Raw genomic sequence first — 104,429 nt, forward strand, 5'->3', positions numbered from 1 at the left:
AAAAATTCAAATGAATTGATGTGCAATTAATAATTACTAATTAATTGGCGTCTTTCATGAATGACGTCATACAAAGATGACCCCATAATAAAATGAGAAAATAATAATAGCAAAATAAGTTTAATAAAATCAGATTTGTTCAGTTACTCTTTTTTCTATAAAAGCATGAGTATCCATTATCACGTTTGTGCATAGTTTAATTTGGTAAAATATTTTGACCAAATATTTATATTTTTTAAAAGTATAAGTATTTTATTTTATATTTAATAAATAAAAAAATTATATATTTGTCTTTATAATTTTTAAAAGTTAAAAATATTTTTAAAATAGTCTTTAATTTGATAAAATTTTATTTTTTAAAAATAACTTATGAAAATTAATTTTTAAAGGTTAAATTTTTAAAAATTGTAGTATTTATATTTAGTAAATTAAATTAAAAACCGTTTATAATAAGCATAAATAATAACAAATACGTTTAATAAAATAATTTTTAAAATTTTAAAATATTATAATAGGCATTAAATATTTTTAAAATAGTTTTTAAATTTAAAATTTTTAAAAAATACTATAATAATTTTTAAAATTTAGATATTAATTAATGTATAAGGTTATATTAGATTTTTTTAATTTTGATAAGCACAAGCTAATTTTAAAAAATTCTCTCTTAGGTACTTTTAAAATCACTTCTAATTTTTAAAAGCTATAAGTATAAATACATGCACATGAGCTTTTTAATTTATCAAACACAAAAACACAAATACCTCTTTAAAAAATTTTACCAAACTAAGTTCTAAAGAAAATTTTTTTAAAGTTGTCCTGTAGTTATCAAAATTAAAAAGTATAATATAACCTCACATGCTAATTAATATCTAAATTTAATTCTTATATTAATGTCTATTATAGTATTTTTAAATTTTAAAAACTATTTTATCAAATACATTTATTGTTACTTATGCTTATTAAAAATTATTTTTAAATAAATTTACTAAATATAAATACTACAACTTTTAAAAAATAATATTTTAAAAGTTAATTCTTTATAAAAATTTTTTAAAAAGTAAAAATTTTACCAAACCAAACTTCTATATAAACTAACTAGTGGTTAAAGTTTGATCATGAATTCCATAAATTTTATAATTAATAATTTTAAGTAATAAAATATGTTTTCTAATGTTTTGTTAGTACACATACTAAGTAGTTAACATAAAAAAAATATTGAAAATAAAATATTTAAAAACTTTCATTGTCTTTAGAGGGAATTAATCAAAACAAAATTTAATTTTTTATGAAATTTAATTTTAATGATATTGTAAAATAGTTACTTTAATAAAATTAGCTATTTTCATAATAAGTATATCATTATTTAAAAAAAGGAACATAGTAGTTTAAACTCAATTTTATAAACAAAAATATTTTAAAAAATATTAAAAAACTAATAAAATTTATTATTTTTAATCATTAATTAATCAATAATATTTAAGAATATAAACTAAAAATATATTATTAAATTATTAAATTAAAAAATTTGATTAATTACTAAAAATATTAGTCAAAAACAGTAACTTTTTTATTTTTTCTCGATATTTTATCCATGCACAACAAATCAATATTCTTTGGGTGTAATTTTGCAGTAGTAACAAAATAATCTCCCAATAATCTCTACTAAATAATAACTATGATGATGAGATTAGAAGGGAATATCTTTTTCTCTGTCTCTGTGTGAGTTAAGCGAGTTGCCATGGAAGCATTTCTCTCACTCTGATGCCCAAAGCTAAATTCTCTCTTCACATTCTTTTACTGTTTTTTTTCTTTTCTTTTCTTTTTGGTTCTCCATAAATACCATCCATCCCAGAGCTTCATTCTTCTCTTCTCTCTCTGCTCCTCCTCCTGGGATTGCACCTGCTCTCACTCACAAGTTAGAATTCTCTCTCTTCTCCATATTTCACTTAAAAACCCGTTTTTCCTTTTGTGTGAACGGTTCGTCATTAAATTAGTTCGTACCCAGATCGATTTCGCTTGTTTTTTATTCGAAAAACCCTATTTTGGTTGGTGGGTTGCTCGATGTTTGTTTGGCTTGTGTTTTTGGTGAAAAGGGTGAAGTCGATCTAGGGTATCTGCTAGAGTGGGTCTTTTAATTGTTATTGGTTGTTTCAAAATACTTGATTCTGATGTTTTATTGAAATGATTTTGTTGTTTTGATTTTTTGCTCACTGATTCGTACCTAGATGGATTTTTTGCTAGCTGGATTCAGCTCTAGGGAATTGGGATTTTCTCAGTTGCGAATGTTTTAATGGAAATTTATGCGGAATTTGCTCTTTAAGGATTTTGTTGATAATTGTTTAGCTATGTGAACATCAATCTGTGTCTCTATCTTGGTGTGTGTGTTTTTCTGCATTTTCTGAAGTTTGAACTTTCCATGTATTCTTATTACTGTGGTTTGTGTACATGGGCATGTCAATTGCTGATTACTACGGTTTGGGTTGTGCTTGATTGAATTATAGGTGGTGAGGATGTCGACTCCTGCAAGGAAGAGACTGATGAGAGATTTTAAAAGATTGCAACAAGATCCTCCTGCTGGCATCAGTGGAGCTCCCCAAGACAATAATATTATGCTTTGGAATGCTGTCATCTTTGGGTGTGTAGGAGTTTTCAAATCCTAACATTCTTTATATTTATTTAAATATGTTATCATAACAATCTAATTATACTTTTTCTCGGTGCTTTTTTCAGACCGGACGATACCCCTTGGGATGGAGGTATAAAAGTATTCTACTTTATATAAGCTGAAGGACTTAATATCTCATTTCAGCATTTTCACATATGATGATGATTATTTGTGAATTTCTTGCATGTGGTTTACTTGTAGAAGTAGCATATGTCTATTAGGTATTGAGGCTTTTACTTGGTGGGGTGTGAGGACTGAGGACTGAGGAGGGTAAGCATATGGAGCCTTAGCCTCACAAGCTTCGAACCATGACCTCTAAGTCATGAGGCAGCAACCATATCGTTGTGTAGTTGTGTCAAATCGCATCTTTGTTGTCTTTCTTTACTAGAATCTGAAACAATTCTAGTTGTCTATTGGAAGTGTATAATATTGTGTTGTACTATAATATAACTTGTGCTTGTAGGTCTCACCTAAATCTTGGTATTCAATATGCATTTTTCGAATTAAACTTTTGATTTATTGCTCCAATTGTACTATTGTAGACACAATAGGACAAAATACTAAAGGTTTAAGTTGACCCATGTCATGTTTACACTTCTTTTTTCCCCCTTGTGATTAATGTATTCAAAGCATGTAATTATATTGTGTGATGCTGCTTTATAATTTCAGGTACGTTTAAGTTGACACTTCAATTTACGGAGGATTATCCAAATAAGCCTCCTACAGTGCGTTTTGTTTCTCGAATGTTTCATCCGAATAGTAAGTCCAAACTCGAAATTTCAACATTGCTATCCCTGTTGGAGTTAGAATGAAAGTCATTTGAATTATTTTATTTGTGTGGCCATGAATGAGTATTTATTTAGCCTATAGAATATTGTAGAAACGGCTTTTGGGATTTCATTGGTGGTGCCTTTGTCTTCTTCCAAGCTTTCTTTAACTATAGTTTATCCAATATATAAAACACACCCTATTTTGTATTATGTCTAGTTTTGGCACTTTGGTTCTATTGAATGTAGAAACTTTGCAAACTTTTTATCTACATAATTTAGTTAGCTTTTGGTAATGGCAATATGGCATCTTGTAATTTGGTTCATATATATGTGTTTTTAATGATTGATTTGTTTATTAAAGAAAGTTGAGACTTGAAATTTTAATTCCAAAATATGTGTAATAAAGGATGTAGTGGCCCTTTTGATATCTTTGTTTCCTACACAAGTTTTAGGGGACTGATATGAATATGATTAAAGTAGAAATCATTGTAGAGAATTATTGTGCAAATATGTTGACAGTATTATAATTATTAGATATAAAAACCGTTAATTAACCTTTGCTCAACTATATTAGGTTTTAGTATAGTTGGTTCTTGACTTGGTACTAGAGTTTGGTTTTGCATTTGTAGAATTTAATCTAAGGGGTATTAATTCTGTTAGAATTGATTTTGAACTGAAGTAATTAATGTTGGTAATTCATATAAAAGTAACAACAACAATAACAACAACAACAACAACAAAGCCTTATTTCACCAGGTGGGGATGGCTACATACCATGCTATTGAGCCGTATCATGGATAATTCATATAAAAGTAAATAAGATAAAAAAGTTGGCACCCTTAATTAGTCACACCATTTAATGAATTCTCGTACAAAATTATTTAAACTCATTATCAGATGAATTATACATAGTTAACAACTTGTCACGTCAAGGTTGCATGCCAAATTCATGACAAAATATAAACAATTACAAGAATTGATCAATCAAAGATGATTTCATGGGAGTATTTGGTTGGGGTGCAATTGACACACATTGAATGACCGATTTTTTGTCGAGCAAGTTTTGTTGTATAGAATTTGCCATTTAGCATCTATTTGCTGTAAAACACACAATCTTTTCAAAGGATGTTCTCTCTCAAACATGTTGAGTACTTGGAAAGCTATGCTTTATAGACAGCTTTACTCTTAATTCTTGTCTTGGCTCTTCTATGGAGGACCTCTTATCTTCTATTCCTTGTAATCCCCCCCCCCCCCCCCCTCTTCCTTTTCTTCTTCCTCCTCCTCTAAGTCTTAGCAGTATTTTTCTTTTGTAAAAATAAAATAAAATAAAAAAGACTATTTCATTTTTCTGCAGAAAATATTATGTTCATTTAACCATAAATTGGCAGAGTAGATAACATTGATAGGATATTTGCATCAGAATAACTTTGATCCAATTCTAACCTGCTTTCTACTTGTCAATTTCAGTTTATGCAGATGGAAGTATATGCTTGGACATCTTACAAAACCAGTGGAGCCCGATTTATGATGTAGCTGCAATACTTACCTCAATCCAGGTAATTGTCATTTGCTTAATATTTTGGGGTTGCTGAAAGAAAGTTTATACTGCAGAGTTTGATTCCAGTTAACCCCTTTTTAAAATTTCCCTTTCTTTTTCTTGGTACATAGAAGTTTCACTGGAGGTTGGGTTATCTCATTCGAAGGTTGTGTTAGTGAAGGCTCTTTGTGATTTAATCACATATTATAAACCAATGAAAGTCCTTCAAAAGGAATCAAGCCTAATCCCTTCTTTAAAAATTTCCCATTTTTAGTTTTCAGTTTATACTGCTTGATGACATTCTTGTTAAGATAGAGAGATATAGAATTAAAATTTATTAGATGTATGTTAACTTTCTTTAAATTGGCTTTCTTGTTGCAGTCACTGCTGTGTGACCCAAATCCAAATTCCCCGGCAAACTCTGAGGCTGCTCGGATGTTCAGTGAAAACAAGCGCGAATACAACAGAAGAGTACGTGAGATTGTTGAGCAAAGTTGGACTGCTGATTAATTATAATCTTCAATAGGCTGCCACTAAGTCTGTTAAAAGGTTGTCAACTGATCTGAAGGATCTGACTGAGTAACCTTGAGACTTGAAAAAAAGAACAGTTGTGTGTTGTCTCTAGTCCTTCACAATGTGTTTACTCAAACTTCATATGAATTAAGGTTGTAGTTAAAAGGTTATCAAGGGGATCTGAATGATTCAGTAACCTTGTGACTTTAAAAGAATACTTATATTTCTGTGATGATGTGTTTGCTCAAACTTTATATGAATTAATATTCCACCATATTTTCTCCATGTTCTTCCTATCTGTGTTTTTGTTTACTTTATCATTTCAATGCTATAACTTTAGATCTAGTTAGCTGATAGATTCTCCAGTCCAAAAGAAAAAAAGCTGATAGATTTTGGTTATTTGGAGTTAATTCTTATGGAGGAAGTAATACATGCAGGTTGATGCTAGCTTTATTAGTTAAACAATGAAATATTTGTTGAGAATATTGAATTTCCATGATAAGAATCTGAATTTGATTGAAAAGATGCAGTGAATAAAAATATAAAATTATCAAAAGATTTAAACAAGACAAAATATATTATATGACAGAAAATGTATGTCTTGTATGATTTATATTTTTCTTTTGAATCAATGAACATCATCAAGTTTCTTTTTAAAAGAAAAAAAGTTGGAGCAGTTAATTAGCTGAGAGACAAGAATAAGAGTTGATTAAGCAGAGAAAAAAATTAATAGAATAGGGAAAAGTCAAATTGGTGACAAACACTCAAGTGTAATATTGCTATTAATTATCATTCTCATCATGGCTTATTAAAACGATTTTATGCCTTATTCAAGGGTAATCCAAAGAAATTGGTAGATACAAACTTGAAGAGGAACTTCTATGACTAGACAATAAGTTTGTAGGAACAATTCAGGACAAGTAGTGCATTTTGGCCAAATATAGAAGAAAATAAATATTTACATGTTCATTTATTCATTAAGATCAATGAACTTATGGAATGCCAGCAGACACTTCTATTGACAGGGATGTTCAGAACTTTGTGCTGAGATTTCCACTGCTGGTCCAGGACTCTTGAACTTGCATCGAGTACTGCAAGTTCCACAGAACATCCTCGATCGAAGGGCGCTGACTAGCAGCCTTGGAGAGACAATTGATGGTGATCTGAACTGCAGTCCTCATTGATTCATATGCATAAGTTCCCCTCAGGCAAGGATCAACTGCACTCCTTAGTACTGACTGTGCTTCTGATGACCCTTTCTCCAGCTGAAATTGATAAAATACTGAATTAAAGATAAGAAAAATATACCTTGGTTACAACCTTTTTATGGTAAACATAGCTATGTAGAGTTAACACTTCTATGATTCTTAGGTTTTTTATTGGAGGATATCTAAGAACAAGTGCTATGGATACTAACCTCATCCTTCAGCTCCTCTATTTCACTGGAAGATTTAATTTGTTTGCCAGTGATAACTTCAAGAAGAATAACACCCAACTGATAGATATCTTCCTTTTCTGCATTATTTGTGCTGCATGTGGGATTAACAACATATTAATTATACTTATTACACAGTAATGGAAGACTAAAACTGAAGAAAGAGATGATAGTGAGCAGAGATATATACCTGCCAATCTGATTGGAGGCATTTTGGTCAGTGTTCTGGAAATTGGCCAAGACAGGTATGATTCAATGTTAGAGACATGGATGCAATTATACAAACATTACTGAGAAAATAGTCCAAATTACATGTACTTTCTGCTAACCTTGGATGGCAATGGAATGCTGTATCTACTAACTTTTGCATTGAGGCTATCATCCAATAGAATGTTCTCAACCTTCAAATTGTTGCCGAAAATGCCAGGAGCAACTCCTGTGTGCAAGAACTGCACCCCTCTTGCAATGCCTATGCTGATTGCCATTCTTTGTGGCCATTTCAGCATATCTCTCTTTCTCCAATCTGTTGAGTAAGACACGTTATATTTTTTTGGACTTTCAAATCCTTGCTTTTATAGTGAGCCTTATTTTTATGGTGGTGTTTGATAAGTGTTTCAAGACAGAAAACACAGACAATAGAGACAGAGACAAGACAGAAGTTGCGTTTCTGTTATATTTTTGTCATGAGACGATTACCAGTGTCTATGTGATCGTTTTACCTGTAAGTTGATCCCTAAGCGACACATTTGATATGTGTTCAAAGACAATGAAGACTGTGCTTGTTGGTTGAGGATTTTCCTGATGAGTAATGACACAGTGTCCTAGAACACTCATCAAATGCCTGTGCCTCAAATTAGGCAAAACCTCTAAGTTCTGGTTAATGGTGTGGGGCAAACCCTTCTGCTTTATTTTTACACAGTTAACCAGGACCACTGCACCATCTCTGAGCCAACCTCTATATAGCTGTGTGAATACAATAGTAAATGAACACACATTAGAACCTGTTTTCTGTGGGTTCCATCTCATCATGGAAAACAAAACAAGCTATGAACCCTGTAAATAACTTGAAAGAAAAATTCTCTTACTTGGCCCTGTGTTCCTTCTCCTATTAGATTTGTTGAGTCAAAGTTGTTTGTTGCATCTTCAATTTCTTCTGATGTGAAATTACAGTATGGTGGCATTCCAACCGCAGATAGCCTCATCGTCTGAGGAACACGTCCTATTCCAACATGTGAAACCAGATTAATGAATGCATCACTTTAATCAGTTTAATGAGAGTCTAAAAGAATCTGAAAGTGAAAATCTAAAATGTATAACCATTTATCATATGATCATCATCCAATAACAACAATAATAACAACTATATCATAATGTTTCTTACTGGTATCAGTGTTTGGTCCGGGAGATGCTCGGGCATAAAATTTATCAGCAACGGATCTGTCGCGGTGACGATATGATCTTTCTTGGTTGGATTTCCTCACAATGAACACAGTGAGTAGAACCAGAATTGCTGCAATTCCCACAGCACCTCCAATTATACCAAGTAATAGACTTAGTTTCACTCTGGATTCGTTCTCCTTCTTTGTTTTCTCCGGTGGCTTAACGGCTAAGGCAACCTCTTTCTTGCAAAATGAATATGGATGCTGCTGGTCATTCAACCTTCTTGTTGAAAAACAATTCCCAGAGTATAGCACCTTGCCCGTTGAAATCATTGAACCAATGCATGATGGCAACTTTCCAACTAGAAGATTGTGTGAGATATCCACAAATGTCAGTGCAGAACCACATGCTGTTTTTGCCGAAAGGTTACCACTTAATTGGTTTGCAGCTAAGTTTAGGTACTGGAGAGAACGCAAAGAGAAAAGAAAAGATGGAATCTTTCCAAAGATTACATTGGAAGAGATGTCAAGTGTCTGAAGCTTATCAAATTTTATGAGTTGAAGAGGAATTTGAGATCTCAGAGAATTGTTCCTCAAGATAAGACTCACAAGATTCTGGCCTAATAGTGAAGGAAAATAAGGACCAAGCTTGTTGCCACCCAAGTTAAGCTCTTGAAGAAAAGTTAGCTTTTTGAAATCTGGGACAGTTCCATTGAAGAGATTATCAGCCAAAACAAGACTCTTGAGGCTCTTCAATGTTGATATTGATGGTGGAATTTCACCATAAATGAAGTTTGAACTAATGTTGAGAACCTCCAGTGACCAGAACCTGTTGATCTTGGAAGGTAATGGACCCCACAGACCTAATGAAACCAATGATAAGGCCTTCAAATTTGAAAACTTTGTCATCACAGTGAAGAGAGAATCAATGGAGAACCTTGATGAAAGGATTTGATGAGAACTAGTGTTGTTTCCAATGATGGTGAGTTCTGTGACATGGCCATTTGTGCAGACTATGGTGAGGGAAGGTGATGGAGGGAGGTAGCAGAAGTTGGTCCAGTTATTCCATCCTTGAAGGGCTTGTGGATATTCTAGAAGCTTCTGAACTTGGAAGAGGATTCTGTTCTCACTGCTTACAAGCTGTGCAGAAGTACTTGTTGTTATAGTAAGCAGAACAAGAAGGATTGTTGAAGGAAACAAGTTACAGAACAAAACCAATGATCTCTTCATATTCTTAGACTTAAAGAAAAGAAAAATATTTGTAGTAAACAGAATGGTTTTGTCACAGCATGAAAGCTATTAAGCAGTGAGCATAAGTAAACAGAATTGCTTTCTTATCTTTTTCTTTCCAGTTGTACAGAATCAAACACTTTAGTTAGTACATAGGAAAGCTATCAAGCAGAAAAGTTATTTGTCATGTTATAATGATTGCATGAAAAGATTTTCTGATGGAAAATTATGAGGATAAAGAATTTCAGTAATGTTGTGGAGCAGGTAGGACAATGGAAGGAAGAGGACCCCCAATTTTTTTTTTCTTAAAAAAAAATACTGAAACCTGAGATCTGGAAAAGAATGAGATTTCAAAACTTTGAGAAACCTTAAAAGAGTGTGTACTAAATAGCTTAGTAAAGGAGACTTCATTAACTAGACACGTCACATGAAAGATGCAAATGAAATAAAAGGTGCTGTGTAATAAAGAGAAATATCTTTTGTATATTTATTTATTTTATCAAACAGTTTTAGCCTAAAAAATTTTAATATGGAAGAAAAATGAGTGATATATTTTAACATGGTAATTTTTGGTGTTTTTTAAAATTGTGAGAGTATACAAATCGAACCTTTCGATTTGTGTTTAAAAAGTTGAAAAAAATTCAGAGTACACAAATCAAACCATGCGAGTTGTTTGATTTTAAAATTTTGCTTAAGAAATCGCATGGTCCGACTTGTGGTTTGGCAAATATGAATTTCGAAAGCTAAAAAACGGACGTCCGAGTTGTTTGTTGTTGTCAATTTTTTTATGAAATGGAATATCAAATGCAATTTGAATCGTCCGTTTACTGATAAAAAAACTCGCATGATCCGAGTTCTGTTCCACTGATACCACATGGCTGTGAAGTACCTATATTCCCCATATTCGAATCCAACACCACTTTTGCTTTCATATCCAAATTAAAAAGTGACAGTGTAAACTATCATCAATTTTTTATTCCGTTTTCTAGTAGGAAAAAATGTAGAATTCATAAAGAGAAAATATAATATAGGGATTTGGGAACCATGATATTAAATTGCAACTTGGCTCTCCAAGGCTCCAAGCTGCCAATGATGCCAAAGTCAACACACGGCTCTGAATTCAAAGTTTCAAGATGCAGGAACTTAACTCGGGGCACTTAGTAGTGTTGACCATCTTATGATGGACTTGCATGTATGTTATCACATCACCAAGTTCAGATATGAAATTTTTAAAAATTACAGTATTCCAGCAAATTTTCCATATTATTGTCTTTTGTACCGTGTTTTAATTTCTTCTAAGACACCAAAAAATAACCATAGAAATTGATTAGTTAAATTTATCCATCTTTAATTAATAGGATAATGTGAGTGATGTAATAGTAATATATTAATTAATGTATGAATCCCAGGCGCCACGGCACGTGGCTTTAGCGAGGGTAGGGTTCATATATCCAAATAATTTAAAGTTTCATTGTCAAACAATAATAGCGTAACTTTTCCCTTTGGGTTTTGGTTGGAGAGTGCTTAGATTTTTGGAGTTTTGTGATTGTGACATTGTGTCGGTGAAGTGTTCCTCAAAACTCAAAAAAGCATCCTACAGTTAGAGAGGTCCATGTTTCCACGCACATTCTTTGGTACAATGCATTTGACACTGACACATTTTTTTAATGTAATATTAGTTAGTTACACCTAATCATGCTCTTCTTTATGATAGCATAGCATTTTTTTTAATAATAATAATAATAATAATAACTGTAATAAAACATTGATATGGAAGGAAAAGAATTAAAGGAATCCGAAGAAGTGTTGTTTAGCATTGTTTTCCACTATATACATGCATTGCTGGATTTAGTAAATGTACGTGTATTGGATTGTAATAAGTTGCTAGCAATTTCATCATATAATAATAACAATAGTAAACCAACTTCGCTTGATTGAGTGGTCAGCTCACTCGTCCGTTTAAGCAAGTGTTGAGAGTTCGAATCCTGTCTTGTGCATGCAGCAACTCATTAGCCAGCGGCAGACCCTTAAATGGAATTCAGATCCGCGACGAATTAGTTCTTAACCTGTCGGGTTGGGAGATACCGTTTGGGTAAACCAAAAAAAAAAAAAAGAGAAAAATATCAAATGGTTAATTACTTTGTTTGGATGCATGTGTGAAGATGGACAAGTCAATTTTGTACAAGATCTTAATAGTTAATACTATATTTTGAGATAAGAATTTTGACTTTTAGATGGTTGTATTCTTATTTTATTGCAGAGAATAGAAAACTTATATAAAAGAAGATTTTGTTAATAAAAGAAGGCCAAGATTCAGGTTTTGCAGAACCTTAACATAGTGACAATTGTTGATATTTTAGTATTTTACTTTAGATAATATTTGTCATTTAACTCATACTTTGGATAAAAATAGAAATCTAAGGTATTGTTGTTCTATTTTGTAAACGCTAAAGAACAAAATTTATATTTACTAATAGACCATTTTTATTTAATTGAAAATAGTTATAAAAAGAAATGTAAAAAAAAAAAAAGCAAACTTAGTGTTAATAAAACTAAAAATAGTTATAACAAAAAAAATCGAAAACTAATTTTTAATTAGTGAATATTATTAAACTTTTTTGAATTTTAAAAATTCGTTTTTTTTTAGAATTTATTGTTTAGAATTAGTATTTTAAAATTTAGAATTAAAAATTTATGATTTAAGATTTAGAATTTAAAATAAATAAAATATTTTAAAAAATTAATTGATATTGGCTAAAAAAATTAGCTTCGAGATATCACTTATAATTTTTTTGTTAGGGGAGGTACGTAACGATCAAATATAGTTATTCTATCCCAAATTCCTTTATTAGTATATATATACAATATACAATTATGGAGTCTAGGGGTGCACAGATCCGGCCCGGCCCGAAGGCCCGGCCCGGTCCCGAACACTTTTAGGGCTAATTTGGTGTGATTTCATCGGGTTTAGGGCCGGGTAAGGGTCTCAAAAATAGACCCGGTCATTATTTCGGGTCGGGTCCGGGCCATAGCTCGGGTCACCCGAAGTCGGCCCGGTGGCCCGGTCATCATACACAATTAATATTTTGTGTTATTAGTGATGGATCATGACTATTCTTATGTGGAATTTAAGTATTGTAAATCTTAATATTTTGTGTTATTAGTCATTATAAGACTATAAGTTAATGTTTTATGTTTAGAATGCATAATATTGTGTTATTTGTATGTATTTAAATATTTGGTATTATTAGACAATATTAGTATTGATTGTGGTTATACTTTAGTATTGATTGTGGTTATGCTTTAATTTTGAAGAAGGGTTGGTTCTTGTTATATTTTTCTAAGTGAATTTTATCATGTTAAATAATGGTTGGAGTCTTGGAACTTTGGATATTTTTACATGCTAGCTTACAAGAAGGTATCAATGTAATGTAATGTTAACGGCCCGGTTTTCACCCGGTTTTTACCCGGTATAATTGTGGCCCGAAAGTGTATTGGTTTCATCGGGTCTAGGGCCGGGTTCGGGTCTAATAAATAGACCCGGTGTATATTTCGGGCCGGGTCTGGGTCACATCAAACCCGGCTTCACCCGTCCCATGTGCACCCCTAATGGAGTCTATGAAATGAAAAATTTTCTCTCATTTTGAAACTCTATACGGAAACTCAAGTAGGCCATCAAGGAATCTATTAGCTTCCCTACAAGTATTGGACAATTTAACCTTCCAATCAATGTTAGTTTGTTTCCTAGTAGCATTAATTGTATAGCATTATGAGCCAATGGGTTACTACAACCTCCGTACACAAGACTAGATTCGAACTTTTGACACTTGTTTAAACAGACTAATAAACTAACTACTAAATCAATTCAATTTTATTGCCCAAAAAGTTTCCAAATTTCAAGCATTCGCGTTTCTGGGACGGTTCTGCATAAAACATAAAACCCATATTGTGACGGATTCATAGGCCCAATACCAGAAAGAAAAACATTATTTTGATGTGTGGCATTAGCTAGTTTCATTGTTAGTTTGTTGGTTTGGTTCCTTAGCACATGGCCCACGTGCTAGACAATACTGGCCTTGTTTATTTGTGACTTTATATTATATCATTCAATTATTGAAAGAAAAATAAATGATTTTAGAGATGCAACTCACAATTCACAAACTAGTCACTGCCCAAGTGGTTATGTTATGTCTCTTTATGATATATATCCTTAATTAGTAGACAAGACATTGTGATTTATGAGAATTCAGGTGGAATATTATTATTCATGCATGCTTGGCCCATCCATCGGAATAATATTTTGTCCATTTTTAATACTTTACAAGTGTGAAATATATATTCTCAAGTTCCTCATTGGATTCACTTCCATTTTCCATGTGCCAATGCCTTCTTTCAAATCATTGCAATTACAGAAAAAAGAGATGGAACTGAATTATTTTATTATCATTATTGTGGTACTACTACTAATTTAATACCAAGTCTTGAATAAATATATAATATATAAATGAGAAAAGAAATAAGATGTGGATGTAATTTTGTTAATAGTGGAACATGAAACCTCGTGAGAGGTATCTTACAGTTGCAGCCAGTTACAAACACTGTCTCCTCATTCATTTTATGATTCATTATAGCTTCTGCCACTTTCTTAATCATTGCCACCCTTTTATCCATTTTCTTTATTTTTTATTTTTTTGGCTATAACTACTTGTAACTTCTAAGTCTTGTTCATTCTCTAACTTCATAGTTCGTTCATTCATTACCTGTAATAACTGTAAGTGCATGCTACTCAGTACTCACCTCTCAATGTAGTGGCTGCTCTTCTTTTCTTCTGATGTTGTTTCTGTTTTCTTTGGCTTTTTTCCAAGTTCTTGTCACAGTAGAATAATATGAATTATTTGGTGCTTGATTTTGATTTTGATTTTGATTTTGCAATGTATGTTCCTTATGTTCCTTAACGTGATCAATCATGTATCCCTTTTGGTGAATCATTAATAAAATAATGTTCATCTAAGTATCTAACTACAAACTTGAACTTTTTGATAGTCTAGTGATGTTGATTGGGACTGTTTTGTTTAGTTTAACCTTTTTCTAATTTAAAAGAGATTGAGTTTTTTATTAGTACATGATTCTTGCAGATTGATCTTTTGAATGATGGGAAGACAAAGTGCTAGAAAGTGGATTAGAAACTTAATTCTGGGCAAGAAATCATCATCGAAGTCTAATTCATCAAAACCTCAAGATGTTTTTGTGAGTTTTTTTTTTCTTTTTTTGGGATGATTATTTAAACATATTCTGTATTTGTGATTGTGATTTCAACTGTTGTGCTAAAGAAACCTTCAAGTAACAAGGATATGGTGATGGTGGTGGTGTCTTCTGAGGCATCAATGTCTCCTCATCCAGCCCCTCCAAGTTCTTCAGCTAAAGCCATAACAAAAGGAATGGTACCAGAAAATGAGGTAGTTAATGGATCATCAAATGAAAAGCTTTTTGTTATTGCAAGTGAAGATGAACAGGCCAATGCACAAGCACAAGATGCTGTTGCTAATATTGGATCTGAGGATCATGCTGAGAAAATCAACCTTACAGAGGCAGCTATAATAGCTCAAGCAGCTCTTAGAGGCTATCAGGTATTCAACCTTTCTTTCATGCAATTTTTCCATTTTTACCATTTTTTTTTGGTAATTAATGTGTATTTGTTTCTCTTAGTTGGACTATATTAGATTCTCTCATGTAAAAATTTCATGTGATTTTGTATATAACTGTCAAGTGTTAATTGTTGTTATGATTCATCACAAAATCTTCTCAGTACATATGGATAGAAACTTAGTGTATTACAAAATTCTTCTAGAATTTATTTATCTTGTTAAATGGATAATTGATGTAGCAGAACTTATCCATGACATGAAAACATAGTATCCATAAATCTTGCAATATAGCATACATATTGGTTTGCATTTGCATAAAGCCTTAGACAGATTCATATGTCTCTATATATCAGGCACGCAGAAAGTTTGAGATACTGAAAGGGATGATACCCCTTCAAGCTCTTATTCGTGGCAAGTTGGCTCGAAGAGAAGCTGTTTCTGCTCTATACTGTGTTAAGGGAATAGTTAAAGTTCAAGCACTCGCTCGTGGTTATAAAGTTAGGCACTCTGCTATTGGTCTTCAAGTGCAGAAAACTCTTAAGGTATTATAGCAAGTTCTTGAACTAATTTACTCTATACAATGATCATCTATGTGGTTTATTAACATATTTTCGATTAGGATACTAAATGTTCAAATTCTATTGGGAGAGTTACATCAACAAAGGCAGAGAAGATTTCAGATAGTGTCTTTGTTCACAAGGTAAGAACTAAGAAGTACTTCTTGATTAAGAGTGTGATTAAAATGCACTCTTTGCATTGATTCAAAGTTGATAAGACTGGAATTTGTAGGTCTAATACTAAGTTGATGTAATCTTTTTGTTGATATGATTTGTGAATATGAAATGTGTAACAAGAGTTAATTAATGTGCCTTTTCAGCTTCTGGCATCGTCGCCGGCGGCTGTGCTTTCCAGACAACTCAGATATGAATGGCTTGAACGTTGGACGAGATCACGATTTTGGGCACCTCTTCAAGAATTGAAGAAAATTTATGAGAAAAATGTTTTAGGCCAAACAGTAGAAGCTGGTGAGGGAAAAGCCAAAAGAAATGCAAGGAAAGGAGAAGCTGTGAGGGTTGACAAGAAAAAGGAATCAAGCATGGCATTGCATTCATCAGTTAAGGAAAATGAGAAAAGAAAACAACACATGACAAGAATTGAGGATACTAATAATAGTAGTTTCCAGAGAAGAGCTTCACTTCCTGCTAATTATTATTTGAAGAATGATAAGAATAAGAATGAGTCATCACAAAACACTACTACTACTACTACTACTACTACTACTACTCCAAGAGTTCCAAGTTATATGGCTCCTACTGAGTCTGCAAAAGCTAAGCTAAACTCTCCAAGATTTGGTAGTGATTTGGTATTAGACAGAAATGGTATAAGCAGGAGGCTGTCACTTTCATTTTCACTTAATGGCAAGTTAGGAATGGCAAAGATAGATAACAGATCCCTCTCATCTTCAAGGGATTGGACAGGTAACAACTTTTTCTGTAATTATAGTGATGTTTTGTGGAGTTATATATCAACTCTACTTGAAGCTTACATTTTTTTTTATTGGTATTATCAGTTTCAGATAAGTTGATCCAACCTCAGTGGAGAAGGTGATTTAATGTTGTATCATCTCAAATAGAGTGGAGTGTTGACCTACATTGCAGTCTCTGTCTTTGTCTTTGTTAATTCATCATATTTGTCAATAGATACCTGGTAAATATGTGTAATAATCATTATCATATTTAGTATGCCATATTCAATTTTCTTTTACTACTTAGATATTATAAAAAGAATGACTTTAACACAATGAAATGGAGTATAATACTAGTAAAAAAAAAAAAAAAAAGAAGATAAACTACTCAAACAAAATAACTATGAATTACTGAGCATTACTATGAATGTATGTTGAGAATATAATAGGGGTGTTAAGAGACGAGAAAGGATCAAAAGAATCTTATCATGTTAAATAGCAACGCAAGCATCCTTTTTAAGTGCTTAAAATCCTAAAAGCTGATGGTGATAATTAATGATTTTCCTCTAATTTCAAAAGAGTATACCACACAAACCAGACACTAAGGGTAGGTATTTGATTAAACAAATTATATGACACCCTTTGTTAAGTCTGCAGCGGAATTTTGACTTCTAATAACTACAAAGTAATATAAAATTGAACACTACTCACAATAATGCACTCGCTATATAATTACTAAAGAGAAAAGGAAATAAAATAAAATAATAATAATAATAATAATATGAAAAGAAGATGTGAATGTAGTTGTTATTGTTGATGATGATTGAATTGAAATTCTACAAACGTTTATATAGTGGTTATATGCTATAATTTCAACGGATAGAAATAAAACTTTCTTATAATAACTCTTAGCCTTCCTTTTCTTAGCCTTCCTTTTTTTTCTCTCTCCCTCATAATTCTCCACCTCGTTCACAATTTGAAATCTACTCAAATTTTGGACGATCAAAGTGTGGTATTCATATCTGGTTGCATCATTTTTACAATGACTGCTTACGTACCCTTGTTTAGGATCAAACCAATTGTAGTTCCTCTATTTCTCCATGTATTGCCTAACATGAAGCAATATTGAGCAATTCCAAAGTATTGGAACTTGTTTCCTGACACTACTTTAGTCAACATATCAGCAGGGTTTTCATCTGTGTCTATTTTTATAGAGAAATGTTACCTTTCTCTATAACATCGCACACGAAGTGATATTTTACATCAATATGCTTGGTACGAGCATGATGAACCTGATTTTTAGCCAAATGAATTGCACTTTGACTATCACAACTCAGATTCACGCAATCTTGCTTTAACCCCAAATTATCTAGAAGACCCCTTAGCCACAATACTTCTTTCACCCCTTCTGCTACTGCCATGTACTCAGCTTCTGTAGTAGATAGTGCCACTGTAGCTTATAACATCGATCGCCAACTAACTGGAGCACCTTGTATTTTATATACATAACCAGTTGTAGAACGTCTTCTATCTAGATCACCAGCATAATCAGAATCAACAAAGCCGCTAATTTGACATGATTTTCCACTAAAGCATAAACCTGTGTCAATGGTACCCTTCAAGTATCTTAATATCCATTTGACTGCTTCCCAATGTGCCTTACCTGGGTTTGCCATGAACTTGCTAACAACACTGACTGCCTGTGAAATATCTGGGCGTGTACACACCATAGCATACATTAGGCTACCGACTGCACTAGCATAAGGTACATTTTTCATGTAAGTCTTATCCTCTGCTGTTGTGGGAGATTGTTTACCAGAGAGCCTAAAATGTGGAGCCAACGGCGTTACCACCGATTTAGCCTTTTTCATTTCAAATCTTTCAATAACACGCTCAATGTACCCGCTCTGGCTCAAGAACAATTTTCGGCTTGATCTCTCTCTTTTAATTTCCATGCCTAATATTTTTCGTGCAGCACCCAAATCTTTTGTTTCAAATTCTTTACTGAGTTGAACCTTTAACATATCTATCTCCACCTTGCTCTTAGAGGCAATAAGCATGTCATCCACATACAATAGAAGATAAATATAATCACCTCCAGAAAGCGTATGAATGTATACACAACAATCATAATTACTTCTGGAAAAACCTTATTTCAACATAAAGGAGTCAAATCGCTTATACCATTGCCGAGGAGATTGTTTCAATCCATATAGCGATTTTCTCAAGCGACATACATGACTTTCTTTACCCTCAACCTTGAAACCCTCAGGTTGATACATGTAGATTTCTTCCTCTAAGTCACCGTGCAAGAACGCAGTCTTCACGTCTAGTTGTTCCAACTCAAGATCACCATGAGCAACAAGACTTAAAAGCACTCATATGGAAGTGTGTTTCACCACAGGAGAAAATATCTCGTTGTAATCAACACCTTCTTTCTGTGCAAATCCCTTCGCTACTAACCTAGCTTTGAATCTTGTACCATCTGACTTAGTAGGATCTTCTTTTCTTTTATACACCCACTTACAACCAATTGCAGTCTTTCTCACGGACAATGGGACCACATCCCATGTCTTGTTCTTATGAAGAGATTGCATCTCTTCCTCCATAGCGACCAACCAATTCTCTCTATCTTTGTCTTTGATAGCATGTTTGAAGGTGACCGGCTCATCATCCTCCACTGAGAGTGCATAATCTACCAAGTTTAGCTGCCCATAATGTCTCAAAGGCTTGTCTGACCCGAACTTCTGAACAAATTTATAATTCCTCTTTGACCTAGTAGATGCCAAAGAATCCTGCTGCTGCTGTTGTAATGCATGTGCATTTTCTCGCTGAATTTTCTCATGATCAAGTTCATCCTCTGCATCATCTCGAGTAGCATTAGGATGCTCCACCTGAACATTACTAGAGTCTATTTGTTGGTATTTAGACTCTATCTCCACCACTTGAGTATTTGAAGTTTTTCCAACATCACCATCATCTGGCACCATATCTTTAGACAAAGCTACCATAGATCGTTCATCAAAGATAACATCCCTACTAATTACAAACTTAGAATCATTTACACTCCAAAGGCGATAGTCTTAAACCCCTCTTGAATACCCCAAAAAGATTACCTTCTTTGCTCTATCATCAAGCTTATTATCTTTGACATGATAATAGGCTGTGCATCCAAAGACTCTGAGTTTCTCGTAATCTGCATGTTCTCCTGACCACACCTTATAAGGTGTGTTTCCATCTAGAGAAGAATGTGGGGATCGATTCACTATGTAGCAAGCTGTAGCAACTGATTATGCCCACCATTCTCTTCCTAACCCAAAATTAGAGCGCATACACATTGCCTTCTCAAGTAGCGTACGATTCAGTCGTTCTGCGACTCCATTCTGTTGTGGTGTCTCTCTAACTGTCTAGTGTCTTGTAATGCCTTCTCGGTCACAGAACTCCTTGAAAGCCCCATCCGTGTACTCTGTGCCATTATCAGATCGTAGAGTTTTTAACTTCCTACCCATTCGATTTTCAACCATTGCTCTCCACCGCTTAAAAGTGTCGAATACCTCATTCTTATGTTTGAGGAAGTAAATCCAAACATACCTAGAATAATCATCAACAAAAGTAACAAAATACCTGGAACCACCCTTGGAAGTAACTTTAGCCGGGCCCCAAACATCAGTATGCACGTAGTCTAACAACCCTCTGCTTTTGTGCTTGCTTGTAGAAAACTTCACCCTATGTGCCTTTCCATACACGCAATGCTCACAAAATTCCATTTGTGGTTTCTTCATATTCTTCAGCAAACCTTGTCCACAAAGCAATGATAGACCTTTCTCTGACATATGTCCAAGCCGCATGTGCCATATTCTCGTGCAATCTGTTTGATCTCTACTTCCACCGATTCCAACTGCTAACTCACCTATAACCGTTGTCCCCAAAAGAGAATAAAGATTACCGTGACGAACTCCTTTTATCACTACCAAAGAACCACGAACAACTTTCAGTACCCCATTTTCTGCAACTATTTTGCAACCATTTTTCTCCAACAAACCTATGGAGATCAGATTTTTCCGCAAGTTTGAAATATGTCTCACATCCTTTAAGGTTCTTACGACACCATCATGCATCTTGATTCTTACAGTACCCAACCCCACAGTTTTACAAGCATGATCATTGCCCATTAAAACTGTGCCACCATTTATGCTTTCATAGGTAGTAAACCACTTCCTATTTGGACACATATGGTGAGAGGCTCCTGAATCAAGAATCCACTTACCGGAGATTTCATAAGATTGTTCTGTTACAGAGTAACAATCCTCCTCATCATTTGAGATGTAGCTTGCTTCTTGCTTTTCTTTCGAGTTGTCGTCGTTGTCGTTGTTCTGTTTCTTGAAAGTTATCTTCTTATTTGGACAATTTGCTTTGAAATGTCCAGCCTCACCACATTTAAAGCATGTTCTCTCCGTGTGAGGTCTAGATTTTGGCCTAGACTTTCCACACTTATTACCTTTTCCTCTTTCATTAGTCCTTCCTCTACCCGCGAACAATCCTTGTGCTTGATCATTATACTCTCTTCCATTTGAAGATGACATTACACTTGTAGCAACCTTACGTAGATCATCTGCTAAAAGTGATGCCCTCGTCTCATCCATGGTCAGAGTGTCACCCACCAGCATCAATGTCTGCACCAGATTTTCATAGGACTTCGGTAATGAAAGTAACAATATGAGTGCCTGGTGTTCATCATCAACCTTCACATCTATATCCTTTAAGTTTAATATGATCCTATCAAACTTATTGATATATTCTCGAATTGAGGTGCCTTCCTCCATCTTGCATGTATACAATTTGGATTTTAAGTAGATCCTGATAGTTAGAGTCTTTGTCATGAAGTTACTCTCTAACTTTAACCAGATGCCTGCTGCAGTTGCTTCTTCGTTCACCAAGAAAGCAACATCCCTCTCAAGGCATAAGATTATTGCAGCTCATGCCTCAAGATCTAATTCTTCCCAATCCTCATTTTTCATTCCTTCCGGTTTTTTCTCTTTTTCCGCTAGTGCCTTGTGTAACTTCTGTGATATAAGCAGATTTTTCATCTGCATCCTCCAATAGGAAAAATCATTTTTTCCATTGAACTTCTCGATTTCATATTTGCCTACTTTGACATTACCACTAGTAGAAGTCATTATATTTAAAATTGAATTTTACCACTCAAATAATGAATAATATAACGTTGGCTCTTGATACCAATTGTTAAGTCTGCAGCGGAATTTTGACTTCTAATAGCTACAAAGTAATATAAAATTGAACACTACTCACAATAATGCACTCGCTATATAATTACTAAAGAGAAAAGGAAATAAAATAAAATAATAATAATAATATGAAAAGAAGATATAAATGTAGTTGTTATTATTGATGATGATTGAATTGAAATTCTACAAACGTTTATATAGTGATTATATGCTATAATTTCAACGGATAGAAATAAAACTTTTCTATAATAACTCTTAACTTTCTTTTTCTTAGCCTTCATTTTCTTTCTCTCTCTCACGCCCTTCATTTCAAAATACCATCATATAATTAAGGAAATAATAATAACGATATTCTGTTGTTAACAAGCTATAGTTCAAATGGCATAGTCTCTTCATCTTTAATTATCTAAAAGTCCGGAGTTTGAGTTTCAATCCTAACTTTGAAAAAAAAAAAACGAGACTCTATTATTCAACAAATTATTTATAGAGTTAGAATGACAATCACTTGAATTATTTTATTTGTGTGGCCAATGCATTAGGATTGGGAATTCATGGTGCTGACTTTGTCTTCTTCCAAGCTGTCTTTAACTATATTTTATCCAAGAAATAAAAACAAAAAATAAGAAGCTTGACTTTAGAGAGTTACCTTGTCCTTATCTATGGTCAATAGTGGCCACCTTTGCGTCCAGGTACAGTATCATCACAACTATATATACTACTTCCTTTATTATAAAAAATAAATGTTATCAGCGTGTGAGGCTTTCGTCATATAATAATAAAAATAAAGGATATAATAAAACCAAAAAACAACAATAATAATTAATACATGCATGATGCATCTGGTGTTCCCTAGAGTTCCCCTGATCACTTCATTAAGAGATCTCTTTTTTTCATTTTCTTCAAAGATTCAATTTTTCATCATTCTTTCTTCCTATTGAAGTGTTTGGAGGAACTCCTGGAATCACCGGTGAAGAACGCACGTAACCAAGACAAAGCTTTGCACATAACACATACACATATGTATATAGTATGTATGCTTCTAAATTATTTTGTTTCTTCAGTTTCTTATTCTCATGATCTGATACTACTTCTTATCCTGTGAAGCTATAGATTAAGGTTAGTTATGTTGGAAAATTATTAATTTTTTAGTTTAATAGTAAGCAATATATATATTAATTATAATCACAAATTAAGTTATTTCACATATTGTTATAAATATTGAATTAAATAAATTATAATTATTTTTTATTTAAAATTAAATAAGAATAAAACCAAAAATACTATTTTATTTAAATTTTAGGATTTAATGTAAATAGTAATTTTAGAGTTTCGGTCTCCAATATATTAAAGTCGCCTCCATAGCTATTTCCTCAACAAAAGAGTTGCTATTCAGTCCTATCAGGAATATAGAAGATTTTGATTGAGGAAAATTAAAAAACCATAAAAACTAAATTTTTTCAATCATACTTATAAATTAAGGTACGTTTTCGCATTCAAGTATTTTTTTTTAATGATTTAATATGGATGGTCTTGAATTAAAAAATTTTAAGAATTTTCAACAAGTTATAGAATATAACGATTAATTAATTTTCGTCAACTCGTTTAATTTCTTATTTTCTGTATGTATAATAAGCCTTGACCTAAAAAGAATTTGAGTAAAATGAAGGTGGAAAAATATAATAGGCTTCATAGATTTTAGAATTAGCTATGCTTTGTTAGGGATATAATTTGTTATGATGATTTTTTTTTCCCAGAATAGTTGGGTGCAATTGTTTTGATGATACTGCTACGTATATATACGGTAGATTCTAGTATGATTATATGGTAATTATGTAAACCAGAATGAGACCCGCAATGCGCAGAGAGGTAGATTACTTATATTATAAATAGATTTTAATAAATATTATATTAAAAATATTTTAGAGAATATATTATAAATAAATTTTAAATTTATTTTTTTTAAAAAAGATAGATTATTTATATTAGAGTTATATAAAACTGCATTTTCTTTCTTTTTTTTTTTTTCAGTTTTCGATTTGCATTAATTGTTGCACTTTGTTTTTTTTGTGTTTTTTGTTTGTTTGTAAATAATTTAAACAAATGAATGGATGAGAATGAAAAACATATAAAAATGTTAAATTAAATTTAAGAAATTTTTTACAATTAGTATGAGAAATTAAGAAATGAAGAGTAGTAAGAGTTTTAATATATATAAGTTGTAGAATTTGAATATTTGTAACTGAAATTTTTTATAATAATTATTATTATGACACTTTTAATGTATGTTTATTGCATTTATTTAGTACTTGATGTTTCAATTGAATAATAATAGATAAGAGTTTTTTTGTTTTAATTTTTTTAAAACATTTTACTAAATAGTGATTGGCTAATTTTCATCTTTTGCCAAGTCATTAGAATTGCTGATGTGCCATCATTAGCAAAGAAAAGATGGCTTAAACTCATTGTGGAGAAAGTTAGTATCAGCTTTTATATATTATAAAAATGTTAAATTAAATTTAAGAATTTTTTGACAATTAGTACGAGAGATTAAGAAATGAATAGTAGTAAAAGTCTTAATATGTATAAGTTGTAGAATTTGAATATTTGTAACTGAAATTTTTTATAATAATTATTATTATGACACTTTTAATGTATGTTTATTGCATTTAATTAGTACTTGAATAATAATATATAAGAGTTTTTTGTTTTAATTTTTTTAAAATATTTTACTAAATAGTGATTGGTTGATTTTCATCTTTTGTCAAGTTATTAGAATTGTTGATGTGGCATCATTAGCAAAGAAAAAATGGCTTAAACTCATTGTAGAAAAAGTTAGTATCAGTTTTTATATATTATAAATAGATAGATTATAAATAGATAGATAGATTTGGCAAGATTTGAGTGGTGAATTCTAAAATTTTGACAAGTAAGCGATGGTGCTGACATGGCCGTTAGTAGAAGAAGAGAAATAACTTAGAAGTAATGTGGGTAAACCTAATTTTGGTTGTGACTGTTGGACAGAACCGTTTAAAAAAGAGGAATACATAAACCTGTGCTACTTGCAATGAGTTCACAATTAAAATGTTATTATTTATAACAAATAAATAGGACTATTGAAAATGATATTGAACAACAGAATGAGAAGAGTAAACGGCAAAGTTGAAAATCTTTAGGAAGATACTGGGACGAATTTCCTACGTTGGCGACGCCGAATGGTGACGTTGGTCTGAGACCCAAAATCGAGCTCCGACAGAAAAACCGCAACATGAGGAATGGAGTTTGCCCTGGTCTCTGCAATTTATGCAATGCGGCTCCGCCGGAGATGGACATCGTGATGGACAATTTGTTTTGAGGAAAAAACAATGGCTCATAGGACCGGAAGAGAATGGAGGAAATATGATTTTGGTATGGAGAGGTGCCAAGAGGAAGAGGATTTCGAGAAGTATAAGAAAGGTAATAAGCTCTTTGGTTTTCAGAGCTTTTTTTTTTGTAAATGTTAATTTGTGTTTTGTTGTTTTAGAAATAAGGATTGATTTGGAAAAAATTAAGTTGTTGATTTTTATTGTGTTTTTTAGTTGTTTTTTGTGTTTTTTTATTTGAAAATAAAAGTTGATTTGGCAAGATTTGAATGGTGGATTCTAAAATTTTGCCAAGTAAGCGATGGTGCTGACATTGCCTTAGTAGAAAAAAAAATAACTTAGAAGTAATGTGGGTAAACTTATGTACCTACTTTTATATATTAAGAATAGATACATGTTGTTAAAATTAAAATTATATTTTTTTTATATTTTAGTAATACTTTTTAAAATATCATAGTCACTATAATTACGGTAAGATCATGATATTAGAATATAAAGATAAATACTAAATTAGTATCTAAAAAATTTTTGTACTAACAAAATAATACCTGACTTTTATTATTGACAAAATAATTTTTAAAATATTTTAAAATTTGACAAACATATCTCGAACTCGCGACCCCCTCTCCCTCCCTCCCCATCGATCTTATTTATAAAAAAACTGTACTTGCACCACTTCGGATATATAGAGTACTGTTTTTATTTTGCAAGCGTGGAATTAAATGACTAATTGAGTATAAAGCTTTAACTTTATTGTCGGGTTATGTTACTAACCTTTAAGCACTCTTCAGACTCTTTAATTAATTAGCAGGGATCAGATGTTATTGATAGATCCCATAATATAATAATGTAATATTATTAGGACTCTATGTTATCAAAGAATTGATTAATTTAACTTAGTATCAACCTGTTAACATATCTGTAAATGTTATGATACTTTGGTGTTTATTTATTAAATTTTTTTTTAAATAAATAATTTTTTAAAATTAAAATTTATTACAAAAATAAATTTGACAAAATTTAGGCAACAACCGGCAACTGATCAATGATCATATGTAACGCTGTACTATATATGCCAATGAGTAATAATTTAAATGACATAGTCTTCTCATACTCAATTAAAAAATTGCGGATTCGACTCTCATATCTTTGGTAAAAAAAAAAAATTCGATTCATGAATTATGGTTATACCGTTAACCCCTAAAATTGCAAACAATTATCATCACTTATTCGGAAAAACAAAAAAACAAGGAATAATCTATTAAAAAAAAAAAGGAATAAGCAATTTTGATTGGTTTCGGACCCTCGGAAGGGGAATAAAACAATTTAACCATTTGATTAAGATGGATTTAAGCACTTCTTGTTAAGTGTTAAGCATTGAATTGTTGATTCCCACGACTTATTGAATAATAATGTAAGAAAACTGAAATCGTAGCTTCTAATAGCCTTTGGCGAAACCATAGGGATTTTGTGTGAGCGCGGCGCCATGCATCTTCTAAAGTTTTGAGAAGAAAAGTATAAACATATAATTTTTATTTATTAAATATAAATAAAATGCTTGTATTTTTAAAAAATACAGAAACATATAAATTTGATCAAATTGAGCATTAGATATGCATGTAAAGCTTTATCTACTGGTGTAGGTAGGTTCATAAAAATTAGCTGACATCAAAATCTAATATATGGTTATTATTGAATCCATCGTCCAAGCGAGTGAAGATTTCCGGAAACTTCCTGAAGGATTTATAGAAGATAAGATATAATATAATAACATGAAGATATATATAAATCAACGTGGTCAAATCTTATTAATTAGTTATCATCGGTAACATTTGGAAACTCATCCACCGCCACTTAACCATACTATATATCCCTTCGGTTTTTCTGATGCTACACCAAGGCGCCATGAAACAACATGCCAATATGTCTCATATAATTTTCTAATCATATAAAAGTGCAAAATTAAAAAATATCGAAAATGTTTGGTTATCAAAAAAAAATTAGTCAAAAATAATTATAATTTGTCTTATTTAGTATTTATTGATTACTACGACAATTAATGAATGCTAAATAAGATAAATTTTAGCTGTATTTTTTGTTTCCCTAGATTACTCATTAAGTATAGTCTAATATTTGTATACAAACAACCTTAATAGCTAAAAAGTATTAGATTTGATTTTCCACTACAACCATTTTGAAATTATTCTTGAAGATTTATACGGACGACATGGTTTTTTTTTAATGAGAAATAGGCCAGCTTGAGAATCTTTTGAAGTTGTAATTTTTTTAGAGAAAAGGATAAATATGTTTTTAATCTTTTAACTCATAATAAATTTTTAGTTATTTAAAAATATATTTAAATTTTTTATTTTTTTAAAATTTAGATATATCAATCTCTCTATTTACTTGAATCTGACAGATTCAACGAAAAAATTAAACATAACTTCCGTTGTACTGGTCTGGCCGATATATAAATACACACGTTGAAAATTTTTTAAAATAGAACAAATTAGACCCAAAAATTAATATGTCCAAATTTTAAAAAATTAAAAATTTAAATATATTTTTAAATTTGTAAAAATATAAATATCTGTAAACCAAAAAATCAAAACTTATTTGTCCTTTTTTTAAATTTTTTATTTTGTGAAGATAGAAGCTCCCCGAGCATAAATAATATGTAGTAGATGTGTGCAGCCGTTGAAATAAAAGATACGGATAGAGACGGCAATTTAAATAAAATTTAATTATTTTATTAGTATTTATAATTTTATTAAATTTTTAATTAAATTTTTATATATTTTTTAATTAAATTTTTATATTTATAATAAAAATATCAAAATTAATAAAATATTTAATTAAATATTTTATTTAATTTAATTGAATATTTTATTAATTTTAATAAAAATTTAATTATAAAATTTAATATAATATAAAAATTTAATTAAAATATATATAAATTTAATTAAAAATTTAATAAAATTATAGAATCAAACAAATTAAGGAGTACTTTAATTAATTTTGAATTTTTTATGCTTGGTTTCAATCTATTCCCACATCTTTGAATGATCCGTCCATCTTAAGAAACAAGAATAGATGAATAATGAAAGACAAACCAAATGCTACATATTCTCCGTCCTCCTCACAGATATATATAACCCCTTCCCTTACACCCTTTCTTCCCTTCCCTTTGCTCCATTTTCTTTTCTCGAGAAAAAGAAAAAAAAAAACATGCAAAGGAAGAAACAGAAGGAGGGAGTGGTAGAAGAAGTTGGTGATCAAGATTACCTTACTGCCCTTCCCGCTCCCATTTTGTGCAACATTCTATCCTTTCTTAGCACTAGAGAAGCCGTTAAGACCAGTGTCTTGTCTTCCACGTGGAGAAATGTCTGGAAAACCCCAAACAATCTCGTTCTAGATGCCCATAACTTTCTAAACCCACAACAAGATGCAGTCACAAACATTTCTCATCACTCAAGTGCAACATCAAGTTTCAAACTCAAGTGCGACAGGACTTGGGCCTTTTTGAACAGGGTTAACCTTTACCTGTTACGCTTGAGTCAATTTGACCCTAATTTCCGTTCCAAAATTGAAAATTTGAGCATTTGCTTCACTTTCCGCCGAGGTGGACACGGTTGCTACGATCTCGCTCAATGGATTGGATTTGCCTTGGATAGAAAGGTTGATAAGATTGACCTCTGTTTCTCCGAAAGCCATGAGCTAAGCGCTCCATCTCATGGAGCGCTTTTGCTCTTTCCTTGCGAGGTTCTTCTCAACAAAGAATTTGCTTTTGTAAACTCGTGTTTAAAGCATGTGCGCCTAGCGCATTGCGCGCTGGCGCCTCACCCGGCCTTTAACCCGGGGTTCGCCACCATCACTACTCTCGACCTCCACAAGGTCGATTTGGTGGGTGGCGAACAGGTGCAGGTTTTGCTGGCCAGCTGTCACAGCCTTGAATGGTTAAGGCTCTCTAAATGTCACAACATGGGGTACTTGAAAATAGAGTACCCTTCATGCCAAAAATTGAGGCACCTGAGTGTGAATCGTTGTCACAAGCTAAAGGCACTTGTGCTTAGAAGCTCCAGTTTGGAGAGCATGGAGTATACCGGAACCTGGTATATGATTGAGACCATGTTTGATACTCCAAACCTTAAATCTTACTCGTGTCGTATGGTTTTGGGTAGTGATCAAGGCGGAGAGATGTCTCAATATTCCAGGCTTGCCATTGAGCTTCCTCAGCTTCAAACTTTGTTCCTCGAGTGTAAATGCATGGTATGTCATTTTCAATGTCCATTTAATTTGTTCCTACACAATAAGTTTCAAATTACTTTTACCGTTTAAATCTATTTTTCATATTTTAATTTTGCCATCATCATCTTCCTCTTCTTTATCCTCTTTCTTTTAATTCCTTCCTCATCATCACCTATACCAATAAAACCAAATCACACCTACCTACTTTCTTCCATTACGTGCATACCAGCACCGCATTAACATTTTGGATAATTTTTAAATAAAATCAACGAAAAAAATGAAGATTTAGATATTTTTACTCAACGAAACTCTTTCATAAATACAACAGTAGTTTTATTTTTTTAGGTAACTTTATCACGATAAAAATGATATTTTATTTTTTATTAGTGAGAAAATAGACAAAATTTATTTCAAAATAATATTTGTTATTGTTTCTACAGATAGATTTGATTTTAAAGATAAAAACCATGAAAATACGTTTATAATGAAAGATAAGCATAGAATAGAATATCATATAAGATAATATCCAATTTGTCCTTTAATTTAGTCGCAAACCTTAATTTAGTTTTTAAAGTTTTAATGGTCTTTATTTAGCTCCAAATATTATGAACATAACTCATGTTGGAACAATTTTGACGCACAGATATAACGAAATGTTAACATGAATGAGTTTATCCAAACTTTTTTTCACAAAACAAGTGATATGAGTCACTTTTGTGTTATTTGAGCACCAAATCCAGTTCTAGTTCTAGCGTAGTTTGTGATCGTCTATATCAGTGCTCTATTAATGTTTGTATGCAAAAAATTTGACTAATGGGAATCAAGTTTGTAAAATTTGATTAATGTGAATTAAGTTTGTAAAATTTGGACACTAAATAGAGACAATTCAAATTTTAGGACTAAATTAAGATTGGAGTGCAAATTAAAAGATAAAATTGAGGATTAACTCCTATTATATCTTTATAATAAAAGTTTTGTATATATATTCCGTCTGTTCTTTCTTGAATAAATACAAAATGAATATAACAAAAATAAAAAAAAAAATTGTTTCGTTTTGTCTTTTGTCCATACCATCAAATAATATTTAAATGTTAGTGTGAAATGATATATGTTGATGAAAATTTTGATGCAGCTTTATGTGCCAGTTAATACAATGGCAAACAGCATTGTTGCCACATTTCCAAATCTTAGACACTTGATAATCACAAAAGAAGCCGTACATCAACAGAATTTTTGCTGGATAGAGATTGTGCTCAAAGGTTGCCCAATCCTCACAAGATTAGACCTCAATGTACGCTATAATCCTATATAAAACAAAAAATAAATAACGATCATCTATGAAATTTGCTATTTCTCACTTAATTACAAGTGTATTGATGCAGATATGGACACATATGAAATTTGATGTGGAGTTCATGGCAACAAGTTGGCTGCAAGCTTGTCCACACAGTAATCTGAAGGAGGTTACAATAACAGGAATTCGAGGTCACGAAAGTGAGATTGAGATTGCGGTTTATCTGCTTCAAAATGCAAGAGAGCTCCAGAAGATGATAATAGACCCACGTAGAAGAGTTTACTTGGGAAACGGTAAATGGAGTAGTTCACAAGTTTGTCAAACTTGGAACAATGGTGGCAGACAGAGGCTTCATCATCTTCTATACCAACAAGCCCAACATCTTTCATCGCCTGTCAAATTTTTCTTCTGCTGTCAGCCATAGTCCTTATTATCTCAAAACATATACCAAACAGAACCAAGGTGATTAATGCAAGGATTGATGCTCAGCACGCTGCAAAATCAGGAAAATAATGGAGCCTATGAGGTAGAATAATGTGTAGAAAAAATAAGTAATATAGATAACATTATTTCTTCTATACCCAGATTAGGAAAATAAGAAACATGAAACTACTAGTGTGTGGATCACTAGTATTGTGCAATGATCAATTGCATGCACAGATCTCTCTAGAGGGAGTTTCCCCAAACACTTCAGTGAAATGAACATGGTTCAATTTCTTCAACTTGGTTTTCAATGATGTCTAAAACTATTGTACCGTGTTAGTTGAATCCTGAAGTTCCCCCAAACACTTCACTGATGGAAAGGACTCATTATTGGCATTAATTAAGCCTCATGTGTGAAGTGTTCAGAGGAACTCCAAGAAACAGCCAACATTCAAATACTAAGACAAGCTTGTTGCTTGAGTAGTAGTAATCTAGGATTAGCATGGTTTGGAACAATGCACTGAAACTGTTGTATTTATAGTGGTGAAAAATATGCATATGCTCACAAACTAAAGTCTGTTTGTGTGGAGAAGAAGAAGTCCAAGTAGATCAAGATTTTGTGTAGCATTGAACCTGGTCATGATGTATGCAAAGGAGAAGGGTTGTGGGTTCAGAATTGGTGAAGCTAAGTGATGTTAAGAATCAGATCAAGAAAAGCTAAGAGAGAAGATCAGTTCTGAATCTCTTTAAGTCATTGTCATAGTCATGTGTACTTAATAATACTCTCTGCTTTCTTTAGAATGTTTCCAGTTTATACTTTTTCTCCTTTTGTGAGAATATATGTTAATGAAGCAAGTACTACTCATTTCAGTGGATGAACTCAAACCATTACAGATTATTGTGATTATCTATCTGGTCTAAAAGATAAAACAAATTTGTTTATTGTTTATTAATTAGTGATATGCAGACAAAAGAATCATGTTAACTCGACTACTGTACATATAAAGATCCTGTTCTTCTCGGTAGAAGAGACATTTATATGACATCAAAGTTGAGCTCACAATCTTTGATTCCCTCCAACACTTGTCTGAAAAGGTTACACCTCATACAACAACTTTACATAGAGAGAGTACATGGTTTCAGAATAGCATGTGGCCACTCGACTCGATCTCAATAAATATTATTCTGATTCTTATTTATATATATGCTCCAAATCCCTATATGGACCAATGTTGCGTCCAGGTTCACTCACTCTTCGTTCCCAATGAACAATAGCAATATTTGCAGCTCAATGCAAAGGAAGAGCATTATAAATGGAGCACCATGCAAGGACATGCATTATGTTATGGATCATCGGGTGGTACCTAGTGTTCCCTCGAACACTTCAACGACCAGAACTTTCAGCTACAACATTCTCTGTGTTCTATGAAGTGTTTGGGGGAACCCTTGGTATCATTTGATAAAAACTACTTCATTTCTTTGTCACATTACAAATCCTGGGATGATTTCTAGCTTCTAGATCTTCTCTTGAACTTTTCATACTGTGTCAAGTGATTCAAGGTACCACATATTGCAGCAATTGACGTCATTGGGTAAGTTTCTTTTTATATATGGAAAATCCAAAATAAATCTGATATATTTTATTCTGTTTAGTCTTAACTTCTGTATTTAGAATACTCTAACTAAATATCCTTCTTATAACAAAAAGGTAAGTTCAAGAAACTTGACTCAATTTTACTATGAGTGCTGAGGAGTCTCTTAATAAAATTTCTTTCCATTTGCAGTACTTAAATTATAAATCTTTAATTAAAAGATTAATTACTGACTATCATATCCGATCTTAGTAGATTTTTTTTTCCATGTGAACAATAATTAACTTTCAACCCACTTGTTAGTAAGCTGCATCACACTCAATTGAAATGGGAACTAAAGAGTTAATACTTAATAAAACTGTTCTGTTTCACACGGTCACACCTGACCTGAGCTGTTACAAAATTGAAAATTTAAACCAACGCTAAAATAGAAAATCTTAATCTTTTCGTTGTTCTAGAAACACCTAATAAGAATATCACTTGAGGTGCTCAATGATGCTATACCACTCAATGTGTGCCATATTCAAATGGTAATAGCCCACATTGCTTGTTCAAACTTCAGTTGTGTGGCATCAAACTCATTTTAACTTTGACAATAAAAAACAAAGTGTTGGGCACAAGCTCATTTCCATGGAAGACTTAAGAATAAAACCACACGAAATAGTTCAAATGGAGCCTTCAAGAATCATCGACCACCTGAGAGAATTGATTCAACAACTGAAGTCTGGAGCAACAGCCTATCCGGGGAAGCCGGATTCGGCAAGTCTTGAGTATGGTGTCTGAATGTGGAAGGTAAGCTAAGCAAAGATAAATGTGGCAAAGGAACTTCCCTTTCTAAGTAATGCATAACTTGGTGCATGCTCGGCCTAGCCGTAGGCTCTGACTGGGAGCAAAACAAACCAAGTTTCAGCACCAATTCCACCTCCTCTGTCTCTGAATCTGTGCTCAAATTTTGATCCTTTGCCTCAAGAATCCCACCTTTCTTCCAGCAATCATACACCCAATCAGCAAGATTTGCATTGTCAAGCCATTCCTCTGTTTTCTCCGTGGGCCTTCTTCCGCAAGCAACCTCAAGTAGAAATGCACCAAAACCGAATACATCAGATATTGTAGTGGCCTTACCTGTTCTGATATGCTCAGGGGCCATATACCCGAAAGTTCCGGCAACATGAGTAGTTTGAGGATTGCTTCCATGGTCATGCAACCTTGCAAGACCAAAGTCCCCTAATCTACCATTCATTTCTGCATCCAGTAGCACATTGCTGGCCTTTATGTCTCTATGGACCACAACTTGCTCCCATCCTTCATGCAAATAGAGCAAAGCCGAAGCAACTCCTTTGATGATTCTAAATCTCTGGCTCCAATTAAGGGTCAGTTTTGGTTTGTTAAAGAGATACTTGTCTAAACTCCCATTTGGCATGTAGTCATAGACCAAAAGCAACTCTCCTTTGCGCCTGCAATATCCTCGAAGGGGAACCAGATTCCTATGGCGAAGACGGCCAATGCTCACAACTTCTGCCACAAATTCCCTTACACCTTGTTTGGACTCATGGGATACCCTCTTTACTGCAATCTCAGCTTTGGAAGCTGCTATCACTATCACACCTTTGTAGACCTTACCAAATCCGCCCCTTCCTAATAGCTCCTTCTCCCTGAACCCCTTTGTAGCCAAGTAGAGATCTTTATACCTGAATCTACTAGGACCACATTCTTGCTCCCAGTCTTCAAGTTGCTCAGAAAACTTCTTCCTTTTGATGACATGATTAACTGTTAAAGTCACCAAGAGAACCAACATGAGTGATATCATAGGCAATGCAACTGCCAAGACCACCTTCTTATACCCTTTATGTTTATTATCACCTTTCCTAGGCAACTTTGGGAGTTGAGATAGTTCAAGTGGCTGAGACTGGCCATTGATCTCAAAACTCCAACCCAGAATGTATTGCGAAGCAGTACCCATACCCGTGGAGGAAGAGAAGCCAACATACATATTCTCTTCAAGAATTGGAGAAAGGTCTTTGGTCAACGATAGCAAAGCTTGTTTTGGTTTATCAATGTTGATTGGTGCCAAAGTAACATTAATGTGTTTATTCATCCCATCATATTCCACCCATACCTGCATAGGGTTGCCACTAGCAAGTCTCAAAGCATTGAAAATACCATCATCGTTATGATATCCTGCAACTGCCGATGCTGCTGACTTCAAGTCATTGATATCAATCCCAACATGGTTGTCGTTGATATCCTCAAACTCCGCGCTCATAGAAGTATCAAGCTCCACGCCGAAAACATGGTTGCTGCTGTTACCCACGCTATTCTTATCGAAGACACCAAAGTACTGGGCTGGAAGACCAGTTAGACTTTTTGTTGCTGGATAAACCACAAACATAATACCTTGACCACTGAGTTCAGCAGCCTGAGGTCTTATGGCAAATACAAAAGAGGTGGAGAAAGAAAAGGCGCTACCGTTGTTGGAGCTGTTCTTGAAAACCACAGGGGATGAATACACAGCATGTCCTTCTTGCAGGGACTCACCATTGGTGAGTTTGAGTAGGCCATTGGAAGTGAGCTCAGCTAAAATAGTAAGATTATACTGTGATGATTGGAATCCATTAAAGATGAAACTGGTATCTCCACCGGCTGCCACTTCCACCAGCAAAAGTGTCACTGCAGCAAGCTTCAGAGACATGGCTACAGTATGCAATCTATCTGCTTCTTTTGGTTTTGGTCAAAACTCCACAATTCACAAATTTCTTTTCAAACCTTCATCTCGGGTCCACACGGAAACAATAGGCATATAGCCCGGCATGTTTGACCCTTTGCGTAGCTCACATTTACCTACATCACCGTTAGCCGTCACCAGATATGAAAAGTGAGTACAAAAATAGAAACACACAATATTTATCCAAGTAATTTCTATCTTAGTGTTTATTGTCTCTGCATATTTAGAGAGCAAAAAATATACATTTTTTTCTCGAGAAAGAAAAGTTTAACCGTATGCTTATCTCACTTACCAAACAAGTTTACATACTAGAATTTAATGTTACCTTCAGTTTAACATCCAGGTCTTATTTTCGACCTTTATAATCTAAGTCTTATTTGTTAATACTCAGCTGCCTATTTATTCTAGTCCCTAGCAGCAACCAGCAGTGTCTGAGGTTGGGGTTGATTTAGGGAAACTGCATAATCAGAAATCGTTTGGAAGAACCCCAGCTACTGATTGAACTAAAAGGATGCAGCTCGTTCGTAATAGCTCATGGATCGGGTGATCTGTTCTCAAGTTGATCCAATTGTATTTAAAGCTGGGCTTGTGGTAAGTAAAACAAAGAATAAAAACAAAAGAAAAATGCAGTCATTTTTAATGTGTCTTGGAAACGGACATTTTTGTGTCTTGGAAAGCAATGTGGCCATGCTAGTCGAATCTCATTACTATAATAGTTAACCAACGTTGAAACTGAAACATGCATTGGAAACACCCCTGTGCAGACTTCCATAGCTAATGGAAATATGGTGTTCATATTCCTTTCTATATTATTCTTTGGTACAAAAGTTTTATGTTGGAGAAATGAATACCTCATTATATTCCTGTCAAAAACGCAATCTCATAAATAAAGGAATTTATATACAGATGATCATAAGGTTTAGTGTACATGAGGGGATTCTCGGCAAGGCGGCAATGGGTATGAAGTTCGAGTAACATTCATGGGGGACAGATTCTGTCCAGGAGACTTCCTTGGGCTTGGAGGAACATGTACTCTGTTCTGCCCTGATTGAGAGTTTCGCGCTGCAGTTTTGGGGACTTCTATCTGCTCGAGGGTTTCTAAAACCTCTGTCATTGGCGGCCTTAACTTGGCTTCACGATCAAGGCATTTTAAAGCAAGAGTAGCAGCCATGTAGGCTCCTTTCTGTGGGTATTGACCCTCAAGCTTGGTGTCCATAATCCTAAATAGTCTTCTTTTGTCACCTAGATACGGTTTTGCCCAGTCTACAAGGTCCTGCTCGACACCGGCTTTTGTTCTATCAACAGCACGTCTTCCAGACAAAAGCTCAAGCAATACAACCCCAAAGCTATATACATCACTTTTGGCTGTCAACCGCCCTGTCAAATTTGAGAGCTTTTTAATTTGTAATTCGGGATAAAATAAGACGTTAAATAAGTTGGCTTCTGATATACACAATGAAGCAGTACAACAAAACAATCTGAACCTGAGGCACAGATTTTCCTGTTTTCAGAAGCATAAGGATTAGAACTCTAAAGAAAAATATTAACCCCACCAAACCTAAGAGGCCAGAGTGACAAGCAATGCCAGACATTTGCAGTTTGAAAAAATAATTGGGAATCCTAACTCATTCGTTCAATTATCTTCCTAGTTTCTAAATAAGGAAGTATTGAATTCTTTTCTTTTTTATCTTTCAAAAAATCACATGTATTTAAATTTTTACTCATTTAAGAATTAGAAGTATAATTAGGAGAATGAATTAGAACACTCAATCATCAGTCTTATATTAAAGAGAAGATACCAAATAATTGATCAGATTAATTACTAGACCCTCAAAAAAGGGCATTCGATGATTTAAGACCACTAACCATGAAAAGTAGAAGCAATATAAAATACCAATAACAATTTATGAAAAGTTGAATCAGACCTGTTGCTACATATTCAGGTGCTGCATATCCACGAGTACCCATAACTTCAGTAGAGACATGAGTTCTATCTCCAGTAGGACCAGCCTTGGCTAAGCCAAAATCAGAGAGTTTTGCATTGAACTCCTGTAACGCAATGCATCATGATAAATTATTTTGCATAATAAAATAATGATGAAGAAATTATGACTTGAAGTCTATTCTAATTTGTCTTACAGCATCTAGTAGGATATTCGAAGCTTTAAAATCGCGGTATATGACTTGTGATTTGGCATTGTGAAGAAAAGTTAGACCTCTGGCAGCACCAATGGCCACTTTCATCCTAAGTGACCAAGAAAGTGGCTGTGGTCCTCCTGTCAAATATAACAAAACCATGAAACTACCATCCTAAGTTCAGATAGTGATCGGAATAAAAAATAAAAATAAAACTAAAAACTAAAAAATGTGGCAACCACTGACACGGAACTGAATAAGAATTTTGACATAACATAGTTGACTACAAAGGACATAATTTTTAAGGAGGGAGCAGTAGGTGTTTATTTCTTTCCACTTCTCTGAGTTGTTTTTTCCCCCTTTTGTTAATGACTGTTTGAATAAAGAAATAGCCGAATAAATTGAAATTATTAGGGGAAAGTGTAATGGCTATGGTAACATACTTCTAAACAGATGATTCTCTAAGCTCCCTTTGGGCATGAACTCATACACCAACAGCCGATCTTCCCCCTCCACGCAGTAGCCAATTAGCTTAACCAGGTTATGATGGTGAAGTTGTCCCAGGTAATTAACTTCAGTCTACAAATTAATTAAAGGTTTCACTAATTAGACCAAGTGCATAATTGAAATAAATAAAAGCATGTATAATTGTATATACTATTCTATTTTGAAAGCAAGAACCTACCAACCACTCCTTATGACCTTGAAAACCTTCAGGCTTAAGTTTCTTGACAGCAACAACCATTCCTGATCCTGGTTTAGAAGCTGTAAAAGTGTGTTCATCAAGCCACCCCTTATAAACATAGCCAAATCCTCCCTCACCAAGGAGACTATCCGGACGAAAGTTCCTTGTGGCGCTCTTCAGTTCGTTGAATGCGAAGGACTTGAGATTCGGAGAAGACAAGATTTCGCCCTCCGAGCGCGGCGTGGGAAGAGCAGATGCAGATGAAGATGAAGAATCACTGGTTCCATTGTGTGACAAGATGGATAAGCTTGAAGCTGCAGAGGAGCGACTCGCTTTCGAAATCCCTGGCGTTGTTGAAATTAGTCCTTCAATGAGGCAATTTCACAAACAGATAGCAGGCACTATTATCATAGAGAGAAATTGATGAGATTGGGACAAGGGTGGTTACCAGAAGTGGAAGTCCTTGAACTGTGAGCAGCATCCACTTTTGCTGAGGAATCTAGGCAGTTACCCATTACTGTGCTATTAGCCGCCAATTGTTTAACTTCACAGACTCTGCAAAGCTTGAAGAAAGAGGGAAATGATGAGTTGCTTTGAGGTAACAAGAAACAAATAATCAAGCTGAACAACAAGAAGAGAGACCCTCAAAAACAGGGAACATGTAACGAAAGTTCCTTCTGAGACACACAAAAAGGTGGACCCTCTTTTGTTGAAAACAAAATAACATTGTGTGTGTTCACACTTGTCATTAATTTGCTTGGAAAAGGATGTGAGAAAATAAGGGGGCAACATTACATTCAATATTAAATTTATGGTTTTTATCATATTGTTTTCATTTAAAAATAACTGAATTCTTGTTTTTATTTTAGTAATCGTTTTATTTTAAAACATTTTGATCCAATTTGTTTTGATTGTATAAAGAGAAATAAAAAAATTAAGTGAATAGTAGTTAACTCATGTGTCAATAAATAAGCACTACCATCGCTCATGTTGATCTCAATAAAATCTGGGTACATAAGTTAAGAAATATATCATTTCATTTTAAATTTGGTTAACATAAACTCTAAATATATAAATTAATTTATTAAATTAAAAAAATTTTAAAAATATAAAATTTAATTTCAATAGATTTATTAAAATTAATTTTTTTATTAATAAAAATCTTAATATGTATTTTATAACATTTATTTTAAATAGTATTTACTCATTTTGGTCTCCAAAGAATTTTGAATCAGACATTTTAGTCTCCAACTAAAATTAATTATTTCATTGATTTCTAACAATTAACTCCGTCAGTTACTTAGGTCGTTTATTCCGTCAACTCTAACGGAAGACAAAATGGTCTCTAGCAACTCTAACAGGGGAACAAAATGGTCTCTAATCTCCTCTGTTCGGAAATGACACCGTTCTCCTCCAATTTTCATCATATCTTGCATAACCCTAACATTTATACTCTCTTTCTTCACCTTCACAGTCTTCTTCTCCATCTTTTCTTTCCTCTTCTTCAATTCCAATATCAAGTCATAATGTAACTGTCACGCATGTCACACCTACCTCAACATGTCATGAATCACACACTTCTCAAATCTCTGTGATTGGTACACCTACCTCTTCCCGTCTTCCGCACTTCACCCACTAGAAGCATCTACCTCCACGTTCTTGATAACAGCATCACCTCTAATCCCGACAATGTCCACCACATCCCTAAGACCAAGTCCACAACTACTCCAAGGGCACGCCTTTCTCTACTCTTTGATAAGAAATATAAATTGTTGGATATTAGGACATCATGAGAATATTCTCCTTCGACATCATATGCAAATTCTCATTTGACTCAAGTGCTTCATTTCTTCTCTCCCGGAGTTCAAGCTGGCAGGCAGTTTCGACCTCGCATCCAAGCTATCAATAAAGCGAGCAATGTTGTCGTCGTCGCTCATATAAAAAATGAAGGATTACTGAATATTGGTTCGGAGAAGAAGTTGAAGGAAACGATCAGAGTGGTGGACAATGTGACCACAGAGATGATAAGACAGAGGAGGAGGGAGATGCTGACGACGATGGATCTTAACAAATCGAACTTGCTGTCTAGATTCATGGGATCCATCAAAGATGACAAATACTTGAAAGACATAGTTATTAGTTTGTTGAGTATGAATTGGTTGAGAACAAGTTAGAAATTTTTCTTCGTGTGAACATTGAAATTACAGAGTGTGTATTGTGTAGTTTAAAGTTGCAGTGTTAGAATATTAGGATTATACGAAATATGATAGAAATCAGGGAAGAATAGTGTCGTTTCCAAATAGAAGGGGTTAGAGACTATTTTGTCCCCTATTAGAGTTGTTAGAGACTATTTTATTATCCGTTAGAGTTAACAGAATAAAAAACCTAAGTGACTAATATAGTTAATTATTAAAAATTAATTGAGTAATTAATTTTAGTTGAAGATTAAAGTGTTTAATCCAAAAAAAATTTGTAATCAAAATAGATAAATACTTAAATAGTCTATTTTAAACATGAAATTTTTTTTTTTTATTTTTACTCAATAAGACACGGTCCATTTGAAAGAGACACGGGAAGCGCGTGGGGACTCTATTAATCTTCTCCAATCTCCATGCCCCCACTGCATTTACTTCAGTACCCTTAACCTAGTTCCAAACCGATTAGGTCTCTTTCACAAAATAAATGAATAATTTACTGCAACATAGATAAGGGAATTATGATGAAGAACCCAGTCATGCAATCACTCATCGTCATATCAGTTCTGCAACAATAAAAAGTGTTGAATTGACACTGCCTTCAAATGACTGATTCAAATTCAATTAGTTGAATAATTTTCCTTTTAATAGAAACAATTCATATTGGAATCGGCTTCTCTTTAAGGTTTACCATCAGTTTGAGTTATTTAATTTTGACATCACTCATCACGTATTCACATCACTCACTAATTTAAGAACTGAGAATAATAGTACTGAGTTACAAGGAATAATAAATACTTATACCTTTTTAGTTAGAAAATGATATTTATTATAAAGTTTAATTATTTTTAGTTCATATAATTTTATTAAATTTATAATTAAATATTTAGATTTTTTTAATTAAATTTTTATATTATTTTTTATTTTATAATTAGATAATTTTATGTTAAAAATATTAAAATTAACAGAATATATTTTTTAAATATTATATAATCAAAGATTTAAATAAATTTTTAATTATAAATACATTTAATTTGTAAAAAAATATTTAATTAATTTTAATATTTTTTATATTAAAATAATTTAATTATAAATTAAAAATAATATAAAATTTAACTAAAAAATATATATAATTTTAATTATAAATTTGATAAAATTATAAAAATTATCAGTATAATTAAACTTTATTATAATCGATCCAAAACCATCTAATTCTAGGTTGGACAAACTAAGGACAAAATGGTCAAAACAGATTATTATGATTCATGAATGAGTGGCTTGCGTCCAAAGGGAAGAAAAGTTTCCGTAGTTTCTTGTGATAAAACGGTCAAAGAAAGCATCAAAAGAAGAACAAGATGCCAACCAAGTTGGCTAAGGAAAACGAAAATAAAAATAAAAATATCACACCTAAATACCTAATTGGATTGTATCCAATAATCCAACCTTAATCCTATCCCTATAGCACACTCCTCCTACTAATTAGCATCCAAAATTGCCAGCACTACCTTCATTTTTAGATATTTCAGTCAGATATATTAATTTAGTATTTAAAATTACATTAAGATTATTATTTTAGTTCTTATCCAGTTAAATATGATTATTTTGTAATGTTTTAAATTAAATAATTAATATCTTAATATCTAACATGACACGTTAACAAAGTAGTAATGAATGTCTAAAATATAACTGATTAAAAAACTAAAATAATTTATAAAATATAATTTTAAAAATTAGAATAATATTACACATTTAAATTTTTTATTAATCAAATTTAATTAAATCAGTCTAATAATAAAAATTAGTTATAATTAATATTATTTTAAATTTTATTATTTTATTTAATTATATTTAATTTATAAAAAAATTTAAATATATAATATATTATTCATAAATTAATATATTTTAATACGTCAGAAATAAAATAAAGCATGTGTACAATTTTGAGAACCAAATATAAGATTTGCTTGTCAATATAATAATCTTGAAACATATCCAAAAAAGAGATTCTGTCTACAATCTTACCCTTGATCAATCCACCAACCAGTATGCACCAAATTAGTCAATCCATTATGTTATATTATATTATGTATTTAATTTTGATGTATTTTATATGTAAAATAATTATATATATATTTAATTATATAAATAATTATCTAAAAAAATAAATATTATTATACAATTTCATAAAATATTTTATATATTAATACATTAAAATTAAATTTTTATATTATATATTATTATTAGAATCTAGTAGGATGTCAATGGGGCAGGGCAGGGCGGGGGCGGGGGATGCCTCCCTGCTCCCCATCTCCGCCCTCAAATTTGCTCCCCATCTCCGCCCCATTTCCCGCCGTGGGGGAATATTGCTCCCCATCCCCATTCCCCACGGACCCCAATTTCCCGCGGGGATCCCATTCCCCATCTGCATAATAGTTTTAACTAATTATTAATTTCCATATGAATAGATCTGCAAGTATCTATCTTATACAAAAACTGCAAGATTTTATACAAAAAGTCTAAATGACATCATGGTGACTTCTTTCGAAATAACGCAATGGGGAGATGCAACGACGAGCCAAAGGAAAAAGCAATGGTCGAGGTGGGAGACGCGGCAACAAAGAAGAGAATGGACACGACGACAGAGTTACAAAAAGAAACGCCGCAAATAGAAATTACGACGCGGTAAGGGTGATGGCACGGTAAGGTGTGACGATGCGATGAGAAGGGTGACGAGGGGGTGGCTGTAGAGAGGTTGGATGGAGTATGGACAGCCTTAGGGATCTCTGAATTGAAGAAGGGTTATGCAAATAAAGATTAGGAATTTTGAGTTTCTATATATATGTGTGTGTGAGAAATGATTAAAAAACATATATGAGAAATAAACTATTAAAGATAATTCAAGAAATTTATAAATTTCGGGGAATAGTGGGGACGGGGCGGGGATCCCCGCTCGGGTCCCCGCACTTGCTTCGGGGAAATTTTGTTCCCCATCCCCATCCTGCAGAAAAAATTCCCCACAATCGAATCTCCATTCGGAACAGTCCCCGCAGGGATCCCCGCGTCTCGGGGAATTTTGCCATCCCTAGAATCTAGAGATATACTTGCCCACAATTACTAATACGTGTTAGTCATTTATTCCAATTTTCTAACGTGAAAGGGACAATTTGACAGAAAAAAGAAAAAAAAAAAAGGAAAAAAAATGCAAAACAGTAGCAGGACATTTTCTTTTTAATCAGAATATATAGGACTTCTTTTCATCATTAAAAAAAATAAACTACTGTGTTGACTTGACTGGCATTTAAATGTTCTATCTTCTGTGTTACTCTTCTTTTCGTTAATTATACGTTTGTTGGCTGACTTCTCAGTGGGTATTTAGATTACAATTTTTGTTTGCATAAAATTAATTTTATAAAATTAATTTTGATAAAAAAATAAATTTAGGTTAATATAATTTATATTTGATAATTTTTATATTAAAATTAATTATAGTAAAATAAATGTTATTTAGATTATATTATTTAAAATTATTTTTAAATAAAAAATTATTAAAAAAGATATTAATTTAAATAATTTTTTTATACATACAAAATCAGAATATTATCAAAAATAATATAAAAAATATTTATTATATAAATAAAATAAATATAATAAAAAAATAAAAATATAAAAGAGAGTACTATAAATTTTATAATATCAGACAAAAAAAATATTTTATAATTTTTTTAGTACTGTCAGGACTCTTTAATTTAGTATTATTTTGAATTATAAATTTTATAATATCAGATAAAAAGAAAATATTCTATAATTTTTCTAATATTATCAGTATTCTTCAATTTAGTATTATTTGGACTATAAATTTGCATTATTTATGGCTCTATTGTTACTTATAATTAATTTTTTATTTATTTTATCCTTTTTTTATAGGATCATAATTTATATTATACAAAATTTTTATAATAAACTTAGTATATAATAATTACAATTACAAATTTTACAAAGTCAGAATAAAAAATAAAAAAATTAATACAAAACAAAATTAGAGTACATCAAAGAATAAAAGAAAATATACAGATAAGAAATAATAAAAATTCCATAAAACCAACCACATAAATCATATAAACAAAAAAATACAATAAAAAATAAATAAAATTTATATAAATAAAATTAAATAAAAAAATTTCATACACAACTTAAATACAATGCACTAAAAGATAAAAAAAAGAATTCATATGAAAAAAATAATAAAAATATCATAAAAATTAATAAAATATCTGAAAAATCATAGCACTATAAAAAATAAAAAAACATCAACAACATTTGTCATATGAATAAAAGAAATACAATAAAGTAAATAAAAAATCATATGAATAAAGCCAAACAAAATAAAAAAAGATTTCATAAAAAATATATATATAAAAAATAATATTTTAAATGATAAAAAAATTTATATAAAAACATAAAATGAGAAATCAGAATATTATAAAAATAATATAAAAATATTTATCATATAAATAAAAAATATAATAAAAAATATAAATAAAAAATATAATAAAAAATATAAAAATTAAAATATGAAAATAATTACTAAAAATAATAAAAAAATTAAAATATTCAATTTACTAATGATTGAAATAAATTTGAACAATTTTGATGAAAAAAAAATTGGAACGAAAAACTGTGAAAAAATAGTAAGAACTACAAAGAACTGCTGTAAAAGCAATAGTTATTGGTATTATTTTTATAGAAAAAAAATAAATGATAGAATTGATAAAAAAGAAATAAATTTTTTACCTAATTTTCTAAAGGTAATAGCAACCATGAACGTGAAACACAAAAGTTACAAATTTTAGCTTCTTCTAAATGTGGGTTCAGTGGCAGAATCAATTCTGCGTTCACAACAATAAAAATTACCAAATATTAATGTGAAACTTTCAAAAAGCTCAAACGGACTTCTCTCCTCTTCAACGTGTTTGCCAAACATATCAGTAACCCTTAGAGCTTTTTGTTTTCTCTTATTTTTTCTCCTTGGCCGAATCATTGTAAATTGTAATAATGAGCTTATTAAAAGTTACCCTGAAAAAAAAAATAATAACTTATTAAAAATTAAAAATAAGGGTACATGACCATTTGAAAAATGAACCTGTAGTTTTTAAAAGATTAAAGTTTTGTGACAAAATTCAAGTATATTTTTTGATATTATATTGCAATATAATATTTATTTTATATTTTGTGATAATTGTATATTAATTTAATTTAATATTAAACTAATTTTTTATTATAATTGATTGCATGTTAATCTATAAATAGACTCTCGTTGGATATATATTAAACATTTAATATACAATTCATTATGAATTTTAAGATAGTTAATCAAATGGTGTTGGATTAACATGTAAGAGTGACAATAGATAAAATAAGATAGGTTTAATCTCTACTCTAATCTTATTTAAATTCTTAAATTTGAATCGATCCGTATATTAAATATCTCAATCTAATTCAATTTTAAAAAATAAATTTATTTTAATTCAAACATATATTATTTAATCATTTTATATTTTATAATATTAGCTGTTATTTACGTATGATTAGCAAATTGAATCACTTGTTTTATGACAATAAGTATTTGTGAAAAAATTGAGTTCAAATGTTTACTCATTTATATATATACATATTTAGATTATATTAAAGTTGCAAATTGGATGTTGGGTATTCAATTCGAATAAAATTTGTTCGACGCTTAATTCAATTCTCCTAATTGTAAATTGGGTTACCAATTTGCTACGACAAAATTATAAAAGATTGGATAAAAATTATGTTGCCAATCCTATTTAGCCACTAATAACCGGTGAAATAGAAAAAGAAAAGAAATAGAGAAAAAAAAACAGAAAAAAAAATTGAGTAAAATTTTATTTTTTTAAATATGTTTAGATGAATAAAAAATAAAGAGTAAAAAAATAATATATAATATTATAAAAATAATTTTATTTTTATATATTTTAAAATATACTACAAAATAATATTAAAATATTAATATCACGTACATTTTTTTTTTATTTTTCATCTAGTATCAAAAGAAAAAATTTAATAAATTCTATTTTTTTTATACTATTCACTCTTTTTTTTTTCAATTAGATAAAAAAAAATAACTATTTTTCTTTCATTTTTTTTCTCGGACTTCCTTCTTATTTTTACGTCAATCAAACATCCACCCCTAAAATGTATAACTTCTAATTCCCAATGCAAAGTCTAATTCCTCATATTTGTGTATTCTTGACTTAATCAGATGCCTAATAGGCTTAAGACTCATAACTCATAAGTGTGCATTCCAATAAAAGTTTTGAGTCATCAGAAATGTGTGAAGTAGACATTTAATATGTCACGTTGGATATATTTTTAAATTTTAACAGTAGTAGCTAAGAAATGACAGTAGTTAATTAACTATAATTTAAATAGTATAATTTTTATACTCACTTAAAAAATTACAGATTTGAATCTCTTTTTAATTTAAAAAATAAAATTAATTTTTCAAAAATTATATGTACGTTTTCATTTGAAAAGTAGTGTTTGAAATTCAATTTTTATTAATGCAAAATAATCAATTATATTCAAATTGAAAATTTCTCATGGATTTAGTTCGTTTTGTTTTTTATTAGCAAATTTTTTAATAAACACAAACTAGGAATCTATTTATGAAACTCGTATTTAAAAAAAGCATACTAAAAAATCAAACTTATATAGAAAAAAAAAAGTTTACAGACAAACCAAACTCTAGATTCCTTTGACCTTAAATTCTAAAGTTAAAATTGTTAAAAAAAAATAATTTAAATAACACCAAAAATTTTGAGAAATTGGGATATGTATAGTTGAATGGTTGCTTTTTATTTAATAAAAAAAAAAGTAAGCAAAACCTTAACCAGCCAATCTCGATCAGGCGATCACAATAAAATAATTTGGGATACCTATGGTTGACCTTAAAGAATTGCTTCTAAAAATAAAATAATGCACGGAGGCAGAAAGGCTATGCTAGCTCTGGTGTACCAAGAAAATTGTAGCAAAGTAACTTGAAAAGAAATACAAATACATAATGAATACCCCAATGATGATATACCCGGCCGAGTGAATGGTTCATAAATCATACCGTTCAGTCAAGCAAGACATGGAGTAGTTTATTGGATCCCACTGACCTCATTCCAAGGGTTGAGGTGTTCTAAATTAATATGCATATTCTTAGTTTAAAGTCGCTTGAGCTATTCCATGTTCGATGAGGAAGAAAACCGTATCAGTTTGTCATGTCCCCACCATAAAATACAATTAAATAAGAGTTAATAGCTAAAATTGTCTTTGAAAGATATTTCGATCTCAATTTTTGCCTCTATAAAATTAATCGAATTCGTTCCCAAAAAACAACTAACATAGTCACGTTCGTCCTTCCATCATCCTCTTCGCTGAAATGGCAAATGTTCGCTGATGTGTCCCATTAACTGCCAGCGTGGCAGACGCCAAGTAGCACCTTCTTATTGCTGACAAGATAAGTTTTTTAAAATAATTCAAATCAGTCCCTACTTAGATGAACTCTAATCCCGAATTCTTGGAATTCTCTACTTAGGAATGCCGAGCAATGCCGTCCCAACAACCGCACCCTAACCACCGTCTGCGACCCTTCCCTTGTCCATGTTCCCTTAACCCTCAACCTTGAGTACCTCCGTGACTCCATTGCTGTCGTCCACTTCATCCTCCAGCACTCCCTCTGCTCTGAGAACAACCTTCTCGTTCAATCCACCTTCTCGTCGTTAATGGGATAATTTCCTACGTTCTGTTCTTGAGATGGGGTACAATTTTGTATTCACAGTAAATATTTCAATGGCTATTCTCTTTCTATTTCACATGATGTAATCTTTGGAATTATCTCTAACTGTTATTATCTTGGAAAAACATTTCACTATTTCAGAGTATGAAATTTTCCTTTAAATCCAACAAATTGTAATCGCAGCTTATTTATAACTTGATCAACTACAGCCAAATTTTTAGCCATGCATTTGATTGTTGATTCTTCCATTATACACACTGAGTTTCTTTTACATGGTGGAGAAAAAATTTAAAAGAAAAAGTAGAATTAAAATATTCTATATAAGAAGCAAGATACATTTTTAAGATGTCTAAATAAGATTGATGTGATTTTATTCCTCTTCCAGAATGCCGATATCATGTGATTTAGGGACCCATTTTCTCGGTTTTACCATGCAGATTTTCAGATAGCTTGCGATCATTTTACTGGTAGCTCATATGATTTAGAGAATAGACCCAATAGAGAGTTTAACTTTGTAAAGTCCAATAATAGATCAATAGAGTTTTACAAATTCTGGTACTCTTCGCAAGAAGTCTATCCGGGATATCATGATCAAAATTTGCTCAATTTTATCAAGGTAGACCCTTTCATTACTGATATAGGACTGAAAATAAGGTTCTTGGATACAATAAATTTTGTTGGCTTTTGTGAACCAAGCAAAGATTTAAATCAAGTTTGTACAATGCATGCAAATTGTTGCTATGGCATGGATAGTAAGCTTCACGATCTTAAAATTATGCTTCAGGATTGGAAATACTATTTGACCTTGCCTCCTTAGTTGAAGAGATTGTTAGTTATCTCCTGGAGAATTCCTCAGGAATGCAGGTTGGCTATATTTAATTTGGTTCTTGCTTACCATTTTGATTTACCTTTTGCACTTTTTTGTTTTAATTAATGGATTCTGATTGGGTTGAAACGTTTTCTCAGCATTGATTCTCTCAGGCACCAAGGTTTACCGGAGATGAGTGTTGAAGAGGATTAGAGTTCTTATTGCACATTTCTCATACATGATTATTGATTAATTACATGATGCATCAAAGTTGAACTTCAAAGTGTACTACTTCGATCCCAATATCGATCGCAACCTGATCTCAACCTGCCAGAAATTACCTCGCTGACCTTCTCGAAACTTGCGTCAACAAAGTCATCTACCTTGATTCCGATTTAGTTGTCATCGACGACATATCCAAGCTTTGGAGCACCCGCCTGGGCTCCAGGACCATCTGAGCACTCGAGTATTGCCACGCCAATTTCAGCAAGTATTTCATGGCGGCGTTCTGGTCGGACCACTGCTTCGTAGGGACATTTGGGGGGCGCAGGCCCTGCTACTTCAACACGGGGTGATAATGATGATGATGGATCTGGTGAGGTGGAGGACAGAAGGGTACACAAAGAGGATAGAGAGGTGGATGGAAGTTCAGATCGGGTCCTTGCCGCCGTTCCTTCTAGCGTGGGCCCATCAAGCACCGGTGGAGCCAGCGTGAATTGGGAGGTGATAACGTTAAGAGAAGTTGCCGGGACCTCCACGCTGGCCCAGTGAACCTCCTACATTTGGGATTAGGGTTCATCTATTTAAGAACTAATTTGAATTGTTTTAAAAAACTTATTTTGTCAGCGATAAGAGAGTGTTACTTGGTGTCTGTCACGCTGGTAGTTAAAGGGACACATCAACAAATGTTTGCCAGTGAAGGAGATGACGAAAGGACGAACCTGACCATGTTGATTATCTTTTGGAGACGAATTCGATTAATTTTATCTTTTAGGAACGAAAATGAAGATCGAAATATCTTTTAGAAACAATTTTAACTATTAACTCAATTAAATAATTGACATCAGATTCAGAATTTTGTACTTGTTTGGGCGCCATTATTTTGATAAAAAAAAATCTTTTTTCAATGAAAAATATCTTTTTTTATTTTTTAACGTGTTTGGCAAATTTCTAGTAGTAAAAGTAAAAGCACTAGAAAAAAAAACATATTTTTTGAGAAGCTGTAATTTACATCTTTATTTAAAAGATCTTTTTTTCTTATAAAAAAGATATTTTTCATGTAATAAATAAACAAAAAAATATTTTTATATTGTTATATCCAAACATAATTGATAGATAAAAAGATCTTTTTGTATGAGATATCCAAACATAAAATTATTTTTATTTTTTTATAAGATCTTTTAAAAAAATATAACTCAAAAAAAGATTTTTTCTTAAAAGCTCATCTAAACAAGCTCTTTAAAAAAGTTGGAAGAAGAGAAAAGATGAAAAGGCTAAGAAAAAGGGGTAGAGGTGGTGGTTTAGGTGTCTGCGTTTGGCGTGAAAAATAATGAAGGTGCTATCATGGGAGATTTCGGTTATGGAGATTTAGGATTTGTTTGGACATTATTATATTGATAAAATTTTTTTTAATATAACATATTTTTTTATTTTTTAGTATATTTGATAAATTTATAATAATAAAAATAAAAGTAGTAGAAAAATAAAAAATTTTTTTTTTGAGAAGTTATAATTTATATTTTTTAAAAGATATTTTTTAAAAACAAAATATTTTTACGTAATAAATAAATAAAAAATACTTTTATATTGTTATATCCAAATATAATTGATAAATAATTTTTTTTAGGAGTGATAAACTCCTATTTTATGATGAATTTTAGGTTGAAAATAGTAGAATTTATCAACTTATCTTGCATTTATTATTAAAATTGCATGTTTTTGTGATTTTTTTTTAATTGTGCTTACTTGTGAAAAAAATAATTTTTATATTTTAAAATTGCTAATTTAATTCACTTTTATCTCATTCGATACTTTGATATGTTTGTTTAAGTGATTTAAGATTTATAAACTAAGAATGACTTAAAAAATAGAAAAAAAATATGCAAAAGCGGAAGAATCATAAAAAATGAAGTTTTAGAAATCTGCTCAGTTGTGCGTACGCACGAGTAGCAGCACGTGATTTACTTAAGTAAATACGTGGCTCGCGATTTCAGGCCTACTTTTAGCTAAATTCAACTCATTTCTAAAATATTTGAGACAAAAATGCAAAAAAGATCAACCAAATAGTGTAGGAAGTAAGTAGTAGTAGTTTTAGTATAATGTTTTAGGCTAATTCCTAAATAGAGAAGCTCTCTATGATTTTAAAGTTTTTAGTTTAGCTGCTTCTTAGATTTAGATTTTAATTCTTATTTTAGTATAATTTTATTTATATTTTTACGTTCTAGAATCTTAATTTGCCTAATTTTACTTGTTAGTTTCTTTATTTTTGTTAATTTTAGTTTATGAAAACTTGTGCGAATTATATTTTTTTTTTATATAATTTAATGTTTTCATGTTTATTATTGCTTAATTGTGTTGTTATTATTGTTTTTTTATTATTCATACAATTTACCATGCTTTTTTTTTAATATATTTCAAGTGTTTGTTAAAATATCTTTCTTAGTTTTAAAGTAGATTTTTGCATTCTTGACTTAGAAGTAAGGACTTAAGGGACCTTAAGTCACTGATGTCTAATATTGATTAGTAATTTAGGATTGTTAGTTGGTTTTGTTTCCACTGACGTTAGTCTTTTATTAAGTCTAATTAGTGAGTTGACTAAAACTTATGAATTAAGATCAAAGTATGCATCTTTCACTTTCTCCCAATGTTTGGGGATGACGAAGTAGGATTAACTCTTCTTAATTGCCATGTTTGTGGTCAATGACTTGGATAGGAAACCTTGACTCTCAATCCTTATCAAGATGTCTTTTAGCACTTAAATTTCTTTGTTTGCTATTTACTTTCTTGTAATTAATTTCTTGTCAATTGCTTTAAAACCTTTTTTTTTATAACCAATGATATGCATATCTCAGCGCAATTTCTTTAAGAGACGACCAAAATTTAAAACTTTCAATTTTTATTGATTTGAATTTGTGACAACAAATTAAACTCTGATACGGATCATTTGTTTATTTGGAACTATACTTACGATGAGATTTTTTTTTGAGAAAATTTCAGACCGACGTTTAGCCCAAATGAGATATCCAAATATAAAATTACTTTTACTTTTCTATAGATCTTCTAAAATAAATAACTCAAAAAAATATTTTTTTTTAAAGTTCATCCAAACAAACTCTTAATACATATCATTAAATTAAAAATATATCTTTTAATTAAAAAATATTATTTACACACTAAAATCATATGTAAATTTATAATGTATTTATATATATTATTCTAATAAATAATTTTGATGTACACTTAAGTAATCAATTTTAATACACCTCTTAGTTAGCACAAAAATAAAACTTAACAGTTAAATTTGTTTCTAAAATATTACTTTATCTCTAAATTAATTTCAAAAGATTTAATTAATTAAATTATTTTTCAAAAAATATAATTGTATTAATTATAAGATAAATAATAATATATAAATGAAAATTAATGACACTTATTTTAATAATATTATTTATTTTTTTATAAATTTATACAAATATATAATACAGTAATGATAATATCAAGAATTAATGATATTATTATTTTTCATAAAAAATATTAAAAGATTAATATTTTAGTGTAAAAAATTAAATAGTTAAATTTAAAAAAAAATATTAATAATCTAAAATTTTATAAAGGTCTGGCTCTATGAAAGTGAAGATTTGTAGAAGAAACATGTCACTACTTTAAAGCATCAGCCAATGAGCAGAGCCACGGAGTATATGAAACCACTAAGAAACGTCCACATGAAATTTCGACGTAAATTGGCGCGCACCGATCCCACCCTCCTATATTCCCGTCTTTCTCCCGAAGCACACACATATCGTGGCATTCATTCATCATCATAAAGTACATAAACCTCCAAACGTCGTCATTTCATTCATGGAGGCTCACGGATCCGGCCTCCGCCGCGTCCTGATTCTGGCGTTCTGTGTCGCCGGTATCTGGTCTGCCTACATCTACCAAGGCGTTCTTCAAGAAACTCTGTAAGACACGCTGATTCGATCATTTCTGTTATGAATTTTTAAATATTCGTTTCTGAATTCATTTTTCTTTTTTAATGTTAGAGAATCATTAGCATTAATTAGGATCAATTAGTATCGTCTATATTTATATAGTATATCTGTATATTAATTATAGGATTCTATGCCTTTATTACTCTGATTCATTTAGCACCTATAAATACCTCTTGTATATTGTACTTTTGAACATAACTCAATAATACACTTTTCAGATCACTCTCTCAGTCTCTTGTTTCTAACATGGTATCAGAGCTTAGGTCATTTTTTTTCCATGAATATTAGTTTATAGTCCTTTGTTTTTCCTCTTCCGTCAGTGTTCTTTGGTCTCTCTTTTGCTCCCTTTTCAGACGCTTTGGTTCGTCACCGCCCTTACCACCGCCTTCGTCTCGTCGTTACGAGTTCAACGAGTCCAGCCTCGTCACCAGAAACCACCGCACGCGCCGCCACGCTCCGTCTGAAGTTCGCCGTCCAGTTGTCTCCGAGCAGTACTTTGTGCTCAGTTTTCAACCTCTTCCTGCCGTTTCGGTTCGTCACCGCCGCTACCGTCGCCTTCCACTCGTTGCAAAGTTTTCAACGCCACCGGAATCACCGCCAAACTCCACTGGACGCGCCGCCACGCGCCGCCTGAAGTTGGCTGTCCGGTTGCAGGCGTTCTCTTCCAGAAGCATCCGTTGCCGTTGGATCAGCGCTCCAGATCAACGGCTCATCAAAGCCCACGTGGGAGCCAGAAGAGAGACGAACCACACCCGACCCGCGAGACCGACCCGACCCGACCCTCCCACCCGCGCGCCACCTCGCGCCCTGTCAGCTGTTGACGTGTCCTGCGTCTCCAATCCCCGTGTGCCACGTGTCATTGCTTGTTGACGTGGCTGCTGACGTGGAATCTGACGTGGCGGCTGACGTGGCAGATAGTGGGACCCTCCCTAAGGTTTTTTGGTGAGCTCTTTCCGATTCTGCACTCCGATTTCTCATTTTCTGCTCCGAAATTGCCGTTTTCTCTCCTCTCTTTGATCTTTGTAACTGCTATTATGGAAAAGTCAGATGTTTTTGCTGCCACAGACAGAAAGGGGGTCTTCTGTCGCAACTGTAACCGTTTCGGGCACCCGTTCTCCAGCTGTCCCTCTGTTGAATGTCGCACATGCCACCAGAAAGGGCATATTAGCTACCATTGTTCACAGTTGTTCTGCCGTTATTGCAAGCTCTCGGGACATTTGCTTACTACCTGTCCTACTCGTCCACCACGTCCTGCGCCTGCTTCTGCTGTTGCTGCTACTACTGAACCTACCACTGTCTCTCTATCTGATATTGCATCTCTTCTACAGCGTCTTCTCTCTGTTTCTGGTAATACCCCTGCTGCTTTATCGAGCCCTCCAGGTACTTCTAAATGGTACTTTGACTCGGGTTGCTTTAATCACATGTCTCCGTTGCGTAATATTTTCTCGTCTATGTCTGCAACTACAAATGGACCTTTTGTCAATACTGCAAATGGCTCCCTCTTGCATGCAACACACAAGGGTTCTATATCTCAGTCATCTCTTAATCTTCCTGATACTTACTACATTCCCAAATTAAACTTCAATCTTATTTCTGTTGGTCAACTTGTTGATCTGGGTTTTGACGTCACCTTTTCTGTTTCTGGTTGTCGTGTACAGGATCCTCGGACGGGACAGATCATCGGGACTGGACGTAAGGTCGGAAGGTTGTTTGAACTCGAAAGTCTTCATATTCCTCCTGTACCAAATCTCTGTGCTGCTTCTTCTCCCTCTACCCTTCACTTATGGCATCAACGTCTTGCCCACACCTCCTTAGGAAAACTGCGTCCTCTTGTATCTCAGGGTGTTTTAGGTCAGGTTCCGAATGAACCTTTTGACTGCATTTCTTGCCAAACTGCCAAACAACCTGCTTTATCTTTTCACAATAATTCATCCCTTTCTTGCTCTCCTTTTGATCTCATTCACTCTGATGTTTGGGGCCCCGCTCCCACTGCCTCTATGGGCGGAGCTCGATACTTTGTTGTTTTCATTGATGATTATTCCCGTTTTACTTGGGTTTATTTGATGACTAATCGCCATGAGTTACCTCAGATCTATATCAACTTTGCTACTATGATTAAAACTCAGTTTTCCAAAGCCATTAAGGTTTTCCGACGTGATAATGCTATGGAATACCGTGATTCCAAACTCTTAGCCTTTCTTGCAGAACAGGGTACTCTGTCTGAGTTTTCTTGTCCTGGTACGTCTCAACAAAATGGTAGAGCTGAACGCAAACACCGTCACATTCTTGACTCCGTCCGTGCAATGCTCCTTTCCTCTTCGTGTCCTGAGCGTACTTGGGGTGAAGCTGTTCTTACTGCTGTTCATGTTATCAATAGACTCCCTTCTTCTGTTCTTGGTAATGTTACTCCCTTTGAGCGTCTTTATCATACCCCCCCAGACTACAGTTCTCTTCGAGTTTTCGGTTGTGTATGTTTTGTTCTTCTTCAGCCTCATGAACATAGTAAACTTGAACCTCGGGCTCGTATGTGTTGTTTTCTTGGTTATGGCACTGAACATAAGGGTTATCGTTGTTGGGATCCTCTTTCTAAACGTATTCGTATATCTCGTCATGTTGTCTTTTGGGAGCACCACATGTTTTCTCGGTTCTCATCCTTTGAGTCGATTCCTACTACTCAGTCACCTTTGTTTACTAACCCCAATGTTGATCTTTTTCCTAGTGATGATTCTACAGGTTCTATCTCGAGTGACCCTCCACAGCCTCCTGTTCCTCCGCCTTCTCCATCTCCCGATGATTCCAGACCGGACGATGATCCTGCTCCTACCGTCATGCCTCCTCCTCCCGCTCGTTCTTCTAGGGTAAGGAATCCACCTCCTCATCTTCTTGATTATCATTGCTTTTCTACTATTCTTCATCAACATGAACCTAAGACATTCAGAGAAGCCTCCTCCAACCCAAATTGGCAACAAGCAATGCAAGAAGAATTACAGGCACTTGAAAAAGCACACACTTGGGATCTGGTTGATCCTCCTTCTGATCAGGAAGTTGTGGGCAGTAGATGGGTATACAAGATCAAGACTCGCTCTGATGGCTCTATTGACCGTTATAAGGCCCGCTTGGTTGCTCAAGGTTGTACGCAAGAGTATGGTATTGATTATGAAGAGACTTTTGCCCCTGTCGCTCGCCTTACGTCTGTTCGAGCTCTTCTTGCCATTGCCGCGGTTAAAAAATGGTCTCTCAGTCAGATGGATGTGAAGAATGCATTTCTTAATGGGGATTTGAAAAAGACAGTCTATATGAAACCACCTCCGGGATATCCTTGTCCTTCTGATAAGGTTTGTCTCCTTCGCAAGGCACTTTATGGACTTAAGCAAGCTCCTCGTGAATGGTTTGACAAGTTCAACACTACCATATGCAGTCTTGGTTTTACTTCTAGCCCTCATGAGAATGCGCTCTTCATTCGTAAAAGCGAACGTGGAGTTGTTCTTCTACTTTTGTATGTTGATGACATGATAATCACTGGGGATGATGTTGATGGTATCTCTGCTCTCAAGGCCTCACTTCACCGTACCTTTGAGATGAAAGATCTTGGTTCTCTCAGCTATTTTCTTGGTCTCGAGGTCATCTCCACCGATGATGGCATCTATCTCTCTCAGGCTAAGTATGCTTCAGATCTTCTTGCTCGTGCTGGGATTACAGATAGTCGCACTGAGTCTACTCCTCTTGAGCCTAATGTTCGATTTACCCCTATGGATGGCACTGTTTTGGATAATCCGACTCTCTATCAACAGTTAGTTGGCGGTCTGGTCTACTTGACTGTCACCCGTCCAGACATCGCCTATCCGGTTCATGTACTTAGTCAGTTCTTGTCAGCTCCTCGTACTACTCACTATGCGGCAGTTCTGCGCATTCTTCGCTACATCAAAGGCACTCTCTTTCATGGTCTTTATTTTTCTGCCCATTCCTCTTTATCTCTTCAGGCTTACTCCGATGCTGATTGGGCTGGTGATCCCACTGATCGTCGTTCTACTACTGGTTACTGTTTGTTTCTTGGCGACGCTCTCATTTCTTAGCGTGCTAAGAAGCAAACGTTCACTGCTCGCTCAAGCACAGAAGCTGAGTACCGTGCCCTCGCTGACACCACTGCTGAAGTTGTCTCGGTTCGTTGGCTTCTCGAAGATTTGGGTGCTCCTCAGTCGTCCCCTACTGATGTTTTTTGTGATAATCGCAGTGCTATTCAGATCGCCCATAATGATGTCTTTCATGAACGCACCAAACACATTGAGCTTGATTGTCACTTTGTTCGGCAACGTATCCTTATTGATGCTATTCGTCTCATTGCTGTTGGAACACTAGATCAGACTGCTGATATCTTCACGAAAGCTCATCACCCGACTCGTTTCCGGACTTTGTTATCCAAACTCAAGTTGGTATCCTTAGCTCCCACTTGAGTTTGAGGGGGGATGTTAGAGAATCATTAGCATTAATTAGGATCAATTAGTATCGTCTATATTTATATAGTATATCTGTATATTAATTATAGGATTCTATGCCTTTATTACTCTGATTCATTTAGCACCTATAAATACCTCTTGTATATTGTACTTTTGAACATAACTCAATAATACACTTTTCAGATCACTCTCTCAGTCTCTTGTATATTAACATGGTATACTATATAAATATAGACGATACTAATTGATCCTAATTAATGCTAATGATTCTCTAACATTTAAAATGAGTCAGATCCACAAAGCGGTTCGGTCCAAATGGCGAGAGGTTTGAGCACCTTGCATTTCTGAACTTGGTGCAGAATGTGGTTTGTTTGATATGGTCTTACATAAGTGAGCCCCTGTTTTACTTCTTTATTTGGTTCTTTCATTTCTGCAAGTTACAGTGTAGAACGAAAGAAATTCTGTTTGTTCTATTTTGTGTTTATGCGCGTTTTAGTGTGGTTGCTTACGTTAATTTGATATTGCAAAATAATAATAATACAGTGATTAAGATATGGCCAAGTGGGAGTAGTGGTGGTGCACCTTGGTGGTCTTATTGGAGTTGTGAAATTACCAACACTATTGGTCCAGCGATGGGAATTGAAGCACTCAAGTATATTAGTTACCCGACTCAGGCATGTTACTTTTCTTCATTGTATGAGCTCTTCAAACTGTTTTTTTTTTTTTTGAAAAGAGGCCTTTTTAGAGATTTTGGACCTATCTCCATTGCAGGGATGTGATATATTTCTGTGTCTTCAGTATACTGGTTTTTAATGGTGGTGTATTTGCTTTGTTGTCTGCTTGCAGGTATTGGCAAAATCCTAAAAAATGATTCTAGATCAGCATATGTATATCACTGTCACTATTTCATGCTCCAGAAAAACTGAATTTATTTAGGATAATTCAAATCAATTCAAAGTGGTATAGCCTTTTTATGTCTAATTGGGTTCAAATAGAATCACATTAGGTGGAACACCATGTTATTACCCATCGCGTAGTAACCTTGCATTTATGAGTAGTAATGCATTGTGTTTAATCATTTCTATTTGTGTTTCACATCCTTTCATATACTTATAGGAGATTAAAGATATCTATTTGGTGAAGTTTGGGAAAAAAAAAAAAAACATTGTTTCCTTACCGCTTACCACCTCTAAGTATGTAAAAATGGAGAAGCCTGAAGCCTATGGTCATTTTTTATATAAAAGCGTTCTGCCATGCATCCTCTAGTTATTTACATTTTAGTAGTTATTTTATATTTCATAACAAGTACTCATTTTACCATGATACAGTTATGTTGATGGGTACTATAGTGTATGGTATAAGATACACTTTTCCAGAATACGTCTGTACATTCCTTGTTGCTGGAGGGGTATCAACATTTGCGCTTTTAAAGGTTAGGAACTTATCAGAATAATACAGAAAATATTTACTATATGGATACACTTTCCCATGTTGCCTATAAAAAATTCACGTGGATTGAGAATGCAGCTTAGCTTTCAAATTTCTCATCTTTGCTTATGCTTATTGGCAGACTAGCTCAAAGACTATGAGCAAGCTAGCACATCCAAATGCTCCCCTTGGATATGGACTATGTTTCCTGAACCTTACATTTGATGGATTTACAAATGCAACTCAGGATTCCTTAAAAGCAAGGTAAAATAAGCAAACCTTGTCCTTCGATCTATCTGATTGCTTGTAAACTGCAAAATTTTTGGATTCTTGTACTTCCTTGACATAATTTTTTCCCCTTCTTGATTCACTGACTCTGACTTTTTCCTATTATTCCAAGATAATGATGTGTATAAGTAAAATTATGATGAGCATAATGACACTAAATGTAAAAATTTTTTAGTTCTATTTTTCGGGTGTTTGAATGTTGACCTTTCAGCAATGTTTAGATTTTAGAATGGGAGATGATTCATATTTAAGACTATAGCAAGTGTTATTAATTTAATGCAATTACTGGTTTTTGTTACTCAGGTACCCTAAAACAAGTGCTTGGAATATTATGTTGGGAATGAATTTATGGGGAACCATATACAATATGATTTACATGTTTGGCTGGCCCAGTGGAAGTGGATTTGAAGCTGTTCGCTTTTGCAAACAGCATCCAGAGGCAGCATGGGATATTCTTCTCTTCTGCTGTTGTGGTGCTGTGGGCCAAAACTTCATATTTTTGACAATAAGCCGATTTGGCTCTTTGGCTAACACCACCATTACTACCACTCGCAAATTCGTTAGCATTGTGGTATCTTCTGTGTTGAGTATAAATCTGCTTTCAACAAAACAATGGAGTTGTGTTTGTATGGTATTCACTGGATTGTCATACCAGATCTACCTCAAGTGGCAGAAGCTACAACGACTGCAGAAGAGAAAAGCCACTTGAGGAGCAACCTTCAGCAAATTTGAATTCACACGTTGGTGTTGGCTCATTTGCCCATCAACCATTGTTATATCTTGATAACCTTAAAAGTTTTGATGAACCCAATTTAGATTTATAAGAATTTCATAGAAATGTTTCTTTAATATAGTTGTAATTGTACTCCGGGCAATATACCATCCATTCATCATTTGATCTCAATGTAAATGTAGTTCATATCTCATTCCGTTGTGGATAAGTGGTATGTCGGAATGGAATAATGGCTATATTCAATTAACATTACACCCGTTGTAATTTGATATTGATAAGTGATAACTCTAATTGAGTAGATGCTATTTTTTGAAATAGAAGTTAAGGTTGAATATTTCATTTCTTCTTGGTTCATATATTTATTTTTACATGCCAAAACTTCATTTTATGTACAATTCCTTGCCTACTTTCTATAAGGTGAGTATAGCAAACTATCTTTATATGAGAAATAAGAGAATATAAATTAGCCATTAGAACTAAATAAATAGTTTGGATTAAATTTTGAAATAAAATCCACTCATTTGCACCTTCCTTATTTGTTTCGTTGAAACTATTAAATGATTAGGATTAAAGTATTGTCTACCATTTTGTGATTAAAATTTATCCAAGTTCCATCTTGTAAATGTGATTTATCTCCAAACTTGATCTTCCCTCCATCATCAGTGATATGAGCCCTGCTGCATTACAGTAGGAGAATATTTTAGCATCATTCTTTGTAGAATTTGTCCATGGGATTCATAATGTGTACTTTACCTCATTTTCTTGATAGAAACAGCAGATTCTGATGTTGCATCTGTGTATAATCATGTTGGAAAATAATTTTCTTGTTATTTGAATTGATGTGTGATGAAATGCTGTTCTCTTTAGCTAAATTAAGCTTCATATTTTTGCCTCTTTCTGCAAAGCGTAGAGAAGCGAAGATTTGTAGAAGAAACATGTCACCACATTAAAGTATCAGCCAATGAGGAGAGCACCGATATTCTACACATAAAGAACCCTAATGACCCTATCTAGTTTAATTTTATTTCTACCCCGAGACTATTGGCTTGCCTAGAGTAATTTCATGTTAGTTTTCATTGCCGATCGAAGTTCCATTTAAGGTCAATGAGTTGCTTCACGCACAAGGCAAATTTAAACCCTAACACTTGTTTAAACGGATTAATAAACTAACCATTAATTTTTTATTTTTTGGACACAACCATCCCAAGTTTGTTACTATGTTTTTTTCATTATATGGGCTCTTCATTCTGGAAAGAAGCTTTTTTAGAGATTTTGGGTCTATCTCCCATTGCATGGCTGTGATTTATTTGTTTATTTCTGTGTCTTACTAGTTTTTAAGTGCGGTTATTTTTGTTTTCTTGTCTGCTTGGAGGTACTGGCAAAATCTTCAAAAACTGATTCCAGGTCAGTACATGTATATCACCAGCACTATTTTATGCTCCAAGAAAGCTGAATTTTATTTAAGATAAATCAAATCGTTTCAATACCACAAAAAATATATATATATATATCGAATCAATTCAAAGTGGTATAGAATTATTTTTTTTATGTCTATTTGGGTTCAAATAGAATCAGATTAGGCGGAACATCATATTATTACCAATGGCATATTAAGTTGCATTTATGAGATGCACTGTGTTTAAGCTTTCTATTTTTGTTTCACATCATTTCACATTTTCACTTACAGGACATGAAAGATATATATTCGGTAAAATTTGGGGGAAAAATATTTCCTTATTGTTTACCATCTCTATGTATGTAAAAATGGAGAAGCCTATGATTGTTACAGTTGGGATGCGTTATGCTGTTATATACATATTCACTTTTAAATAGGGGTGTTCAAAACCGATCCAATTCGAACAAAACCGACCAATCGAACCAAAAAAACCGATAATCAAATAAACCGAAAATCGAAAAAACCGAAAAAAATGAGATTTTGCAGTTTTTCTGCGGTTCGATTCGGTTTTCGGTTTTGATAAGAAAAACCCTAACCGAACCGAACCGAACCGGTTTTATAAAAAATCCTAAATTAAACCTACCGGGCTACCCCCAAGCCCAAATGACCTAACAGCCGCAGCAACAACATAACCCTAACTCTCTTCTTACCCCTTTGCCTCCAATCCTCTGAACCCTCAGCAGCGCCTTTTGATCTCCTTTTCCCTTCCTCTTCGTTCTTCTGCTCCGCGCCTCCACCATTTCTGCCGGCCTGCCGTTGGACAACACCAACCCTGACTCCCGTCCCGCGGCGCTGTTCTCTCCTTCTCCCTTCCTCGTAGCACCGCTCTCTCTCCGTCGTCCTCCCTGGCACGGCTCCACGCAACACGTCGTCGTCCTCTCCCAGCAGCACGCCATCGTTCTCCACGGATCCACGAAGGCCGCAGCAACACGCCGTCGTCCTCGTAGCGCCTCTCTCTCCGTCGTCCTCCCTGCCCTCATCCAGTCTGTCTGTATCAGCAAATCATCAAGAATGGAGCCTGAGTCAGGTTGGTTCTTCTACTTCTGATCCGGCCTCTTGCTATTTTTTGCTTTTTGATTTTCTGTGTTCTATTGATTTTTTTACTTCTTGATTTACTGTTCTCTCTTTTAATTTTTGCTGGCTGCTGCTAAGATTATCTTTTTTTTTAATTTGTTAATTATTAATTTTAATTTGTTAATTAATCCTTATTATTTCTACTGCTACTGTTAACTGTTATGGTTTATTGTAGGTTCATATTTGTTCACTAGTTTGAAATTGATATGAAGCAAATCATGAATAGGGGGTTCTTGCTACAGGAGTGGTAAGTGGCGAGTTAGACTAATGAATCTGTTTAATGCTTCTTTTTAAATTGTGAAGTAAGGGGAAATGATTGCGATTTAAAGAAAAAATGAATACTTAGCTGAAAATAGTTATGTTAATGAGAAGGAATTTTGAATTTACCAATTATGGAGATTTTCAGTGATTACAATTTGTGCTAGTTTTAGAATATTATGGCTGAGGAAGATTGATGCTATTGAAACTTGGTTGATTAACAGAGTAATTGGAGAAATCTACTTTACTAATGCTTTAATTGTGAGATGCAGGTCAGAAGTTTTGTTTTTACAAAGGGTCTGCCAGCATTGCATAGTAGCAGATATAAAATTCATCAACAAAGCCACTCCATTTCTGAGGTTAGTTAATTTATGCACACTGCTATACTGCTCTGAATCCCATTTCTTATAGTTTTAAAGCTATATCATATTTCACTTTCTTTACATAGAAGCTTCTACATTGCAGAACAGAATTAAAAAAAATCTGTTTGAGTTGCTACATTATTTATAAATTTCACTGTTAGGATATCCATAACTGTAGATGTTCTCCAGAGAAGCTTAAACTAGTTCGATGATTTATTGTTATTCTATTTTTGGTTTTGATTCACGGTTGTGTTGATATTTAATGTTGTATCTTAATATCTTTGCAGTTTGGTCATAATATGAGGGATAATATTGGTGAAAGTGAAGGTGGAACTAGTGGAATGGTGGACATGTAATGCTCCTCCAAACAAATCTGCAAATATAAGATCACCAACAAATTGATTGATTGAATCATTTTTTTCACTAATCTAGTTTTTTTTTTATAAATATTATTTGTTATGATTGTTCCTTGTTTTATAGAAGTTGTATCCACTCCTATCCTTTTTTATATGTTTTATATGATTCTTCCTTCTTTTTTTTAATTTTGTATCATTATGAATTTATGATGAGCTATGTGCTCATATTGTTCATTGTTTTTGTCTGAATTAATTAAAAAAACCGAACAAACCGAACCAAACCAAACCGATTTTAATTGGTTTGGTTTGGTTCGGATGGTCTTGGCAAAAAAACCGAACCAAACCGAACCGCAGTTTTAATAAACGATCGTATCGGATGGCTTTTCCTTAAATAACCGAACCAAATCGCACTGCGAACACCCTTACCTTTAAATACACTAAAATCTTTAATGGAAATACAAACTCAAAAAAAAAATATTTATTTGTGTTATTACTTATTTGTGGTATTAAAATAAATATATAAAAGATCATTTCTTTAATTCTTTTACAACAGTTAAACTAAAACACAGTCCCCTAAGATAAGGGTCTCATAAAGTTCTATGATAACATATGATTGTGTAACTGTAACTTAAATCTAGACTTTGAATCTGTGACACTAAAAAAAATCTATTGAAAATTGTAAATAATAGTACTTGCAACTTGCAAGTCAATGAAAATACTTAGTGAAGAGAACAATTAGATAGAATTAGCTGGTAGCATCACTTTAGAATTCTCAAATGACAAATATGTTGCTAAAAAGACACTTTTGTTGGATAGAGAGTGCTGCAGGATTGATTGAAAAAGCACTTATTTAGTACTAAAAGTTAAACATTTTATCTAAATTTCTCACCCTTGAAATTGCATACTTGCATGGAATTATATGAAGAGCACTACAGATTTTCAAAAAACTCACTAAAAGTGTTGACTGTGTAGTCAAAAGAGTCATAGGTGCAGTTTGCCTTTAATGAAGAAAGTTAAGAGTAAAGGAAGGCGCTTTATTTTGTAGATAGCTCCCTCCTTCTTTATGAGCTAATGCCTTTTTCATATTCATCATTATATTATGTTATGTAATGCCTTCTGGATTCCACTTCACAACCACCATCAACAGCCATGGAACTAACTCATTAAGATGAACTCTTGTTCCACACAGCACAACAAGCACTCCATGAAGGAAAGCTCTGCAATCTGCATGCAGCATGAATCTGCCACAACACAACACAGGGTCCCTCTATCTTATGTAAGTACATAATTTTGTCTAGAACCCTTTTTTCTTCTTCTGTATGAAAGGACAATGTAACCTGTCTGTTTTCTTGTTCAGAGAGTGAGAGAATTTGTTTATGCCTAATTGGGATTACTTGTTTGAAGAATTCTCTAGATTTGGTTGTGTAAGAAATAGATACAACATTGAGCACACCAAAACCAAAATACCACTCAATTATACTTAAGTTTCAGTACATCAGAAACAAAAAAAAGGGGAAGATAATTTATTCTATAATCTATGCACACCAAAAACAAACAAATAAGAATCTAGGTTCCAACTAATTAATGAAAATCCTCTATTACACACTTCTTTCCCCCCCTTTTTTTGCAACTTTTCTCTTTATGTTTTTGTTCATTATATGTAGTAGGAAAGGCGATATGCCAATGTATACATATGCGCAAGATGACTAATGATAACACACCAGGCTCTGTACATAAAAAAAAGGCAAAATGCTGGATTGGAGAAAAACAAACCCAGAATAATGTGAAAAGAAGACAAACCAAAGAATCACACTCTAAAAGCACACTGATTTTTGGTGCCATTATCTAGGAGGTAACCCTTGAGTGAAGGGAAGGATATTGTTAGATATGTTGAAGATGGCAAGAACATACCATTACATTCTTGCCAAGGGTATGCCTTTCAAAGTTTTAGGGCAGAATAAAATTGAAATGTTTCTCAAACTAGGCAAAGAAGGATGTCAAGGATTCAGAAAGGGGAAAATAACCTATGGATATTGAGATCTAGGATTGTAAACTGTCTAGTAGGGCTCTTTTGCAGGGTGGCGGTTGTGATGGTTGAGCACTTGGGTTGAGAGATGGAGACTCCACTCCTAGTGTTTTCCTTAAGAAGTTCCTTTCCTGAAAGAAGTTCAAGAACAAATGGTTAGTCTAGCTTCAAACTTTGATAAATTGGAATGCATGACAAGAAAAAGGGTCACGACTAATTGTCTAATTGCTCATAGCAAGTATACAGATGAAACTAATTAGGAGGAGATAACAAAATATGCTTCATGGCTATGTATTTAGTACTGTTATAGTACTCTAGTCCTTCTGTTCTAGAGCTTAGCTTAATTATGATTTAAGCAATGCAGATGCTCATATCATCTATCAACTTCCACTCTCTTACATTAAAACCTGTTTCCGATTGTATAACTATCTCCAACTTACCAACCCTCTTCTGTTCTAAAATAATTACCAGTGAACCTTTTTTTCACTTTCCTTTTATTACCCCTCAATCAATGATATTGGTATTCTGTTAGTAGTTGACCTATGTTTTGGATGCTGTCTTCATCTGCACCGGAACGGACCTAGAAACTAGAAAGTAGCAATTTATTCTTTATTGATAACTTTGGATCTATAATCTGCTTACTGCAGTTAAAACATGATTTGATTCCACTGATCCAACACCACACCTAAATTGCACTGCATTATCATGTTACTGCTGGAATGGATAATTTAATAGCTTTCTCGAAGTCCTGCTTCTGATTCATATTGATTATTGATTTTATAGGAACATTGGTTCAGTGGGGTTTCCAAATATATAATGTTATTAACAGTATATTCATACTTGTTAGTTGTTACTATTACTGTGATAGTATTTCTGTTGGTCTTAAAATTGTTTAATCCCAAGGTGTTTGGGTAACTTACACTTTCCGAAAATTCTGGGCTGGGAATCCCTGCAGCCAAAGATCTGAATATCGGAGTTACTTGAACAGGGGAACCAAACTCCACTCTTGATGAGGCAGAAACAGCGCTATCATTGTTTATTTGTTCTTCCGAATTCAGCAGCATATCTACTATGGAAATATGTATATCTTATTAGCATTTTGGTTCATTAAAATGAGAAGGGTATTAATACATGAAGGAGAAAAATGATAGAATTTTCATTCTTAATAATGAATTATGTTACCTTGATCCAGGGTTGCAGTAACTAGAACACCTCTCTCACATCCATCTGCTTCTTTCTTATCTTCAATTTGTGTGGTTTTCATTTCAGTTTCTATATCCCGGTGTGAAGAGTGTTCCATAATGTCACCAGCTGAGAGAGGGAGGATAGTTGATCCTGTACTGTATTCAGAACTGGCTGGAGAGTCTTCATACAGATCCATTTGCCTGAATCATATTAAAAAAATATTAGTCTTCTTGTTAAGCATACAGGAAATTATATTTTTAAAGTCTTTAAAGTACCTCCAACATGGCTGGCCTCCCTCGTTACTACTCAAGTCTTCAACCATATTTTTAAGATCAGCAAGCTTTAAACCTTGAATCTTGCATTTCGGGTTGTTTGCTTCTTTGGTTCGGTTCAAAAACTCTTGAAGAACCTAGCACCAATCCAAAGTAGTGTCAGTTGAACTCTACAAAGTAATGGCATTTCTCATATCTGCTCAAGAATGACAGTTACTTCAGACTTCTTAAAGGCAAGGTCAACTTCCTTTAATGATTCATGTCTCTTGCCATCTTCATGACTAGAGAAATTGCAGATGTTCTGGAAAGTATATGAATATGAAATGCCTAGTACTTTACAGTTACATTTTGATGCTACAAATGTGACCTCTATGATTCTGCTTTGGTTCTGTTGATGCTGAACTTTTATTAGAGACTAGAAATATGTTGTCTCTACTAGAGGCTGTTCTCATGAAACCAACTACATATTTCAATTATGACAAAAACATAACGTGCTCAATGCTCAAAATCAAAACAATACAGGCCAAGAGATTATGGAGGTTCACCTTCCACGTGTTTTCAAGACTTTGGTCCATGTCCTCTGTATCAATATTTTGAGCTAGTGAGCTAAGCAACTCTGCTTGTTGCATTAATGCATCTATTTTTGGGTCATCCCTTTTTAGGAATGTTCCTTGAGTTTTATTATTTTGAGCTGCAAAGGCATAATAAACCAGTTTAATATTAGAATAGGAGGATGGCCAAAGTTACATTTGCTGAACATCTTAACTGCAACTTGTTTTATGCTTTAAGTTTCAAAATTTGAGAATCATGTTATGTATGTAACTAATAAAATTCAATTTGGAGATAGTTACCAGAACTACTAAACTTGGCATTGCAAATTTGAAGCTCGTCTAGCAAATTGTTTATGTTTTGTGAGTTTTGAGCTAATACTGCGAATGGTGTCCTTGGATGCTGATTTATCGAAGTTCCATTTCGCAAATGTGATCTATCTCCAAACTTGATCTTCCCTCCATCATCTGTGATATGAGCCCTCCTGCATTACAATAGGAGAATATTTTAGCATCATTCTTTGTAAATTTGTGTATTGGGATTCATAAACCGTACTTTACCTCATTTTCTTGATAGATATAGCAGATTCTGATGTTGCATCTGTATTATAAGCATGTTGGAAAACAATTTTCTTGTTATTTGAATTGATGTGTGATGAAATGCTGTTCTCTTTAGCTAAAGCTTCATATTTTTGCCTCTTTCTGCAGAGCGTAGAGAAGCGATTTTTCACAGCATTATCCGTTCTGCATACAAAGCATGATCAATAAGATTTGAATGTTCACACAATTTCCATTCTGAATGTGCATGAAGAGGAGAATGACTTTTGTTACCTTCCTGAAACCACTTTCGCTATTTCTGTCCATCTGTTGCCATATAATTTTTGAGCCTGCAAAGAAAATTGCAGGAAATTAAAGCCACAAAACAGATTTACTGAAATATGGATAGGCTAGAGTAGCAAATCAAGCTTGTTCTGTAGACTTTTTCATTGAAATCCAAGTTCTTAAAGTTGTGTAGATTCCTAATCTTATACAATAAAGTAAGCTTGTTAAACTCGAATGGAATATCTAACTTTTGGAGAGAGGAAGCAAGGATATACCTCACATAAGAGCAAGTCTTCCTCTGGTGACCATCCACCTTTCTTGAAATCAGAATTCAAGTAAGTGTACCATCTGATATTTTATTAGTTACTTAAGAATCAGATTGGTAACAACAATAATAATAACAACAACAACAAAGCAGAAGATCAAGGAAATTCAAAATACACAATAAGCATTTCAAAATCTCCACCTTCTTCTGCACTGTCTTGTCGTTTTGTCCTTGAATTTAGAAGCAATAATTGCCCAACTGCATATAGTTTTTTGGCAATAACAAGAACCCATTTTAATGTTACTTCAAGGAAGGAAAGAAGCAAAAACAATGGTAACCCAGGAGAGGAAGAATTAGTACTTTTCAGTTCCATGGATACCAATCTGCTCTCTCAGTATATCATCTTCCTGAAACTTGCATAACCAAGCATAAGACAATATTCAAATGCAAATGGATTCATAAGTAGACAAAGAACTATTATTAAACAATAAAAAAAAAATGCAATAGAGGGAATAAGTTTTTACCTCTTGAGTCCAAGTTACAATGTGACCCTTCTTCTTAGATTCTCTGTTACACTGTTCTTCCTGTTTCTTCATTTTTTGATTTGTCTCTCAAAGGTGTTTTTCTATTGAGGTGGCTCTCTTACTTGCATGCTAAAACCAAACGCTCCACCTCTGTAAAATAATATAAAAGCTATTATGGTTTGTGGATGAAAAAAAATGAAAAAAAGGGGGCAAAAAAAAGAAGGTGGAACCACTTCTTCTTTCTCTTTCATTGGCCTTTACCTATAACAAGCATAAATTCCATTTCCAAAAGACATTACCAAAAGGTACTCAACTGAAAAATATAATAATAAAAAAAAGGAGTATTACCCTCTAAAAAAATTGCCTCGGATACTAACTTTTCAGACACCCTCCTTTTGATCTCAGTCTCTATATTCTGCAGTCAAAGAAGAACAGAAGAGAACTGAACACAATCCAATGCTCAAACCAGAGATGCCAGAATAACATGAAATGAAGAAAAATAGAAAATGGGCAGTGAATAATATAAAAGTGGATTGTCAAATGGTAAATGGGATTGGATCAAAATCTTGAATTTCTCCAAACCCAAATAAGTACCAACTACCAACCAATTTATTTGATGTTGTGCTAATGTGTAACTAATAATCCAGAAAAAAGTGCTGGATCTAAACAAATTTCAGAAACTTTGGGGGATACACAAATGAGGTGAAAGTAAGAGTAGGTTCAAACTCAAAAAATTGTTAGGTAGACACAAAATAAAATTGTACCTCAACTATATGAAATTTTGTGCCGTTTGTTGTGATACCATCTGAGTTAAACTAAAAGAAAAAAAAAATCTGGTAAGAACCAATCAAAGTGAGCAGCAACGCTGTGGAGTGTTGGAAGTTGGAAGTGAACCAAAGACTTTAAGACCAAAGTAGTAAGATTGATCTGTCTCATATCATATTTCAACAATGTTTTCGTTCTCTCTCCAACTTTTCAAAACGGTTGAGTTGGGTGGTTCTCTTTTCTTGCAAGAAAGAATCAGAGGGAGAGAAAACATAAAGTCATAAACTAATAGGAGCAAGCGAGCAGGATTAATTAATTAATATAGTTTAACTTAGGTTAGTGTGCGGGTATAAGGGGAAGTTTGAATGTAACGCTGAATTCCATGAGATGAGAGGGTCCTGCAATGTGACTTGTGCAGTGTCAAGTGTCTAGTGTGCACAGTGCAGTTTATATAATAATAATGCCCCACTTTCACAGCTTGCACCTATGTAACACTACCATGTGTGATCAAATCATATGTATCTATAATCTAAGTTATCTTAGTTAATTATGCATATGCATTGGAGTATATCATAAGGTTATTATAAAAATGATATCTAAGTGAGGGTTGATACTAATGTAATTTTTTATAATAAAAATGTTTAAGGGTATATATAATAGAGGAGTGAACATCATGTACAACAGCTGCATGCATACATAATTACTTGGCTATATGAATTTTGAAATTTTGTGAATTTTAAGGTGACATGAGACTGTGCGTGACACTTAACAATATCTAGGCTACACCGCCCACTCTTTTGCATTGAAATTTTAATGGTTCATGACTTCATGTGTCTTATTCATCTTTTCATTATGTTCATGCCAAATGTACAACCACAACTTCATGCATGATTTTCATTTCTTCTATAGAATTTAATTACATTAGTCATAGAAAATATGGAGAATGCTTGTTTTTTATTGTTTTATAATTGATTTTGTTAAAATAAATTTTAGTCAAGATTGATTATGAAACTAAAACATAAAGTGATTTATATTTGGTAATTTAAATTTTACTAAAATTAATATTATTTGGATCTTGTAATCGTAGTTGTAAAACATATTTTTAAATTTTTGGACTTTAGTAGGTATTAGGATTTTTTTAAAATAAATAAATTAAATTATTTTAAAATTATTTATATTTTAACAAAATAGGTATACATATATTTTGTATATGTTCAGTTGCTTGGATCCTGAACGGATCGGATGCAGTAGAGATTAAGAGATGGTGGGGTGACTGGCTCTGGCTCACCTTCGCGCGTTGGGCCTCCTGGGTTGTTGAGAAGAAGAAGAGGTCGGGGTGTGAGGTCCTGCCAAATAGCAATTTGGTGTAGAGGAGGGACCACCTGCAAAAGAACTCTAATGCTCAAATCAGTATCCGTATAAAAGCGACAGTTAGGATAAAGGGTAGGGGGGAGGGGTAGGGCCCTCCCCTTATATAATCTGTACTAAGGCGGATCCCACAGGGATAGACTCACCTTTTAAGAAGTTTCCTTCCCAGTTGTCACGTGCCTCGTACGGGGAGGTGATATTCGGGTCACCACCCAACTCGGGGTCGTGCAAGGCCATCGGGTCGTGCAAGGACATCGGGTCGGCCGACCCTTCAGGTCCAGGTGATAGACTAGATGGGTTGGGTCAGACCAGTATACAATATAAATGAAATAAGTAAAAATAATATTACTTATCTCGTTTACAATATAAGTGAAATATATGAATATTTATTTCATTTATAATGATAAAAAAATAGGGTCATTTGAACAATTAAAAAAATTATTTACAGTATAATTTTAATTGATTTAAAAAGTAAATTCAATAAATTTATTATTTGTATTATATTAATTTGATTTTTATTTCAATCTAATAATTTATTTTTTCTAATAGTTGTGATTTTCATTTATCAATTTAAGTTTATTTATTAATCCAATCAGATTCAATTTAATTACCAAAATAATAAACCTGATTTGCATCGGCCCTAAAATATTTACAAATTAATTTTGTATTTGAAATCACGTTTTGTATGTTATTTAATTTTGGATAAACTATTATTTTTATCCACTAATATTCGAAACAATAACAAACTTAATTAAAAAAATAAAAATAATTTTATACTCATAAAAGATGAATTTCGATTAACAAAAATATATAAATCCTAAAAAATTATCTAAAATTTTTAAATTATTCCTTTTAACTTAATTTATTTTATGTTTTTGTTTCAATTGTTAGTTAGAATACTCAACCACAAATGGAAAGTAAAGTTGAAAGTTCAACGAAACAAACTAGTTGAGCCGACCAAACCACAAGAAACCTAATAAGAGGCACTCCAAACTTACAGACCAACACCCATAAACACCAAAACAAACAACCCCCTCCTAACCAAACACAACAAAATCCAAGATTCCAAAACACAAGTATAAAAAATAAATAGTAGATGAAAACACCCATAACAGAAACACTCAAGCTCTTAGAATAAGTTAAACTTCGTGCACTACACCTCGTAATTTTTTTTTTTTTTTTTTTTTGCTCTTTGCCTTCTTCGGGTCTTTTTTTAGATTACACTATCATCTATTTTGATATTTTCTTTTTTAGTCCTTCTTTATATAAAAATCTACCACACTTTTTTTATCATTATATTATAAATCGAGTTCAGCGCTAAATTTTTAGGTTTTTCTTACTTTCTCCTCTGATTTATTTATGTCACTTTTATCATTTGTTTTGGAGTCATCTATATCATCTTTTTTTTTTTCAATTCTCTGAGACGAGAATTCTATGAGAAATAATTTGAGTGATAGTAGTGAGAAGTATTAAAAACTAAGGATAGAATAGATTAAGTTAGGAAAAATAAATTAAAAATTTTGAATAATTATTTAGAAATAAAATATTTTTGTCAACTGATATCCTTTTTTTTTAAGTACAAAGTTATTTTTATTTTTTCGTAAATAAATGTACCTACATTCTGAATATATTTTTGTCAATAAAAATAATAATTTTACTTTTAATTTTAATAGTAGTCAATTAAATTTTAATCAACCGTCATTTTTCTAAAAAGTAATATTGGCGGTGGATTGCAAAAGAGTAACGGACTGAATAAATGCACTTTAAAAGCAGCCAAAGCCATTAAGCAATGGTGATAATAATGTTTTACCATAACTTTGTGGTACTAAACTGCTTGACATTATGAGATATGTTTCCTAACCAAAACGGTTTTACCTACCAGATGGACCATTCCATTCCATGCATCCAACGTGCACGAGTCGAAACACCCTTATCCAGCATCTAATTTGAATCTGAAATATAATGGTGGACCCCCAAACATGGCATAACATAAGATGATAAATAAAACTATACAAAATGACCACCGAATATATAAATGGTTTCTTCTTCTTGTCCTTGACACCTAAATCTCCCGCCTAAAATACATTTGTTGATTTAACTATTCAATTATCTAAATAGGCTTCAATCTTTATATATATTTATTATTTATTTATAAAAAAAATAAATAAATTCGGATCTTAAAAAACAAATAATTAAATGAGTAAACTAAATATGTTTTTTGTTTCCATTTAGTTCTAGCTATAATAATAATACTTAATTAGTATATTATTCTAGGTGAAAAATAATGATACCCACTTCAAAAGTTTAAGGTACATACACGTCCATTTAATTAATTAATTAATTATAATACATAAGAATGTGAATGACATAAAGAAACAAGTGCTTTTAGTTAGGAGATGAGAGGACGAATCCGGATGAACAAATATATAATCCAAGAAATTAATAAAATAAACTAATTAGTTAGGTATAATAAAATTGGCGAAGTGATGGGAAATAGCAGTATATGGAATGAAGTCGGTGACATTGAAGCCCCACAAAGAAGCTCTAGCCTAGAAAGATGACCCAATGTGGAACCCTTTATTTTTGGAAAAGCTTAATTTGCTTATTTTATTCACTGCATGGCCCTTTAGTTTTTGAAATTTGATATGAAATATCAAATATATAGAAAGACATTTCACATGACTATATGTACCAATCTCAATGGATAGGCAGCTATTAAAATATGCAAGTATATAATACGGAGAAACTTCGCATGTATCTGCTTAACTTGATAAATGTATTATCAATAGTAGTTGGTATCACAACTTGTGATGAGATGAAAATTAAAATATTATATATATATATATATATATATATTAAAAATTAATCATCAAATTAATTATCATATATTTACGTATAAATATATATGATATTTAATTTATTTTTAATATATATTTTTATATTTTAATATATATTTTATATAAATAATTAATTTAATAATGATTTTTTTATATACACCTAATATAGTTAATATTATGTATACAATAAAAATATAGAAGAATTTAGTATAGAAATTTATATATATAAGGCTTTTTAAACTTTTTTATTATAATATAAAGAATTTATATTAATTATTCGTAGACATACAGCTGAATTTTTTTGGTTTTAATTTAGCAATAAAAAGTAACATATAACTTTTAATATATAAATTTCAAATCCTAGATAAAATCTTTCAATTATGTTCAATGTCCATTGAATAAACCCAGATAGCTTGTTATATTTATTATTGCTGAATAAAGTGTTATTTTGGTTTCTAGAATTTGAGTTAAATTTTAATTTAGTTTTTAATATTTTAAATTATTATTTTTATTTTAAAAAATTTTAAATATTACATTTTAGTTTTAAAATTTTTTAAATAGATTTAATATTATTCTACCGTTAAATTTGATACAAACAATTAATATATTGAAAAATTAATAACGTTTAATTTTAATATGTAAATAAAATTGATTTACCAATATCATCAATGTAAAAGTTTTTTTTTTATTCTGAAATATTAATGATAGAGTTTTAGAATTTGTTTTTTTACGTAAAAGAGATCAAAAAGAGAAAGTGTTATAAAAAAATTTAGTTATATCTTTTAACTAAAAAAAATATATAATTTAATAATAATATTATTAATATCTGTATCACTCACTTTATTAATTATTTATATTAAATTTAATAATAAAATAATATTAAATTCATTTAAAATTTTAAAATATTAAAATTAAATTAAAATTTTATCCAAATTTAAAAATTAAAATAATACTTTATTCAACGTAAATTTATTTGTCATTTTGCAGCTATTCATTTTTAATATGTAAGTTACTCTTTGTTTCTCTCTCCTTGTCCCGGCTTGATCCTATATATAATTATATATAGAATCCTCTAGATATAGCTTCCTGCTTAATTTATCTATTCTTCATGGTAATAGGGCCGTTAAAATGGGTTAAATTTATTGGACCAACTTATTTATCTATTTAAATAAACAAATTTTGCTTTTAAAATTAAGTTTGTTTAGATTTTGGGTTAAACGGACTGAACCCGATTAACCCGAAAAAAAAAATGATGAGTTAAACGGGTTAGCACGCGGGTTAAATGGGTGGTCTGTTTATTTTTTTTTACATTTAAAAAAAAACAGCATTTTAAGTTGATATTTCTTTCAATTCGACCTATCAACTAAAAAAATATTATTTTTAAAAGTTTTTGACCTAAAAATGATATTTTTTGTCAAAATATTTTTTAAAAAATAAAATAAAATGATAACGAACTGACCCGTTTAATCATCGAATTGACCATAAACGGTCCAAACTAAAAAATTTTGGCCCATAAATAAAATAAACTTAAAGAAACCAATCCATTTAATCCACAAATTTAACAAATCAGGTCTAAATGGATCAGACCGACCCATTTGACAGCCCTACATGCTAATATTAATTCACGAGTTAGTGGATAATAGCTAGAGAGGTGACAAAGTTGATTTTGTTTGAAACGCGTTGATGATATTGATTTAAATATTGGACCCCTTGATTGGTATATATATATATATCCACAGTATCTTTTAATCCAAAAAAATTAATAATTAATTTGTTATAAATCTAAACTTTACTTAGATTAATAAGTTGCTGCATTTATGCAATATCCCTTAATTAGTATATTTGATGACTTCTAATATCATATCATCATAGTTATTTAATAGGAAAAGCTTGATAAATGGATAATAAATCGTCTGATTTTTAAAAATAGTTATATCATATCATCATAGAGGGATAATTTGTATATTTATTTTTCTTAATTAAGAGTTAATTTATTTAATAAAAACTGACATAGACATGGGACACGATACGAGATATGTCGAGACATAAATTTTAAAATTTTATAAGACACAAATCGAAGACATACATATATATAAAATATAAATTAATTTTTAATATTTTATTTTAATAAATAATAATATATACTATTTCAAAATTTATTTTAAAAATACATATTAAGAATAAGGTTGGACATGTTGATACATGCTAGTATTTAGATGTATCTAAGTATATCCAGAAAAAAAAATTTTTTTATTAAAACATAATTGGACACCACAGGCATACGTGTCGGACAAGTGTCGATAATAAGTGTCATATCCGATACGTGAACACGATAACTCAACAAAATGTCTAGGCTTCATAAATAAAAATTGAAAATGAACACTTTACATACCTTTTCTTTTTTTTTCTTAGAGTTATGCTACACATACAAGTCTTTTTAGCTTACAAGTCTTACAAGTTGGGCCAAGTCTAACAAAAACTACATTCACTCACTGGAGCGTGATAACACGCACGTCACTCAACCGTTTCCAAAGCGCGCTCTCACTCACCGTTATGGAAGACACTTCTTCTTCTTCTTCACGTTCCTCCTTCTCCTCCTCCTCATCCTCTTCCTTCTTCTTATTCTCTTTCTTCTTTGTGTTTTTTCTCATTTTTCTTCGCGTGTTTCATCTCCATCGTTATTTTTTTATTACCGTTGTTGTTGTTGCATTTTTTCCTCCTCCTCTTTCTATTTATTTTGTAACATTATGTATTTTTTTTCTTCTTTATTTGCTTTTTTCTCCCAAGAAGAATTATAAGAAAACAAAATAAGAAGATGAGGAAGAAGAAGCAGTAGAAGATGAAGAGGAGGAAGAGGAAGAGTTTTAAATTATGCAGAACTTATCAGAATAAAAATACACCCAAAAATTCTTAAAATACACCCAAATATCTTCGTGTTACACCCAAATTTGCTGCAAATATAGAAAAATATTTTATCTAATGCTGTGTTTTTTTCTTCTTCTTCTTTTCTTTTTTTATTTCTTTCTTTTAGTTAAATGAATGTAAGTTCATCCTTTTTCAAATAATTTTGCAGCATTATGTGTTTCTTCTTCTTCTTTATTTGATTTTTTTGTTTTTATTCTTGTTAAGAAAGTAAAACAAGAAGAAACTTGAGAAGGTAAAATAAAAAGGAAAAGATGAATAAGAAAAAAAGAAGATGGCAATGATGATAAAAAAAAAAAAGAAACAGTAGAAGATGAGAAGGAGGAAGAGGAAGAGGTTTGAATTATGCAGAATTTATCAGAATAAAAATACACCCAAAAATTCTTAAAATACACCCAAATATCTTCGTGTTACACCCAAATATCTTTGTGCTGCACCCAAATTTGCTGCAGAAAAATATTTTTTCTAATGCTATATTTTTTCTTCTAAATTGAACCACATCTTAACCACTTGATTGGATTCAAAATAATAATTAATTTTGTTCTGGTTCAATTGACAATCTGAACTTGAATTATTTATTATCTTTAACAACGAGATAACTGATGATGAAGGAGAAAGAGAAAAAAAAAGAGGAGAAGAAATTTCAATAAAAAAAGGAGGAAGATGTGGTGTTGATGACGACGATAACGAGAAATAAAAATTACAAAGAAAAAGAAAAAGAGACACGGAAAAAGAAGAAGAAGAAGAAAAAAAGGAGGATAAGAGGCACGGAGAAAGAAGAAGAAAAAGAGGCACGAAGAAAAATGTGAAAACGCGTAAATATAAATAACTTGTATGACTTATATTAAAAAAACGCTTGTATATGCACAATAACTCATTTTGTTAACCTAATTACTTCTCATCGAGCTTTAATTTCGTGCTTGTTCATTAATTGCCAATGATGATTTACACTTATATACTTATATTCTCACAAAAACAATATTCATACTATCAACTTTTGGGTGAATTTCTAAAAAAATATCTTTTTTTAAAAGATCTTATGAAAAAGTAAAAGTAATTTTATGTTTAGATATCTCATATAAAAATATTTTTTTATTTATCAATTATATTTAGATATGATAATATAAAAATACTTTTTGTTTATTTATTACATAAAAAATATTTAACAAAAAATCTTTAAAAAAATATATAAATTACAACTTTTAAAAAAAATGTTTTTTTTTTTAATATTTTTATTTTTACTATTAAAAATTTACTAAATACGATAAAAAATAAAAAAATATATTTTTTATTAATTTTTTTTTGTATCAAGATAATCACTGTTCAAACAAAAACAAAGATTATGACTATGAGCCAAAAGTAGCACATTTTCCTTTTCCCTCATGCTTCAACTAAACAGTAAACACTATTATTCTATGTGAAACCATATTAGACCAAGGGGTACATGAGTTGAGTCGGGCAGGTTTAATTATATCTGAATTCGATTTTAATAATAAAATTTATTAATAAATATTATAACTAAAATAAATTATTTTAAAATAAAAAAATATTATATAACATAAAAATATTAATTAAAATATAAAATATAATATTTTATTATAAATTTTATTATAAAATATGTATATTTTAATTATAAAATAGACTTTGTGTCTACTTTAATATTCTACTCGAAATATAATCCAAATTTATTTTAAAAATTACATTGGATAAAAATAATAAATTCAAACCTAATAAAATATATATTGATTCTGAATCGGATAGGATATTAATCTAATATTCTGATTAGACGTTCTAAATGATAAATGCTTCTCTTTATGTATGACTGAATAATATAGGTTTAATTATTTTGTTGGTATTTATAATTTTACTAAATTTTTAATTAGGTTTTTATAATTTTTTATTAAATCTTTATACCATATTAAATTTTGTAATTAAGTTATTATCATGACAACAATGTTAAAATTAATGAAATATTTCCTTAAATAATATGAATATGTCTAACACTTAATTGAATATTTTGTATAATTTATTAACAAAATATTTCATTAATTCCAAAATTTTTGTTACAGTAAAAATTTAGTTACAAAATTTAACATAATATATGAAGCTAATTAAAAAAAAATATATACGAATCTAATTAAAAATTTAATAAAATTATAGACACTAACAAAATCATTAAACCAATAATATATCATAGACTATTAAGTAGGGTTCCATTGTAAAATCAACGGTTACAAACTCAATCCTGCAATGCATTATTGCCTGTTTGGTGGGGACTTAAAGTGGATATCTTTTTGCCAGCTTTGGCATCTCCGATCTACTCCTCTCACCAACAAAATATATAAAATCATCAGAGAATGATAACCTAAGTGGGCCAAATCGGTATAATTTCATGGATTTTTCTCGCTAATTGAAGGATAATTACTAAAGCCCCAGTAATTAATTGTTTAAGTTCAAGGTCCTTTAATTTCACTACTTAATTAATGTTTTCCTCTAAAATTTCAAGCTATCCTTCAATGTTCAAGATATAGTAGCAGTTGTTCTTCTAAGCAAGAGGCTCAGCGCATCGGTTACAACTTAGTGGATTCTTTAAGCATCTAACTAATTTGAATTCTGAAAGTGTGGTCAATATTCACACATTTTTTATAAATCCTTGGAACGAAAGAATTCAGTTATTGCTATTGGCAATTGATCATATGCCTTGAGTAACATTAAAAAAAAATTAAAAATATTATTTACATACTAAAATTAATTTCTGTATATTTATATATAAATATATATAATTTATTTTATTTTTAATATATATTTTTATATTTTATTATACATTTTACACTGACAAAAATTTATATATTGTTAGAGCATATTCATTATATAGAAAATTTAAAGATCAGCACAGAAACTCAAACAATAAAATAGTTTTTATTTGGTAAATATAACAACAGAAAATCAAGCGCAAATTATGATGGCAATGAACAAAGGAGCATGGAGATGGAGTATGGAGTAGAGGCCCAAGTTCCCAAAAGAGAATGATATATATTAATTGTATATTAAAATTAGTTTTTTACTAAAATTAAGTATTGTTGTAAAATAATTAAATAAATAAATAAATAAGAAAGAGATAACAAATATAAAATATGAAAGTATAATTAGATAATTCTAGTAGTAATATTTATTATAATTACTATTTTAATATAATAGAAATAATTTACATGTATATATATTAATATATTTAGTAAAGTGTACAGAGAGAGGATATTTTGAAAGTATAAAGAGGGAGGAAATTATTTTGTTATTGCTTGCTTGTGTATACATGTTTTTATAGGCAAACAAAATTTGTTTTTTCAAACTTCATTAATTTCCTTCGACATAAAGACTTGTTTCTCTCAACGTAGGAAAATTAAATTGCTCATTAATGGACATTCATTCTTATCCATAGTATCCTCGTCACAATACTCCTCCTTGAATGTCTATTTAGGATTATGTCTCGTTAAAATCTTACTAAAGAAAAATCTAGTGGGAAAAAAATTTTAGTGAAGGAAAAAGAGTACAAAATCCATTGTGATGGGGACTGCCTCATTAAAAACCTTGTCAAGAAAAATCTAATAAGAAAAAAAAACCCGACCAAGAAAAAAAGAGTACAGTATCCCCCTCTTGTTGACATCATTTAATGTCTCGAAATCGGCGCATCCCAATCTCGTGTACTAATCTTTCAAAGGAGGATTTTGAGAGTGACTTTGTAAATAAATCTACCAGATTGTCACTTGAGCGGATCTGTTGGACATCAATTGTCCCTTGATTTTGAAGATCATGAGTGAAGAAGAATTTGGGAGAAATATGCTTTGTTCTATCACCTTTGATGTATCCACCTTTAAGTTGAGCAATGCATGCTGTATTATCTTCAAACAGGACGGTTGGAGCTATCTTATGATCAATCAGTCCACATGATGACAGAATATATTGGATCAAACTCTTGAGCCAAAAACACTCGCGACTTGCTTCATGAATCGCTAGTATTTCAGCATGATTAGAGGATGTTGCAGCAATCGTCTATTTCGTGGACCTCCATGATATAGATGTTCCACCATATGTGAACAGATATCCTATTTGAAATCTCCCTTTGCGTGGATCAAACAAGTATCCAGCATCTGCATAGCCAACTAATTGTGACTTAGATCTATAAGGATAAAACAATCCCATATCAACTGTCCCATGAAGATATCGAAAGATTTGTTTGATTTCATTCCAATGTCTTCAGGTTGGAGAGGAACTATATCTTGCTAGTAAATTCACAGCAAATGATATATCGGGTCTTGTATTATTAGCAAGATACATTAGTGCTCCAATGGCACTAAGATATGGTACTTCAGGACCAAGGATATCTTAATTTTCTTCTTTATGACAGAATTGATCCTTTTCCACATCCAAAGATCTTACGATCATTGGGGTACTCAAAGGATGTGACTTATCCATATAAAATCTTTTATATGTTCGATCTGCAGGTCGAGACAAAATTTAGTCCTTCTAAGATCTTTCGTTTCAAACTCTTCTTTTAGAGTTTTTATAATTATTGGAATCTCATCAGGAGTTCCAATGATATTTAAATCATCAACGTACATAGCAATTATAATGAATCCAGATGCAGTTTTCTTTATGAAAACACAGGGACAGATATCATCATTCTTGAATCCGTTTTTGGCCAGATACTCAGTAAGACGATTATACCACATTCGTCCAGATTGCTTTAGACCATATAAAGATCTTTGCAATTTTACTGAGTATAACCCTTGTGAATATTCATTGGATGGTTTAGATATCTTTAGTCCTTCAGTAACTTTCATATAAATATCACGATCTAATGAGCCGTATAAGTAAGCTGTTACCACATCCATTAAATGCATATGCAGATAAACTAATCAAATAACGCAATGTTATCGCATCCACTACAGGGAAATACGTTTCTTCATAATCTATATCGGGCCTTTGTGAAAACCCATGTACCACGAGTCGGGCTTTGTAGTGCACAACTTCATTTTTCTCATGTTTTCTCACAAATACCCATCGGTATCCAACATGTTTTATATCTTCTGGTGTACGGACTACAGGTCCAAAGACTTCACGTTTTACAAGTGAGTCTAATTCAGCCTTCATGGCTTCTTTCCATTTTGGCCAATCATTCCTTTGTCGACATTCTTCGACTGATCTTGGCTCAAGATCCTTACTTTCATGCATGATATTTAATGCCACATTATATGCAAATATTTCATTGACAATTGTCTTATTTCGGTCCCATTTTTCTCCTGTAAAGACATAATTTATCGAGATCTCGTCATTTTTACAATTTTCAGGTACCTGAACATCTTCTGGCGTTAAAACTATATCAGAATTTTGGACAACTGCAGGTGTCTCTACTATGTCTTTTTCAACAGGAATAGTATTTACCTCTTTTCTCTTTCGAGGATTTTTGTCTTTGGAACCAATAGGCTTGCCACGCTTCTGGCGTGTATTTGTTTCGGTGGCAATTTGTCCAACTGGGACATCAATTTGAATTGGGGCATTTTTCGCTGGTATATAAGATTTGGTTATCCCCTTTGTATCGAAAAATACATTAGGCAATTCATTTGCTATTCTTTGCAAATGTATAATCTTTTGAACTTCTAGTTCACATTGCCCTGATCGAGGATCTAAATGCATCAACGATGATGCATTCCAATTAAGTTCCTTTTCAGGAAGCTTATTCTCTCCCCCCTAATGTTGGAAATTTTGATTCATCAAAATGACAATCCACAAACCGGGCTTTAAATATATCTCCAATTTGTATCTCAAGATACCTCACTATAGAGGAAGAATCATATCCAACATATATCCCCAATTTTCTTTGAGGTCCCATTTTGGTGCGATTAGGTGGTGCAATGGGAACGTATATCGCACACCTAAATATTCTTAAATGGGAAACATTTGACTGTTGGCCAAAAGCTAATTGCATAGGAGAGAACTGATGGTAACTCGTTGGCTTCAAACGAATAAGTGCTGCGGCATGTAAAATAGTATGCCCCCAAACCGAGGTTGGGAGATTTGTTCTTATAAGTAAGGGTCTAGCAATCAATTGGAGACATTTAATAAGTGATTCTGCTAATTCATTTTGTGTGTTAACATAAGCTACTGGATGTTCAACACTTATTCCATTAGCCATACAATAAGCATCAAAAGCTTGGGAAGTAAATTCACCAGCATTATCAAGACGAATTGCTTTGATTGGATTTTCTGGAAATTGTGCTTTTAATCGAATAATTTGAGCCAGTAATCTCGCAAACGCCAGGTTGCGAGAAGACAGTAAGCACACATGTGACCATCTCGAAGATACGTCTATCAGGACCATAAAATATCTAAATGATCCACATGGTGGATGGATAGGTCTACATATATCACCTTAAATCCTTTCTAGGAATTCAAGAGACTCAAATCCAATCTTTACTGGTGATGGCCTTAAAATTAACTTCCATTGAGAACATGCAGCACAACAAAACTTACTAAATTTAAGAATCTTCTGGTTCTTTAGTGAATGTCCATGGGAGTTTTTAATAATTCTCCACATCATGGTTGTTCCCGAATGACCCAATCGGTCGTGCCAAGTTATGAATTCATTTGGACTAGTAAACTTCTGGTTTATAGTGGCATGTGATTCAATTGCACTAATCTTGGTATAATATAACCCAGATGAAAGTAAGGGTAATTTTTCTAATATAACTTTCTTATTTGAATCATGAGTTGTGATATATAAATACTCATGATTTTCCTCATTCATTGTCTCAACATGATATCTATTTCGGCAAATATCTTTAAAACTCAACAAGTTTCTTAGAGACTTAGTAGATAATAATGCATTATTTATTATGAATTTTGTTCCTCCGGAAAACAAAATTATAACTCTTCCGGAGCCTTCAATCACATTGCCTGAGCCAATAATAGTATTAACATATTCTTCTTTTGGCACAAGATGGGTAAAATATATATCACTTTTGAGAATAGTGTGCGAACTTGCACTATCCGCAAGGCATACATCTTCATTACATATCCTTGTCATTTTCTTTAAAGACAAATAATAATAATAAAATAAATAGTATGCACAGTTAAATTGAATACTTGATCGGAATTATTTTTCTAAAAAACGCTATACATAAAAATAATGTCATATACTAAAATTTTATTTTAAAACTTGACACATTTAATGATTTCAAAATATAAACATTAATATTTCATTATTTGTATACATCATATTTGAAATTTAAATACATAAAAAATAAAAACTTAACAATAAGTTCTTTACATTATTTATTTACATGGATACTTAACAATCCCACATATTAAACTATTCCATCGTTGATCAAATGACCAATATTTCCTTCAGGGTCCTCAAAGAAATCAAATACATCATAATGAGTAGTGGAATTTTCAGCATCATTTGAAACAAAATTTGTTTCCTTTCCTTTGTCATCCTTTTTCAAAGATGCTTGGTAAAGATTGACTAGGTGCCTTGGGGTACGACAGGTACGTGACCAATGACCTTTTCCACCACAACAAAAATACTTATCCTCTGTTAATTTATTTTGCCCAATATTTCTTTCTTTATCCCACTTCTGGTGAGATCCTCTCTCTTGAATATAATTCATTTTCCTTCTATAATTTTTCTTACTATTAAAACCTTGCCATTTACCTCTTCTGGGTAATTTGCCGCATTTACTTCAGAAAATGGGGCAGCGCGAGTTGGGCGCATTTCGTGATTTTTCAAAAGCAACTCATTATTGCGTTCAGCAACAAGAAGGCAAGAAATTAACTCAGAATATTTTTTAAATCCTTTTTCTCGATACTGCTGCTGCAGGAGCACATTCGAGGCATGGAAGGTTGAGAAAATTTTCTCCAACATATCACGATCAGTTATCTTTTTCCCACATAATTTCATTCGTGAGGTGATTCGAAATATTGCAGAATTATATTCATTTATGGATTTAAAATCCTGTAGACGCAAGTGCGTCAATTCATATTGGGTTTGAGAAAGTATCACTGTTTTTTATGATTGTACCTTTCTTCAAGGTGTTTCCAAAGATCTGCAGGATCTTTTAATGTGAGATATTCATTTTTCAATCATTCGTCAAGATGACGACGAAGAAAAATCATGATTTTGGCTTTATCCTTCTAGGATGCATTATTTTCAGCCTTAATGGTATCTCCAAGATCCATTGAATTAAGATGGATTTCAGTATCTAATATCCATGATAGATAATTGTTTCCAGATATATCAAGAGGATTAAATTCAAGATGAGAGAGCTTCGACTTATTAAAAATTTGTTACTGAGTCTTCCTAAAAATTTGATTAGAGTCTCATGTTGATAACGTGTTGTAAAATAACTAAATAAATAAATAAGGAAGAGATAACAAATATAAAATATGGAAGTATAATTAGATAATTCTAGTAGTAATATTCACTATAATTACTATTTCAATATAATAAAAATAATTTATATATATATATATATATATATATATATATATATATATATATTAATATATTTAGTAAAGTGTATAGAGAGAGGATATTTTGAAAGTATAAAGAGAGAGGAAACTATTTTGTTATTACTTGCTTGTGTATATTCTATTTGTCCTGTACATATTTTTATAGGCAAGCAAAATTTACTTTTTCAAACCTCATTAATTTCCTTCGACATAAAGACTTGTTCCTCTCAGTATAAAAAAATTACATTATTCATTAATAGACATTCATTCTTATCCATAGCATCTTTTATCCATAGCATCTTCGTCACAATAAGTATCAATATAAAATATATATTAAAAATAAATTAAATTATATATTTATATACAAATATATATTTATATATAAATATATGATAGTTAATTTTAATATATAAATAATATTTTTATTATTAATTTATGTACTCTCATTTTGTAAACCTCCATCATATCAACCTAATTATTAAGCTAATTCCAGCAATTCAGTTCACGTACCTCATGCATATATGATATGTAAATCTATATTTATCCAAAATGAAAATTCTTATTCATCTTTTAAATTTTAAATAAAAAGTTTTAATTTTTTTATATTTTCGAAAATGATATATATTTAAATTTTATTCATTTAAATATTAATATTTTAATTAAAAAATAAAATAAAATTCTTAATAATTACTCATAATTTAATTAACATAAAATTGGGAAAGAAAAAAGAAAAAGACAAAAACTAAAAAACGTGGGGACCTTCAATCCAAAACTCAACAAAAGGGGAATGAGAATCATTAGCCTAAAAATAAATTCAATGAGCTTATGATAGCACGCATATGCATATGGGTCTCTTTCTTTATTACCAGAACCTACCGTTATACGGTATGCTTCCTTTGCTTTTAATTTCTTCTAGCTCATCATTTTACCTATTTATGTCCTCGTATGTAGCAAGAGATCATTATATATAGTAGCTAGGAATTCAATTTGGTTAATAATTTATATGGCTCATTACCTATCTTGTGTCCTTATTACCCAGGTTAAGATTATAAATTAAAATTTTTTTATTAAAATAAATATAAAAAATTTAATTTTTCGATATTTGTTTTATATTTATTAAAAAATTTTTTAAAATATTCATTAATATTAATTTTATTATATATTCTTAAGACACAAAATAACTAAATCTTAATTATAATAGTAAATTTTTTTATGTGCTTTTATTTATTATTGGATAGGAATTGAAATCCTAAATTAATCATGATAAAATAAAATGTTACACTCATCAGTCATCACGTACAATTTTTTCCCACCTTAATCTAAAGGTGAATCATATGATAGATAACAACAGAAAAGCATGCAGAATCTAATTGAAATATAGTTCAAATAGTGTTTGATAAAGTTTTCTTTTCCAAAACCAACTTTAGTCGGTTTAATAGTTAGTTTACTAGTTCATTTAAATAAAGTGTTAAAAGTTCGAATCTTGTTTTATACATGCAACAATTCATTAGCCAATAATAAATCTTTAAATAAAATTTTAATTTGTGATAAATTAATTTTTAACCTGCCGAACTGATGAATACCGAGAAAAAATAATTTTCTTTTCCTAGGCCTTGATATACCACAGTACAGGTCCCAAATTCAACTTTTACAAATGAAACCATAAAGTTTTTATAATTTGATAGTAATGCCTCATCATAGTTCACACAATGAGCAAATAGTTAATTACTAATAATTCAGCTCATTTGTTTTGCAGTGAATAAAACAAAAACCATAAGCAAGGGAAACAGAGCACAACAAATATAAAGTTAGGACCAACAATTTTGAGTTTACTATATTTTAGGATGGAAAAAAAAAAGCTCATGTTGAGAAAAGAAGTTAAAATCTCATACCTCATTTAGTCTTCTAATCAGGTGTTATTTTCTAAGAACATAAAAAAGATTTAAAAAAATAAAAGTTTTTTATTTGAAAATAAAAAATAATTAAACGAATGAATTAGGACTCTTAATAATTTTGTATGTTTTTGTAAGCAACTTGCCTTATGAATTTTGGACAAGATTAACTTGCATTGTCTTCTAGTCTGTGCCTTGTCTTCACAACAACAATATCATTGTTTTAATTTTCTTTTTATTATTATTACTATTATTCTTGGTACAAATCTCTAACCTAAAATTTTATTCTTAAAAACTCTTATCAAAATTTGTTTAGGCTCTTTATCATGTCCTTTTGGTTAAAATGAATTTTAGGATCTACCGGGAAAAAAAAAAACGCCCAAAACAAGAGTGTGTTTTACTCTACTTATAATGTTTGATAATTTCTCAGCAACCAAAACAAACACTCATCAAATTTGAGAGATGCATATATACTAAAATTTGGGCATACTAATAATAAAACTTATGCTGTTAAGCATGCATTTTTCTTTGCCAAATAGAACTTGCCACTAACATATAACATTATCCCTCCTAAGTCCTTGCCTTTCTTTAATTCTATTTTTAAGCCAAGAAGAGGTCTTTTTTTTTTCAAAAGAAAAACTTTGATTGATGATCACATTACATACTGAAGGAAAAAAAAAAAAAAAGAGGGGAAGTAAAGGTCCCACGTGTGGAACAAAATTTGAAGCATATATATGTATAATGAACTGTAATTATATATCTTTATCTAAATTTTCTAGCTTTATGTATAGTAGATGTTGGTGTCGGTTTACTTCTACTTGGAATTCCTATATAGCATTGTGGGAACCATGCTATTACTTTTGGATATATTGGAGCCACCATTTCCAAAGTGCTTTGGATTTTCACTTCACTCACTTTCTCACTTGCTCTCTCCCTATCTTTTCTACTTAGCATATGCACTTGCAAACCAAAAAATAAAAAGAAAAGAAAAGAGAATTTGGGAATCCTATGCATCCCTCCTTATATTCCCATCCTTTGTTTCCTTTTGTTGTGTCCTTTTTTTGAGATTACAAGATTCCCATGTTTGCTATATACCTTCATGTAGTATTATTCGATTTAATGGACTAAATGCTTTTAAAATATGTTACTTTGATGAATGAAATCCACTAATTAATTAAAGAAATTATATACATTCACGGTTTTGCTAGTTAGACAACAAAAAATTTAAACAACATAAACAACGAACTGAAAATTTGATTCAATAAAGTTAAAAAAAATACCCCACCTAAATTATCCAACAAAAAAAAATCTCATTTAATAATTCAAAAATTTTAATCATCTATTACACCATAATTTACCAAAATAACAGCTTCTCTACCAAAGCCTCTGCCGTCAGTGCCTCACCAACCAATCTCTTTTGCCAGCGTCACTCTCTCCCTCACTAGACATCATCGTCGCCTCCTGGGTTCTTCACACCGCCACTTGGTCGCCAACTAACTCTCATCGTCGCTGTCGGAATCCTCCTCACCGCTGCTGGTTCGTCAACAAGAACTCTCATCGGCACTTAAGGATAACCATCCACTTAAGGATAAAAATAATCATCTGCATACCCAATGAATTAAACATCCAGCATATTTTAATTGTATCTAACTAAATTCATTTTAATCAAATAACCATCCACGTAAGAATTAAAATAATCATCTGCATACCTACTAAAATGACCATCCAGCATATTATGAGTTGACCACAATAAAGTAAAAACAAGGGGTGGATGTCGTTGCATTGTGCGGCGTCGGAAGGGCAGTTGGGAGCCTTGGCAAGTTTGTTAACGGAATGTGAGTGCGACGTGAAGCGCGCAGTGGATAGAGTGGAAAAAACAGCATTTGCGATAGTAATGGAAAATGGACACGTGGAATTAAGGGATTTGCTGCATTGGAGGGACGTGCTGCTTCAGGTGGCGAAGGCAAGGGACGTGCACAGGATGGTAAGCTGTTTGATGGTTGGGAGAGTGGACGTTAATGGAAGGGACCAAAATGGGTGGATGGCCTTGCATTAGGCTGCGTTGAAAGGGAAGGTGGAGAGCGTTGAGGTCTTGATTGATAACGGTGCTGAGGTTGATCCCGTTGAAGCTACGGCGCCATTTTTGTCGCAGCTTGGTGGAAGGAGAAAACTTGAATTGGAGGAGAGAGAGGAAAGTTGAGATAGAATGAAAATGTAATGTAACGAAGGAGATTACGTTGCCTAATCCTAATAATTTAAATTTAAAAATTAATTATTTTAATAAATTAAAAATCTGATTTTAATAATTAATTTAATTTTTTTTTAAATTATTGTTCACATTATTCAACATTTATATTGTTTACCTATATTTTCTCATGCAATAATAATCTTGTTGTTGTAATGAATTGTCATATTTATGGCAGAGACTTGATTATCTCACCGAAAAGTTAGAATTATATCATAGTTGGATCACTCATTTTTTCTATAGCTTTAGGTTTGTAGATACCTCTCAAATCTCAAATCTTCTTGTTTGCATTAAAGAATGAGGACTAAGACATGTTAATTTAATTTGGCCAAGAGAAAATCTATATCATGGGGTTTACCAATAATGATGATAATGTGCGAGTTCTGGTCATGTCCCAAGAAAATGACACTTCTTCAGATCTCAAAATTTCCGCTCATGATATAGTATAGTGGTAGTTTATATGTAGAATAATTAATAAGCCTAAAGTAGGGTTGCTTAGTGTTCACGAAATACAATAATATATTATATATAACCACCCAAATATAATTATATGCTTAATTGCTTATGGTTAGGGCATGAAATAAAGTTAGCATAATCTCTGTTTGTTTTGTTTTGTTGATCCTTAGATTCAGCTAAAACGCAATGCACAATTCAAGTACTCTTCTTGCCCATAAGCCTTTATAATGAAGACAAGGAATATATATAGTAACTTTAAAATGAGTTAATAGTAAAATTGAAGTCAGACAAAGGTAGGTGAAGTGAATTAATCTAATAATGTACAGATGAGGTTCCAAACGTATTAAGAAATTTCCAGGAAGTTATCTTATATTGTCCATGGGCAAGGCATATATTGTTTTAACTAATATTTTTAACCGTAATAACATTATAAAAATATAAATTTTTTAAAATTACATCAATTTTATTTTCACATTATAAATTATAACACAAAAATTTTATAAAATTAAATTATATTTACAAAAAAATCGTATGTAGGAGACAAAAATTTCTATCGCGAAAGAAGATCATGATCTCCATAGATAAAAAATTAAACAATAAATTTTTTAGGTATTATTTTTATGTGAAAGAGTTTAATTTCTTACTAATAATTAATTTTAACATTCATTATCTAAAACTTGAAAGAATTTAATGTGTATATTTTTACATTTGATTAAGTATTAAGTCTATTGCATAAAACAATAATTAATTTTCATATTTATTATTTAAAAATGATATATTCTCTCTCTCTCTATAATTAGATATTAGTATAAAAAATTATATTAATAATTATAAAATTAACTTAAAATTAATTTTTTTTAAATAATTGAATTTTGATTTTAATTATTAACTATAACATTAGTATTTTCTTTAAATTACATATAATAAATATTTGAAAAAAATAAAATAAAATATAGTTAGAAAGATAAACAGTAAAAATTTAAAACTAAATAAAAAATATATAATAATAATATTTTTAATGTGAATAATATTATGAGATTATTTTTTAATTATATTTAATTATAAATTTAATATATTTTTTATAATTTTATGAATTTATTTGAATTATATCATTTTATTAATTTTATTTTTTGTAGAATAGAAATGTAGAGAGATAGAGAATATGAGAGAAAAATAAAGAAAAAATAGAGAGAGAAATTGTTAATTTTGCAAGAAAAAAATTTATTTTAAATGAAATAAAAGAATATCTTATGATATATTTTGGTTTGTCAAATTAATAATAAAAAATATAAATTATAAATTATATATAGAGTGGGAAGGGTATAGAAAAATAGAAAAGGGGAGAAAGATAGATAAAAAAATGGAGAAATGGAGTTTATTAATTTTTGAGAAAAATATTTCATTTCAAATTTAATAAGAGAAAGTCATGTGATACATTTTAGTTGTTAAATTAGTAATATAATATAACTATATTTTAATTTTAATTTTAATTGTAATTAAAAATATTATATTGTACATTTTGATTATCAAATTTATAATTAGTTATTGATAATGATATATAAGAGAGATAGGATGTATAAAGAAATGAGAGAGATAGAGAAAAGGAGATAAAGGAAGATAGAATTCTTTGATTTTAGAGGAAAAGATTTGATTTCAATTACAATAAAAGAGTGACATATGACTTATTTTAGTGATAAAATTACTAATATATAATAGAATATAATAGATAATAGATTTTTAAGTACAAAATTAAGTTAATGTAAACTGACTAATTCTTTTAGAAGATTTTTTTTATTTTTTACGGTATTTTTTTATCTTTTAATCTGTTATGAATCAGAATTTCATTTAAAATTTTTTTTTTTGGTATTTCATCATGGCCTAAGTCCCAAAAAAAAACGGGTTACATGTTTAAACCCAATCTTACAATACTAGCTCTCTTACAATCTTCTTCTAATAACAATTTGAGGTCAAGAGGAGGATTATCTATAAAATGTACTCCAGCAATATATTTAACTCCATTCTTTGCCATCCAATCTGAACAGGTGTTGGCTTCTCTATTTATATGGTAAAAAGTCAATTCCCAAGACCTTTCCTTTAGATTAGCAATTCTATTCACTAGGGTATTAAAATTTCTGCAACTTTGGGAGGCTTTGCTAATACATTCATACGCTTCTAGGGAGTCTGTCTCTACCATCATTCTTCACATACCCATATCCCAGGCAATTTAAAGACCATGATAAATATCCCATAGCTCCGCTTGAGTTGCTTGGCAACTTCCAATATTAACGACAAATCCACCAATCCACTTACCATGATGAGTTCTTAGAAGTCCTCCAAACCCTGCAGCTTTTTCATTTTTTTGCATTGAGCCATCCGAATTGAGCTTCGCCCATCCTTGAGGTGGAAGTTTTCAATTTAAAATTTTAATGTTAGCAAATAAATTTTTGTATGCATATATCTATATGATCCATTTCACATGTTCATTACCTAGCCCGTGGATTATTTTTGAAAATTTGTAGGGACAGTCTGAATTAAAAAAAAAAAAAACAACAACAACACAAGTTAGTACATATGAACAAAGGTCTATGTCCTTTAATTATTTTTCCTGGGTTCGATTTTTTTTGGAGGATAAAAATAAAACTTACTTACTTTGAAGGGTCGTTTACTTTATGTTTCTATAATATTTGAGGAATTAGTCATCAAGCTTTTGGCGTGTTTGCTTGATATTTTACTACAAACAAAAATATATATTTTTTATTTTTAAATTTTTTCAAAAATTTTAGATAATTTTTAGTTTTCTTTTATTTTAATTTTGTCTTAGAAATTTTTTAGTTCTGTCAAATTTATTCTAACGGTTAATTTTGAAAAAAAAAATTATAACTAATTCAGTAATAATTTCATAAGAATAATATTCAATACAAGCAAATCAAACATAGTTATTATGTATTATTGTTGAATTCGTCTTAATTTTTTTGAAAATTTAACTGTTAGGAATATATTTAATGCAAATAAAAAACTTCTTAAACAAAATTAAATCTTTTAATAAACTTCAAAGACAAAAAATATATTTTATCCTAAAAAAAACATGAAGGTTAAAAATGATAGTTATTTAGATTGCGGTTGTTTTGTGGAATTGATACTGAAACTGAAAATTGGGATTGAGTATTGTGTTTGATGATTAGAGACTCAAATTAAAATTTTAATTTTGAGACACAAAATTTAATCTCTTTAATACCTCAAACACAATATAAAAACTTAATTTAATCTCTATTTCTCTGTTTTTATCTCTTATTCTTGCTCTCTTAATCTCAATATTACTTTCTAATGCAATATTAGATTATTTAAATATCGTGTCGAGGTTCGACTGTAGATTTTATGATCAGGCTTCTACTCACTAAAAGATAAACTTTGATTGGGTTAAAAATTAGTAGCCAACAAATCAAGTTGGGTTGGTCTAGTGGTTAGCTCACTAGTCTGCTTAAGTAAGTGTCAGGGGTTTAAATTCTTTTTTATGCATGCAGCAATCTATTCACCAACGACAAACTCTTAAATAGAGTTCAGTACCATGTTAAATTAGCCCTTTACCTATCAAATTAGGAGATACCGTAGAAAAAAAAATTAGTAGCCAACAATTCTAAGTTTGTATATGTATTCGTAATTTATTTAATTTTCTTTTTCATTCTACAATTCATATTTTTCCTAAGTTTGTATATCAACCCAAATGCACCTTCTAACAAGGCATATATTTATGTCAGTAGTACAAGTCTTGTAGTGCAGCAGTGCCAAATGTTTTAATAAATAAAAAAATAATTGGTTAAAAAATAGTTTTTTTTTTTAAGTATTTATTTATTTTAGTCTTTAAAATTTTTTAATCAAACACTTTAGTTCCAACTAAAATTAATTACTCAATTGGTCGTTAACAATTAATTTTGTCAATCATTTAGGTCTTTTGTTCCGTCAATTTTAACGAAGGATAAAATAGTTACTGGCAACTCTAACATGGGATAAAATGACCCCTGACCCCCTCTGTTCAGAAACAACATTGTTCTCCCCTAATTTTCATCGTATCTCGCATAACCTTAACAGTCTAACACTGCAACTTCAAGCTATATGTGCACACTCTGCAACTTCAATATTCACAAGACGAAAAATCATCAATTTGTTCTCAACCAATTCATACTCAAGAAACTATTGACTATATATCTCAAGTACTTGTCGTCTTCGATGGATCCCATGAATCTAGACAGCAAGTCCGATTTGTTAAGACCCGTCGTTGTTATCGTCGCCATCTCCCTCCTCCTCTGTCCTATCATCTCCATGGCCGCATTGTCCACCACTCTGATCGCTTCCTTCATCTTCTTCTCCGAATCAATATTCCGTAATCACTTCAGTTTTCATATGAGCGATGACGGTGACATTGCTCGTTGTACTGATAGCTTGAATGTGAGGTCGAAACTGTCTGCCAGCTTGGACTTCGGGAGAGAAGGAATGAAACACTTAAGGTCTATTTCAAATGAGATTTTTTATATGATGTTGAAGGAGAATCTTCTCATGATGTCCTAATATCCAACAATCTATATTTATTGTCGGAGAGTGGAGAAAGGCGTGCCCTTAGGGTAGTTATAGAACTTGATCTTGAGGATGTGGTGGACGTTGTTGGAGTTGGAGGTGATGCTGCTATTGAGGACGTGGAGGTGGATGCTTCTGGTGGGCGAAATACAGAGGAGGTGGGTGTATCAGTCACAGAAATTTGAAAAGTGTGTGGTTCATGACATATTGAGATAGGTGCAACACGCGTGGCAGTTACACCATGGCTTCATTTTGGAGCTGAAGAGGAGGAAGGAGAAGATGGAGAAAAAGACTGTAAAGGTGAAAAAGAAGATTATGAATGTTAGGGTTATACGAGATATTATGGAAATTAAGAGAGAAGGTGTCGTTTCCAAACAAAGGGAGTCAGGGATCATTTTATCTTCGGTTAGAGTTGATAGAACAAAGGACTTAAATAACTGACGGAGTTAAATTTTTTTTTTTTGGTAAGCTGGAGGCCAAAGGTCCAAGTTATCTAACATTTACTGTTTGAGGTAAGCAAACTCCACGACTATCTTCATCTAAAATAAACTTAAGCCTACTTGGAGGCTGGTCCAAAAACGTAAACACTGCCTTCCAATCTCTTCCTTCCTTACTTGGTGTCAGTGGATTTAAAGTATGCCATAATTTAGTAATTTGGTTGCTTTTGTGTTCTCGTTGAGACACTGAAAATTGTTTTTTGGTCATGTTGAGACACTGAAAATAAACCATACAAAACCTTTAGTTGGGCCAACTGCGAGGGCTGAAAGGCTAAATGGGCCACCCTCCATGATGAATATCACAGCCCACACTGCAAACTGTACGTTTTTTTTTTATTTTATAGTTGCTTTGGTTTTTGATACCTTTTATAATCACCAGCGACCTACTGACCAAAAGCAAAAAAAGCACCAGCGACCTTTTTCTGACCAAAACTGAAGAAAGAAAGAAAAAGTGATCGTTTTCTTCTTCTTTTGATTATGATGTTTTTGACCGAATGTGTCCTCATAATAAAATGTGGTTCGTATAATTAAGTTGAAGGATCGGATAAATGACTAGTTTAACATTTAAAAAAATTATAATTTAGAAAAAAAATTGTCTATAAACGAAAAGAAAGGTTTTTCGCCATTTTTTTGTGAAATGACCACATTCATTATTTTCCCTTTAATATCTTTTTAAGTATTAGATAAAAAAAAGCACTATTCATATACCAAACATTCTTAATATCTATAAAAATATGATTGTTACTAATTAATTATATATTTAAATTAATAAAATAAAAAGAACACATATTTGATTGTTAAACAAAATACTAGTATCAAAATTATGTTTATTACAAAGGATATAAACATAGCGGGAACAGAAAAAAAAAAGTAATGAAAGTATGAAACATATCAATCTTTGAAAGATTTAAAAGAATTTACCTTCGTATTTTTTTTCATATTTCTAACCACTAAATATCACTTGCATAATCAATTTGGATTAGTCAAGTGATTAGTTCACTTATCGGTTTAAATAAATGTCAGAAATTTAAATTTCGTCTTGTGTATACAGTAATTCATTGGCCGATGACAAACTCTTAAATAAAACTCAAATTTGCAATAAATTAGTCATGGACTTGCCAATCCAAAAAATACTTTGAACAACAAAAAAATATCACTTGGGTTACGTTTACCAGGAGTCAAACCCCGGTCTATTGCTGGAAGGATTAAATGGTATTAAATACATTTCTATTAAAAGAAGAAAATGATAAATAAACAATCTTTCCAAATAAAAGGTTGAAATACAATTATTTTCAACATATATCCCATCTTATAAAATATAACATTTCTCTATTATTCCAGAATCTGAACAGTAACAATCCAGTTTGGTTATACTTATATCCATAATAATTAATATAAATCGTAATGCATAGTTGGCCACATGACCTAACCTTGTATATATATTTTGTTCAAAATTTACACCTCATACATATGTGGATAAGCTTGTCATCAAAGAGTTCCTTCATAAGAAAATCTAGCATAATTTTTTAAAGTGGCCTTTGACAGAATAACTCTAAGCAAGATTTTATCTAAACTTAATTGTATGAATCAAAATTATTGATTGCAGATTGACATTTGAAGAGTCACATATAATCCCCAAACATGAGGGAATGCGCAATAGATGGCTCTCACAATAATAATCCGAACCACTTTATCAGACATTTTCACTTAGGAATCATCAAGCACGTGGCCACTAAATCGATCTTTAGATGAGTTATTTAATTATTATTATGTCCCCAGACAGAACTTTAGCCTAATATAATTAATTAATTAATTAATTATATGATATAGTTGGCTTCGTAGAAAGTCTTGTCAAATTAAAATGACAAAATCTTCATGCGTTATGGTTCACATGATCCCATAAGCATAACAGTGAATTACTTTAATATAGAAATCGATACTTTCGAAGCAGCCGCAGATGTTGTCACATGCGTTGTTTATTAATTAATTATTATTAGTTATTCTCTGTAATCTCAATATCAAATATGCATCTAGCTGCTGGATAAGGTTAGCGGTTACTCATCTCTCTTCGCATTATCTTCATTTCACAAAATTCCTTATATAATTAACTTGAAATATTTGTTTTAAAATGAAAATCAAATCATCTCTTTTTTTTTACATAATGAACTTTAGATTTAGTTTATGGAAAAAGTTTATGAACCGCAACATTTTTAGATCAATATTCGGATCGGACAATTTTATCCTTTTCATTTTTGTTAGTTGAAACAAATATATTTAAATTTTTTGTTACTATATCAAAAAATATTCCCTACTTGATTAATTTATAAAACTTTTATATAGAAAATACTGATCATTTAATATTTTTTTTACACTAATTTGAAAGTGAATTGCATGTGCATGGATCTATTTTAGTGGGAGTTGGATTTAGTGAACCAGCTACATGATACACTTCGATTGGTCAAACTTGCTAATGGCAGAGAGGATCGAGTTGTGTGGAAATTTGATAAACAATGAGTATATTCTACTAACTCGTTTGCTCAGGTTTTGCAGGCCGGAAGATATAACAAGTTACAGCTTTATCAGGACAATTTGGAAGGGGCTAGTGCCACCGAGAATTGAACTTTTTGTTTGGTTTGTTTTGACTGGGAAGGTCAACACTAAGGAGAAATTGAGTCGGTTTGGGGTTATCAACCAGGAAGATGTTGCTTGCGTGTTATGTAACAAAGGAGTGGAAAATGATTACCATTTGTTTCTTAGATGCGATTTTTCTTGGCAGGTTTGGTGTACTTGGCTATCATTTGTTGGTAGGCAATGGACATGCCCAGAGACTTTGAAGGAGCATTTTCTAAGTTGGACAGAGATATCCCATAACAAGGAGGTACGTAAGAATTGGATAGTGTGTTTCTGTGTGATTATTTAGAATATCTGGCTTGAAAGAAATGCACGAATTTTCCAGCATAAAGGAAAACGGGTTGAAGAGATTTCTCATTTGTGCTGTACAAACTACAAGGAGTGGTTAGGTGTGGATCCTTTTTGTTGTTGATGGCAATGCCGGAGATGACAAAGGATAAATTTATCGTTCTTGTGTTACCTAGTTTTCGTTTTCATAATTGCTAATCTTGGTTGTTATTCTTCAAACGCTCCATTTGATGTGTTGAGCTACTTTGTTTAAAAAAAAAAAAAAGGAGTAAATACATAAAACAAACAGAGATATTTTGGGGTTGTGTAAATTAGACAAACAAATAATGCCGTATTACATTTATATAATGAGTTAAATTATTTATTTCTTTCTGTATAAAAATTATCATTCTCACACAAATTCTTCGATTATGAAGTAAATATATTCCTTTCAATTTAAGCTAATTTATACATCTATAAAGTAAATATATTCCTTCTAGGATTTGGTTTGCCACTAGAATGACATTTACATGTACGATGTATGAACCTGTTTAGATAGGGACTTTTAGGCACCACAAGAACAATGTTTTATTGTAGTGAGGGAAAAAAGATATAAAAAAAAAAGGAGTTAATTTTAAAAGTATTTAGATTGCTTTTGTAAAAATATTCTTGTGATTAAAAAATAAATAAATTTACCTCTTATTTTTTTAAGCTAATAAATGTAACCTTAAAAGAACAACACTCAAAAAATAGATTCTTCATAATTAAAAATACTTCTTAAATTATTTAGCAAACAATCTAGTAACTATCAATGATTATGAAGAGAAGCCAAGATGTTTTTTTCTGAAATAATAAACGTGTGAAAAATTTTTTATATACCAAGTTAGCAATATAAAAATAATTAGTAGTCATGTATATTTTAAAACAAGAAATTATATTTGGCATTATTTGCACTGTCTTAATTTTCGGTATATTTTAGTGGGTACATTTTTTCTTTTTTTTTTTGGGAATAAAAATACATATTTAATTTTTATATTTATTATATAAAAGAAGAAAAAATATATAAAAATATTTGTAAAATAATGTGTATAATAACACAAATCTATCAATTACTAAAACGTTGAAGTTTTATCAAAGTGAACTGAATTCTGTTGTGTTTATTATTTAATATCTAATTTTTATTTATTTTATTTTTTATAATAAATTTTAAATATTTTAAAATTAAATATTATCTTTTAATATTTTTTAGTAAACTATGTACCACCTTTTAAAAATACCGTAACAATGACCTTTTATTAATTGCACAGCAGCATGTATTGACATGATGAGTTGAAGTTTCTCCGATCCAATGACATTTGCATGGTAATGAACAGTATATTTGTGACGTAAGAATCATCAGAGTATCTTCACTAAATGGATTGTGACAATCTTACAGCAATATGCTTTCTTTTCAGTGCAATTATTTTGACCACAGTCACTCTGCCAACCATGTTATGTTATCCGCACAATTCAAACTAAAAAATAAAAACAATTACTATAATATTTAAGAGATGATATCTAATTTATTAAAAATAATATTTAATTTAAAAATATAAAAAATAAATAATTTTTTAAAATTTAAAATTTTATTATAAAAAATAAATTAAAAAAATTAAACACCAACTTATTAACACTATAAACTTAACCAAATAAGAACTTAGGACAAATAGGCACACACAACACAAGATAGAGAAAATGTAAGAAAACTAACATAGGATTAGTAGAAATTGGATCTTTTGTTCAGAAGTTTTGAATATATATATATTATTTTTGTCCTTTTTATTACAAGTCACATATTTATTAAAAGTAAAATTTTTAAATAGTTTATAAATATGAGATATTATTTATTTTATGAATTAATTTTTAGATTGAGTTAAATTTACTTAATTTTAATTCTAATATGAAATTAAATTTTTTTTAATTTAATGTTGTTAGTCACCTATCTACAAATATTTAAGTTCTAGATTATTATTTTTTAATATAAAAAATATATATTTTAAAATTTATATTTATCAAAGATAAAATTTTTAAAATAATTTATAAATATAAAATATCTCTAACTCCATAAATTAATTTTTATAATTGAATTAGATTCACTTAATCTCAATTCTAATATTTTTTAAAAGTGTGTTAATTTATACTAGTCAAATTCCCTTATTACAACAAAAAGAGAGAAACCAAAGAAGTGACCTGAAAATTAAAAGGGAGGTTGCATTATTGCAATTACACACAAGATTCTAAAGGGGGAAGGGGGGGGGGGGATTCAAAGCGAGAGACAGTGATCGATCACACATGAACTACTACCACTGCACTTAGAGAAGAAGAATTGTTTCATGTTAATAATATATAGTTATTTTTGCTGAGGAATATAAAGTTAAAAGTAAATTATTTTGATTATTTTTAAAACATATTAAAAAAGGTGGCAACTCAGGTACAGTCGATTTCATGTGAAGTTGATACCTGAGAGCCGTTAGATAATTTGATTGATTTGACTAAATTTTCATCTAACGATTCTGAAGTATCAACTTCACGTGAAACGACTTCACCTGAGTTTTCACCGTTAAAAAAATATTACAAGTGTCTTTTTTTTCTTCTCCATAGTGAGGAGAATGCATGAATGCAATAAGCCAAATCCAGTGCTTTTTTTTCTTTGTTGGATTGAAGAAGTTCCCTTGTATGACGATGAATATGTTGATGAATGATGACCCATTCGCCATTCCCTTGTCACCAATACCAGAAAAAAAAATTTATAACAAAAAAGAAAAAAATCAAAAATCGACAGCGTCTCACTCACGAGAATGACCATTTTCCAACTCTCCTTGTTTTCTTCCCCACAACTCTTTTCTATCTCTTTGTCTTCTTTCTCCTCTTGGAATGTGTGCTTGATTCCCCTCTTTTATTTTTCTTTTCTTGTTTTAATTCCTTGTTTTGTTCTTGTTAATTTTACATTGATTTTTTAAATGAAAGAAATTTTTTTTTATTGGTTGATATGCATACATGTATATATTTATTACGGAATGAAATATAAAACCCTAAATTATAACTATAATAAATATCAACTAATGTAACAACAAAAATTTTCTTAATTTAATCACATACCTATGCACTGTATACTATATACTAGATATAAAGTATTAATCTGGTAAGTGTATACTAAAATTAATTATTAATATAAAATATATATTAAAATAAATTAATAGCATTTTTTATAAAGTATATGTATATATATAGCTTCATTCAATGGCCATGCAAGCAAAAATAATAGGAAATAAAAATTGCTCAAAACAGTTCTAATAATAATTAAGGTTTGATATATAAAAAAGCAAGCAAAGAAAAAAAAAATGGTAAGAAGAGAATCTGCCTTTATTTTAGTGGCACTTTGGCTAATAATGTCTCGTATCAGGCACCATCAGAAGCACAGTTTTTTTTTTTTTTTTTTATGACTTAGTTGGAAATCTTGTCATTAACTCTGAAAGTTTTGAAGAAAACTGATTCAGTTGATTGAGTGAAATAAAAAAAGAAAAGAAAAAAGGTGACTAGCCCTTTATTCCTTTTATACAAAAATTTGTCTAGCCCAATCGCAAAAAAATCCTACTTGATCATCATGATAATAATATAGTCTCCTTGTTTATGCAATGCATCAAGTTTTCCAAAACATGGGGTTTAATCCAAGAAACTGATGACTAACCAGCATGGCAAATTGATCTATCAACAGCTAGCACCCCTTTCAGTCATGATTTCATGATCCACTCTCTCTCTTTCTCAATTGAAATTTTGATGCTCTAACCATGGCCAGAGGCCAGTTTGGTCATCAATGGCACAGAACATGTTGCTCAAGCTCTCTTCTTTGACCATGTGATGATGATGATGATGATGATGATGTGGAGTGGTTTGAAAAAGCTGTGCAACTTCTGTTGGCCTGGCAGTGGCAGCAGCAGCAGCAGCATTATTTGATGGTGATGGAAACAGTGTTCTGCTGTTATTGTTGTTGTTTTGATGAGTGGATAGAGGACTGTCAATGGCTGAAGTAGTAGTAGTAGTAGTAGGTGTCCTTGTTGATATATCCAACTTGATATCTGAAGTGTTGTCACTCCTGTTGCTGCTTGATCCCTCTGTCTCTTTGTTTAGGTTTATTGATTCTGTTGGTTCTCTACTTTTCAGTGCCATTATCTGCATAATCAAAGTGGAAATTATTATTATTATTATGTCCAAATATCCCATGCAAGGAAGCAATTGAAAGAACCTGAGTGTGAAGCTTGTGATTCTGGGCTTGAAGAGCATCATTATCAGCTTTAACAGCATCAAACTGGCGCTTAAGAAGATCATAATCCTTCTCCAATTGCTTGGTCTTCCATCTGGCTCTTCTGTTTTGGAACCAAATAGCAATCTGTCTAGGTTGAAGGCCTAGAGCCCTTGCAAGCTGCATTTTCCTCTCTGGTTCAAGCTTGTTCCCCAACTCAAAGCTCTTCTCAAGTGTCTTCACTTGCTCCATGTTCAGCCTCCTCTTCTTCTCCCCTGCCTGTGATCCATCATCTGACACCTCTTCCTCTCCTCCATTCCCTTCCACTTCTCCCACCTCTATCCCTGAGAATGACATCGATCTTTTCCCTAGATACCCTCCTCCTCCTGCTCCTGCATCACAACAGCATAATTACAATATATCTCTCTCTCTCTCTCTTTCTCTCTATACACATATAATATATATACCGTGGTGGTACTCTTGAGGTGCACATGAAGTTAGGATTGAGTTGAGTGATGGTGGAGGTTGATGTTCATCTTGGTGATGATGATGTGGGGTTTGTAACATGAAATTTGCTGGGAAGAAAGCCATATTCTTGTGAAGCGAAGCTTGTGTTGTGCCTTGTTTTATATATACCTTATCATCAGTTTCTGGAAGAGGTTTTGTTCTCTTATGTGGATATTTGGAAGATGAAAAGGAGAAAGAAAGAAAGAAAAGAGAGAAGGGGATATGTTTGAATCTATAATTCTATTCTCTCTACACACATCAACTTCAATAATATATATCACTGCTTCTTTTCCTCTCTTTCTTTTTTCTATAAAGTTTTTATCTTTTATGTAATTAGATGTCAAAATGACGTTTAGTGTTTAGAAAAAGAATAATAAGCATATAAATAAAAAATGAATGTAGGTTCTGTGCATCAACCTGGCTAATATTCCATTGGAGTGTGTGCATGTGTTATTATTAGCTCATTACTTGCAATTATTTTCCTAATCATAAACCAGCAGTGTGTCACTTAGGAGACAAGCACTTCATTTTTTTTTTCTACTTTATATTTTCTTTGCAAAAGAGAAAGAAGATGTTTCTATATAGACTTGCTATATATTGCTACAACCTTTTCATAATCATGTCCTTCATTTCATTGGTTTTATTTTATTTTTTATTTTTTATTCCAAGTGGTGGGTGAATTCGGAGTCAAATTAAGAAACATGAAATCTCCTAATGTTTCAATTTTAAATCATAACTAAAAAGCTAGTAGATAGAGGTAGGTGCTCCTATTCACAATTTTCCATAGTAAAAGAAACCTAAATACATTTAACTTAATTGTGATGGTAATAATAAACATATAGTTTTCATGCTATCTTTCATTCTATGGATTAAGCTAGAGGTTACTTAAGGAAAATGAGATGTGAGTTGTCTATAACATAATATAATATAAACTTTTTAATAGTTTGTATATATCCAAATTAAAACATGAAATTGTTGTCACTTTTTTTAAATTAAAAAAAAAAAAAAAAAAAAGAGGGAGGAATCTAGGGGATGGGTCCAATGGAAGAGGGGCAGGGTTTGCTACCTAACCCACCAACAAGTATCGTGCATTAGGACGAAGCTCTTTCGCATCAACCCATTATCCCTTTGCATCCATTTCAACCCCTTACCATCCCATATAAGTCGCCTTGTGTTTATTAGTAAGTATTTCAAGACAGAAAATATATAAATTAGATTTAAGATAATAAAAAAAAAATGTGTTTTTTATTTTACTATGTTTTTAATTTCT

The 104,429-nt window shown here is 31.7% G+C and overlaps 9 protein-coding genes and 3 pseudogenes across 17 annotated transcripts; 7 read left to right on the top strand and 5 right to left on the bottom strand.

Annotated features, from left to right (window-relative positions):
* The first annotated feature begins 1,615 nt into the window (after positions 1 to 1,615).
* LOC107631898 (ubiquitin-conjugating enzyme E2 2) lies at positions 1,616 to 5,770 on the top strand. The gene is made up of 6 exons (XM_016335480.3): positions 1,616 to 1,915; positions 2,502 to 2,635; positions 2,731 to 2,756; positions 3,335 to 3,424; positions 4,903 to 4,991; positions 5,354 to 5,770. The coding sequence occupies exons 2-6, from the start codon at positions 2,511 to 2,513 to the stop codon at positions 5,480 to 5,482; spliced, it is 459 nt and encodes a 152-aa protein (XP_016190966.1). The 5' UTR covers positions 1,616 to 1,915; positions 2,502 to 2,510; the 3' UTR covers positions 5,483 to 5,770.
* Positions 5,771 to 6,235: 465 nt separating this feature from the next.
* On the bottom strand, positions 6,236 to 10,029 carry LOC107631897 (Leucine-rich repeat protein kinase family protein). The gene is made up of 7 exons (XM_016335479.3): positions 8,302 to 10,029; positions 8,006 to 8,139; positions 7,640 to 7,883; positions 7,250 to 7,443; positions 7,111 to 7,145; positions 6,903 to 7,014; positions 6,236 to 6,750 (listed from the first exon to the last, which is right to left on the bottom strand). Exons 1-7 carry the CDS (start codon positions 9,527 to 9,529, stop codon positions 6,517 to 6,519), a joined length of 2,181 nt encoding a protein of 726 aa, XP_016190965.1. The 5' UTR covers positions 9,530 to 10,029; the 3' UTR covers positions 6,236 to 6,516.
* A 3,835-nt stretch (positions 10,030 to 13,864) lies between these two features.
* Positions 13,865 to 16,958, top strand: LOC107634789 (protein IQ-DOMAIN 30-like). Of its 3 annotated transcripts, none has more exons than XM_021119706.2 (7): positions 13,865 to 13,983; positions 14,665 to 14,776; positions 14,860 to 15,156; positions 15,528 to 15,716; positions 15,794 to 15,874; positions 16,052 to 16,652; positions 16,745 to 16,958. In XM_021119706.2, exons 2-7 carry the CDS (start codon positions 14,678 to 14,680, stop codon positions 16,780 to 16,782), a joined length of 1,305 nt encoding a protein of 434 aa, XP_020975365.1. In that variant the 5' UTR covers positions 13,865 to 13,983; positions 14,665 to 14,677; the 3' UTR covers positions 16,783 to 16,958. The 3 variants fall into 3 exon arrangements, with proteins under 3 accessions (XP_020975365.1, XP_016193696.1, XP_016193695.1); XM_016338210.3 differs by lacking the exon at positions 13,865 to 13,983 and adding an exon at positions 14,016 to 14,097; XM_016338209.3 differs by lacking the exon at positions 13,865 to 13,983 and adding an exon at positions 14,183 to 14,300.
* An 11,424-nt stretch (positions 16,959 to 28,382) lies between these two features.
* LOC107633967 (F-box/LRR-repeat protein At4g14103-like) lies at positions 28,383 to 32,116 on the top strand. The gene is made up of 3 exons (XM_016337554.3): positions 28,383 to 29,513; positions 30,625 to 30,783; positions 30,875 to 32,116. Exons 1-3 carry the CDS (start codon positions 28,473 to 28,475, stop codon positions 31,208 to 31,210), a joined length of 1,536 nt encoding a protein of 511 aa, XP_016193040.3. The 5' UTR covers positions 28,383 to 28,472; the 3' UTR covers positions 31,211 to 32,116.
* A 1,007-nt stretch (positions 32,117 to 33,123) lies between these two features.
* On the bottom strand, positions 33,124 to 36,150 carry LOC107631894 (L-type lectin-domain containing receptor kinase IV.1). Its single transcript, XM_016335475.3, has one exon. The coding sequence runs from the start codon at positions 35,488 to 35,490 to the stop codon at positions 33,487 to 33,489; it is 2,004 nt and encodes a 667-aa protein (XP_016190961.1). The 5' UTR covers positions 35,491 to 36,150; the 3' UTR covers positions 33,124 to 33,486.
* A 148-nt stretch (positions 36,151 to 36,298) lies between these two features.
* Positions 36,299 to 39,098, bottom strand: LOC107631895 (putative serine/threonine-protein kinase PBL3). Of its 3 annotated transcripts, none has more exons than XM_016335478.3 (6): positions 38,793 to 39,098; positions 38,345 to 38,688; positions 38,103 to 38,238; positions 37,663 to 37,799; positions 37,449 to 37,572; positions 36,299 to 36,900 (listed from the first exon to the last, which is right to left on the bottom strand). In XM_016335478.3, the coding sequence occupies exons 1-6, from the start codon at positions 38,857 to 38,859 to the stop codon at positions 36,443 to 36,445; spliced, it is 1,266 nt and encodes a 421-aa protein (XP_016190964.1). In that variant the 5' UTR covers positions 38,860 to 39,098; the 3' UTR covers positions 36,299 to 36,442. The 3 variants fall into 3 exon arrangements, with proteins under 3 accessions (XP_016190964.1, XP_016190963.1, XP_020975367.1); XM_016335477.3 differs by having other exon boundaries at positions 38,345 to 38,709; positions 38,793 to 39,038; XM_021119708.2 differs by having other exon boundaries at positions 38,345 to 38,676; positions 38,793 to 39,037.
* Positions 39,099 to 48,749: 9,651 nt separating this feature from the next.
* Positions 48,750 to 49,617, top strand: LOC148572604 (uncharacterized protein At4g15970 pseudogene; annotated as a pseudogene). The gene is made up of 2 exons (XR_015907091.1): positions 48,750 to 49,210; positions 49,313 to 49,617. The product of XR_015907091.1 is annotated as an uncharacterized protein At4g15970 pseudogene (transcript).
* Positions 49,408 to 50,179, top strand: LOC110270408 (putative galacturonosyltransferase-like 7 pseudogene; annotated as a pseudogene).
* A 3,052-nt stretch (positions 50,180 to 53,231) lies between these two features.
* Positions 53,232 to 60,410, top strand: LOC107634788 (UDP-galactose/UDP-glucose transporter 3-like; annotated as a pseudogene). Its single transcript, XR_015907592.1, has 7 exons — positions 53,232 to 53,335; positions 58,112 to 58,209; positions 58,363 to 58,493; positions 58,666 to 58,693; positions 59,145 to 59,251; positions 59,390 to 59,511; positions 59,839 to 60,410. The product of XR_015907592.1 is annotated as a UDP-galactose/UDP-glucose transporter 3-like (transcript).
* A 1,622-nt stretch (positions 60,411 to 62,032) lies between these two features.
* Positions 62,033 to 64,008, top strand: LOC148572605 (uncharacterized). Its single transcript, XM_088507645.1, has 4 exons — positions 62,033 to 62,074; positions 62,545 to 62,751; positions 63,329 to 63,415; positions 63,706 to 64,008. Exons 1-4 carry the CDS (start codon positions 62,033 to 62,035, stop codon positions 63,772 to 63,774), a joined length of 405 nt encoding a protein of 134 aa, XP_088363771.1. The 3' UTR covers positions 63,775 to 64,008.
* A 1,209-nt stretch (positions 64,009 to 65,217) lies between these two features.
* LOC107631893 (transcription factor MYB88-like) lies at positions 65,218 to 70,603 on the bottom strand. 2 transcript variants are annotated; one of them, XM_088509148.1, is made up of 14 exons: positions 70,181 to 70,603; positions 69,765 to 69,831; positions 69,417 to 69,566; positions 69,253 to 69,299; positions 69,094 to 69,150; positions 68,903 to 68,975; positions 68,637 to 68,692; positions 68,367 to 68,549; positions 68,109 to 68,290; positions 67,803 to 67,948; positions 67,261 to 67,394; positions 66,983 to 67,185; positions 66,721 to 66,866; positions 65,218 to 65,931 (listed from the first exon to the last, which is right to left on the bottom strand). In XM_088509148.1, the coding sequence occupies exons 3-14, from the start codon at positions 69,486 to 69,488 to the stop codon at positions 65,815 to 65,817; spliced, it is 1,416 nt and encodes a 471-aa protein (XP_088365274.1). In that variant the 5' UTR covers positions 69,489 to 69,566; positions 69,765 to 69,831; positions 70,181 to 70,603; the 3' UTR covers positions 65,218 to 65,814. The 2 variants fall into 2 exon arrangements, with proteins under 2 accessions (XP_088365274.1, XP_088365273.1); XM_088509147.1 differs by having other exon boundaries at positions 66,721 to 66,869.
* Positions 70,604 to 101,888: 31,285 nt separating this feature from the next.
* On the bottom strand, positions 101,889 to 103,714 carry LOC107631892 (homeobox-leucine zipper protein ATHB-23). Of its 2 annotated transcripts, none has more exons than XM_016335473.3 (3): positions 103,120 to 103,714; positions 102,656 to 103,044; positions 101,889 to 102,582 (listed from the first exon to the last, which is right to left on the bottom strand). In XM_016335473.3, exons 1-3 carry the CDS (start codon positions 103,241 to 103,243, stop codon positions 102,175 to 102,177), a joined length of 921 nt encoding a protein of 306 aa, XP_016190959.1. In that variant the 5' UTR covers positions 103,244 to 103,714; the 3' UTR covers positions 101,889 to 102,174. The 2 variants fall into 2 exon arrangements, with proteins under 2 accessions (XP_016190959.1, XP_088365773.1); XM_088509647.1 differs by having other exon boundaries at positions 102,656 to 103,038; positions 103,120 to 103,399.
* Positions 103,715 to 104,429: the final 715 nt, after the last annotated feature.

Source organism: Arachis ipaensis, chromosome B3 (assembly GCF_059453495.1).
Source record: "Arachis ipaensis isolate K30076 ecotype BB chromosome B3, ASM5945349v1, whole genome shotgun sequence".
Taxonomy (NCBI): Eukaryota; Viridiplantae; Streptophyta; class Magnoliopsida; order Fabales; family Fabaceae; genus Arachis; species Arachis ipaensis.

Coding starts and splice junctions, on each gene's coding strand:
- LOC107631898 (XM_016335480.3), top strand. CDS start 2,511: ATGTCGACTCCTGCAAGGAAGAGACTGATGAGAGATTTTAAAAGATTG. Junction 2,757..3,334: donor CGATACCCCTTGGGATGGAG/GTATAAAAGTAT, acceptor TTATAATTTCAG/GTACGTTTAAGTTGACACTT. Junction 4,992..5,353: donor CAATACTTACCTCAATCCAG/GTAATTGTCATT, acceptor TTCTTGTTGCAG/TCACTGCTGTGTGACCCAAA.
- LOC107631897 (XM_016335479.3), bottom strand. CDS start 9,529: ATGAAGAGATCATTGGTTTTGTTCTGTAACTTGTTTCCTTCAACAATC. Junction 8,140..8,301: donor CGGACCAAACACTGATACCA/GTAAGAAACATT, acceptor ATGTTGGAATAG/GACGTGTTCCTCAGACGATG. Junction 7,884..8,005: donor GAGAAGGAACACAGGGCCAA/GTAAGAGAATTT, acceptor GTATTCACACAG/CTATATAGAGGTTGGCTCAG.
- LOC107634789 (XM_021119706.2), top strand. CDS start 14,678: ATGATGGGAAGACAAAGTGCTAGAAAGTGGATTAGAAACTTAATTCTG. Junction 14,777..14,859: donor CAAAACCTCAAGATGTTTTT/GTGAGTTTTTTT, acceptor GTTGTGCTAAAG/AAACCTTCAAGTAACAAGGA. Junction 15,875..16,051: donor ATAGTGTCTTTGTTCACAAG/GTAAGAACTAAG, acceptor GTGCCTTTTCAG/CTTCTGGCATCGTCGCCGGC.
- LOC107633967 (XM_016337554.3), top strand. CDS start 28,473: ATGCAAAGGAAGAAACAGAAGGAGGGAGTGGTAGAAGAAGTTGGTGAT. Junction 29,514..30,624: donor TCCTCGAGTGTAAATGCATG/GTATGTCATTTT, acceptor ATTTTGATGCAG/CTTTATGTGCCAGTTAATAC. Junction 30,784..30,874: donor TCACAAGATTAGACCTCAAT/GTACGCTATAAT, acceptor GTATTGATGCAG/ATATGGACACATATGAAATT.
- LOC107631894 (XM_016335475.3), bottom strand. CDS start 35,490: ATGTCTCTGAAGCTTGCTGCAGTGACACTTTTGCTGGTGGAAGTGGCA.
- LOC107631895 (XM_016335477.3), bottom strand. CDS start 38,859: ATGGGTAACTGCCTAGATTCCTCAGCAAAAGTGGATGCTGCTCACAGT. Junction 38,710..38,792: donor TTCAAGGACTTCCACTTCTG/GTAACCACCCTT, acceptor GCCTCATTGAAG/GACTAATTTCAACAACGCCA. Junction 38,239..38,344: donor AAGGTCATAAGGAGTGGTTG/GTAGGTTCTTGC, acceptor ATTAATTTGTAG/ACTGAAGTTAATTACCTGGG.
- LOC148572605 (XM_088507645.1), top strand. CDS start 62,033: ATGGAGAAGCCTATGATTGTTACAGTTGGGATGCGTTATGCT. Junction 62,752..63,328: donor AAGAATGGAGCCTGAGTCAG/GTTGGTTCTTCT, acceptor TGTGAGATGCAG/GTCAGAAGTTTTGTTTTTAC. Junction 63,416..63,705: donor AAAGCCACTCCATTTCTGAG/GTTAGTTAATTT, acceptor ATATCTTTGCAG/TTTGGTCATAATATGAGGGA.
- LOC107631893 (XM_088509147.1), bottom strand. CDS start 69,488: ATGAAGAAACAGGAAGAACAGTGTAACAGAGAATCTAAGAAGAAGGGT. Junction 68,291..68,366: donor ATATCTATCAAGAAAATGAG/GTAAAGTACGGT, acceptor ATTGTAATGCAG/GAGGGCTCATATCACAGATG. Junction 67,949..68,108: donor TGCCAAGTTTAGTAGTTCTG/GTAACTATCTCC, acceptor ATGCCTTTGCAG/CTCAAAATAATAAAACTCAA.
- LOC107631892 (XM_016335473.3), bottom strand. CDS start 103,243: ATGGCTTTCTTCCCAGCAAATTTCATGTTACAAACCCCACATCATCAT. Junction 103,045..103,119: donor ACCTCAAGAGTACCACCACG/GTATATATATTA, acceptor GTTGTGATGCAG/GAGCAGGAGGAGGAGGGTAT. Junction 102,583..102,655: donor ATCACAAGCTTCACACTCAG/GTTCTTTCAATT, acceptor TTGATTATGCAG/ATAATGGCACTGAAAAGTAG.